Raw genomic sequence first — 144,179 nt, 5'->3', positions numbered from 1 at the left:
AGATCCTTCAATGCCTGCTACTGACAATACCATTGTATTGACATTTTTGTTATGTTAGGCCTTCGAAGCCTGTCTGCGGTCACTCCTTCCACTATGCCTCCACTGACCACACCACTGCTGCCCGTGTACCCCTGGAACCAATTTAAAATTGCCTACAGCCATGTGTTATTATTTTAGGCCTTCGATGCCTGTCTGCGGTCACTCCTTACAATATGCCTCCACTGACCACACCACTGCTGCCCGTGTACCCCTGGAACCAATTTAAAATTGCCTACAGCCAGCCCAATTTTTTTATTTTAGGCCTTCGATGCCTGTCTGCGGTCCGTTCTTTCTACTACTACTACACTGACCAGGCCACTGCTGCCCGTGTACCCCTGGAACCAATTTAAAATTGCCTACAGCCATGTGTTATTATTTTAGGCCTTCGATGCCTGTCTGCGGTCACTCCTTCCACTAGGCCTCCACTGACCACACCACTGCTGCCCGTGTACCCCTGGAACCAATTTAAAATTGCCTACAGCCATCCCAATTTTTTTATTTTAGGCCTTCGATGCCTGTCTGCGGTCCGTTCTTTCTACTACTACTACACTGACCAGGCCACTGCTGCCCGTGTTCCCCTGGAACCAATTTAAAATTGCCTACAGCCATGTGTTATTATTTTAGGCCTTCGATGCCTGTCTGCGGTCACTCCTTCCACTAGGCCTCCACTGACCACACCACTGCTGCCCGTGTACCCCTGGAACCAATTTAAAATTGCCTACAGCCAGCCCAATTTTTTTATTTTAGGCCTTCGATGCCTGTCTGCGGTCCGTTCTTTCTACTACTACTACACTGACCAGGCCACTGCTGCCCGTGTTCCCCTGGAACCAATTTAAAATTGCCTACAGCCATGTGTTATTATTTTAGGCCTTCGATGCCTGTCTGCGGTCACTCCTTCCACTAGGCCTCCACTGACCACACCACTGCTGCCCGTGTACCCATGGAACCAATTTAAAATTGCCTACAGCCAGCCCAATTTTTTTATTTTAGGCCTTCGATGCCTGTCTGCGGTCCGTTTTTTCTACTACTACTACACTGACCAGGCCACTGCTGCCCGTGTTCCCCTGGAACCAATTTAAAATTGCCTACAGCCATGTGTTATTATTTTAGGCCTTCGATGCCTGTCTGCGGTCACTCCTTCCACTGGGCCTCCACTGACCACACCACTGCTGCCCGTGTACCCCTGGAACCTATTTATAATTGCATAGAGCATCCTTTTTTTAATAGTAGGTGTACAAAGTCTGTCTGCGGTTCACTATTGAAATTGTCCTCCACTGCCCAGAGCACTGCAGCTTGTGTACCCCTGTAACTTTTTTCTGCTGCAGTGAGCCACATTTTTGGTTTGAGTCCTTCTACCTGTGTCTGTCTGCGCCACTCAATTCAGCTGTGTTCCTTTGAAAAAAGCTGAGCGTCAATAGTCTTGTTTTCAGCCTCTAGGAATTTTAAAACTGCATTGGGTGTACAACTTTGGTAGGGCCTACTAACGGTGTCTGCCTCCCCAAGGTGTTCCCCAGGTTTCCTCTCCATTGCTTCAATCTTCATGCTCTCGTTTAGTAGTTGTTGGAAACTACGCTGCATTAGGCCTACAAATTGGGTATGGGGTGTAGAGAGATGGTGTGTTACACTCCAAGGTGTTCCCCAGGTTTCCTCTCCATTGCTTCGATCTTCATGCTCTCGTTTAGTAGTTGTAGAAAACTACACTGCATTAGGCCTACAAATTGGGTATGGGGTGTAGAGAGATGGTGTGTTCCACTCCAAGGTGTTCCCCAGGTTTCCTCGCCATTGCTTCGATCTTCATGCTCTCGTTTAGTAGTTGTTGGAAACTACGCTGCATTAGGCCTACAAATTGGGTATGGGGTGTAGAGAGATGGTGTGTTCCACTCCAAGGTGTTCTCCAGGTTGCCTTTCCTGAGCTTCGATCTTCATGCTCTCGTTTAGTAGTTGTTGGAAACTACGCTGCATCAGGCCTACAAATTGGGTATGGGGTGTAGAGAGATGGTGTGTTCCACTCCAAGGTGTTCTCCAGGTTGCCTTTCCTGAGCTTCGATCTTCATGCTCTCGTTTAGTAGTTGTTGGAAACTACGCTGCATTAGGCCTACAAATTGGGTATGGGGTGTAGAGAGATGGTGTGTTCCACTCCAAGGTGTTCCCCAGGTTTCCTCGCCATTGCTTCGATCTTCATGCTCTCGTTTAGTAGTTGTTGGAAACTACGCTGCATTAGGCCTACAAATTGGGTATGGGGTGTAGAGAGATGGTGTGTTACACTCCAAGGTGTTCCCCAGGTTTCCTCGCCATTGCTTCGATCTTCATGCTCTCGTTTAGTAGTTGTTGGAAACTACGCTGCATTAGGCCTACAAATTGGGTATGGGGTGTAGAGAGATGGTGTGTTACACTCCAAGGTGTTCCCCAGGTTTCCTCTCCAATGCTTCAATCTTCATGCTCTCGTTTAGTAGTTGTTGGAAACTACGCTGCATTAGGCCTACAAATTGGGTATGGGGTGTAGAGAGATGGTGTGTTACACTCCAAGGTGTTCCCCAGGTTTCCTCTCCATTGCTTCAATCTTCATGCTCTCGTTTAGTAGTTGTTGGAAACTACGCTGCATTAGGCCTACAAATTGGGTATGGGGTGTAGAGAGATGGTGTGTTCCACTCCAAGGTGTTCTCCAGGTTGCCTTTCCTGAGCTTCAATCTTCATGCTCTCGTTTAGTAGTTGTTGGAAACTACGCTGCATTAGGCCTACAAATTGGGTATGGGGTGTAGAGAGATGGTGTGTTACACTCCAAGGTGTTCCCCAGGTTTCCTCTCCATTGCTTCAATCTTCATGCTCTCGTTTAGTAGTTGTTGGAAACTACGCTGCATTAGGCCTACAAATTGGGTATGGGGTGTAGAGAGATGGTGTGTTCCACTCCAAGGTGTTCCCCAGGTTTCATCGCCATTGCTTCGATCTTCATGCTCTCGTTTAGTAGTTGTTGGAAACTACGCTGCATTAGGCCTACAAATTGGGTATGGGGTGTAGAGAGATGGTGTGTTCCACTCCAAGGTGTTCCCCAGGTTTCCTCTCCATTGCTTCGATCTTCATGCTCTTGTTTAGTAGTTGTAGAAAACTACACTGCATTAGGCCTACAAATTGGGTATGGGGTGTAGAGAGATGGTGTGTTCCACTCCAAGGTGTTCCCCAGGTTTCGTCCACATTGCTTCGGTCTTCCGACTCTCGTTTAGTAGTTGTAGAAAACTACACTGCATTAGGCCTACAAATTGGGTATGGGGTGTAGAGAGATGGTGTGTTACACTCCAAGGTGTTCTCCAGGTTGCCTTTCCTGAACTTCTATCTTCAGGCTCTCATTAAATTGTAGTTAAATGGAACAACTGCATTTGGCGTACTAGTTGGTTTGGGGCCTACTATCGGTGTCTGCCACTCCTTGCTGTTCTCCTGGTTTCCTGTCCTGAAATTCCATTTTCAGGCTCTTGTTAAGTAGTTGTTAATGTTAGACTGCATTTGGCCTACTAGTTGGGTTGGGGCCTACTATCGGTGTCTGCCACTCCTTGCTGTTCTCCTCAACTGAACAAAGCTGGGCCGCCTGTTTACTACGGTTGCCAATTTTGAACTGCATGTCGACTACTTACTGATTTGGGCCTACTCTCTGTGTCAGCCTCTCATTCCAGTTGTCCTCCACTGCAATGCCCCCTGGTTAGTCCTGTGTTACCAATTTTGAACTGCATTTAGCCCACTTTATTCTTTGGGCCTATATCTGTGTTTCCTCCTCATCCTGCCCATTGCCCAGCCAGTGATAGATGAGTCTGCTGGTACATTGACCCATAACGCTAAATTCCCTGTGCACGCTACACAGCAAGATTGTGACCCTGCTGAAAGTCAGGTTCCTCTTCACGCATACCATACCACCTTACACGGGGACAAAGAGGAAGGTGCAGATGAAAGTGCAGGTTCCTTCATCAGGTGGGGGGAGGAATACTAGTTGGCGACGTCACTGGCACAGGGCCTCTCATAGTACGCAAAAGTGTTGCTGCCGGTGGGAGGCGCCCCCGCCGTGCAAACACACCGCTGTACTTTGAGGGGCCCTGTGCCAGTGCCAATGCCAACGAGTGGGCCCCCCTGCTTGCTCAGGATCACAGCACTTGCAAAGTTGAAATACTTACCTCTCCCTGCTCCACTGCCGTGACGTGGTCCAGATTTACTGGGCCCATTAATTACTTGAACCAGCCCTACCCCCCACAACTTTAGCCAAATGACCCCCAATTTCAAATGCCTTCCAATTATTATAAGGTAAATTACGATTGACAAGCTTCTTTAACAAGAATGGATGTTTTTGCCATTAAAATGGGCAGTGTAGGTGTTTTCCTGGCCTCCACTCACTGCCGACTATGCTCCCCCATTGACTTGCATTGGGTTTCGTGTTTCGGGCGATACCCGACTTTTCGCGATAATCGGCCGATTCCACTCGACTCGACTTCTAAGATAGTCGGGTTTCGCGAAACACGGCTCGACTCTAAAAAGGTCAAGGTCGCTCAACCCTAGTGAGGACGTAGACATAGCCTGACCACCTTGGGGCCAGCTTCACATGGTCCCAGGCTACCACTTTGAGCGGTTGTTTGGTGATTATTGGCTGTAATGGAGCTTGTTGGCTGTTGCAGTCTTTCCTGCACAAGTTGCATGGGCCACACTCTCGGTACCACTCCTCAATGTCACTTCTCATGCCAGCCCAGTAGAATCTTTCACGTAGTAGGACCTCCAACTTCTTCCACCCGAAATATCCTGCTCCATCGTGGTACCATTGGCGCATCCCGCTTTGGGATTACCACCTGCCAGACCAGTTCATGAGTTGATGTTCCTCCGACACAGCTTACCTTTATAGATGAATAGCTTGCCCTTCTCCTTCCAAAACTGCTGCCCTTCTTGTGGAGCATCTGGACCAGGGTGTGAGTCAGCTTGTGTCAACAACTCCTTACCAAGGCGGACTGCTGGATCGCTATCCTGCGTCTCTGCCCACTCATGGCGGGACAATGGGTTTAACATGGCAGCGCTTGTTCCTCACCCCCTGGGAGCGTTGGGCCGCAACTGGGCGGTGGAAGGCTGGTAACTCGATTTTTTTGAATGCTTCCGGATCTTCTCCCTCGTCTAGTAAATTGGGCTTTCTGAACAGTACATCAGCATTAGCGTTCTTATGTCCCGCTCGGTACTTGATGTTAAACTCGTAGTTGGACAGCTGGGCCATCCATTGCTGCTCCAGTGCACCCAGCTTTGCCATTTCAAGGTGGGTTAGCGGATTATTGTCCGTGTACACAGTAAACTTCGCTGATGCAAGGTAGTGCTTGAAGTACTCCATTACCACCCAGACTATGGAGACGAACTCCAGTTTAAAGGAACTGTAGTTGTCGGGGTTCCTTTCAGTGGGATGAAGCTTCCTGCTGAAGTTGACAATCACTGTTGTGAATTCCACTCTTGGGCTCCCTCCGGTGGTTGTAAGTGGCACTTTTGTGAGTTCTGCTCTTGGGCTCCCTCTTGTGGTTTCAAGTGGTATGGCTGCTCCTTGGATTTAGCTGTCAGCAGCTGCTTCTACTGATTGTCTTTTCTGCTCGGCTATTTATGCCTGGCTCTTTCCTTCAGCCAGTGCCACTTGTAAATGGTTCCTGGTTGGATTCACATCTCTTTGGATTTCCCTGTTTTCCTGACCAGTTCAGCAAAGCTAAGTTCTTGCTTGCTCTTTTCTGTCCACAGATTGTGGACTTATCCGTTCTGTGCTTTCTATGTTTGTCCAGCTTATCAGTATGAATTATCTCTGTGTTGCTGGAAGCTCTGGGAAGCAGATTTACCCTCCACACCTTTAGTCAGGTGTGGAGATTTTTGTAATCTCTGCGTGGATTTTTGTAGTGTTTTATACTGACCGCACAGTATTCCATCCTGTCCTATCTATCTAGCTAGACTGGCCTCCTTTGCTCATCCTGGTTTCATTCTGTGTATGTCTTTTCCCTCTCCACTCACAGTCATTATTTGTGGGGGGCTAATCTATCCTTTGGGGATTTTCTCTGAGGCAAGAATAGTTTTCCTGCTTCTATCTTTAGGGGTAGTTAGCTCTTAGGCTGTGACGAGATGCCTAGGGAGAGTTAGGAGCATCCCACGGCTACTTCTAGTGTTGTGTTGAGCTTAGGGACTGCGGTCAGTACAGATACCACTTCCTTCAGAGCTCGTTCCATGTTGCTCCTAAACCACCAGATCATAACAAATCACTCTCTCTCTGCCTTTCTGCATTTATGACAACACTGCTCCAAATCCCACGTTGCTGGTTTCTGTGTAAAGTACAAATGGTTGGTCATAGTCAGGGTAGGCCAAGACTTGATCTCCCGTGAGAGCCAGCTTCATCCGAGTGAAGGATTCTTCTAACCTGTTCCACTCAAACGGAGGATTTTTGTTCTTGACCTTCTTGGATTGGCCCAATAGGAGGTCTTGCAGGGGTGCAGCTATCTTGGAAAAGCCCATAATGAATCTCCGGTAGTAGCCTACCAACCCGAGGAACTGCCATACTTCATGAATGTTGTTGGGTTTTGGCCAGTCCCTGATAACGGTGACTTTGTCAGGGTCTGGTGCCACGCCTTCAGCACTTACCATGTGACCTAGGTCCTGCACCTTGAGCTTCAGCAGGTGGCATTTGGACGGTTTCACTTTCAGGCCAAAGTTGGACAGGGCTTCGAACACCTCGGCCAGGTGCTTCAAGTGGTCTTCATAGGTCTTGGAGAAGATGATGATGTCATCCAGGTACAACAGATTGACTTAAAAGTTCTTATGCCCGAGGCAGGGCCGTATTTGCCACTAGGCACTTGAGGGCACGTGCCTAGGGCGTCAGGATGTGGGGGGGCGCACTTAAGCAATATTTTTCTTTATAAAGTCTTGGGTCAAGCGCCCACCCGCCCTTCCTTCCTCTCTCCCTTCCGCCCCTCTCTGAAGACTTCATACTCACCCTCCTCCAGCGGTGCCTGCTGCAACTCCGTCTCAGCGCCGGCAGCTCATCCTGTCCTCAGCGGTCACGTTGTACAGCTCATTAAGGTGATGAATATGGACGCATATTCATCACCTTAATGAGCGGTACCACGTGACCGCTCATACAGGAAGGAAGACGCTGCGGAGACAGAGATGCCGGGAAGTTCAGCGCCGCACGGTGAGAGAAAGGTGAATATGACAAGGGAGGATAGAGGAGGACGGGGGGAGGATGGAGGAAGACAGAGGACAGGGGAGGATGATGGAGGAGTCATGTTTACAGGGTGGGAGGATGGGGAAGCCATGCATACAGGGTGGGAGGATTGGGGAGCCATGAATACAGGAGGGGGGAATATGAGCCATGCATACAGGGAGGGGAATATGAGTCATGCATACAGGAGGGGGGAATATTAGCCATGCATACAGGAGGGGGGATATGAGCCATGCATACAGGAGGGGAGAATATGAGCCATGCATACAGGAGGGGAATATGAGCCATGAATACAGGAGGGGGGAATATGAGCCATGCATACAGGAGGGGGGAATATGAGCCATGCATACAGGAGGGGGGGAATATGAGCCATGCATACAGGAGGGGGGGAATATGAGCCATGCATACAGGAGGGGGGTATATGAGCCATGCATACAGGATGGGGAGAGATGAGCCATGCATACAAGATGGGAGGGGGGCATTATACAGTATTGAGCATCATGTGTGGCTATTATACAGTATGGAGCATCATGTGTGGCCATTATACAGTATGGAGCACTGTGTGACCATTATACAGTATGGAGCATCATGTGTGGCCATTATACAGTATGGAGCATCATGTGTGGCCATTATACAGTATGGAGCATCATGTGTGGCCATTATACAGTATTGAGCATCATGTGGGATCATTATACAGTATGGAGAACTGTGTGTGGCCATTATACAGTATGGAGCATCATGTGTGGCAGTTATACAGTATTGAGCATCATGTATGGCCATTATACAGTATTGAGCATCATGTGTGGCCGTTACATAGTATTGAGCATCATGTGTGGCCATTATACAGTATTCAGCATCATGTGTGGCCATTATACATTATGGAGCACTGTGTGGCCATATTTGTTTTTGGTTATAATTATTGTATATGAAACAGTGTGATCAGCAGTGCTAAATGGGTGTGGTTGGGACATGGATATGGGTGTGACTAGTTGTGAAATGGGTGTGGTCAGAGGCATGGCCTAAAATTTGCTGTGGCGCACTACGCGCGTCACAAATTTTATACCTCTTTCCCTTCTTCAAAAGTTGGGAGGTATGGTACCACATTTGCCAGATCACGGCACAGTGTCTCAAATCCCATAGGGAATGAATGAGGCTGAGCGCAGTGCTGCCGTAAGTGATCCGTTACACGGCAGATGCAGAAAATCTGCCGGATCTGCTGCAAAAGGCTACTTTAACATCAGCGATTCTTGCCAAAGTCACTGCCGATAGCGTCATACTCACCAAAGGGGGAGGCAGCACTAAAAGTGCCTAGGGCAGCAGAAATGGCCCAAGGCAACACTCAATCATCCTTTGGAACATCCCCGGTGCGTTGCAAAGCCCAAATGGCATATAGTTCAACTTGCAGAGAACTTTGTCTTCTCTCTATCCGCCTCTGCCACGGGAACCTGCCAATACCCACTGGTGAGAGCTAAGGTGGAGAAATAGTTAGCGGATCTCAGTGCAGCTAGTGATTCCTCAATTCTAAGTAACGGATAGGCGTCCTTGTGTATAATGCTGTTAATTCGCCTGTAGTCAACACACATTCTCATGGTACCATCTTTCTTTTTAACGAGGATTAACGGAGCTTCCCAGGGGCTACAACTATGTCTGATTACAGCTTCATCTCCCGTAACATATCCTTGAAACGTTGATGGTGTACAGGCCGATACTTTTCTTTAATGGGCGGATGATCTCCAGTGGGGATATGGTGTTGGACCCCTTTTGTCTGCCCAAAGTCTAGAGGATGTTTGCTGAAGAGCCGTTCATATTCTTGGACCACCCTGTAAGCCCCATGCTTTTGGTGCAACGGGGTGGAGTCAGTGCCTACGTGTAAATTCTGACACCAATCCTCCAACTGCCCCACAGAGCTATTGTCTTCCACCTGGTCACACTGAAGCAAGGGTTCTACTGCCTGTATTGCATTGTTATTTACAGCGAACAGCTTAGCAAGGGTGGCATATCGGGGTAAATGGACCTCTTTCTTCCTACAATTCAGGATGCGTATCGGTACCCTCCCCTTGCGGACATCGATTACCCCCTGGCTGTCAGGACAGTGGGCCTGCTATCAGAGTACACTGGTTCTACCAGGGTCTGGTAATCTTGACCTCTGAGGTCTATTGCTGCCCGACACCAAATTAACATTTCACTCTTTGGGGGTACTGCAATGGGGAACGGATCACTCACTCTGACACTGCCGACTTCTCCACCAGACAACTCTACCTGTTGTCTCTGCATCAGTACTTTGATCTCTTTCTGCAGGACTCGCTGCTCACTGGAACCGGCAGTTTCAGCTACCTGTTGCAATAACACAATAACCTCGCCAAGACAATTTTCTATCACATTGGTGCTTAAGGTCATCATTGGGTTACATTCCTGGTGGTCAATATCTACAATTATCAGACCTTGGGCTTTCAACTCTACTTGCCCCACCTTAATGGTCACCTCCTTATACCCCAGTTGTGGCAAAGGCTGACCATTACTGGCGACTATTGTCAGATCATTATCTGGGCTGCGGTAATATCAGAGTCAGCCCAGTACCGTTCGTAAAGAATATGAAGCATAGTCATCAACTGGGAGCTGGTGTCCAGTAAAGCGTTCATCGGGATGCTATCAATCACAATGGGCAGGACCGGCCGTCCTCCCACATACTTGTCTCACCAGCTTTGTGGGCCTGGTCGTCCTACTCCTGGGGCTTGGCCCTCTGCCCCAGGGGTTACTCGTTTAAATTGCAGAATATTGCAATGTGCTCCATCTTGCTGCAGCGGCGGCAAATGGGTCGTCCGTCCTGGTCATAGCGATCGTTGTCTCTCCCTCTGGTCGGTGAGATCCTCTTCTGCCGTCGCCATGGGACATCATCTGGACTGGAGGCCAGCTGGATCTTCTCCTTTGGGGACACTTGCATGGACTGCACTGTTTTGGTTAGTGCAGCCACACTTTTGGTCAGCTCCTGGACCTGGAGATGCAGTCCTGCAGCAAGATCATTATCTAGGGTCTGAGTGTTGGCCTCAATGGGGGCCTGTGGAAAGGATGCCACTTCCCGGTGGTATGTAATTGTTGGGCGCCTGTTATGATCCGGTGACCTAGGAACTGCATGAGAACTTTCACTGGAGAAAGTGGCCACTGTACTGACCGCAATCCTTGTGCAGGCATGTACTACGGAGGACAGAGAATGAACTTCAATCCAATATTGCAGCCAGCATGCAGCCAGCGAATAAGGAAAGGGTGAATCAAACAGCCAAAAACCCCACCTCCATGACTGAAGATTGTTCCCTCCAAATTCAGGTGACAGAGTCCCTTTAACACCGCAACTAGAAGTAGCCGTGGAGTGTACCTAACACACCTAGACACCTCATCACAGCCGGAGAACTAAATACCCCTAAAGATGGAAATAGGAATACTATCTTGCCTCAGAGAAAATCCCCAAAGGATAGACAGCCCCCCACAAATATTGGCGGTGAGTCGGAGAGGAAAAAACATACACAGGCAGAAAAACAGGATTAGCACAGGAGGCCACTCTAGCTAGATAGGTCAGGATAGGACAGAGTTCTGTGCGGTCAGTAAAAAACCCTTCAAAACATACACAGCAGAATATACCAAAACTTCCTACATCTACTAAAAGATGCAGGAGCGTATATCTGCAACTCCAGTGAATCCTACAATCAGAGCAGGAATAAAACTGAAACAAGCACACTGGCAGTGTGCCACAGAAACAAAAGCCAAACACTTATCTTTGCTGAAATTGGCAGCGAGCAGGAGAAGCCAGAAAGTGATCCAACACTTCACAAGAAACATTGACAACTGGCAGGGACTAAAGAGTCCAGCAAAGCTAAGTACCCCAGTCAGCCTTGCAATTAGCAGATACACCTGTCCAATCCTGAAGTCCAGGCACAACTGCATTACCATCTACAACCACAGGAGGGAGCCCAAAAGCAGAATTCACAACAGTGCCCCCCCCTTGAAGAGGGGTCACCGAACCCTCACCAGAGCCCCCAGGCCGATCAGGATGAGCCCAATGAAAGGTACGAACCAAATCAGCGGCATGGACATCAGAGGCAGAAACCCAAGAATTATAGTCCTGGCCATAACCCTTCCATTTGACAAGGTACTGAAGCTTCCGCCTCGAAAAACGAGAATCCAAAATCTTCTCAACAACATATTCCAACTCCCCATCGACCAACACAGGGGCCGGAGGATCAACAGAGGGAACAACGGGCTCCACATATTTCCGCAACAAAGATCTATGGAAGACATTATGAATAGCAAAAGAGGCCGGAAGCGCCAGGCGAAAAGACACCGGACTAATAATCTCAGAAATCCTATAAGGACCAATAAATCGAGGCTTAAACTTAGGAGAAGAATCCTTCATAGGAACATGACGGGAAGATAACCAAACCAGATCCCCAACCCGAAGCCGGGAACCAACACACCGACGACGGTTAGCAAAACGTTGAGCCTCCTCCTGAGACAGCACCAAATTGTCCACCACATGAGCCCAAATCTGCTGCAACCTGTCGACCACAGAATCCACACCAGGAAGGTCAGAAGGCTCAACCTGCCCAGAAGAAAAACCAGGATGAAAACCAAAATTACAAAAAAAGGCGAAACCAAAGTAGCCGAGCTGGCCCGATTATTAAGGGCAAACTCGGCCAATGGCAAAAAAGCCGCCCAATCATCCTGATCAGCAGACACAAAGCATCTCAAATCGGTCTCCAAGGTCTGATTAGTTCGCTCAGTCTGGCCATTTGTCTGAGGATGAAATGCAGAAGAAAAAGACAAATCAATGCCCAGCTTGGCACAAAAGGCCCGCCAAAGCCTAGAAACAAACTGGGAACCTCTGTCGGACACAATATTCTCCGGAATACCATGCAAACGGACCACATGCTGAAAAAACAACAGAAGCAAATCAGAAGAAGAAGGCAATTTAGGCAAAGGCACCAAATGAACCATCTTAGAGAATCGGTCACAAACAACCCAGATAACCGACATCCTTTGGGAAACAGGAAGATCGGAAATAAAATCCATAGAAATTTGTGTCCAGGGCCTCTTGGGGACCGGCAATGGCAAGAGCAACCCACTAGCACGGGAGCAACAAGGCTTGGCCCGCGCACAAGTCCCACACGACTGCACAAAAGACCGCACATCACGCGACAAAGAAGGCCACCAAAAGGACCTACCAACCAAATCTCTGGTACCAAAAATACCAGGATGACCAGCCAACACAGAACAATGAACCTCAGAAATCACTCTACTAGTCCATCTGTCAGGAACAAACAATTTCCCCGCAGGACAACGGTCAGGTTTGTCAGCCTGAAATTTCTGAAGAACCCGTCGTAAATCAGGAGAAATGGCAGAAAGGACCACCCCTTCCTTCAAAATACCGACTGGTTCCAAAACCTCAGGAGAATCAGGCAAAAAACTCCTAGAGAGGGCATCAGCCTTAACATTCTTAGTACCAGGAAGGTACGAGACCACAAAATCAAAACGAGAAAAAAACAAGGACCATCGAGCCTGTCTAGGATTTAACCGTTTGGCAGACTCGAGGTAAATCAAATTCTTTTGGTCGGTCAAGACCACAATACGGTGCTTAGCTCCCTCAAGCCAATGTCGCCACTCCTCAAACGCCCACTTCATAGCCAACAACTCCCGATTGCCGACATCATAATTGCGTTCCGCAGGCGAAAATTTACGAGAAAAGAAGGCACACGGTTTCATCAAGGAACCAACAGGATCCCTCTGAGACAAAACGGCCCTTGCCCCAATCTCAGAAGCGTCAACCTCAACCTGAAACGGAAGAGAAACATCCGGCTGGCGCAACACCAGAGCAGAAGAAAAACGACGTTTAAGTTCTTGAAAGGCAGAGACAGCCACAGAGGGCCAATTTGCCACATCAGCGCCCTTCTTAGTCAAATCAGTCAAGGGTTTAACCACGCTGGAAAAATTAGCAATGAAACGGCGACAAAAATTAGCGAAACCCAAAAATTTCTGAAGGCTCTTCATGGATGTGGGCTGAATCCAATCATGAATGGCCTGAACCTTAACCGGATCCATCTCAATAGATGAGGGAGAAAAAATAAAGCCCAAAAAGGAAACCTTCTGCACCCCAAAAAGACACTTAGACCCTTTCACAAACAAGGCATTGTCACGAAGGATCTGAAATACCATCTTGACCTGCTGCACATGAGACTCCCAATCATCGGAAAAAATCAAAATATCGTCCAAATAAATGATCAAGAATTTATCAAGATAACTCCGGAAGATATCATGCATGAAGGACTGAAAAACAGATGGAGCATTAGAGAGTCCGAATGGCATCACAAGGTATTCAAAATGGCCTTCGGGCGTGTTAAACGCAGTTTTCCATTCATCACCCTGCTTTATACGAACAAGATTATAAGCCCCCCGAAGGTCAATCTTAGTAAACCAACTAGCTCCCTTAATCCTAGCAAGCAAATCAGAAAGAAAAGGCAAGGGGTATTGAAACTTGACCGTGATCTTATTTAAGAGGCAATAATCAATACAGGGTCTCAAAGAACCATCTTTTTTAGCAACAAAAGAGAACCCTGCTCCCAACGGTGAAGAAGATGGACGAATATGCCCCTTATCCAAAGACTCCTTAATATAACTCCGCATGGCGGTATGTTCAGGTACAGAAAGGTTGAAAAGTCGGCCCTTAGGAAACTTACAGCCTGGAATCAAATCAATAGCACAATCGCAGTCCCTGTGCGGTGGAAGGAAACTGGACTTAGGCTCATCGAATACATCCTGAAAATCAGACAAAAACTCCGGAATTTCAGAAGAGGGAGAAGGGGCGATTGACATCAGAGGAACATCATTATGAACCCCCTGACAACCCCAACTAGTTACAGACATGGACTTCCAATCCAAAACAGGATTATGGACCTGCAACCACGGGAAATCCAGCACGACAGCATCATGCAAATTATGCAACACCAGAAATCGACAATCTTCCTGATGGGCTGGCGCCATGCGCATGGTCACCTGTATCCAAAACTGGGGCTTATCTTTAGCCAAGGGTGTAGCATCAATGCCCCTTAAAGGAATAGGATTCTGCAAAGGCTGCAAGGGAAAACCACAACGCCTAGCAAAGTCAAAGTCCATCAAATTCAAGGCGGCGCCTGAATCCACAAACGCCATGACAGAAAATGACGACAATGAGCAGATCAAGGACACAGATAACAGAAATTTAGGTTGTACAGTACTGATGGTAAATGAACTGGCGATCCTCTTGATCCGCTTAGGGCAGACAGAAATGACATGGGAAGCGTCGCCACAATAATAACACAACCTATTCTGACGTCTGAAACCTTGTCGTTCTGTTCTAGACAGAATCCTATCACACTGCATTGGCTCAGGAATTTGCTCTGAGGATAACGCCATAGCGCGCACAGTTCTGCGTTCCCGCAAGCGCCGGTCAATCTGAATGGCCAAAGACATAGAATCACTCAGATTGGAGGGTGTGGGAAACCCCACCATAACATCCTTAACGGATTCAGAAAGACCCTTTCTGAAAATTGCCGCCAAAGCATCATCATTCCATTTAGTCAGCACAGACCATTTTCTGAATTTCTGACAATACAATTCAGCCGCCTCTTGCCCCTGAGATAGGGCCAACAAGGTCTTCTCAGCTTGATCCACAGAATTAGGCTCATCATACAATAACCCCAATGCTTGAAAGAAAGAATCAACATCAAGCAAAGCAGGATTGCCAGATTCCAGGGAAAATGCCCAATCCTGTGGGTCACCACGCAGCAGGGATATGATGATTTTAACCTGCTGAATGGGATCACCAGAGGACCGGGGTCTCAATGCAAAAAACAGTTTACGGTTATTTTTGAAACTCAAAAATTTGGATCTGTCATCAAAAAATAAATCAGGAGTGGGAATCTTAGGTTCTAAAGCAGGAGTCTGAGCAATATAATCCGAAATACCCTGTACCCTAGCAGCAAGCTGATCCACATGAGAAACTAACTCCTGAACATTCATGTTAGTACTAGGTTCCTCAGCCACCCAGAGATTAAGAGGGAGGAGAAGACAAAACAGGCTGAGAAAAAAAAATGGCTCAAAACCTTTCCTCCCTTCTTCTGAGATGCAATTAACTCATTGTTGGCCAGTTGTACTGTTATGATCCGGTGACCTAAGAACTGCATGAGAACTTTCACTGGAGAAAGTGGCCACTGTACTGACCGCAATCCTGAACTTAACATCGCAACTAGAAGTAGCCGTGGAGTGTACCTAACACACCTAGACACCTCGTCACAGCCGGAGAACTAAATACCCCTAAAGATGGAAATAGGAATACTATCTTGCCTCAGAGAAAATCCCCAAAGGATAGACAGCCCCCCACAAATATTGGCGGTGAGTAGGAGAAGAAAAAACGTACACAGGCAGAAAAACAGGATTAGCACAGGAGGCCACTCTAGCTAGATAGGACAGGATAGGACAGAGTTCTGTGCGGTCAGTAAAAAACCCTTCAAAACATACACAGCAGAATATACCAAAACTTCCTACATCTACTAAAAGATGCAGGAGCGTATATCTGCAACTCCAGTGAATCCTACAATCAGAGCAGGAATAAAACTGAAACAAGCACACCGGTAGTGTGCCACAGAAACAAAAACCAAACACTTATCTTTGCTGAAATTGGCAGCGAGCAGGAGAAGCCAGAAAGTGATCCAACACTTCACAAGAAACATTGACAACTGGCAGGGACTAAAGAATCCAGCAAAGCTAAGTACCCCAGTCAGCCTTGCAATTAGCAGATACACCTGTCCAATCCTGCAGTCCAGGCACAACTGCATTACCATCTACAACCACAGGAGGGAGCCCAAAAGCAGAATTCACAACAGGCGCCTAAGGGGCGCTGTGCGGCTGGAATTTGGTTCATGCAGCACCCGCATGGCCCTATCTTTAAAGTGTGCAAAGTCCAGGTCAGGGTTTTGTAGGGCCAAGATGCGCAACTGTGTCCTGTGGGTGTTAGACAGGAGTCCCTCAATAAACTGCTCCTTTAACAATCTGTCTCTAAAGCTGTCGGTGTCAACCTGCCTAATGGCCAATAGTGCCTCCTGGAGATTAAGGGCATAGTCTCGTATACTGTTCTGCACCCTTTGTTTGCACCCAAAGAATCTCATTTTTATCTCTGCTGCAGTGCAGGTGTCAAAGGTGTCCTTCAGCCTGGCCAAGATTTGTTTGACAGTCCTTTTATCAGTGCCCGGCCATGACTTTACTTCCCTCTGGGCCGCATCGGTTAACTGGCCAGTGAGGATGCTGACATTTTGACTCTCAGACAGGGGGTACACTTTAAACAAATTGCATAGTCTCTCCTTGAAATCACTCAGATTGTGTGACTCCCCTGAGTACTGTGGTAACCAGGCTGCTCCTGGTATGTACTGCATCGATAGATGCATTATGGAGGCTGTAACTGCGGCTGCCACTGGATCCGGCTGTATCATGAGAGCTGCGGCCACGGCTGGGTCTAGCGGCATCATGGGGGCTGCGGCCGCTACTTGATCTGGCTGGATCATGGGGGCTGCGGCCGCCACTTGATCTGGCTGCATGTGGCTGCAGCTGCCTTTGGATCTCCATCCAGATTGGACATTTAATGGTATATCTATAGATCACAGTGGCGCTAAACACGAGTGCCTGACGGACCAGTAGCAGACAAACCAGCTAGTATAGTGTGTGTAACTGCCAAAAAATAAATAGAGTCTATGCAAAGGTTGCCGCGCTGAAAGGCACTTACAGATGTGTGGTCCTGTGCAGGGAATGTCCACTTGCATAGCGATATTGCCCACTGTCCCGCAGTGTTCCGCGATGGGAGCATCCTCTCTTAGGTAGCAATCCCCCGTGAGAACTCGCCGCCGTAACCCAGCGGTAGCCACGGCCAATGGCGCCGCTGTCAGCATGGCGAGGTGAGCGGGGGGCGTGGTTAGATGGTGACGTCACCTGTCCGTGTGTAACGGACGTGTGTAGGGACCAATCCCGACGCGTTTCGAGGGAAACGTCCCTCTTCCTCAAGGTATGGCACCTGCACTGCCGCTGTTCTTTTATATCTATCCACGCCTCTGCAACCTTGTGAACTAAAAATGAATGGTGTACTTTGCTAGTTAGCTCGTGCCCGATCTAGCTTAGTATGACCAACCCGGCTGCTATTCTCAGCTAATGAACTGTGTGCATACCTAAAACCTGATAATTACAACTTTAATAAATATATAAATGTGTACCTATAGGAAACCATAATAAAAATGAAAAAAAGAAAAAAAAAATTAAAAAACTCCCTCCACCATATAAAAAACAATCTTTATTTATTTACTTTATGGATAAAAGCTATTAAAAATATATAAATATATAGAAAAATAAATATAAAATGTAGATATAAGTATGAAATATAAAAAAATTTTATGTGAAAAAAGCTTGTGTGAAAAAAATATATGCATACATATGTATGCATATATATAGAGATACACACCATAAAACCGTTTGTTGAACCTTGGCAGTGAATGTTGTAAAAATTGTATAAAAATTGTAACTATAGATAAAAATAGAACCATTCCACTGCTAAAAACTTTTTTAAAATAAAACGTGGTACATTAAAATATGTATCACAAAGAGGTGGGAATTTGACTCATGTGAACATCATAAAACCTTAGAGGGCATACAATTCAATTTCATGATTGAGTCCTTTGGGGGCTAAAGTATCTAATGTAAAAATCCATTTGGATTCAATGCAGGACATGCTTTTAACCCCTTCATGACCCAGCCTATTTTGACCTTAAAGACCTTGCCGTTTTTTGCAATTCTGACCAGTGTCCCTTCATGAGGTAATAACTCAGGAACGCTTCAATGGATCCTAGCGGTTCTGAGATTGTTTTTTCGTGACATATTGGGCTTCATGTTAGTGGTAAATTTAGGTCAATAAATTCTGTGTTTATTTGTGATAAAAACGGAAATTTGGCGAAAATTTTGAAAATTTCGCAATTTTCACATTTTGAATTTTTATTCTGTTAAACCAGAGAGTTATGTGACACAAAATAGTTAATAAATAACATTTCCCACACGTCTACTTTACATCAGCACAATTTTGGAAACAAAATTTTTTTTTGCTAGGAAGTTATAAGGGTTAAAATTTGACCAGCGATTTCTCATTTTTACAACGAAATTTACAAAACCATTTTTTTTAGGGACCACCTCACATTTGAAGTCAGTTTGAGGGGTCTATATGGCTGAAAATACCCAAAAGTGACACCATTCTAAAAACTGCACCCCTCAAGGTGCACAAAACCACATTCAAGAAGTTTATTAACCCTTCAGGTGCTTCACAGCAGCAGAAGCAACATGGAAGGAAAAAATGAACATTTAACTTTTTAGTCACAAAAATGATTTTTCAGCAACAATTCTTTTATTTTCCCAATGGTAAAAGGAGAAACTGAACCACGTACGTTGTTGTCCAATTTGTCCTGAGTACGCTGATACCTCATATGTGGGGGTAAACCACTGTTTGGGCGCACGGCAGGGCTTGGAAGGGAAGGAGCGCCATTTGACTTTTTGAATGAAAAATTGGCTGCACTCTTTAGCGGACACCATGTCACATTTGGAGAGCCCCCGTGTGCCTAAAAATTGGAGCTCCCCCACAAGTGACCCCATTTTGGAAACTAGACGCCCCAAGGAACTTATCTAGATGCATAGTGAGCCCTTTAAACCCCCAGGTGCTTCACAAATTGATCCGTAAAAATGAAAAAGTACTTTTTTTTCACAAAAAAATTCTTTTAGCCTCAATTTTTTCATTTTCACATGGACAACAGGATAAAATGGATCCTAAAATTTGTTTGGCAATTTCTCCTGAGTACACCGATACTTCACATGTGGGGGTAAACCACTGTTTGGGCACATGGTAAGGCTCGGAAGGGAAGGAGCGCCATTTGACTTTTTGAATGAAAAATTATCTCCATCGATAGCGGACACCATGTCGCGTTTGGAGAGACCCTGTGTGCTTAAACATTGGAGCTCCCCCACAAGTGACCCCATTTTGGAAACTGGACCCCCCAAGGAACTTATCTAGATGCCTAGTGAGCACTTTAAACCCTCAGGTGCTTCACAAATTGATCCGTAAAAATGAAAAAGTACTTTTTTTTCACAAGAAATTTATTTTCGCCTCAATTTTTTCATTTTCACATGGGCAATAGGATAAAATGGATCCTAAAATTTGTTGAGCAATTTCTCCCGAGTACGCCGATACCTCATATATGGGGGTAAACCACTGTTTGGACACACGGCAGGGCTCGGAAGGGAAGGCGCGCCTTTTAACTTTTTGAATGGAAAATTAGCTCCAATTGTTAGCGGACACCATGTCGCATTTGGAGAGCCCCTGTGTGCCTATGCAATGGAGCTCCCCCACAAGTGACCCCATTTTGGAAACTAGACCCCCCAAGGAACTTATCTAGATGCATACTGAGCACTTTAAACCCCCAGGTGCTTCACAGAAGTTTATAATGCAGAGCCATGAAAATAAAAAATAATTTTTCTTTTCTCAAAAATGATTTTTTAGCCTGGAATTTCCTATTTTGCCAATGGTAATAGGAGAAATTGGACCACAAATGTTGTTGTCCAGTTTGTCCTGAGTATGCAGATACCCCATATGTGGGGGTAAACCACTGTTTGGGCGCACGGCAGGGCTCAGAAGGGAAGGCACGCCATTTGGCTTTTTAAATGGAAAATTATCTCCAATCATTAGCGGACACCATGTCGCGTTTGGAGAGCCCCTGTGTGCCTAAACATTGGAGATCCCCCACAAATTACCCCATTTTGGAAACTAGACCCCCAAAGGAACTAATCTAGATGTGTAGTGAGCACTTTGAACCCTCAAGTGCTTCACAGAAGTTTATAACGCAGAGCCATGAAAATAAAATAAAAAAAATTATTTTCTCAAAAATGAATTTTAGCCCGCAATTTTTTATTTTCCCAAGGGTAACAGGAGAAATTTGACCCCAAAAGTTGTTGTCCAGTTTCTCCTGAGTACGCTGATACCCCATATGTGGGGGTAAACCACTGTTTAGGCACATGCTGGGGCTCGGAAGTGAAGTAGTGACGTTTTGAAATGCAGACTTTGATGGAATGCTCTGCAGGCGTCACGTTGCGTTTGCAGAGCCCCTGATGTGGCTTAACAGTAGAAACCCCCCACAAGTGACCCCATTTTGGAAACTAGACCCCGAAAGGAACTTATCTAGATGTGAGGTGAGCACTTTGAACCCCCAAGTGCTTCACAGAAGTTCATAACACAGAGCAGTGAAAATAATAAATACGTTTTCTTTCCTCAAAAATAATTATTTAGCCCAGAATTTTTTATTTTCCCAAGGGTTACAGGAGAAATTGGACCACAAAAGTTGTTGTCCAGTTTCTCCTGAGTACGCTGATGCCCCATGTGTGGGGGTAAACCACTGTTTGGGCACACGTGGGGGCTCAGAAGGGAAGTAGTGACTTTTGAAATGCAGACTTTGATGGAATGGTCTGCGGGCGTCACGTTGCGTTTGCAGAGCCCCTGGTGTGCCTAAACAGTAGAAACCCCCCACAAGTGACCCCATTTTGGAAACTAGACCCCCCAAGGAACTTATCTAGATATGTGGTGAGCACTTTGAACCCCCAAGTGCTTCACAGACGTTTACAACGCAGAGCCGTGAAAATAAAAAATCATTTTTCTTTCCTCAAAAATGATGTTTTAGCAAGCAATTTTTTATTTTCTCAAGGGTAACAGGAGAAATTGGACCCCAGTAATTGTTGCGCAGTTTGTCCTGAGTATGCTGGTACCCCATATGTGGGGGTAAACCACTGTTTGGGCACACGTCGGGGTTCGGAAGTGAGGGAGCACCATTTGAATTTTTGAATACAAGATTGGCTGGAATCAATGGTGGCGCCATGTTGCGTTTGGAGACCCCCTGAAGTGCCTAAACAGTGGAAACCCCTCAATTCTACCTCCAACACACCCCTAACCCTTATCCCAACTGTAGCCGTAACCCTAATCACAACCCTAACCCCAACACACCCCTAACCACAACCCTAACCCCAACACACCCCTAACCCTAACCACAACCCTAATTCCAACCCAACTCTAAGGCTATGTGCCAACGTTGCGGATTCGTATGAGATTTTTCAGCATCATTTTTGAAAAATCCGCGGGTAAAAGGCACTGCGTTTTACCTGTGGATTTACCGTGGATTTCCAGTGTTTTTTGTGCGGATTTCACCTGTGGATTCCTATTGAGGAACAGGTGTAAAACGCTGCGGAATCCGCACAAAGAATTGGCATGCTGCGGAAAATACAACGCAGCGTTCCCGCGCGGTATTTTCTGCACCATGGGCACAGCGGATTTGGTTTTCCATATGTTTACATGGTACTGTAAACCCGATGGAACACTGCTGCGGATCCGCAGCGGCCAATCCGCACCGTGTGCACATAGCCTAATTCTAAAGGTATGTGCACACGCTGCGGAAAACGCTGCGGATCCGCAGCAGTTTCCCATGAGTGTACAGTTCAATGTGAACCTATGGGAACCAAAAATCGCTGTACACATGCTGCGGAAAAACTGCACGGAAACGCAGCGGTTTACATTCCGCAGCATGTCACTTCTTTCTGCGGATTCCGCAGCGGTTTTAGAACTGCTCCAATAGAAAATCGCAGTTGTAAAACCGCAGTGAAATGAGCAGAAAAACCGCGGTAAATCCACGATAAATCGGCAGCGGTTTAGCACTGTGGATTTTTCAAATCCGCTGCGGAAAAATCCGCATAGGACCAGAATACGTGTGCACATACCGAAACCCTAACCCTAGCCCTAACCCTACCCCTAACCCTAACCCTAACCCTAGCCCTAACCCTACCCCTACCCCTACCCCTAGCCCTAACCCTACCCCTACCCCTAACCCTACCCCTAACCCTAACCCTAACCCTACCCCTAACCCTAACCCTAGTTCTTACCCCAACCTTAGTGAAAAAAAAAAAAATTCTTTATTTTTTTTATTGTCCCTATCTATGGGGGTGACAAAGGGGGGGTCATTTACTATTTTTTTTATTTTGATCACTGAGATAGGATATATCTCAGTGATCAAAATTCACTCTGGAACGAATCTGCCGGCCGGCAGATTCGGCGGGCGCACTGCACATGCGCCCGCCATTTTGGAAGATGGCGGCGCCCAGGAAGGAAGACGGACGGACCTCGGGCGGCCAGGTAAGTATAAGGGGGGGGAGATCAGGGCACGGGGGGGGCGTCGGAGCACGGGGGGGTGGATCAGATCATGGGGGGTGGTGGATCGGAACACGGGAGGGAGGATTGGAGCACGGGGAAGGATTGGAGCACGGGGTGAGGGATCGCTGTGCGGGGGGGGTGGATCGGAGCACGGGGGGGGGGGGTCGCTGTGTGCGGGGGGGGGATCGGAGTGCGGGGGGGTTTGATTGCAGCACAGGGGGTGTGATTGGTGCACGGGGAAGCGGACAGGAGGACGGGGGAGCGGAGCACAGGACGGAGGGGAGCGGACCACAGATCGGGGGGCTGGGGGGGCGATCGGAGGGGTGGGGTGGGTGCACATTAGTGTGTCCAGCCATGGCCGATGATATTACAGCATCTGCCATGGCTGGATTGTAATATTTCACCATTTTTTTAGGTGAAATATTACAAATCGCTCTGATTGGCAGTTTCACTTTCAACAGCCAATCAGAGCGATCGTAGCCACGAGGGGGTGAAGCCACCCCCCCTGGGCTAAACTACCACTCCCCCTGTCCGTGCAGATCGGGTGAAATGGGAGTTAACCCTTTCACCCGGCCTGCAGGGACGCGATCTTTCCATGACGCATATGCTGCGTCATGGGTCGGAATGGCACCGACTTTCATGACGCAGCGTATGCGTCAAAGGTCGGGAAGGGGTTAATATAGTCCCCTCCTCTTGGATTTTTTGGTACCGTTTGGATACCACAAAACGAAAAACCATTGATTGCGCGCCCATGTTTTTCTGCAAAGTGTCGCGATAAGGGGTGCCCTACAAACCCCTTCAAGATGTTGTCCATGTGCTCTTTGAATATCTTGTGTCACTCAATGGGTGTTATATATATAATAAGATGTCCTTGTGAAAAAATGTACGTGGGCCGCACAAAAAGACGTCTTAGGGACAGGATCAAAGAGCACATGGACAACATCTTGAAGGGTGTAGGACTGAGGGTCCAGGACAGAGGGAGCGGGAATAACTAGAGGACACAAGGGATGCAGTTTCTGTACCTTTAATCACCTTTAATCTCAGGTTGAAGGTGCAGTCCGAGGCACAAGTCACACCTGGCGATGGACATCCAGGCAGCCTGGAAGCAATTCAGAGTCCCTCTGGCCAGGTGGGGTTGGAGGCCTTCCTACTGCGCTGTTCTCTTGGTGCTTGGTGCTTTTAGTTCTCCTCAAGTCCCTCTCAGTATGTCTACTAAGTGAAACACTACCCGCATGGCAGGCAGCTTGAGCCTGTTCCAGGTGTCACTTCGTCGTGGTGACTCTGGGCTCTCGTATGCTGCTGTGCCTTCTGGTGGCACCTGGGGCCAGGAGACCTGCAATCTCCTGTCTTCTGGATTTGATTGCAGGGCCTGAAGTTCCAACACAAACATGGACTCTGGTGTCCAGCCTTCGGCGCTTAGTTCTGGGATGAGCTCAGTCGCAACTCCCATCCGCAGATTCTCCTCTCTTCTTGTCTCTTCCTCCTTCACTGTCTGCTCTCTGACTGAAACTGAAACTAAACTGACTAACCCCACCTCCAGGCCAGAATTTATAGAGAAGTTCCCCTGAAAACCGGGATAGAGCTCCCCCTTCTGGTCTGGAGTCAGGAAAGGTGTTGTATGCTGTAATTACCTGGAAAGAGGAGCCCTCTTGCTTCCAGGCATGGCATCACCCCCCCCCCCCCCCCTCCCTGAGGAAGGCAATGTCACTGTGGCAACCAGACTCCTGGGGTGCCACACAAGTACCTAGTGATTTCGGGAAAATATATTGAATCCCCTCTCAATACCAGTAGCATGTGTGAATAAAAGGATTTTTATCAGAAAATATCAATTTCTCCTACCAGGACATAAATAATATAGCTAGGGATGGAGAAAATGTTGAACCCATTGGGGCACCTAGTGCAAAACAAATTCTGACTGAAACATAAAAAGGTGATGGTTCAATAATCCAATGGGGATAAAATAAACTATTTTAATTAACTTTTTTCAATTAAAAACTATTTGATATTACCTGGACAGTTGTGCTGAAAAAACTACCTCTGTCCATATCCTGTTCTTAATCATAGTACAGCAATAGTGCAGCTTGCACTGTAATTAAGAACAGGATAGTTCAAAACACGTAATACTGTACTTATTTATAAAAATGTGTTAGTTTTTTGTTTTGTATTTTGAAACTTTGGATTTTAAATGAAACAATAAACAGTTGTTTTTAGTAACAGTACCTTCTTCATATCTGCTGCTGGAAAAACTTCCTTCATTTGTCTAACTAGTTTAACTACGCCACTGAATACAACATGTGAGGCATTGAGGGGAATCATATATGAGGAGAGTAGGGTTGAGCAAAACGGATCGTTCATTTTCAAAAGTCGCCGACTTTTGGCAAAGTCGGGTTTCATGAAACCCGACCCGATCCCTGTGTGGGGTCGGCCATGCGGTACGCGACTTTCGCGCCAAAGTCGCGTTTCGTATGATGCGCTTGGCGCCATTTTTTCAGCCAATGAAGGAGCGTGGGCAGAGTGATGACATAGGTCTTAGGGGCGTGGACGCCTATCGCCATCTTGTCGCTTGTGCGCTGTAGCGATTTGCAATGTGTAACACCAGCTTTTCTGTTCAGGGACGGAGGGGGGAGAGAGAGAGAGAGAGAGAGAGAGAAAAAAAATCCCATTGACTTTGCATTGGGTTTCGTGTTTCGGTCGATCCCCGACTTTTCGCCATAATCGGCCGATTTCACTCGACTCGACTTTTGAGATAGTGGAGTTTCGCGAAACCCGACTCGACCCTAAAAAAGTAAAAGTCGCTCAACCCTAGAGGAGAGCATTGCAATTGCAGCCATAGCTGTGGTTACAATGCAAAATAAAATTGGGCGTGGACTTGTTCAAGATATTTGACAAACTCAGATTTAGGAAAACCTGACATGGGCTTTTATTTTTGGCAAGATCTGTAGAAAAGTAGTGGGACAGATCTCTCCCTCCACTCCGGGTCTTGGAAGTGGCTCATGTCCACGATTCCCATTTAAACTTTCAGGTAAGGGTTGGGTGTGTCAGTGTGGGATTGCAAGCAGCAGAGAAGGAGGCTCTGTGTATGCCTGTCTGTGTGAAATTGAAGACAGACCAGAGCCAGAGACTAGAACAAAGCCATTACTACACCCTGAGTTATATGGTGGTGCAGTTGCCAAAGGTAATGGACGTGAAAGCTGCTGCCTTACAAACACTACATACAGTTGAAACCAGAAGTTTACATACACTATATAACAAGACACATATGCATGTTTTTCTCAATATCGGAATCAGAATAAACCTTTCCCATTTTAGGTCAATTAGGATCACCATAATTATTAATATCTGCCAAATGCCAGAATATTGATAGAGGATGTTTTAAGGCATCTATATTACTTACTGCAAAGTCAAAAGTTTACATTCATTTCATTAGTATTTGGTACCATTGCCCTTAAACTGAATGACTTGGGTCAAACGTTTGGGATATCCCTTCACAAGCTTCTCATATGTCACAGACATGGTTTGTGGAACCACTGTGCCACGGACCATGGAGAGCCTGGAGGGCCGTGACTAAGCAAACACCTGACTGTTCACTAGAGCCTCTTATGGTGAGGTTAGACTTGGCTCCCTATGAAAACCAGGTGCCACTCCAGGTCAGAACAATGGAGGCGCAGCAGCTGGACCCAAAGGACAGACTGGAGAGAGCAGCTGGCAAAGTTTGTATTAGAATGCAGCAGACAATTCGCATCCGCGTTCAGCAGAGTTTGCATCAGAGTGCGGCAGACAGAGTTCGTATCAGAGTGCCGCAGTTAGTGTCTGTATCAGAGTGCAGCAGGCAGTGTTTGTATCAGAGTGCAGCTGACAGGATCTGCAGTAGAGTGTAGCAGGCAGAGTCTGCATTAGATTGCAGCGGGGACTGGTATGCAACCATGCCCAACCTAGACTGTGAAACAGGAAGGTTGCTCAGGCACCTCCCCAGTGGGGATGAAGCAATACTGTAAATATAATGTCCTACCGCCTATTGGCTAGGGAGGAATTGGCAAGTGCACACGCTGGCCCTTTAAGAGGGCGGGAGCGCATGCTCATGTGCCCTAAGGACATGGCTAGAGGAACGTCTGGAAGCATGCAGAGCATGGGAAGGGAAGAACTGTCTGCAGAATGGGTGAGTGAAGAGACATGCCGAAGACCCTGCCTGTCAGAGCAGGGATCCGTCGTGGTGCTAACATCACAATAGTTGGTCGGAATTTGGACACATTCCTCCTGACAAAACTGGTGTAACTGATCCAGGTTTGTAGGTCGTCTAGCTCGCACCTGCCTTTTCGGCTTTGCCCATAAATTTTCAGTAGAATTGAGATCTGGACTTTGTGATGGCCACTCCAAAACATTAACTTTGGTATCCTGAAGCCACTTTGTTACCCTTTGACAGTATGCTTTGGGTTATTGTCCATTTGGAGGACACATTTCCACCCAAGCTTTAAGTTCCTGGCTGATGTCTTGAGATGTTGATTCAGTATTGCCACATAATCTTCTTTTATCATGTTACCATCTATTTTGTGAAGTGCACCAGTCCCTCCTGCAGCAAAATAACCAGCGTGTTTCACAGTTGGGATGGTGTTCTTAGGCTTCCAAGCTTCTCCCTTTTTCCTCCAAACGTAACGATAGTCATTATGCTCAAAAAGTTCAATTTTAGTTTCATCAAACCACAAAACATGTCTCCAAAAGTTAAGGCCTTTGTTTCCGTGTGCATTTGCAAACATAAATCTGGCTCTTTTATGATTTTTTTTTGAGTAATGGCTTCTTCCTGGCAGAGTGGCATTTCAGCCCATATTGATACAGTATTCATTTAACTGTGAATTTTGACATTTTAAGAAGAGAGACCTGACCAGGGGTATCTTTTTCACACCAGGGCCGGAACTGTTAGGACTGTCACCTTTGTTGTCTGGGGAAAAGTTTAGAGACTCTGACCAACCTTTGCACTCGACAGCAGGGGGCGGAGCTAGGTTAGAAAGGGCAGAACGCGTGAAGCGGCAGGCAGACTTGGCGGGAAGATGCAGCGCGCAGCAGGGGAATTTAGGTGCTCCGTCCTCTGAGCATCGCGACAGCGCTGGACCGCGGTACATTGTCCCGGCAGCTACCTACAAAGACTGTGATCGGAGAACCGTTTTCCGTCCGTTGGCCCCTACTGTTTAAGTTACTCAATGTCACGGGCCACTGAATAACGTGTGCGCGCCGCCTAAAAGAAACCGGGTGACTTGTCGAGAACTTTACCCTTACCCGCTTACTTCTGATGGGCTCTGTCAAGCCCCGGCAGTGCAAAGGACTACTCTACTCTCTCCTACTCAGGACCCTGGGGCAGACATCGAGGACTCATCGTCGCCTCCAGGAACTGGTACATCGACCCTTACAGGCCTGCATCCCATCCATCACGTGCTGACCGTGTCGGCACCACTGCGCGCATCTGAGATTCTCCACTCTGAAGCTGTCAGACTGATAAGTTTACTATTATTGAACATTGGGTATACCTTTCACCCCATTACCTCCTTCAGTACATTGAATGTGTTAATACCACCTCCCTCTACCTTCCCACCTCCTTGTGTGGAGTATATCCCTGTTACAGTAAAGTTAATTTTAACCCTTGCTCTGCCTCCTATACATTACTGCATCCCGCAACATGCTCACAACACAATCTTACCAGCTTCTGCTATCATCTTCACAAGGTCTCTTGCTTTTGTCCATGCGTTCCATATGCACATGTTAGACCGAAGCACGTTGATCTCTGGGACACAGAACCCATCTCCTTCCTGAGCGGTATGATGCCTGGACATTCCAATCTTGTCTGTACTTGCATATTATTGTCAGTACAGATGAACCTTCATATATCTTGAAATTGTACCCAAGGATTAGCCAGGCTTGTGCAAGTCCACAATTCTTTTCATGATATCCTGGCTGATTTTTTGAGACTTTCCCATGATGCTACACAAAGAAGCAGTGTGTTTCAGGTGCACATTAAAATACATCCACAGTTCTGTCTCTAATTAACTCAGCTGTTGCCAAAAAACCTGTCAGAAGCTTCCAAACACATGACATCATCATATGAGCAGTCCAGAATTTTTTAAAGGCATAGTAATCTTAGATATTGAGAAAAACATGCATATGTGTCTTGTTATATATTGCATGTAAACTTCTGGTTTCAACTGTACATATTTAGAAAGATTCAAGGAATAACATCTTTGTTGCAAGTGCTTCTTTAAAAAGGGGTTGTCCTTTAGTTTAAAAAAAAATAGTACAACACATAAAAGAACTTTAAACTACCCCTGAAGAATTGCTGCTACATAAATATTGCATCGTTACAATTTTTCAGTTCTATCAACAAGTGCACTCAGCTAATCTTTTCCCTATGATGTTAAAGCTAAAATCACGTACTTATGAATACTTACAACTAAGGCCGGTTTCACACTTGCGTTCCCCTGATGTGCGGCGGGCTGCGGACTTCCTCCATGAAGCCCCACCCTCGGCCGCACCTCCCCGCATGCGACCTGCGTACCTATATTTAACATTAGGTACGCAGGTCTTGCGGCTGTATGTGGATGGTGCCGCATGCGTCGTTTTGACGATGCGGCGACCAGCGGAGACACAGCCATGTAGCTTTTTTTTTTTTTGCCGCATCGTCAAAGCGACACATGCGGCACCACCCGCATACAGCCGCACGACCTGCGTACCTAATGTTAAATATAGGTACGGAGGTCGCATGCGGGCCGCATACAGATGTAGGCAGAGATAACAGCGGAGGTGCGGCCGAGGGTGGGACTTCACGGAGGAAGTCCGCAACCCGCCGCACATCAGGGGAACGCAAGTGTGAAACCGGCCTAAGGCTAGGGTCAGAAGACCATATTTTCTCTCATCCAAGAAAATTGGTCCGATTATGCTAATCACACCTTGATCACCGTTTGAGTGTGATCATAGTGTGATCCGATTTTCTCGAATAAGGGGAAGATGGAAAAAAAAAGTCACAATGGAAGTATCAGTGTCAGTATGGAATAACAGGAGACACTGAACGCCAATTCTTATGCTAGGTGGGGGTGCCCGTGATTAGACGTTTTATCGATAGGGGATAATTCTTGAGCCTTCATGAAAGGTTGGGTGTAATGAAGATGCAGTATGGACTCACAGCAGGATATGGGAGATTTATTTGATAGCTTCATAAATACTGAATATGGCCTTGTGCATAAAGCCTTAGGCTGCCGTCATACTAGCAGTATTTGGTCAGTATTTTACATCAGTATTTGTAAGCCAAAACCAGGAGTGGGTGATAAATACAGAAGTGGTGCATATGTTTCTGTTATACTTTTCCTCTAATTGTTCCATTCCTGCTTTTAGCTTACAAATACTGATGTAAAATACTGACCAAATACTGCTAGTGTGACGGCAGCCTTAGGGTACCGTCACACAGTGAAATTTTGATCGCTACGACGGCACGATTCGTGACGTTCGAGCGATATATCTGTGACGTTCGAGCGATATCGCAATGTCTGACACACTCCTGCGATCAGGGACCCCGCTGAGAATCGTACGTCGTAGCAGATCGTTTGAAACTTTCTTTCGTCGTCTAGTGTCCCGCTGTGGCGGCATGATTGCATGGTGTAACATATATCGTATACGATGTGCGCATAGTAACCAACGGCTTCTACATCGCACATACGTCATGAAATTATCGCTCCAGCGTCGTAGATTGCAAAGTGTGACAGCAGTCTACGACGCTGGAGCGATATTGTTACGACGCTGGAGCGTCACGGATCGTACCGTCGTAGCGATGAAAATTGCACTGTGTGACGGTACCCTTAGAGCTCATTAGAAAATGAAGGCGTTAATCCTATCCTAATAATCACATGGGCTCTTTTTTATTGACATTCCATTAGGGTGAATACATGTGCCCTGACGTAGCTGTATTTTATAATGTGACTATGAGGCTCATCAGCGTTTCTCCGCAGATTGTGTAACCGCGAGTATCGGTGCTGGAGGAGTGTAATGTGTTTCTTGCATTGCTGTCATGTGTTTGGCCAGTGTTGTCACCTGGGAGTTTTCCACAGTCACACCTCTCTAAGTAAGCCCTCAGATTACAGATAACATATTCAGGATCTGGGAGTATTACTATTCATGATGTAGTAGAATGTTGCCTCCGGTCAATTAAATCATCATGATGCAAGCATTCCTTATACTGTTACTGCAGAGGACATGATCATGGAATCTTATGAGAAATCCAGTGATATTCATTCTTTCCATCAGAGGTACTGTATACAGGAAAAAAATCCTTTTTATATATACTTCTGATGGATGGCAATAAAGAAGTTGTGATGACACAGAATTTAATCTTAATTATCCAGACATCTATTTTCAGTTGGTCAAGAACCATAGACTGTTGTCATATGACTGTTAAGGGTATGTGCACACGTTCAGGTTTTTTCGCGTTTTTTTCATGTTTTTTCACGATAGAAACGCGATTAAACCGCATTAGAAACTGCAGATATATGCTTCCCATCATTTAGAATTTTGTGCACATGATGCGTTTATTTCCGCGGAAAAAACGCATTGCGGTAAAAAAAGCAGCATGTTCATTAATTTTGTGGGTTTTTTGCGTTTTTCCCGCTATTTTATGCATTTGGAAAAAACGCAAGAAAAAAACACATCAAAAACGCATCAAAAATGAGCAAAAAAAATGCGGAAAAAAACGCATGCGTATTTCTGGCAGAAATGTCAGGTTTTTGTCAAGAAAATTTCTGCCAGAAATCCTGACGTGTGCACATAGCCTAAAAGATGATTCTTGATCATTTTGAATGACTGCTGTTTGCCTCTTATATCAGCTCCTTTGCAAAACAGGGATGCAGCATTGAACAATCGATGTTTAATAATATGTGAATTGACCATTATGTGGGCCCTGTGGCTTGTTGACTTGCAAAACAGAGGAGGAAAAACTATGCAAATTGGTTAAATAGTGATACTCAAACATTGAAAGTTAACCTCATCCCATTTTCCCCCTGACCTGTGGATGATGACCTGAAACACAGATGTGGGTATGAAAAAGGATTTCTATTGTTCTGCAAGGAGAGCCAGAGACTCTTTTCAAAACCACAGTCGGGAAAACTTTACAAGAAAGCAGCCAGGACATAGTGGTTCCATCACGAGGGACACAGATTTGACATTCTACTGGATTCCAGCTCAGTGGACCACGGCTCCAGCTGATAGAATGCAGATCTGCTCCATTGACTGTCACTGAATACATGGATATGCATGGAGAAGCCAGGATTGGAACAACTGGTCACCTGAGCCCCATGAATACGTTTGGGAAAGCCAGATTTGGGACCGACTGGACACCTGACTTCATGGAGATGTTGTGAGAAGCCAGGTTCTGACCCCTGTCAGCTTCATAAGCTTGTCATTACCTCCTCTCTGTGCGTGTCACAGATAGGTGTAGCCAGTCCTGGAAGCCCAAAGTTGCAGCTGCTCTAATCCTGGCAAGTCAGTGGAAGGGTAATACTCTGTAATTTGCACCATCTTTGGTATTTTGCTGAGTCTGTTCTATGTCTTATTGTCTGTTTTGTGGTTCAATAAAAAATTGCCATGCTGTCTTACCCTCACCCTGTGTTGTCTGAGTTTTATTATGCCCATGGGAAAGAAGAGCAGGCGTTCGGTGCGATGAGCCCTGGTCCATGTGGTCTCGGGCCAGCAGACGATAGCACCCAATGACCCCCCGTGACTCCACTGTTACACCCGGTCCGGTCCCTGTACCTCTGCGTGTCCCCGTCGGGACTCCCGCTCCGTGCCAGCTCCACACTATCCAGGTGTGGTCTATGTGTAATAGAGTGCGGTTGAGTATGTCACCACGGAACAGACAGACCAACTGTTGAGGGGAATTTATTAACAGGAGTAAGATTCTCCTCGCAGGGAGTAAACAGGAGGTAAATAGAGATAAAGCAAGCAGTATAACAGTACACAACAAGTTAACTGAAGCTATGAAACAGGTAAGCAGCATAGAAATGGAAAAAACGAGTGTTCTTGTAACTTATCAGTCCAGGGAGATCCTGACTGGAGGGTCCTTATTCCAATGTGGGTACAGTCACCAGCGGCACTTGAAGATTCTGAAGTCGTTCCTGTCTTCTGAGAACTGGAAACTCTGGGGTTAAACCTGTGCACTCTTTTCTCTTCAAAGTGAAACTGAAATCAGGAAGTAGCACAGTCTCAGCCACTGCTGCAGAAGTCTGGCAGTTTCTCTGTAGTAACCATGTCACACATACACTGGGCAGTTACGTGTCACACTCAGGGATCTTTGCTTGTCACTGCGGTCACCAGGGCTGCACCCAAGTCACTGTCTCTGCGCTGTCAGGGGAAAAGTCTTCTGATTCAGGAGGCTTCCAAGTCTACACCCTCACATCCAGCCTTCACTCTGGTGGGTATCTCAGCCTCAGTGCCCTCATGGGGAGCACTACTTTTAGGGGAGCACGGCGCTGCAGCCTGCCCTCTCTTTGGCGCGCTGCCCAGTCCCGGCTCTCCCGCACTTTTTCTGACCACACCCCTCTCTCTTACCAGCAGTCACCTCATCCCCTCTGTCCAGGGCAGAAAGTCTTCCCCCCAACAACCCAGCTGTCTGACTAAGTTGTTCCAGGCAAGGAGCAGGGAAAGCAACCTCCTTAAATATGCGTCCCCTTCCTCCTCTGCTTCCTGGCGCGCGGCCAGCAGGTTCTCAGGCAGAGTGCTTAGGTTGCGCATGCGCTTACTCCCGGTCTCTTAAAGAGACAGCGCGCATTTTTCAAAAAGGTACTTCTGACCAATGGCGTGTTTTGGATCTCTATTTCTAGCGCCTCCACCATAGGAAGGGCGCCGGAGCAACAAGCATCCATTGTTGCTCATTTTCGGCTCCTACTAGCATATGCTTCTGTCTCTAAAGTTCTCTGCCAGTGCTCCGCTTACATTGTCTGTCTCCACAGATCATCAGCTACCTGTTACCCGGCTATCCTGGACGACGTCCGTTCTGTCTACGCCAGTTCCGTCTCATCCCACCAATCTGCTATCCTCTACTTCGGACGACGCCAGTATCTGCTTCTACCCGAATACCTGGTACCATCTGGTTAGCTCTATGACACCTGTTAACCCCGCTAGTCCGCCTATCCCGCTGAGGCAGCTACCACGTGTTCAGGGTCAAACTGGAGGTAGCACCTGTGTCCCTCAGGCATTCCATTATGACCCTGTTTGAGGTGTTTTACCACATGTGTCTGGGGCTCTCTTCCGAGCCACTCGACATTGGTCCAGAGGTTCCACGTTAAACTTTAATAAAAACGAATGTGAACTTCACCACCTGTGCCTCCGTTTCCATTCGTTGCATCCACATTTGGTGGCAGCAGTGGGATACTACACAGCCCATCGAATCCAGGGTCCAGACACTGTCCAAGAGTTCCACAACCAGAGAGGTATATAGACAGACCCATCAGACCATAGGGGAAGCATACACAACAGGTTTCGGATGCCACCATGCCCAACACCACCAGCTCTGCCTTGGGAATATGACCAGAGTGGATGTGTAACCACAACCAGAAACGACAGCTACGGGAACCGTGCCAGCTTTGACGGATTGAATACCAGGCCACGACACTCGATTGGATTTAAACTAGGAACCACAGGATGCAGAGGACGCCATGTGCGGATGGTTCTCATCAATTATTTGTGGAGTTTATTTGAAAAAAAGACCTGGAAAAGTATCTGAGGAAACTGGATGATACCAAGTTTTGTTCTTACGAAGGTGAGACCTCTTACATTCATGTTTGTGCTTAAAGACATGCTGATAGACTGTCCCCAATAAGTGGAGAAGGATGATTGGAATCTTATCACGTCTGGTTAATTAAGATGGAGAGCAATGTTACGACATACCACTTAATCTTAATTATCAAAATGTCTATTTTCCCTTGGTTAAGAACCATAGATTGTTGTCATATCAATCTTAAAAGTTGATTCTTGATCATTTTGAATGGCTGCTGTTTGCCTAGCATATCAGCTCCTACAGATTATTGTCTTCTATCTTTGCAAAACAGGGATGCAGAATTGATGTTTGATAATAAGTGGATTGACCATTGGGTGGGACTCTGTGGCTTGTTGATTGCAAAACAGAGGAGGAAAAACTATGCAAATTGATTAAATACTCAAACAATGAGTGTTAAACTCATCCCACCTCCTCCCCTGACCTGTGGATGATGACCTGAAACACAGATGTGGGTGTAAAAATGGATTTCTATTGTTCTGCAAGGAGAACCAGAGACTCTTTATAAAACCACAGCCAAGAACACTCTACAGGACAGCAGCCAGGTCATCATGGCTCCATCACAAGGGACACAAATTTGACATTCTACAGGATACCATCTTAGGGGATCATGGTCCCAGCTGAAAGAATACAGATCTGCTCCATTGGCCAATAATGAACCCATGGAGATGTTCGGAGAAGCCAGGCTGTGACCCTCTGGTCACCTGACCACGTACCTCAATGGACTATCAGCTTCGTAAGCTTGTTGTTACCTCCTCTCAGTGGGTGTCACAGGTGGGGATAGTCAACCTCAAAAGCCCGATGTCACAGTTGCTCTAATCCCAGTGAGTCAGTGGAATAGTGAGACTCTGTAATTTGCACCATGTTGTCTATTTACTGGGACTGTACTATATGCTATTGTCTGTTTTGTGGTTCAATAAAGTATTGCCACACTGTTTTACCCTCACTCTGTGTTGTGTGAGTAGCATTCTTCCCAAGGAAAAAGGAGAGCAGGCGTTCAGTGGGATGAGCCCTGGTCCATGTGTTCTCGAGCCAGCGGACTCTGGATGGCCACCCCACTTCCTTGTGGTGGCGGGAGTGATCCTTCCACTACGCCACATCCATGAGTTGGAGGTCGGCGTCCATGGCGCTGCAGGTAACACATGCGTCAAATATGCTACTTCTTCATATCTCACCTGTGGGTGGGAGATGAGGGTTGAACATCGAATATTGTCACACTCAGGCACGATATGCGGGAAGGGGGAGTGTCTCTGTTGATTCGGCCCCAACAGGCGAACCCACAGTGACAGCATCAGTAGGTGTATTGACATATTCAATTATGCACATCCCCAGGATAGCATGTGATCACTTAGCATGGATTTATAGCAATAGAAGGATACTGTGTGAAGAATATACAGCTCTGGCAAAAATTAAGAGACCACTGCAAAATTTTCAGTTTGTCTGATTTTTTTCTGTATAGGTATATTTTTGAGTAAAATGTAAATTATTTAATTCTATAAACTACTGACAACATGTCTCCGAAGTTCCAAACAATAAATTTTGTATTTATTTTCTGAAATGAGAAATGGTCAAAATGACAAAAAAATGCATTGCTTGCAGACCTCAAATAATGCAAAAAAAAAAAAACAAGTTCATAATCATTTAGAAACAGCAATACTAGTGTTTTAACTCAGGAAGAGTTCAGAGATCAATATTTTGTGAATAACCATGATTTTTAATCACAGCTTTCATGCGTCTTGGCATGCTTTCCACCAGTCTTTCACACTGCTTTTGGGCTTTTGGGTGACCTTATGCCACTCCTGTTACAAAAATGTAAGCAATTCTTCTTTGTTTGATGGCTTGTGACTATCCATCTTCTTCTTGATTACATTCCATAGGTTTTCAATGGGATTCAAGTCTGGAGATTGGGCTGGCCAAGAAAGGGATTTGATGTGGTGGTCCTTCATCCACACCTTGATTGACCTAGCTGTATGGCACGGCGCATTGTCCTGCTGGAAAAAACATTCCTCAAAGTTGGGGAACATTGACTGAGCAGAAGGAATCAACTGTTTTTCCAGGATAACATTGTATGCGGCTTGATTCATACGTCCTTCGCTAAGATTAACCTGCCCAAATCAACCTGCCCTGCCAAGCATCCCCAGATCAACACCTGGTCATCTAATGGTCATCTAATGGTTACACGGAGACCTTGAGAGGTGTACAAGCCACAGTGTCTTGCACCCACTGTGAAATTTGGTGGAGGATCGGTGATGATCTGGGGATGCTTCAGCAAGGCTGGAATTGGGCAGGTTGTTCTTTGCGAAGGACGTATACAAGGTTATCCTGGAAAAACAGTTGATTCCTTCTGCTCAGGCAATGTTCCCCAACTTTGAGGACTGTTTTTTCCAGCAGGGCGATGCGCAATGCCACACAGCTAGGTCAATCAAGGTGTGGGTGAAGAACCACCACATCAAATCCCTCTCATGGCTAGCCCAATCTCCAGACCTGAATCCCATAGAAAACCTCTGCAATGTAATCAAAAGGAAGATGGATAGTCACAAACCATCAAACAAAGATGAACTGCTTAAATTTTTGTACCAGGTGTGGCATAAAGTCTCCCAAAAGCAGTGTGAAAGACTGGTGGAAAGCATGCCAAGACGCATGAGAGCTGTGAATAAAAATCATGGTTATTCCACAAAATATTGATTTCTGAACTCTTCCTGAGTTAAAACATTAGTATTGTTGTTTGTAAATGACTATGAACTTTTTTTTTTTGCATTATTTGAGGTCTTCAGGCAATGCATTTTTTTTTGTTATTTTGACCATTTCTCATTTTCAGAAAGAAATGTATTGTTTGGAACTTCGGAGACATGTTGTCAGTAATTTATAGAATAAAAGAACAATTTACATTTTACTCAAAAATATACCTGTAAAGAGAAAAATCAGACAAACTAAAAATTTTGAAGTCTCTTAATTTTTGCTAGAGCTGTATACACACTCCTACCTGACAATACAATCACACTTTTGGCCCCCTGGGATTAGCTACGTCAAGGCACAATAGAACAACTTTAGAAATAACTATATGCAGACAATCATGCGTGCATTTGGCAAACCCTAATGAGCTGGTCCTTGATAGACTCCCCCAACCTCTCTGATAGGTTGCAGGCTACATAAATAGTGATGATGCTCCCTTTACAGACACGCCCCCAAGGAAGAAGCATCAGTAAAATGCACGTCGGGGTGAGGGGAAACAGTGTGCGGTCACTACCCACAAGTCAGTGATTGTTTCCACAGGTAACATGAACATCTCTAAGTTTGTAAAGCACTGCCAGGAAAAGCACTGCCAGGATGCATAGTTTCACTTGTCCTATTGAATGTGTATTTCTGCAGTAGATGTCGCATTCTGATACTATCTGAACGGAAAATATTATGTGGGGGGAATTTTTTCCTGCAATAACTGTTTGTTTTTATGCACTCAATTTGTGCCCCGTGTTATACCGGTAATTAATTTGCCTGGGCAACTGATCATCTTGAAGTGCCAATGGTGCCAGAGGCTATTAAGGACACAAAGAGACCTACCTAAAGAAATTAATTTTGTTTACCCCAAATTTTGAGGGCTTTAGTATATTATCCTCATGGGGTTCCACTGGCAATTGGAGGTGACTATTTCCTCATGCGGATATTGTGATATCTGACTGGAGTCTAAAGGTACTGTCACACTAGACGATATCGCTAGCGATCCGTGACGTTGCAGCGTCCTCGCTAGCGATATCGTCCAGTGTGACAGGCAGCAGCGATCAGGCCCCTGCTGGGAGATCGCTGGTCGGGGAAGAAAGTCCAGAACTTTATTTCGTCGCTGGACTCCCCGTAGACATCGCTGAATCGGCGTGTGTGACACCGATTCAGCGATGTCTTCACTGGTAACCAGGGTAAACATCGGGTAACTAGGCGCAGGGCCGCGCTTAGTAACCCGATGTTTACCCTGGTTACCAGCGTAAAAAAACAAACAGTACATACTTACATTCAGCTGTCTGTCCCTTGCCGTCTGGTTCCTGCACTGACTGCTGGCCGTAAAGTGAAAGCAGAGCACAGCCACACCGTTGTCGGTATCGCTGCAGCGTCGCTAAGTGTAACGGTACCTTAACTAGTTATGCACATTTCTGACTTAAAGACTTATCTTGCGGTTACTTTACACTCTTGAATTTATGACTCACAATGTGGATGACTTAAAGGTATAAAGGGTATTTACTGCAGCTGTTTTCCTTCTGTTTGGCTTGAGGCACCTTCCTATCTTTGAATGTATGGTTTTAAACTGTTAAAAATAAAGAGTTGATGTTGACATGGTTTTATACAAACACGTCTTGATCCTTATGCGACCCACGTGTCGTTTGATCTGTATGGTTATCTATGATTTGGAGCGTTGCCCTCTCCTTAGTTGAGTGAATGGGCTTGGGTAGTATGCTTACTAAAAATTGTTACCGTATTACAGAAGGATACAGCATTCTTGAATTTGCTAAGATATCCTGGGTTGAGGTCACAGAACCATCTGCGGTTTTGTTGCATATAGTCAACAGGGACAGAAAAATACGCGTTGAGAGAAAAAAAGAAGACCATTAACTACCAAAAATTTGAAGAGATTCAAAAGTAAGCAACCAGTGGTCCATTATCCTTCAGAGCTGTCATATTTTAGAACTGCAGCATCCCTGGTGGCCCAGAAGTAGAAGGTGTTCAGTGCTGAGAGACATGGCCGAGGTAAGGGAGAGTGAAACCCAACCACCACTGAACAAGGCACAGAAGAGAAATGTCAACACTGGGCCAAGAAATATCTGAAGACAGATTGATCAAAGGTTTTATGGACTGATGACGAGACAAGAGTGAATCTTGTCACTGATGAGAGAGTATCTCTCAGATGGATGAATCAGTAATGGGCACAGACCACCAGCACACACCAGCAAGTTGGTGATGGGGTACTGCTGTGGGCTGGTATTATTAATAAGTTGCTAGCTGGACTTTTGAAGATGGACTCAAAATCAACTCTCAAAAATACTGCCAGTTTTTAGAAGACCCTTTCTTCAAGCAGTGGTAAAGGAAAAAGTTTGCACCTTCCAAGAAAACCCTAGTTGTTATGCAGTACAATGCTCAATCGCTGCATCGACGTCTCCACTGCTCAGCCGCCAGTAAGGGCCTTAAAGGTGAAAGAATAATGACATGGCCCCTTCCTCACCTGACCTAAACCCTATTGACAACTTGTGGACCAGTCTTAAGCGAGAGATTTACGTTGAAGGAAAACAGTCACCTCTCTGAGCAGTGTCTGGAGGCTGTGGTTGGTGCTGTCCAAAAAGTTGATTGTCAACAGATTATGAAACTGACAGACTCCATGGATGGAGTTTATGATGGTTATTGAAAAGAAGGGCGGTCATAATGGTCACTTAAATGTCAGAAATGTATTTTTGTACATTTTGAGCTGCTTGGTTATTATTCTTATCTGCAATAATTCAATATCTGCAAGGAGTTTGTATGTTCTCCACGTGTTGGTGTGGGTTTTCTCCGGTGCACCTCATTCCAAAGACATATTGATAAGGAATTTATATTGTTAGCCCTAATGAGGATAGCTATGATAATGTATGAAAAGTGCTAAGGAATATGATGACGCTTTATAAGAAAAGCATAATAATATTTGTCAAGCTGTGTAGATAGGCCAATAAATGAGTGATCCATGTATACCTCCCAACCTTTGAAGAACAGAAAGAGTTACAAAGTACGCCACACAATTGGACACACCATTTCTTTCTATCTGGCAGGAGATGTCAGAGGGGCTGTGGCAGTGAGAGAAAATCAGCAGACACCTGAAACTGCAGAGTGTACACCCAAATCAGGGGCTAGCCACTGTATCCAGGATGGTTTTGACTAAAGATAAGCCGATCAATTCACAGGTCTCTGGTGGATCGTTCGGGTTGGTGCTACCTGGCGTCTGGACTTTAAGTCTATGCGCACACGATGCGGATTTAGGGCAGATCCGCAGCAGATTTTTCCACGCAGAAATGCTGCAGACCCGCACTGTGATTTACAGTACAATGTAAATCAATGTGAAAAAAAAAGCTGTGCAGATGGTGCTGAAAAATCCACGCGGAAACGCTGCGGATTTAAAAGAAGTGCATGTCACTTTTTTTTGTGCGGAACTGCAGCGTTTCTGCACCCTTCCATTATAGAAATCCGCAGTGGTAAAAACCGCAGAAAATCCGCACAAAATCAATTCCGCATAAAAGCCACGGCAAATCTGCACCTGCGGATTCTGCCAGGAGATGCAGATTTTGTGCAGAAAATTCTGCACCCCATTCCGCAACGTGGGCACATAGCCTAAACCCATGAATATCTTACCCTGCTCTGCTGTTGATTAGCCTGGGCTGGCGTGACGTTATCTATGCTTTCTGCTCATCTCTAGTTGGGGCCTATGGATTTATTTTTTGTTCATTCATTCACAGTTGTAGCCACCGGAATGTGCTCATCTTTATGCAAGCTTCACTATATAACATCTGGCTTTTTGGTGTCTGTAAGGTCGTGTTCACACATAGCGTAAATACTGTGGGTTTTTTTCTGCTGGTGTCTGTAGAAATAGCTATGGAGGATATCCACTAAATTAAAACATAACTTTTAATGAATGTAAGTAAAAACTCGGATCCTAATAAGACACATACATAAACAAAACAAAAAGTGCTCAAGTGAACCAGTGCTCAAGATAAAAAATTGGATCAGTCTTACCAATTCAGACGGACATACGGAAAAAATCCCTCAAAATCCATGAGGGTGGTGGTTCCAAAAACTGCTAAGGGCCAAGGGTAGGGAAAGATACACCGCCACTGTCTTCCCTGTAGACCCTTTAGAAGAGCTCCTGTCCTAACAAGGACAGGCCCCAAGTGAGCCCTGCTATGGGAAACCACCAACCACAGTGTAGCCCTAAATGTCTCTCTTCTCCCTACGCGTTTCAACTCCGATGGGGGAGCATCATCAGGGGAGTATTATAGTCAGAAGAGGTACCAGTGGGCCCCCTCAAGGTCCTACATGGGACAATCCAAATGCTTCATATAAGTCTGTATGCATAAAAGTCCGTACAGCATGAGCCCTGCAGTGGCTGGGAAATCTCAGAAAACTGGAGGATTCTGGCTGTGTCTGCAGCTTAGGTAAGTAAGTGGAGTTTTCACTTTTATGCATACAGACTTATATGAAGCATTTGGATTGTCCCATGTAGGACCTTGAGGGGGCCCACTGGTACCTCTTCTGACTATAATACTCCCCTGATGATGCTCCCCCATCGGAGTTGAAACGCGTAGGAAGAAGAGAGACATTTAGGGCTACACTGTGGTTGGTGGTTTCCCATAGCAGGGCTCACTTGGGGCCTGTCCTTGTTAGGACAGGAGCTCTTCTAAAGGGTCTACAGGGAAGACAGTGGCGGTGTATCTTTCCCTACCCTTGGCCCTTAGCAGTTTTTGGAACCACCACCCTCATGGATTTTGAGGGATTTTTTCCATATGTCCGTCTGAATTGGTAAGACTGATCCAATTTTTTATCTTGAGCACTGGTTCACTTGAGCACTTTTTGTTTTGTTTATGTATGTGTCTTATTAGGATCCGAGTTTTTACTTACATTCATTAAAAGTTATGTTTTAATTTAGTGGATATCCTCCATAGCTATTTCTACATTTTTCCCTGAGGATACAGACGAGGCGAGTTTCTGTATAGGCCTTAGCTATTCCTGCTGGTGTCTGCACCAAACTACGCAATAAAAATCTTTGATTATTGCATCTTTGCTGCATTTTTATGCTTTTTCCCCCTTATTTGATGTATTTTTGATGCAGATGTGAAGCCATGTTTTGAATGTGTTTTTTATAGTACAGAAAAGTTTTGACACTGCACTTTTTACATGTTTTTTTCAGGTTCCACATAGAAATGCAGCCAGAAGAGCACTATGGCTGAAGTGCTGGCCGGGTGATTTGCAAACAAAAGCAAAATTGTGTTCCATACTGTGTGAGGGGGAATTTTTGTTTGGACCTACACTGGATGATATCCTCGAAAAAGCTGTAGATAAGAAAAAAGCTTTTCCAGGGTTTTCCAACCAATCCTATAGGCGGCCTTTTCGAGGGAGGAAATTTATGCGTAGACGTCCGCCAAAAAATCTAAAAGATGGCTGGGAAGATAAAAAATTCAAAGAGAGAGGCTTTATGTTCAACAAGCCAGATAATAAAAAACAGCCCCAATGAAGGTGCGCCCCAGGTAGGAGGAAGACTGACATACTTTCTCCAAGCCTGGGAAAAAATATCAGGGAGCAACTGGACTTTGAACATAATAGAGACAGGCCTGAAGCTGAAAGTTCATACAAGGCCACACCATCAATTTGTGATAACATCACAAAGGAAATCCGAGACCGAATAGTTGAGCATCCAGAAAGAAGTCCACAATCTCCTAACAAAGAATGTCCTTCAGGAAGTTCCACAACAGGAGGAAGCAACAGGTTTCTACTCTCCCCTTTTTCTTTGGACAAAGCCAGACGGGACTTTCAGAGTAATAATAAACCTGAAGAGGTTGAACAAATACCTAGTGACAGAAAGTTTCAAGATGGAAACAATAAAGTCATGTGTCAGAACCCTTCATCCGTCTTGTTTCATGACTCTCATAGACTTGAAAGACGCATACTACCATGTGCCGATCCATCCAGACTTTCAAAAATATCTCAGGGTGGCAGTAATGATGCATGGGGAGCTGAAACATTATCAATACAGAGAGCTTCCATTCGGCCTTGTCATAGCCCCGAGGGTATTTACAAAACTAATGGCAGAAGTAATGGCCCACATAAGGGAGCAAGATGTATTGATTGTCCCTTATCTGGATGACCTCCTAGTCATGGGCAGATCTTCTCTCCATTGCAGTCAGCAGCTAGACAAAGTGATGGCAGCCCTTTCAAATCTGGGGTGGTTATTGAATCTAGAAAAATCCAGAATTATCCCAACTCAAATACAACAATACTTGGGGATAATAATATGTTCAGTAAAACAGGAATGTCGTCTTCCAGAAGTAAAAGTGTCCAACATGATAGAACTGGTGGACAATTTAAGACATTCCCCAGTCGTTACTTTGAGGAAAGCAATGTCCATACTAGGGTCAATGACAGCCTGCATTCCGGCAGTCCAATGGGCCCAGAGTCATTCCACAGATCTCCAGTGGGAAATCTTAGAAGCAGAATGCCATTCAAAGGGAGATGTAGAGAAGCAATTAAAAATATCTTCACAAACAATAGCTTCTTTAGTTTGGCGGCCAATCTCACGAAAGGAGTACCATGGGTATGGCCAGTTTCAATAACCCTGACCACGGATGCAAGCCCATGGGGTTGGGGAGCTCACCTAAAAGGTCAAGTTGCTCAAGGTCCATGGTCAGGGGAAGAAAAACTCCTTACTTCAAATATGAAAGAGCTTCTAGCGGTAAAGTATGCCCTCAACCACTTTCTAACCTCCCTCCATTCCCATCACGTGAGAGTTCTGACAGACAACAGGGTAGTAGTGGCGTATTTGAATCATCAGGGGGGAACAAGGTCACAACCTCTGATGAAAGTGACGAAATCTATTCTGTCACAAGTAGAAGCCATTCTGCTCTCCCTGACAGCCCTTCATATCAAAGGGACAGAAAATCAGAAGGCAGTTTTTTAAAGCAGAACACAACTAAAGCAGGGAGAATGGGAGTTAAACCAGGAGATATTCAATCTTATAGTAGATCGTTGAGGAGCCCCGGATATAGATCTGTTCGCGAACAGTCAAAACCGGAAAACTCGGGCATTCTGCTCAATAGATCCACGGGGGAATCCAGTGACCCTGGACGTATTTCTAATTCCCTGGAATTTCCAACTGGCTTATGCCTTTCCTCCATTAGCTCTAGTTCCTCTAGTTTTGAAGAAGATCAGGGAGGACAGAGCAAGAGTGATAATGATAGCCCCATTTTGGCCAAAACGAACATGGTTCCCATGGCTTCGTCTAATGTCCATATCAGAGCCTTGGGTCCTCCCAGATATCCCAAATCTCCTGTGCCAGGGACCAATAAACCATCCACAAATAAAAAATTTGCACATGACAGCATGGAATTTGAGAGGGAACTTTTAACTGGGAGGGGGTTCTCGCCAAATCTAGTTTCAACGCTATTGGCCAGTAGAAAACCGGTAACTACGAGAGCATATGGCAAAGTCTGGAAAAAATTCCTCTCTAGTTCAGGTGTCAGTTTATCAGAGGAGATCCCAATTCAGGAGATTCTGGAATTCCTCCAAAAAGGGCTAGGAAAAGGCTTGGCAACAAGTACCCTAAAAGTTCAAATCGCAGCATTAGGGACCCTTTACAACCACGACCTGGCAGGGAATCACTGGGTAAAAAGGTTCATTAAGGCTTCATCCAGATCTAGACTTGTCATACATCACACTTCTCCTCCCTGGGATCTGAATCTGGTGCTTTCGGCACTAACTAAAGCGCCTTTTGAACCCTAAAAATAATTTCCCTGAATACTTGTCTACTGGTAGCACTGACCTCAGCCCGCAGGATCAGTGACTTACAGGCGTTATCAGCCTACCCACCTTTAACCCAGATATTAGAAGACAGAGTAGTCTTCCGAACCGATCCAGCCTACCTTCCTAAAGTGGCATCAAAGTTTCATAGAAACCAAGAAATATCCTTACCATCCTTTTGCCCAAATCCCAAAAATGAAAAATAAAGGACACTGCACACTCTAGATGTGAAAAGGTGTCTGACCCATTATATATCAGCCACGAGGGAGTGTAGGAAAGGGAGGGCTCTGTTTGTCTGTTTTCAGGGGCCAAACAAGGGGCAGAAAGCATCGAAAGCCACGTTGGCAAGATGGGTAAGGGATGCCATCACCCTGTTATACACCTCATCTGAGGGAGCGGTTCCAGACACAATTAAGGCTCACTCGACCAGATCGGTGGCAACTTCTTGGGCAGAGCGAGCTGGAGCATCTATTGACCAGATATGTAGAGCAGCCACTTGGTCTTCACCTTCTACATTTTTTAAGCACGACCAACTTGACCTATCTTCCTCTTCAGACTTAACCTTCGGTAGAAGGGTCCTGGAGGCAGTAATTCCACCCTAATATACATTCTATGAAATTCTCTCCGTGGTGCCGTCATGGGGGTAAGAGAATATCGTAGTTACTCACCGATAACGGTATTTCTCTGATCCCATGACGGCACCCGTATATTCCCTCCCTTCGCATTTGGGTGTGCACGCTACTAATGTTATAGTAACGCGGTGTCAAAAAGGAAAAAAAAAAAAAGATATATATATATAAAAATAATAAATAAATACATATATATGATTTCTGTGCATGTAAATAACCAATTAAGTTACAGCTGAAGTCCTGTTAAGGCTCTGTAAACCAACTGAGGTGGAGGAGAGGTCCCGCCTTTTTTAACCTGTGGGTTTCCTGTCCCTGAGGGCGGATCCCTCTCTCTCCGTGGTGCCGTCATGGGATCAGAGAAATATCGTTATCGGTGAGTAACTACGATATTATTTTTTAACCTGTGACATACGTGGCTGGGCAATATACTACGTGACTGGCCAATATACTATGTGGCTGGGCAATACACTATGTAGCTCTGTGCAGAATACTATGTTGCTGTGCAATATACTATGTGGCTCTGTGCTATATACTATGTGGCTGGTCAATATACTACGTCACTAGGCAATATACTACATGACTGGGCAATATACTACGTGGCTGTGCAATATACTATGTCACTGGGCAATATACTACGTGACTGGGCAATATACTACGTGGCTGGGCAATATACTACGTGGCTGGGCAATATACTACGTGGCTCTGTGTTGTATACTACGTAACTAGGCAATATACTACGTGACTGGGCAATATACTACGTAGCTGGGCAACATACTACGTGACTGGGCAATATACTACGTCACTGGGCAATATACTACGTGACTGGGCAATATACTACGTGGCTGGGCAATATACTACATGGCTGGGCAATATACTACGTCACTGGGCAATATACTACGTCACTGGGCAATATAGTACGTCACTGGGCAATATACTACATGACTGGGCAATATACTACGTGGCTGGGCAATATACTACGTCACTGGGCAATATACTACGTCACTGGGCAATATACTACGTGACTGGGCAATATACTACGTGGCTGGGCAATATACTACGTGGCTGGGCAATATACTACATGACTGGGCAATATACTACGTCACTGGGCAATATACTACGTCACTGGGCAATATACTACGTGACTGGGCAATATACTACGTGGCTGGGCAATATACTACGTGGCTGGGCAATATACTACGTGACTGGGCAATATACTACGTGGCTGGGCAATATACTACGTGGCTGGGCAATATACTACGTGGCTGGGCAATATACTACGTGCTTGGGCAATATACTACGTGGCTGGGCAATATACTACGTGGGCTGTGCAATATACTATATGGACATGCATATTCTAGAATACCTGATGCGTTAGAATCGGGCCACCATCTAGTATAGTATAATGCACCTCCATATATAATGCACAACTTATAGTCCTCCATTTTAGTATAATACACAGCCAATATCCTTCGTATAATATAAGGTACAGCCCATAGTCCTTCATATAGCATAATGCACCTCCATATATAATGCACAGCCAATAGTCATCCATGCAGTATAATGCACAGTCCATAGTCCTTCATATAGTATAATGCACATACCATAGTCATCCATGTAGTATAATGCAAAGCCCATAGTTATCTATGTAGCATGATGCACAGCACATATTCATCCATGTAGTATAAATCACCTTCATATATAATGGACAGTTCATAGTCTTTCATATAGTATAATACACAGCCCATAGTCATCCATAAAGTATAATGCACAACACAACCCATAGTCATATGCAGCGCCCCAGAGTCCTGGTCGTTGCAGTAATGTCGCTCTGCCACTAAGGGGAGTGATGTTATGTCTGATTGCACTAAAGGAGTTCACCTGACCAGGTATCACAGTCACACATTACACTTCACACTCCGGTCACCAGGGGGAGCAAAAGGCACTATGTATTAGGCCACTCCTCACACTGGTAAAACTGGGGGGTTGGATAGGAAGTTAGTGGAGAACGCAGCCTGGGAGAGCTCCAGGGAGGACCTGTCAGGGGTGGGTTCCTGGCAGGTACCTAGCAGAAAGGATAGAAAGTGACGGAGCCGCGCCTGCACTACCTTGCGGCGGCATCCTAAAAAAGGACACAAGCGAAGGATATTGTGGAGAAGTGAGAAACGAGATCACAGCACAAAGGAGAGCCAGTAGGAGTCGTGCCCCGAGATCGGCAACATCCTACTGAGGCGCGTAGCCGGTGGCCGGAACGCCGAGGAAGTAACTGACTCCAAGCATTACTTCAAACAGCGGCAGGACAGTTGATTATAGATTGGCTGTCTACCATATATCACCTAAGGACAGAAGTAGCGGTCGAGAAAAATAAATAATAATATTAAGACCACAAATGGGCTAGAGAAATTAATAATAATAGTGGAATTGTGCAAGTGCGCAAGTGCCAGATACAGCAAAGTAGAAGGAAGAGAGACCACTACTTAGTACATGAATGGCAGACCATTCGGTATTGTAATAGAACAAAGAACCTCAAGTATGGAAACCAATGTCTATAATAAAAAAAGTATATTGGTATATATCTAGTAACCAAATTACGAGAAGTAAGGACAAGGAAAGGTACAGTATAATAAAATGCCTTTATTAAAATTAATATATAAATACATATATATACTGGGCAACAATAGGCAATCACCAAAAAAGTGTGCCTGTAACTGGAGGAAAATATATAAAAAATATATCAGCCAAATAGCAATAATATATTATTCCATCATATATATAGACCCCCGGTTCCTCCTGTACGCCACCCCCTGACGAAGGACACAGTCCGAAACGCGCGTCGGGGTGCGCTGTACCTGGAGGATCGGACCTTTAGAAGGAAGAGGTAATTATCTTAGCCGTATTATAAACTCTGCACTCAGCAGTTTTGTGACCCTGGGCACATCCTACACCATCCTTATATGCTTGTGTGTATACCTATATGCACCTCTAATTTTATTGCTCAGGTTTTCTCCTCACATATTTATTACATAGGTCTGGGCTATTTTCTTTTGCACTTTCGTTGCAGTTTATTTGCTATTTGTGCACACATTTATACGTATAGTATTTTTCCCAACTCCATTTTTTATCTATTTCTCATTTTTATACACTTTTTTATATCGTTTATGTAGCCTTTACTATAATTGCTGAGTGCCCCTAATTCCGGCTATTGAATTACATCTATTTCATACAAAATTATATTTATATTACCATCACTATTTTTTTATTTATTTTTTCCTCTGCTTACATGTACCCAGTCCTCTTCGTGTCCGTTGTAGTATTGCTATTTGGCTGATATATTTTTTATATATTTTCCTCCAGTTACAGGCACACTTTTTTGGTGATTGCCTATTGTTGCCCAGTATATATATATATATTTATATATTAATTTTAATAAAGGCATTTTATTATACTGTACCTTTCCTTGCCGTTACTTCTCGTAATTTGGTTACTAGATATATACCAATATACTTTTTTTATTATAGACATTGGTTTCCATACTTTAGGTTCTTTGTTCTATCATATATCACCTAAGAAGACATAGGGGGCAAGCGTGGAGAGGGACGTCTCTAGAGTCCCAGAATAGCTCCGAGCCTTCCTGTCAAACGGGTGCGTCCTATCCAGATAAACTTGGGGGACGGAGAGAGAGAGAGAAAGAACGAATACAAAAGTTGTGAGGACTATCCCGAATGCTCAGCAGGGAAGAACTACAACACACAGGCGCTAGTTGGTAGGCACTGATTTCCACCTGCAAAGGGAACTCTGGATGTGCCTTCGGACCGGCCGGTCTCAGACAGCCCAGTTAGCAGTGCTCTGGATTGAGGATCCCAAAGTCTTCAGTAAAAGGTAAAGAGACTGCAACCCTGTGTCCTCGTTATTAACTGCGCCTCACATCATCACCACCTACACTACTGGGGATATACTTCACCCGTGGGAAGGTATACCATCTAGCTGCCATAACACCACCCCAGTGGACCCCAAGCAGCGTCGGTCACCCTGACCGAATACCACAGGTGGCGTCACGAAACCTTGGCCGACTTTCATCACCCCTTTCATTGGACGCCCCTTAGCAGGGTCACGGACCGGATCCAGCCACCGTGACAACCCTAGAACTGAGATAGAGAGGACCGGTAACGAGTAACCCGCGGCCCTGCGACTGGGGGCGCTCCACATACATGTAGTATAAAGCACAGCCCAAATTCATACATGTAGTATGGTGCTGAGCTCATAGTCATCCATGTACATAGCTTAATTCACAACAAATTGTCATACATGTAGTATAATGCACAGCCCATAGTCATCCATGTAGTATGATGCAGAGCCCATTGTCACATATGTAGTATAATGCACAGCCCATAATCATCCATACAGTATAATTAACATGCCATAGTCATCTATGCAGCAGTATAACCACTCTGAACTCACTAATTAAAATAAAAAATACTCACTTCCCATCTGTTCCCCCCCCCCGGTGTTTTTGTAGGGATTCGGACAGAAATCCGAGAGTGGACCCTCTGGGTCGTGACTCTAGAGCCCCCGGGGTCGAGCGGACCAGATGGAATCACCCCCTATACAGGGAGTGTTAGGAGCAGGACCTCGGGGGAATGGAGACACAACAGCTAGAGCCAAAGGGACGACCCGAGAGAAAGAAGGAGACCACAGAGCTATAGGAATGGCGGGGAACAATAGGAAAACAGGACTTAGCTGAATACGACAGGAACACAAGACGATGCAGGACACGGCAGGAACTTAGGACTGGGCAGGACACGGCAGGAACACAGGACTTGGCAGGAGACGGCAGGAACACGGAACTTGGCAGGACACAGCAGGAACACGGAACTTGGCAGGACACAGCAGGAACACGGAACTTGGCAGGACACAGCAGGAACACGGAACTTGGCAGGACACAGCAGGAACACAGGACTAGGCAGGACACAGCAGGAACACGGAACTAGGCAGGACACGGCAGGAACACGGAACTTGGCAAGACACGGCAGGAACACGGAACTTGGCTGGACACAGCAGGAACACAGGACTTGGCAGAACACAGCAGGAACACAGGACTTGGCAGGACACGGCACTGAGACAAAGAGAGAACTAAGCAGGGAAAAGATACAAATACTGGGGAGCCTAGGGCATAGGGACACTGACGGCAGACAGTGCACCTACAAAGCAAAGGCGTCTTACCTGGAAAGATGCCGGGAAGAAATACCCGATGGGCGCCGCCATGTTGGGGCGGAGCCATCGGGTCGCGACCTCCCAGAGGGCTCAGCGACGGAGGATCTGCATGCGCAGAGAGACCGGATGCCGTGAGCTGGCGAAGGAGGAGGCAGAGCGGCGAGGGACAGGATCGAGAGTGCGCCGAGGGATGGAAGAAGCCGGGTAAGTATGTGCAGCGGACGTGACAGTTTTCTTCTGAAGTCGGCAGCTGACTTCAACATCCAAGCGACGGGGGCGCATGATGTCACTGTTATGCAGTCCTGGTCATGTGCACGCCGACGTCAGCTGCTGGTCCCGCAGTGTGTATGGCCACGCATGGACCCGTTGGGTCTCTGTGCTGCAATACGCTTCAGATGAATGTGCTTCTGAGGACGCACATCCAGCTGAAGTCTTTGCTGGCGTCGGTGGGCCCCTCTAGCCTTGCCTTTTTTACCTAGAAATCTCCTGACGAACCACTTAATTTATCTAAAAAGGGGGGGGGAAACTCGTCGAGATGGGGTATTTTGCACAAGATAAGTAACTTATTGTTTTATTTTCACTTACTGTTATGGATGTTTCCATTGTGAATCTATTATGACTCTGCTGTTTATGTCTTACATCTGTGTCTGATATGTGTTATAGCCCAATTGGGTGTTTATTGAATACTGTGATTATCTAAAAATTCTTACCTAAAACTAATTCTATAATGAATTTTTTTATGTTTATCTGACCTTTTGTTACTTTTGAAGTACAGGTATGAGATGGTCTAGTGGGATATTTATTGGACAGTGTTTTCATCTGAAAACTTTTTGTCCAATCACCAATTCTATTCCGAATTATTTATTGGCTGCTGACCATATGTTATTTGAAACTACAGTTATCAGTTTTCATCTCTAAAACTCAACCCTTCAAGAGTTAGGATGTTCCCCTCATATTGTTATCTACATTGAACTCCATGCTGAGCTTCTAGAAATACATCGGCAATTTCTATCTAATTAGCAGAATCTATACGTTTCGGTAATTTAGGGAGTTTTTCTTTCCTCACTCTCATGCACCCACTGAGAGATAGAAACATAACACAATATATCCATTGCCCATAGTGGCCTCATCAGACACAGATATGTATGTATGCACTTAAGCACTTTACATGGGTGGTGGTGTTGGCTTTGGTGAGGGAGTTCCTGTTGAATTGTCAGGTAGGGATAGCCTACGTGGAGTGGGGTCTTCATAACGTATCCCCTAGGGTGCCAACCTCTGCTGTCACAAAGTGAAACAGAAGTATAATATCCTGTTTCTCCTAGATAATTTCGGTATTATTTAATCAATTAATCTTGATTCTCTCTGACATCAGATAATTCATGACCCTTATATACTCTACTCACCTTATTATAGTGTAACGATTTTTAATAAATACAAATAAAATTTATAGGTTTTTTTTCTCTTTGGTAGTCTACAAATATAGACCCTGAGCTATTCTGTTTTGTTTTTTGCGTCGGCGGGCCCCTCACTTCCCAGACCCGGGTGGTCACAGCAGCAACCGCTGCAACCATGGTGAGTGGTTGCCCCGAGTTAAGTTACACTTGCCAGGGTGCACTGGGTGGTGACGCCGACCCTGCCGCCAACATCCAACTGTCGCTTAGGGAAGAGTCGTATAGCTTGGACAAGGATCCCAACACAATGCTCGGACTGGCCATTCCAACCCAAACGTGACAGCGTGGATTTCTATGCAGCTGTCACGCTTGGGTCAGAAGAGTAGATGGCCAGTTCGAGCACTGCGTTGCGATCCTTGTTTTGAGTTATATAACCGTCTATCTCTTCCCTTAGGCTCGGTCCACCCTGCGTCTGTGACCACAGTTACGGCTTATGCTCACAGTTAGGAGGTATGTGCCTGCCAGTGGGCACAGTCAAGATGGATGCCGAGGCCTCTGTCTACCTTTAGGAAACAATGTAGAGAGACATATTCCGCATGATATACGCTTCTTTGCAGTGGCCTTCTGTATAGGAAGGTGCTATCTGCTGAGTCTCCTATACAGTTAAACAAATGGCATGGTTTCAAAATCAACACCCAAACCTACCGCCAGTTTTTAGAAGACATTTTATTCAAGCAGTGGTAAAGGATAAAGTCTGCACCTTGCAAGAAAACCATAATTGTTATGCAGGACAATGCTCAATCGCTGCATCAACATCTCCACTGCTTGGCCGCCAGTAAGGGCCTTAATGGTGAAAGAATAATGACACGGCCCCTTCCTCCCTTGACCTAAACCCAACTAACAACTTGTGGGATGTTCTTAAACAAGAGTTTTATGGTGAAGGAAAACTGTCACCTCTCTGAGCAGTGTCTGGAGGCTGTGGTTGGTGCTGTCCAAAAAGTTGATCGTCAACAGATTATGGAACTGACAGACTCCATGGATGAAGCTTATGACGATTATTGAAAAGAAGGGCGGTCATATTGGTCAGTTAAATGTCAGAAATGTATTTTTGTACATTTTGAGTTGTTTGGTTATTATTTTCATCTGCGAGGAGTGTGTATGTTCTCCCCGTGTTGCTGTGACAGCATGTATTTCTATGTAGCCATCAGTCACGCTTGGGTCAGGAGAGCAGACGGCCAGTCCGAGCACTGCGATGCGATCCTCGTTCCGAGGTATATAAATGTCTGACTCTTCCCTTAGGCTCGGTCATCTCTGTGTCTGGGCATATGCTGACAATCAGGAGGTATGTGTCTGCCAGTGGGCACAGTCAGGATGGATGCCGAGGCCTCTGTCCACTGTCAGGACACAATGTAGAGAAACACATACCGCATGATACAGTTATATGAAAAAGTTTGGGCACCCCTATTAATCTTAAGTTTAATGTTTTATAAAAATTGTTTTTTTTTGCAACAGCTATTTCAGTTTCATATATCTAATAACTGTTGGACACAGTAAAGTTTCTGCCTTGAAATGAGGTTTATTGTACTAACAGAAAATGTGCAATCTGCATTCAAACAAAATTTGACAGGTGCATAAGTATGGGCACCCCACCAGAAAAGTGACATTAATATTTAGTAGATCCTCCTTTTGCAAAAATAACAGCCTCTAGTCGCTTCCTGTAGCTTTTAATGAGTTCCTGGATCCTGGATGAAGGTATTTTTGACCATTCCTCTTTACAAAACAATTCCAGTTCAGTTAAGTTTGATGGTCGCCGAGCATGGACAGCCCTCTTCAAATGATCCCACAGATGTTCAATGATATTCAGGTCTGGGGACTGGGATGGCCATTCCAGAACAGAGTAATTGTTCCTCTGCAGGAATGCCTGAGTAGATTTGGAGTGGTGTTTTGGATCATTGTCTTGCTGAAAGATCCATTCCCTGCATAACTTCAGCTTTGTCACTGATTCATGAACATTATTGTCAAGAATCTGCTGATACTGAGAAGAATCCATGCGTCCCTCAACTTCTCAACTTTAACAAGATTCCCGGTGCCGGCATTGGCCACACAGCCCCAAAGCATGATGGAACTTCCACCAAATTTTACTGTGGGTAGCAGGTGTTTTTCTTGGAATGCTGTGTTTTTTGGCCGCCATGCATAACGCCTTTTTGTATGACCAAACAACTCAATCTTGGTTTCATCAGTCCACAGGACCTTCTTCCAAAAAGAAATTGGCTTCCCCAAATGTGCTTTTGCATACCTCAGCCAACTCTGTTTGTGGTGTGCTTTCAGAAACGGCTTCTTTCGCATCACTCTCCCATACAGCTTCTCCTTGTGCAAAGTGCATTGCATAGTTGACCGATGCACAGTGACACCATCTGCAGCAAGTTGATGCTGCAGCTCTCTGGAGGTGGTCTGAGGATTGTCCTTGACTGATCTCACCATTCTTCTTCTCTGCCTTTCTGATGTTTTTCTTGGCCTGCCACTTCTGGCCTTAACAAGAACTGTACCTGTGTTCTTCCATTTCCTTACTATGTTCCTCACAGTGGAAATTGACAGGTTAAATCTCTGAGACAGCGTTTTGTATCCTTCCCCTGAACAACTTTGTTGAATAATCTTTGTTTTCAGATCATTAGACAGTTGTATTGAGGAGCCCATGATGCCACTCTTCAGAGGAGATTCAAACAGGAGAACAACTTGCAAGTGGCCACTTTAAGTAGCTTTTCTCATGATTGCATACACCTGGCTATGAAGGTCAAAGCTCAATGAGGTTAGAAAACCAAAAAAAGTGCGTTAGTAAGTCAGTAAAAAGTAGGTAGGAGTATTTAAAACAAGAAAATGATAAGGGTGCCCATACTTATGCACCTGTCAAATTTTGTTTGAATGCAGATTGCACATTTTCTGTTAGTATAATAAACCTCATTTCAAGGCAGAAACATTACTGTGTCCAACAGTTATTAGATATATGAAACTGAAATAGCTGTTGCCAAAAAAAGCAATTTTTATAAAACATTACGCTTAAGATTAATAGGGGCGCCCAAACTTTTTCATATAACTGTATACTCTTCTTTGCAGTGGCCTTCTGTACAGGAAAGTGCAATCTGCTGCGTCTCCTATACAGTTAAACAAATGATATGCAGACCCATACCTGCTTGGCAGAGGCTGAAAAAAGAATATTTTTGGGCCTGTCTGGCGAAAAGATGCCTATGGCAATGTTACAGTATACGTCAGGAGAAGCTCCAGAAATACTGTAGGCTAAGTGCCCAGGTGCCATTTTGCCTTTGATTTACAGCCCTTTAGCTCTCCTGGTTTACTGGCCAGACAAGAACAGACAAAAGGGCCGGATGTGGCTCATGGGCCACAATTTGCCCATTTCTGATACCCCGAGGGTCTTTAGCGAATTCGAGATCTCATTAGACAACGCGAATCTGATTTCTGCTGTCACTTTTTTCTTCCGCGACTCTTCACACAATAACCTCCTGTGAGTGTCACTCATTAACCCTTCATGTCTTTGGGTTTGTACATTCCAGCAGTAAAGAATGAAGCACATGCAGCGCCTGTCAGCTTCTCCTACATCTCAGGCTCTTGATGTAGCAGCCACTCCCTGTAGGCAAGTGAAATGTGAGAAGGGAGGTGTCAGCCACTGACTCATTGCCCCATCCTGTGTGCAGACCTACAGGTCTGTTCTTTCTCTGGGTCCAGCCAGTGGGACAGGTGCTGCCAGTCCTGGGAGGTAAGGAAATGTCTCTGCCTTTATTGTGCTCTTATCTACTGCATCTATATTGTACCAGTCATGCTTAACCCTCCTAGTGCACGTAGTGGTGTGACTACCGCTGCCCGGAATATTCCGCTCTTCTATTGCAACTTTGTAACATAGAAAGGTATGTTCTATCTATTTGTACAACCTTTACATATATGTTGCAGATTGTTTTCTTTGGCTACAATTAATATAACAGACTTGTTTTAAAACTTCCCTAGACATTATCTGATTGTGATGTATTTGGCGGGTCATTATCACTTATTATTATTAGTTTGTGGGTGTCTTGTACAAATAAGAACATGTCCAAGATAGACTATCTCTTCTCTTATGACTTTAGTGAGACCAATGAAAGGGACAGACACCAATGAATGTCAGCCTGCGCCACGGATTATCCCAGCGCGTCTTGTCACAGTGTGAGGCTGTGCGCCCATAGTGACATAGTAGCAAGATGAACTCTGATTCGTCAGCTATGACTTTTAGTAAGATTTTTAATTCCATGGTGGCTCAGTGGTTAGCACAGTAGCTTTGCAGCGCTGGCGTCCTGGGTCCAAATCTCCACCAAGGACAACTTCTGCAAGGAGTTTGTATGTTCTCCCCGTGTTTGTCTCGGTTTCTCCAGTTTCCTCCCACATTCCTGACATACCGATAGGGAATTTAGATTGTGATCCCCAATGGGGACAGCGATGATGAGATATGTAAAGTGCTGTGGAATACAATGGTGCCATATAAGAAATGTATAATAAATAATTGGACTTCTGTGGCAAAAAAATCCATACATTCACTGTAGATCTTTATTTGCTGCATGGAATAAAAATGTTTCCCTATCAAACCAAGTCATGTGTTTGGTCGCATGGAGGTTTTGAAAATGGCTTTTTGCCCTGAAATCCACATTAAAAACTGCTGTAAATACTTTGAGTAGACTTTCTTTTGATTTCATTGGGAGATGAGAACAATTAATGTGGGAAAAAAGTTCACTGTAGGAGCTGCTTCCAATTACCGTAATAGGAAGAGTTTTGAAAATGAATTTTGGAGAAGAATCCGCTTCAAAATCTAAAGCAAAAACTGTATGAACGAACCCTAAAGGCAGAGATATATATATATATATATATATATATATATATATATATATATATATATATATATATATATATATTATGCCACCTGAAGATCATGATGTCACACTGCAACATCCCATCTAGTAATTTTTTTTCTTATTTTTTTTTCTTCTCTAAATAGGGATGGTTAAGGCCACGTTCACACATTCAGTATATCGTCAGTGATCAGTGTTTTTAAGCCAAAACCAGTAAGAAAAGTATAATAGAAACCTGTCACCTCTTCTGTATTTTTCACCCACGCCTGGTTTTGGCTTACAAATACTGATGTAAAATACTGAATGTGTGAACGTGGCTTTGATATGAGGTTAGTTGAAGTAATCTGCACCTCTCTGGGGGACGTCTGGTCCTCTGCTTGCCAGAAAGTCAGTTCTACACCAGCTCTGAGTAGCGTGGATTTGCTGTATAATTTTCACTTTTCTGCTGCACAATATAGTAAGCTTGCAGTCTGCTGGAGACCATGACAATCCCTGCCCACTTTCCTAAAAAAAAAAAAAAAAAATTAGATCGGATTGTGTTTGTCAAAATTTGAGACTTTCTTTCTGCCAGAAGACCCAAAGAATTTGTGTTAAAAAAAAAAAAAATAGATTTAAAAAAAAAAAAGGAAAAATTTATTGGTGTCTTTTTGGTTCCAAAAATGTTGAAAAAAACCATTCACGTGTTTGATGGAGCCCAATGAAAGTAAAAAATAAATATGCTTGTAACAACTCAAGTATTACTTGCAGAAGGTGTATCCTGGCTGTGCTCTCTGAATGGACAGGTATAGTGAGCGATTCATGGCTTCTCCTCCCTTCTCCTACTACTAAGAGTATTTCACGCCTCGTTCAGGATACACGGTGCAGAGAACATATCTAATGTGTCAGACTGGCGTCATTGTGGCATCTGGTTCACAGTCAGTATCATTTATAGACCAGAGCTGATCTGCGTTAGTAAAATATTGCTGGCTCGGCTCAGAGCCGGACGGGTTTTTCTTACCAACAAGTTTGAATTTGAAATGAAGTCTGGTCTGATTTGAATACAAATTTTCCTGGATCTTTTTATTTGCCTACTTGGATACAAAATACATTACTTGCCGGCCATCGTAAGACCAAGAACTTGTCCAATAGAAAACATATTTGTATGATTTCTTGTGGTTTTATTTATTTTTTTTATTTAATTTTGTGATACTTTTCTCCCATAGCGAGTTTTTTATTTTATTTAATTCTTAACTGTAAAGCGCTGCGGAATATGTTGTCACTATATAAAGATTTTTTTTATTTATTTTTTTTTTTAACCTGTGCAGGTTTTTTTTTTTTTTTTTAACCCCCACAATATAACTCATACTTGAATGAGAGTTTGGAATCACATAATCAATGAATGAAAAAAAATGCTACCGTTTTGTTTTTGTACGTTTTGTTCCGGCATGTACAGAATTTTTTTTTTATTATTAGGTCAAGTTTGAAATCTAAAGCTAGTTTAGGAACCCTCCAGCTTGATCAGGATCTAGATTCATAAATGTTTACTGATAAAGTCATATGTGGCTCAAGTGCACTTTTGCTGTGGAAATGCAATAAAAACACGTGGCTTTTTTTGATCTGTGGAATTTCTCATTCAGGCTTATGGAGATTGAAAAAAAAAAAAATATATATATATATATATAATATATATATATATTCTTGAGATTTATAAAATTCTCATTCAATTTAACTTTACAGCTGCCGCATTTAGGCAGCGTGGAAACCTGGACTTTAGTTTCTAGATCCACTCTTGGTTTAGGCTTAAGGGTAGTTTGGCGTTGTGCTAAAGGTCTGCAGTCACTGAATGTGACTGCAGACTTGTGAATCCTCGCCTCTCGTGCACTGCATGCTGTCCGGATTCTCCAATGCAGTAGGCGGGCGGTCATGTGACTATGTCTGCGGTTTGCATACTACCTACTAGACTTGTTCAGCCTTGCAGTTGCATTGAGCAAGGCTGTGCATGTCTAGTCAGCATGTGACCACACGTATGCAAATCGCAGTCATTCAACCGATGCAGGAGAATCCACACAGTGTGCAGTGTGCGCGATATGAGGATTCCCAAGTCTGCAGACATAGATAGTCTCTTTAAAGGGAACTTGCCACTAGAGATGAGCGAGAGTGCATGGATAACGTGTCTGAGCATGCTCGTGTGCTAATAGGGACTTTGGAGTGATCAAATACTAAGTTCAAGTCCCCGCGGCTGCAGGTCTCACCACGGTTCACAGCCATAACACATGAAGGGATTGCCTAACAAACAGATAATCCCTGCATGTGTTGAGGCTGTCAAACAGTGGCGGGGACTCGGACATACAGTATTATTTGAGCAAAGTCACTGGGTTAGCACCCGAGCATGCTCAGATAACGCCTTAACGCAGTGGAAAATAACACAACGTGATGAGGTATTGCTGAAGACTTGCTTGTTAAGCTTGCTTTACCGGCTGTCTCAAGAAAATATCGTGCTAGAAAAATTGCAAGATGGCATCTACACAAGGTGGAAGTTGTACAGCAGGGGCAGCCCTCTGAGCATACGTATGCCCCCTAAAGTCTATGGACACGTCAGTATATATTTTGAGATGCTTGTGTGTGAATTTAGCCTAATCTTTGCCAATAGTGGAAAATATATGTTTGGTCTAGAGGAATAAACTACACATAGGCTTCACTTGTTGGTGCAGTAGACACTAATGGAAATCACAGGAGCTGATGAACCAGCATATAAGGAGTTGTATGTTGGAAATTGCATCCTCCTGAGATGACTTTTCCATTACTGTAATGTCATTTGTTCTGTATCCTCCCGGGTGAAGCCAGGATTATGGCTTTTTACATTACCTGGGATAATGTGTATTGTAACTTGGATTTGTCCTTCGTAAACGCTATAACATGAGCACCGCCCCCTGATATCGGCAATATTGTGTAATGTATAGTTTTATTTTCCACTAGATGGTGGCCCGATTCTAACGCATCAGGTATTCTAGAATATGCATGTCCACGTAGTATATTGCCCAGACCACGTAGTATATTGCCCAGACCACGTAGTATATTGCCCAGACCACGTAGTATATTGCCCAGACCACGTAGTATATTGCCCAGACCACGTAGTATATTGCCCAGACCACGTAGTATATTGCCCAGACCACGTAGTATATTGCCCAGACCACGTAGTATATTGCCCAGACCACGTAGTATATTGCCCAGACCACGTAGTATATTGCCCAGACCACGTAGTATATTGCCCAGACCACGTAGTATAAAGCACAGAGCCACGTAGTATATTGCCCACTGACGTAGTATACAGCACAGAGCCACGTAGTATATTGCACAGTGACGTAGTATATTGCCCAGCCAGGTTTGTCACACTTTAAAAAATAAAAAATAAACATATACTCACCTTTCCGAGGGCCCCTTGTAGTCCACGGCAGCTTCCGGTCCCAGGGTTGTATGAGCACAGGACCTGTGATGACGTCGCGGTCACATGACTGTGACGTCATGGCAGGTCCTTCTCCCATACCATCTTTGCCACCGGAACCTGCAACGAAAGATGGCCGGTGCGAGTGACTTTTTAAAAAATATTTTCAGCATTACATCTTTTACTATTGATGCCGCATAGGCAGCGTCAATAGTAAAAAGTTGGGGACACACAGGGTTAATAGCGGCGGTAACGGAGTGCGTTACCCGCGGCATAACGCGGTCCGTTACCGCCGGCATTAACCCTGTGTTAGCGGTGACCGGAGGGGAGTATGCGGGCGACAGGCACTGACTGCGGGGAGTAAGGAGCGGCCATTTTCTTGTGCCCGTCGCTGATTGGTCGAGGCAGCCATGACAGGCAGCTGGCGAGACCAATCAGCGAATGAATAACCGTGACAGACAGAAGGACAGAAGAACAGACGGAAGTGACCCTTAGACAATTATATAGTAGATTGTATCTCTCATTCGGAGGGAAGTGGAATATAATTTCGGGCAATCTTATTTTTGCATTATTATTCTGCATTTACCGAATGTTTGTGCCACTGAATGGACTGACGCCTTGGGCCAAGTTCACACATGGATATTTCGTTCAGATTACGTCTGCATGTGTTACATGTGGATTTAGCAGTAGATTTAACCCTTTTCTTTGCAAAGGGTGAAATCTTTGCTGAATTCGGACAAAGAATTAACATTCTGTAGAAAATATCTGCAATATGTACATGAGATTTGTTGAAGTCTGGTGTGGAATTACACTGTGGATTATCTGCCAGCACATTTGTGAATTTAACCCTAAGGCCGGGGTCACACTAGACTGTAATACGGCCGAGTGCAATGCGATAAAAAATCGCATTGCACTCAGACCAACTCTACCATATGGGGCAGCTCCCACCAGCCAACTTTTTGTCGGCCGTTTTCCTTGGTCGGCATGCTGCGATTGTCTCGGACCGAGGAAAACTCTCGGCTCACTCGCACCCAAATAAGCCTATGGGTGCGAGTGAGACAGCGCACACCACTCGGATATAATCCGCGTGATGTGCGTTATAGGCGGACCCCAGCAATGGAGGAGATGGAGAAATTCATTTCTCCGCCTCCTCCACTGCGCCGCTCCGATCCTACCTGTGCGAGAGAATCGGAGCACAGACGCATGACACTCGGCTCCTGCTCTGCTGCGAGCAGGAGCCGAGTGTAAATAGCATATTGCATCCGATGATCTCGCATGGGATGCAATATGCCAGTGTGACGCCGGCCTTAGGTGACTGTACACAATACCTGAATATTGCCAAAGCTGGCTAATCATTACATGTGTATGGGTGGTGTCCCATATTTTCTCAATAGCTGGATGGAGGGGTCAGCCATGTTGAATTGTAACATGCAGATTAGTGAGGTCCCAGGAAACGGATCAAATAGGACAGAATATATCAGGTGAACATGATTTATTTAATCCTATACTGTTAGGAGGTTCTAAATTGGTTTTTGTACGTTTTGTTCTGGCATGTACAGAATTGGGTTAAGTTCACACAGGGCGTTTTTGCTGCGTTGTTTTTTTTAATGCTAATTTTCAGCTGCCTTTTACAGTACTAGCCAAGCCTATGAGATTTCAGAAATCTCATACACACACATTGGTTTTTTGTGTGATCAGTATTTTGTGCTTTCCTGCGTTTTTTTTTTTTTTCTTTCTTTTTTACATAGAGCATGTTACTTCTTAAAGCGTATTTCCAATATTTTTCCACCCATTGACTTGAATGGATGGTGAAAAAATGCTGCAAATATGCAGGTTGACTTTTCTTGCAGCTGCAGAAAAGTCAAGGAGAGCCGGATGTGACATCACACTCGGCTCTGCTACATCTATATGACAGGCTGCATGATGCATCCATACAGCCTGTCATCCGGCAAAACGGACCTGAACCCCATTCACTTGAATGGGGGGTTCGACAATACAGTGTTTGACACGCTGTCATATGCATGACAGCGCTGCAAACACTGCTTATGATCGGCGGGGAAATCCTCTCCGCCGGTCAGAGAGCCGCAGCTCCCCGCTGTCAGAAGACTGCATGAGCGCTCAGCTGTGATCGGAGGTATAAACTTCACCTCCGGTCACTGGTGTCAGCTGATGGGACTACTGCTCCCATCATCTGACACCTACAGCAGCTAATTACAGTGACAGCAGGAGCGGCGTATGGGAGTTTTCATCTGCCACTCCTGTGCTATATAGAAGAAAAAAAAAAAAAGCCAGACAAAATTCACAGCTGGGGGCTGCAACCCCCCGCTGTCTGCTTTAGCAAGGCTAGTTATCAAGAATAGAGGTGTCCTCATGCTTTTTAAAAAAAATTATTTAAATAATTTAAACAACACGGCGTGGGGTCCCCCCATTTTTTGACAACCAGCCTTGCTAAAGCTCACAGCTGGGGCTGGTATTCTCAGGCTGGTAAGGGACCATTGATATTGGCCCCCCAGCCTAATAATAGCAGCTTGCAGCCACCCAGAAAAGGCACATCTATTAGATGAGCCAATTCTGTGGCTTTGCCCAGCTCTTTCCACTTGCCCTGTAGTGGTGGCAAGTGGGGTAATGAAGGGTTAATGTCACCTTGCTATTGTAAGGTGATATTAAGCCAGCTTAGTAATGGAGAGGCCTCAATAAGACACCTATCCATTACTAATCCTATAGTAATTAAAGGGATAAATAAACACACACATGCAGAAAAGTCTTTTAATGAAATAACACCACACAGTTTTACTATTTTATTGTTCTGCCATTCCAAAGCGAAGCAATTGATCTTCTAAAATAAAAATAAAATAAACCTAAAGTATACTTCCTGATCCGTCTTAGTCCGATATGAGTGTCGTCCCACACAATATCTGGGGGAGATAAATCTTACAACTGGGAGCGCTGCTAATGTGACCTCTCCCGGCTGTAAGCTACTGGGGAATGAAGGAGATGCAGCTGGCGCAGGCTTAGTAACTAGCGGTGACGTCACCAAACCTGCGCTCCCTCGCAGCCTGACCTGAGGTAACCTCCGTGAGAAAATGCCGAGGAAGAGGATACCGCAGGTAATGTGTCTATTCTATCAATCTATCTATATACAGGAAGTTGATTTTTTTTTCTCTGTGTGCACTCAACTTTATTGGCATGAACAAAGAGGGAAAAAAAATATGAAAAAAAGCACCAAAAAAACGCACATAAACCTGCATTTCCAGGTCATCCACCTGAAAACACCATGGAGGTTGTCCTTCTTATCCACAGTGGGACACAAAACCACGAGAGTATAAAAGGGCCCTCCCCCTACCAACCGTCAGTGTTTTTCCTGCCCTACTGTGGATAGGAACTTCGAGAGACCGACAGTCTCCGTCGGAGGGTGTGGATCAGGGGGGGGGGTTTAGGCCCTTATTATCCTTCCCACTTCAAGACCTCCATGCGCTGAAACCCGAGACAGGGTCCCTCAACCTACCCAGTGCAGCGCTGCTCCTGGGATGGCCGGTCGCTTCCTCCTGGGGGGCTCTCGACCGTGCACGCCACCCGAGTTCCTCTCTGGTCCGGAACCTCCTCTGTAAGCGGGCAGCTCATTACGCAGTCCCGGAGTGCACCAGCGGCCATTACCGTAATGCACGCTGCAGCCTGGTGTAGTCACTTCCGGGTTGCGGTCAGCGGGGCGGCGTCTCCTTCGCAGAGAATCATTTCCGGGGCATGTCGGCGAGCACAGAGCGCTCCAACGCACGGATACAGCAGCAACGATATGAGGTAAAGGGGGTAGGGACGTCTCCACTGACCAGGGCATAGTCCGGCATGGAGGATACCGCCAGGTTGGAGACAGAGAGCCAGGCACACGTGAGTTCCCTAAAAGGGGTAGCCACTAAATCCCTTCCATCCATCCACAATGTGCATCCTTTTAAAACGGGGCTGCTTCTGTTTTATAGGGAGCCCCTACCTCCGTGGATAAGAAGGAGGTTAAGAAATCGGGGAAATATAAGAAGTGTCCCATATGCTCCATAAAACTAAAAGACTCATGGCAGAAACCCCTTTGCGAATCATGCACTAACCGCATTGTGGGTGAAGAACAAGCCTCTCTCATGTCTAACATGAGGGCTATTATCAGAGAGGAGGTACAGGCGTCAGTCTCTGGCTTAATGACTCCTCAACCCACACAGCCTGATAACAGGAAAAGGATGAGGGATTCGGACTCTACGTCTGAGGGAGCATTGTCCGAGTCGGATCTGGAGGAAGACGAATATAGAGATCCTCCAGAAAGAGGGAAGTATTTATTTTCTTCTACGGACACGGACGGGCTACTAGGTACAGTGAGATGCACCATGCAATTCGAAGAACCCCCAACATCTTGTTCAATACAGGATGAGATGTTTGGCGGGTTACGGGCTCAGACCTCAAAGGTTTTTCCTGTAAACTCTCATATACGTTCTATGATTCTAGAAGAGTGGGAGGAGGCTGAGAAACGTCTGACCATTCCAAAAGACTTTAAACTTCGTCTCCCGTTTGCTTCAGAGGAGGTCAAGGATTGGGAGGACATTTCCAAAATAGACATCCCTTTAGCTAGAGTCTCCAAGAGAACCGCCATACCCTTCGAAGACTCCTCTAACCTAAAGGAGCCTATGGATAGCAAGGCAGACAGTCTCCTGAAAAGAACCTGGGAGAGTTCGGCAGCTGTAATACGTGCAAACATAGCGGCAACGTCAGTAGCACGATCTATGCACTTATGGGTAGATGATCTGGTAGATCAACTTTATTCTAAAACCCCTAGAGAGGCTATATTAAAATCCCTACCCCTTTTAAAAATGGGGACAGATTTTCTAGCAGACGCATCGGCAGAATCAGTAAGATTCACGGCTATCCTGCCAAGATGATCAGGTTTTGCTGCAGAAACAAAATGCAGCAAAAATGCCCTGTGTGAACTTAATCTTAGTGAGTTTACAAAATGGCACAAGTTTACCACTAGGAGGAGCAAACTGAGAAGTAATTTTTACACTTGCATAAACCTGTATACAGTTTGCTCCCCCTAGTGGCAGCCTTGTCCAGAAGAAATGTAACAGATCGGTGTTAAAGAATAACTACTGTAGAGACAGCTCCACAATTTTGTCTTTTAGTCAATAGTAATAATGTATTTCTCCACTAAGCCTGTATAATGAATGGTGCTTGTTGCGACTGCCATGATATTATCCCCCTGTCTTTTCTGAATGTTCTTATGATTTGGATATTGCAGATGATAAATCTTTCTGCTCCTCGGTGTGATCAGCTGTTTATTCTGTGGATATAATAGTTATTTTATACGTGGTTCTTTTATAAGATGAGGTCTCGGCAGAATAGCCTGAGTGATCCCTATCTCCCCTGGTGTGTGTACTCGGGCTGCTTACTCTTGGGTGTTGGCCTTGTTACTCCGCACAACATGAAGTGGCTACTGTGATGTTACTAAGGTGTGAGAGGTCAGACCGCAGCACATAACAATGCCGGAGTACGTTCTGTACTAAGATCCAATAATCTGACTTTAATTAATATTTACAGACGTGACAACAGTGTGAGGAGGCTCGTATGCCTGGCGTTGTGGTGATATTATCTACAGGGCAGATTCCCTTCTGTAAATGTGCATGTTGCTAATATTGCTAGTGGCATATTAACGATAATCACGTGTGGCCGGTAATACAGTAAGTAATACAGACCTTGCGGGACCAGAGATGTTTAATTTTTCATCTTTTTACCATATTTTACTTAAAGGGGTTGTCCGACATTTTGCCAATGTGTAACTGCAGAGAGTCATCACATTGTATACATTACGCGCGGTGAGGATTCTCCGGTGCCGGCAGCGTGCACAGGACGAAGTATGCGATTTGCATATGTGTGGTCACTTGCCGACTAGTGTTGAGCATTCCGATACCGCAAGTATCGGGTATCGGCCGATATTTGCGGTATCGGAATTCCGATACCGAATTCCGATACTTCCCGCGTATCGGATACCGGAATCGGAAGTTCCCAGAATTCAAACAGAACGCAGCAGCCAATGAGGAATGATTGGAAGTGTGGGCACATCCTGTTTAGCATGGTGGGCATGTAAGTACTGGCAAGGCTGTGATTGGCTGCTGAAATGATGTCACTCTGCACTATAAAAAAGCGCTGCCGCCATTTTGCGCTCACTCTGCTGTGATTTCAGTTAGGGACAGGACGCTGTGTTCTAACTGAGGGCCAGTTGAGCTAGCTAATTGCTTTATTTTCCTTTCCAAAGGCTAATTTAGCAAAACGCTGTGTGTTCTTCACTGTTCACCTTGCTCTTGCCTTGCAGCGCTGTTTTAACAGCGTTCTGCAAGGTCTCTGTGTGTGTGTGTGTGTGTGTGTGTGTGTGTGCAGCTCACTCTGTAGTCTGTGTGCAGCCATGTACCCGGTTGTATTCAGCTCAGGGGGGGTTCACACTGCCTCACACAGTTGTCCTTTTTTGCTCATAGTGCAGCCTGCTGCACATTTTTTCTCAAATTTCCTATTAGTGTTTTTCCACCCGTCTCCAGCTAAATTGTGGAAAAACACTACATAGGATAACCTAGAGGGGGGTTTTTGGGCCTTGCAGCGCCGTTTACGGCTGTCTGCACGGTCTCCGTGTGAGCCCAGCTCGCCCTGTAGTGTGTGCAGCCATAGCCGGTTGGATTCAGCTCAGGGTTCGTTACTGGCTCATACCTTGAGAAAAATTTTCCTTTCTTTCAAATAGTGCAGCCTGTTTTAAAATTTTAAAAAAAATTCCCTATTAGTGTTTTTCCACCCGTCTCCAGCTAAATTGTGGAAAAACACTACATAGGATAACCTAGAGGGGGGTTTTTGGGCCTTGCAGCGCCGTTTACGGCTGTCTGCACGGTCTCCGTGTGAGCCCAGCTCGCCCTGTAGTCTGTGTGCAGCCATAGCCGGTTGGATTCAGCTCAGGGTTCGTTACTGGCTCATACCTTGAGAAAAATTTTCCTTTTTTTCAAATAGTGCAGCCTGTTTAAAAATTTTAAAAAAAATTCCCTATTAGTGTTTTTCCACCCGTCTCCAGCTAAATAGTGGAAAAACACTACATAGGATAACCTAGAGGGGGTTTATTGGGCCTTGCAGCGCCGTTTACGGCTGTCTGCACGGTCTCTGTGTGAGCGCAGCTCGCACTGTAGTCTGTGTGCAGCTATAGCCGGTTGGATTCAGCTCAGGGTGCGTTACTGCCTCATACCTTGAGAAAAATTTTCCTTTTTTTCAAATAGTGCAGCCTGTTTAAAAATTTTAAAAAAAATTCCCTATTAGTGTTTTTCCACCCGTCTCCAGCTAAATAGTGGAAAAACACTACATAGGATAACCTAGAGGAGGGTTTTTTGGTCTTGCAGCGCCGTTTACGGCTGTCTGCATGGTCTCCGTGTGATTTAAACTAGCTCTGTAGCCCGATCTGCACCAAAAAAAAAGTAAAGTTCACCAAACACAACTTAACACTTGTGTAGGCCACATTTGAAAAATAATAAAGTTTAGTCCACACTTTACAACATTAGTGTTTCTTACACCTGTTAGGAGGAGCATTTCAGGAATAAGCACGCTAAGGCCTTAGTACTTTTCTGCTTATCTTTATCTGTCAACCAAGATGAAGAGGGCAGGGAGTAAGGCACGTGGGCGTGGGCGCGGAGCAGGGAGAGGAGCAGGGAGAGGACGTGGTGATTCTGTGCCTGCTGCGGGCGCCGGTGACTCATCGTCACTCAGTTTCAGCAGGGAACAGTCCTTAATGCGCAGCTTTGTCGGAGAGCGCCGTGCACCGCTGCTGCATGAAGACCAAATTGAAGCCGTTGTCGGGTGGATGGCAGCTAACGCCTCGGCATCGACTTCAGTTAGTGCCACATCCTCTCAGGCACAGAGCACTGGAGAGCAGCCATCTGTCTCTTCACCACCTGCCAAATTGGCCAGGCAGTCAGAGAGCCCAGGACAGGAGCCGTCTCTACTTCTGTTCTCTGAATCTCTTGGCTTGGAAACAGGGGGCCAGCCAAGCAGCATTGGAGAAATGGAAGAAGAGGCAGTGTGCAGTGATGCCCAACAGCTTTTTCTCTCTGACTCTGAAGAGGCAGGTGGGCCAGTGCCTCCGGTGACCACAGCGCAGTACGCATCTGATGATGAAACTCAGGTGCCGCTTTCTGATGCGTACTGTGCTGCCGAGACTACCCAGGAGGAGCAGTTGGTGGCAGAGGGTAGTGGAGATGATGAGGTCCTTGACCCATCGTGGCGTGAGGAACAGGAAGGTGGTGGGAGCAGCTCTGAGGAAGAGCTTCCCCTTACGGGCCAAAGAGGGAGAGGGAGGGGGAAGACTGCGGAGCCTGTAGCCTCCACTTTGGCACCCGTTAGGAGCCTGTCTCTTTCCAAAGCCAAAAAGGGCGCTCCCAAGACTTGCAGTGCCTGGTCCTTTTTTGACACAGTTGCAGATGACATTTGTTTTGTCAAATGCAAGCTGTGTCATCAGAAAGTAAAAAGAGGTAAAAGTGTCAGCAACCTCAATACCACAAATATGTGGAAACATGTGCGGACCAGGCACGCGGTGGAGTTACAGAAACACAGTGAAGACGTAGGCCAACCAACAGCGGCAGCTACCACCTCTTCATCTCGTGTTGCCTCTTCCTCCACTGTTGTCCAGAGACCTTGTGTAATTCCACCCACAGCACCACCTTCCTAGTCATCCTCACACTCCCAGTCTACTCTACAGCCATCGGTAGTACAGGCATGGGAGAAAAGGCGGGCATTCTCGGCCAACCACCCCCGAGCACAGGCTCTGAATGCAGGCATTGCCAAACTGTTGTCCCTGGAAATGCTCTCGTTCAGGCTGGTGGAGCCTGACAGCTTCCGTGACTTGATGGCATTGGCAGTCCCACAGTACAAGGTGCCCAGCCGCTTTTACTTCAGCAGGCAGGCTGTCCCTGCCCTGCACAGGCATGTTGAGGCAAACATAAAACATGCGCTACTGAACGCCGTCAGTAGCAAGGTCCACCTCACCACCGATGCGTGGACCAGTCAGCATGGACAGTGGCGATATGTTTCCCTCACTGCCCATTGGGTTAATGTTGTTGAGCCAGGTACAGATCGTGCGAGTGGCGCAGGACGTGTCCTGCCCACTCCAAGGATTGCAGGAATCCAGTCTGTACGCATCGACTCCTCCTCTTACACCAGTTCCTCTGATTCCTCTCTGCAGGATCCGTCACAGTCCACCTCCACATGGACCCGTGAACGTTTACCTATGACCGACATGAGCACAGCCGTGGCCAAACGTCAGCAGGCCGTCTTGAAACTAGTTTCATTGGGGCATCGAAGCCACACAGCGCAGGAGCTCTGGAATGCCATCAAGCAGGAGAGCGATGTGTGGTTACTGCCAGCGAATCTCCAGCCAGGCATGGTAGTGTGTGACAATGGACGAAATCTGGTGGCAGCTTTGGCCCTTGGCAACCTCACTCACATCCCATGTCTGGCACATGTGCTCAATTTGGTTGTGCAGAGTTTTCTGAGGGACTATCCGGATCTTGATGCCCTGCTGCACAAGGTCCGCCTAGAGTGTGCTCACTTGCGGCGTTCCAGCTTGGCCAGATCCCGCATTGCTGCTCTGCAGCGCCGATTCCGCCTTCCGGAACACCGCATCATATGTGACCTACCTACCCGGTGGAATTCCACGTTACATATGTTGGAGCGGTTGTGTGAGCAGCAGCAAGCAGTTATGGAGTACCAGCTGCATCAGGCGCAAAGAAGTCGCAGTCAGCGCCGATCAGACTTCACAACCACAGAGTGGGCCACTATGAAGGACGTCTGCCAGGTTTTGCGTCCTTTTGATTATTCCACGCGGATGGCAAGTGCAGATGATGCACTAGTCAGCATGACTGTCCCCCTTATCTGCCTGCTTCAGCAAACTTTGCAAGGGTTAAGGGATGATGTTGTGGAAGAGGTGGAGGATGAGGAGTCACCTTTTCCATCAGCTTCTGGAGAGTCAGCGCCACGTGGTTCCTCACAAAGGGGTACGCAGGGGCCAATTTGTGAGGAGGATGAGGAGGAGTCAATGGAGGAGGAAGAGCTCCGTCCAGAGGAGGGAGCGACACAATTGTCCAGTGGTCAGTGTGTACAGCGAGGGTGGGGTGATGACGAGCGGGCAGAGATCATGTCTCAAGCAGGGGACAGCGTTTCTGGGCCAGTTGGCACTCTGCAGCACATGGTGGATTTCATGCTGCAGTGCCTGAGAAACGACCGCCGCATCGACCACATTCTCAACATGCCTGATTATTGGGTGTTCACCCTCCTCGATCCTCGCTACCGGGACAACGTCCAAAACCTCATCCCTGCGTTGACCCGGGAGCGTAAATTGCGGGAGTACCACGACACACTGGTGAATTCCATCATCTTCTCCTGTCCAACTGAGAGGAGTGCTGCTAGTGCTTTACAAAGCAGCTCAGTGCATCGAGGCAGTGGGGGAGGCTCTGCCCAAAGAGGGAGCAGAAGCAGTGCCTCTGCCCAAGGCAAGCCCAGTATGGCACAACTCTGGCACACTTTTGTGTGCCCGCCCCAAATGTCTACACCATCACCGGCGGCTCCAGTCAGCAGGAGGCAACGGTTCCGTCAGATGGTGACAGACTACATGGCTTGCCCTCTTACTGTACTCCCAGACGGCTCTTCCCCGTTCAAGTTTTGGGTCTCTAAGCTGGATACATGGCCAGAGCTAAGCCAGTATGCATTGGAGGTGCTGGCTTGCCCTGCGGCTAGTGTCTTATCGGAACGTGTCTTTAGTGCCGCAGGTGGTGTACTAACAGACCGTCGCATGCGACTATCCTCCGATAACGTTGACCGGCTTATTTTCCTGAAAATGAACCAGGCCTGGATCTCGCAGGAATTTGCCACTCCTCTGCCTGATTAAGTAATTGGGTGTCATCCAGGTCTCCTGCTGTGTTAATCTTTCTACCACCTGAACTGCTATTCCTGGGCTCCAACACCGCCAGTTGCGGCTCAGAAGTGCAGGCTGCACAGTAAAAACATACGACCCAGTGTTATTGGGTTTCAGTAACGTCAGCTGATCCCCAGCTGTGTAGCCGGCAATGTGTCCTGCGACCGCCACGCTGGCACAACAACCTAAATGTAAGGGAACCTGCCCCCCCCCCCCCCCGTCGTTTGTTACTGAAAGAGCCATCTTGTGCAGCAGTAATGCTGCACAAGGAAAAGGTAGCTCTTTTTTTTTAGCTCTTTGCACACGCAGAACTTAACACTTATAAAATGTGTTCACTGATACCGTTATACTGTCCCGGAGCTGGGACTTTCCTTTGCAATGTGACGCAGCACAGCCGTCATTCCTACCCCCTTGGTGCCATGCGCTGCCTCCTCAGCGTTGTTTTAAGCTGTCACGGAGCCTGCGCTGTTCTGTTATCCCTTGGGCATGCCCTATTTGCGCTGCCTGTCTTCTGACATAATTTGGTGTCAGGCTGGCCGAGATCCCGCCTCGCAGTGTCTTCTGATTGAGTCACACTGCGGGCCTGGGATCCATGGGCATGCGCAGTGCATATCTTCCCCTCGGGCTCTCGCTCATTTCCCTCCGCCTTCTTTAGACTGTGCGCCGTCAGCTGATCCCTAATAGCATGCCACGGCCGTGACACCGCACAGTCTGAAGAAGAGGGAAGGAGGGGAGTGAGAGTCGAGGATATGCACTGTGCATGTCCATGGTTCCAAGGCCCGCAGTGGGATTACGTTAGACGAGACTGCAAGGTGGGATCTGGAGCAGCGTGGACGCACAGGCAGTGACAGCCTGACACCAAATAATGTCAGAAGACAGGCAGCGCTAATTGGGCATGGCCAAGGGCTAACAGAACAGCGCAGGCTCCGTGACAGCTTAAAACAACGCTGAGGAGGCAGCGCACGGCACCAAGGGGATAGGAATGACAGCTGTGCTGTGTCCCATTACGAAGGAAATTCGCACCTCCGGGACGGTTTAACGGTATAAGGGGACACATTTTTAGTGTTTACTTCGGTGTTTGCAAGGAGCATAATTAAAAGAACCACCTTTTCGTTTTGCATCGTTAGTGCTGCACAAGATGGCTCTTTCAGCTACAAACGTCTTGGGGGGGGGGGGGTTAAAGGTTCCCTTTCAACTTGCTCCAATCAGGCTTCGGCCTAGACTCTGTTCCTCTGCTCCTCCTGCTGTCCCTGGGCTCTAACACCGCCAGTTGGTGCCTGGAAGTGCTGTCTGCACAGTCAACAGTCGCTCCTCTGTTATTGGGGTTCAGTAACGTCAGCTGATCCCCAGCTGTGTGTCCGGCAACGTGTCATGCGACCGCCACGCTGGCACAACTAAAATGTAAGGGGACCTGTCCCCCCCCCCCCCCCCCCCTCTAGGCGTTTGTTACTGAAAGAGCCACCATGTGCAGCACTAATACTGCACAAGGGAAAGGTCGCTCTTGAAATTATGCTCCTTGCAAACGCTGAACTACACACTCATGTAATGTGTCCCCTCACACCGTCCAACCGTCCCGGAGGTGGGACTTTCCTTTGTAATGTGACGCAGCACAGCCGTCATTGCTACCCCCTTGGCACCGTGCGCTGCCTCCTTAGCGTTGTTTGATTCCGTCATGGACCCTGCGCTGTTATGTTATCCCTTGGCCATGCACAGTTTGCGCTGCCCGTCCTCTGTTGTCATCCTGGCTGCGCCTGTGCGTCCACGCTGCCCGAAATCACACCTCGCAGTGTCGTCTAATGTGATCCCACAGTGGGCCTGGTATCCATGGCCATGCGCAGTGCATATACTAGCCTCTCACTCCCCTTCTTCACGCTTCTTCAGACTAGGCGGCGTCAGCTGATCCCTAATAGCATGCCACGGCTGTGACGCCGCACAGTCTGAAGAAGCAGGAAGGAGGTGAGTGAGAGGCGATGATATGCACTGCGCATGCCCATGGATCCCTGGCCCGCAGTGGGACTACATTAGATGACACTGCAAGGTTGGATCTCGGGCAGCTTGGACGCACAGGCACTGCCAGCCTGACACCTACATGATGTCAGAAGACGGGCACCGCTAACTGTGCATGGCCAAGGGATAACATTACAGCGCGGGCTCCGTGACAGAACCAAACACACACAACAGAACAAAAGCTGCCACCAGGGCAGGCTTCGGCCTACACTCTGCTCCTCTCCTCCTCCTGCTGACCCTGGGCTCTAACACCGCCAGTTTTTTCCCGGACATGCGATCTGCACAGAGAAAAACACCAGTCAATGTGTCAGTGGGGTTCAGCAACGCCAGCTGTTCCCCTGCTGTGTAGCTTGCATCGTGTCCAGCACAAGCCACGCTGGCACAACCGACCAAAAGCTGCCACCAGTGCAAGCTTCGGCCTACACATTGCTCCTCTCCTCCTCCTGCTGACCCTGGGCTCTAACACCGCCAGTTTTTTCCCGGACATGCGATCTGCACAGAGAAAAACACCAGTCAATGTGTCAGTGGGGTTCAGCAACGCCAGCTGTTCCCCTGCTGTGTAGCTTGCAACGTGACCTGCAAACGCCACGCAGGCACATGAACTGAAATTGAAGGGAGCCTGCCCCCCACCCCCAGGTGTTTCTATGTATAACAGCCACCTTGTACAGCAGTACTGCTGCATTTGTACAAGGTGGCTGACTTTTTCTCCTTGCCCACGTGGAACTCAACACGTACAAAATGTGTCTCATTGAGACCATTCCACTGTCCCTGAGGTGTGACTTTCCTTTCTAATGACACGCAGCACCCCCCTTGGTAGCGCTGCCCGTCTTCTGACATCATTGGTTGGCTGGCTGTGCCTGTGCGTCCGCCCTGCCCGACACAACGCCCCTCGTTGTCTCATATACAGTGGGGCAAAAAAGTATTTAGTCAGTCAGCAATAGTGCAAGTTCCACCACTTAAAAAGATGAGAGGCGTCTGTAATTTACATCATAGGTAGACCTCAACTATGGGAGACAAACTGAGAAAAAAAAATCCAGAAAATCACATTGTCTGTTTTTTTAACATTTTATTTGCATATTATGGTGGAAAATAAGTATTTGGTCAGAAACAAACAATCAAGATTTCTGGCTCTCACAGACCTGTAACTTCTTCTTTAAGAGTCTCCTCTTTCCTCCACTCATTACCTGTAGTAAGGGCACCTGTTTAAACTTGTTATCAGTATAAAAAGACACCTGTGCACACCCTAAAACAGTCTGACTCCAAACTCCACTATGGTGAAGACCAAAGAGCTGTCAAAGGACACCAGAAACAAAATTGTAGCCCTGCACCAGGCTGGGAAGACTGAATCTGCAATAGCCAACCAGCTTGGAGTGAAGAAATCAACAGTGGGAGCAATAATTAGAAAATGAAAGACATACAAGACCACTGATAATCTCCCTCGATCTGGGGCTCCACGCAAAATCCCACCCCGTGGGGTCAGAATGATCACAAGAACGCTGAGCAAAAATCCCAGAACCACGCGGGGGAACCTAGTGAATGAACTGCAGAGAGCTGGGACCAATGTAACAAGGCCTACCATAAGTAACACACTACGCCACCATGGACTCAGATCCTGCAGTGCCTGACGTGTCCCACTGCTTAAGCCAGTACATGTCCGGGCCCGTCTGAAGTTTGCCAGAGAGCATTTGGATGATCCAGAGGAGTTTTGGGAGAATGTCCTATGGTCTGATGAAACCAAACTGGAACTGTTTGGTAGAAACACAACTTGTCGTGTTTGGAGGAAAAAGAATACTGAGTTGCATCCATCAAACACCATACCTACTGTAAAGCATGGTGGTGGAAACATCATGCTTTGGGGCTGTTTCTCTGCAAAGGGGCCAGGACGACTGATCCGGGTACATGAAAGAATGAATGGGGCCATGTATCGTGAGATTTTGAGTGCAAACCTCCTTCCATCAGCAAGGGCATTGAAGATGAAACATGGCTGGGTCTTTCAACATGACAATGATCCAAAGCACACCGCCAGGGCAACGAAGGAGTGGCTTCGTAAGAAGCATTTCAAGGTCCTGGAGTGGCCTAGCCAGTCTCCAGATCTCAACCCTATAGAAAACCTTTGGAGGGAGTTGAAAGTCCGTGTTGCCAAGCGAAAAGCCAAAAAAATCACTGCTCTAGAGGAGATCTGCATGGAGGAATGGGCCAACATACCAACAACAGTGTGTGGCAACCTTGTGAAGACTTACAGAAAACGTTTGACCTCTGTCATTGCCAACAAAAGATATATTACAAAGTATTGAGATGAAATTTTGTTTCTGACCAAATACTTATTTTCCACCATAATATGCAAATAAAATGTTAAAAAAACAGACAATGTGATTTTCTGGATTTTTTGTTCTCAGTTTGTCTCCCATAGTTGAGGTCTACCTATGATATAAATTACAGACGCCTCTCATCTTTTTAAGTGGTGGAACTTGCACTATTGCTGACTGACTAAATACTTTTTTGCCCCACTGTATTTTGACTGCGAGGGTGTGATTGATGGGCACGAGCAGTGCATATGTTCCCCTGTCTTCACTCCCCTCCTTTCCGCCTTCTTCTGACTGTGCGGCCTCATGGCCGCGGCATGCGATAAGGGATCAGCAGAGGCCGCCCAGTCTGAAGCAGGTGTAAGGACATGTGTGAGCGGCGAACATATTTACTGCACAAGGCCACGAATCCCAGCACCGCAGTGTGACTTTAGGAAAAGGCACTGTGGGTCTGGGATTTATGGCCATCGTTAACCGCACCGGCCAACATGAAATGAGGTCATAAGACGGGCAGCTCTAACAGGGCATTGCCAAGGGATAACACAAGAGCGCAGACTCCTGTACAGCAAATAACAACGCTCAGGAAGCTGCGCCAAGCACCAAGGCATTATTTGGGACACCTGTGCTGCGTCTCCTTAAAAAGCCAAGTCACGCATCCACTACAGTTTGACTGTAGAATGGGCTAAATTGTGTACGTCTTTCATTCAGCGTGTGCAAGTAGACAAATTAATAGAGCAACCTTTCACTTGTGCAGCATTAATACTGCACAAGGTGTGTCTCTTGTACTTTGTAACACCTGAGGGGGGGTTAAAGGTTTCCTTTGAAATTGGTTCAACTAGGCTTCGGCCTACACTCTGCTCCTCTCCTCCTCCTCCTGCTTCACCACGGGCTCTAACATCGCAAGTTTTTGCCCGCAAGTGCTAGCTGCAGAGAAAAACACCCGCCATTGTGTTAGTGGGGTTCAGCAACGCCAGCTGTTCCCACACTGTGTAGCCGGCAAAGTGTCCTGCAAACGCAACGCTGACACAAAGCTGCCTCCAGTGCAGGCTTCGGCCTACACTCTGCTCCCCCTGCTTACCCTTTGCTCCAGCACCGCTAGTTGGGGCTCTAGGAAGACAATTCCAGCACCGCCAGCTGGTTCTCGGCAGTGTTTTTGTCACTGGTACTCCCTCGTGCCAAACCTGGTTCCAGCACCGTCAGCTGTTTCTGGGTAGTGTCAAGCTCACTGAGACGCCTATGCTTGCCCCGTCGTGGTGCGATCGGGTTAGCCAACTCCAGGGTGCCTCCAGTTTAGGAGCTTCCTATGTGGGCTGCGTGAACTGGTAGTCAATGCTGGTTCTGTAGTGCCAGTAGGCCCAGCTCCCCCTGTAGGACTGTTGGGGTTCGGTAACTGCGGCTGCCTCGCGGCCTAGCTGTTCTCTCCTCTCCTGTGGGCCTTGGGGTCCACCACCTGGTTCCAGCACCGTCAGCTGGTTCCAGGCCGAGCCTTTGGCTTAGGTGCCTCCTCCTGGGTATCCGAGTTCCGCCAACGTCAGGTGGTCCTTGGTAGTGCTTTTAAGCGCGGGCACCTACAGCTTAGTAACCGGGTTCCAGCACCGTCAGCTGGTCCTCGGTCGTGCCATTGGCTCTTGCACACTGGGGCAACGCATCTGGGTTCCAGCACCGCCAGCTGGTTCTCGGCAGTGTTTTTGTCACAGGTACTCCCTCGTGCCAAACCTGGTTTCAGCACCGTCAGCTGTTTCCGGGTTGTGTCAAACTCGCTGAGACGCCTATGCTTGCCCCGTCGTGTTGCGGTCGGGTTAGCCAACTCCAGGGTGCCTCCAGTTTAGGAGCTTCCTATGTGGGCTGCGTGAACTGGTAGTCAAGGCTGGTTCTGTAGTGCCAGTAGGCCCAGCTCCCCCTGTAAGACTGTTGGGGTTCGGTAACTGCGGCTGCCTCGCGGCCTAGCTTTTCTCTCCTCTCCTGTGGACCTTCAGGTCCACCACCTGGTTCCAGCACAGTCAGCTGGTTCTCGGCAGTGTCTTTTGCTCTTGTACCTTCTGCTCCCCATCCTGGTTCCAGTACCGTCAGCTGGTTCCGGGCAGAGCCTTTGGCTTAGGTGCCTCCTTCTGGGTATCCGAGTTCCGCCAACGTCAGGCGGTCCTTGGTAGTGCTTTTTAGCACGGGTACCTCCTGCTTAGTAACCGGGTTCCAGTAACGTCAGCTGGTCCTCGGTAGTTCCATAGGCTCTTGAACCTTCGGGTAGCCATCCGAGTTCCAGTTCCATCAGCTGGTTCTTGGCATTTTCTCAGCCTTCTTGTACCTTCTGCTACATTTCCAAGTTGAAGACCCTAAAGTCGACGACCCGGAAGACCACCCCGATGACGACGACGACCCGGAAGACCACCCCGATGACGACGGCGGAGACGACGACGGCAGAGATGACGACACTGGAGACGACGACCCTGGAGACGACGACATGGAAGACCGAGAAGCAGAAGAACAAGAGGCTGCAGAACAAAGAGCAGAAGAACATTAAGCATAAGACTTAATATCAGAGCAAAAGATATTATCTAAATTATATGCAGAAGAAAACTAAGCAGTGTATGGGGGTGAGTCCGTTCCTCCTCGTGGTGCCCCTGGATAAAGCCTGATGCTGCAGGCCAAACTGAACGCGGACAAATGTAACTTTTGTGACTGGCAGAACGGAAGGTGTAATCTTCCAACTTTTATAGATAACAACTACGGGAATGCCTGTCACAAATGAGAATATGATGAAGAAGTAGAATAGGAAGAATAATAACAGTGGAATAAAAAGAATATGTAGAATAGGAAGAATAATAATAGTTGAATAAAATGGATATGAAGAATGTAATAAAAAAAAAAAGGTAAAGGATGAAGAAGAAGATGAATAAGGTGAAGAAGAAGTTGATGTCAAAGATGCTGATGATGATGAAGATGAAAGTGTGGAAAAGAAAAAAAAAAAAAGAAAAAAAAGAAGGGGAAGGGCGTGGAATAGTGAAACATCAATATCTGACAAAATAAAAAAAAAAATTTACATAGTCAATATCTTTGTCACTCCGAACGTCTTAAAAAAAAAACAAAAAACATGCTATTCTATTTGATTGGGATAAACCTCTATGACTTTAATGTCTCCGCCACCTCCCCAAATACATCCGGCATTATTCTTAGTTGTTTTCCTTCATGTAGAATGAACCTACAAGGCAAGAAAGGGTTTATTTTAATTCCGATATTTTGGTCCCATTGACTTGCATTGGGATCGGGGATCGGTATCGGCGATATCCGATATTTTTTGAATATCGGCCGATCCTATCCGATACCGATACTTTCCGATATCGGAAGGTATCGCTCAACACTATTGCCGACTAGACGCAAGTGTATTGAGCAAGCCCAGGCACATCTAGTCGAAATGTGGCCTGAAAGTATGGAAATAACATAATTGCGGTCACATAACCGCTTGCTCTTGCTGCTGGAGAATCCACACAGCACACTGAGGATTCACAAGTCTGCAGTCTCATAGAGTGGACTTGTACCCTAAAGTCAGACAATCCCTTTAATCCAACAATAGTTTCTTAAAGGGAATCTTTCACTAGGTAGTTGCCATGTAATCTGAGGGCAGCATAATGTAGGCGCAGACACTCCTTTCAGCGCTGTCACTTACTCGGCTTCTAGCTCTTGTTTTGATATTCTACTGCTAATAAAACTGATTTCATCCCTAGAGGACGGCTATGCAGTCCGTCATATGTTTGAGTGGGTGACCGGAAAAGTATTGAATTATAGGTTAAATGCTCTGCAGGACAGGGGGATAGTATGCATGTATACATGAGATGCTCTGCATGGCAGGAGAATAGTATAGAGTTATAGGTGAGATGCTCTGCAGGACAGCACGTTTGTGCTTAACAGCCAACATAGTATTCGTATGGCGTAATGGACAAGCGCCAGCCCAGCAGCACATGTGTGTAATTTCAATGCACTTATCTCAGAGAGACAAATGTCTCATCCCAATTGGCTGTTAAGCACAAACGTTAACTTTACTTGACTACCTGTTTATCACTGTGTGGAGCACATACCGGTCCTGGTTGAGGGGCAATTTGCCCTGATCAATCATATCCCTGGCAAGGGTGCTTCTACATGCAGGAAACATTGTTTTTGTCTGGCGAAGATGCCATTGGGTTTTTGATTAGGTGACTATTTGGGCATTTCCTTTTCTTTTTCTCTGGCGTTGATGCCATATAAGTATTTATCTGCAAATTATTTTTTATCTGGCGGGGATGCCCTTATATGTGAACCTATTAGCCCTCGTGACCAGGTGATCGATACTCCGTGCATATATTTCTGGGGTTGATGCCATCAAGTGTTTTTTTATTTTATTTTATCTCTGGCGAGGATGCCCCTCATTACATCTGAATTAATTTTCTTATCTGGCGGTGATGCCATTAGGTTATAAAACGAGTAACTAACTCATTTATTTCTGCATTCATCAGAGTCTGCAGTATGGCAAATCTAGTCCACATATGAGTTATCATCATATGAGGTGCGTTCTAATGAGCTTCCTTTTGGTGGTTATGCCTTTGATATTATGGCAGTAATGCCAATACTTTCAAATGTGATTTATTTTCTATAGCATTGTTTCTATTTTGTCATCCATAGAAGTCATACTGTTCTGAAAGGGCAATACCATATAGAGGGGTTTGAGACCTTTTTTTATGTCCTTTAATATCAAAGTGAATATATTTGGGACATATTGAGTACTATATTGGTCTCTCCTCTCCTCTCTGTAGTGCTTGCACACTAGACAATATGAGCATTTTTTTTTTTCTTGATATCTGAATATAACATCACTATTAATCTCTCTAAGCACGATTATTCATCTTCAGCTCACGTTATACGCCAGAGAGAACTGAATATTCGCTTACTTGTGCTACCTCTGCACCAATAGCCAGCATTTAGCATCACTGTTATTTTACACTATCACACTTTTTTCTTTTTTTGTGGTATTGTTTTTGGTGGTGGCTTTTTGGTAGGGATACCTGCTAGGGCTTTTAGGGTCAGTCCACGCTGAGCGGGGGCGCCATATCGTATCCCAGGGAGCCAACCTCCGCTGTCAGGAAGGGAAATCTTTTAGGGATAGGCACGTCTATCTTCCCTGGCCCTTTCCAATATTTATATGTATTTATATTTTTTCCGGCACTATATATATATATATATATATATATATATATATATATATATATATATATATATATATATATATATATATATATATATATATATATATATATATACTGGATACCTTAAATCCTGCAGGTTCTCTACTATTGGTCTATATGGTATTATCGTTGTTTGGTTTTAATCATTATATTAAAACATCTTTTTTAGGTCTCTTGTCAGTTTTTTGGTTTTGCCCCTTGGAATACTAGACCTTAGCTATTTGTATTTTGGTTTTTTCTTTCCCCAGATTCACTGCCACTGAAGTCAATGGGAGAGCGGCGCTGCTATGTCACTTCCGCTCCTCTGACAGATTCTGACAGAATCTCACTTTTTCTCCTGTGCCTTCTGGGCTTCCAGGACCATCTGTCTCTGCCATGACCGCGTATGGCCAATAAAGGATCCTTTCCGTAAAGCATCCCCCACCCCCAACTACCTTGCCCCTCTTAACCCCTCCATCTATTACCCAGGAAAACACACCACCACGTTAATTTCTTTTTGGATAATTTGGCCACAGCGGCCATTTTATTAACAAACAAATACATAAATAACAACATGTAAACAGTAAATATATAAAACCTCGAGGGGGGGGCTCTTGGAGCTAAAAAATCTGGCTCATAATAGGCAGAGAGCCTACCCTTTAAAATTTTTACAAAAAACACGTATTTACCCTCAGCCGTAACCACCAGCTCGAGGGCACCATGTAACCCATTTCGGGCAAACCAACCACAAAGCTCCCGAGGTAAACACCCCGTCCAGAGCCCGTACCAAAAGCCAGATCAACCCTATCAGCATCATCACCAACTCCAAGAACCCCACCCCCCGCCACACACGAACAGCCCTGACCACCTCAGGCTCGTGAGTGCCCCACCACCGCCAAAGCTCTTTCAACTCCTTCCTGTAGACCGAGCGCCCATAAATCCATCCCGATCTCGTTAAGATGCACTCCATCATCCCTCCAAAAATTACCGACCCCGGCCTCCAGCTCGAAATGCCTCACGGCAATACCCCCATTCCGGGACACAAAACTCGCCACCATCCTGTTCAATTTTACCCTGGCTCTGTTAATCCCTTTATGGGAACGGGCCTCCCGCCACGTCTTCCGCGGCACAATGTCTGACCACACAGTCAGCATACCGGGAAAAGATACCCACAGCCTCAACAAGTCATAACGGATATCCCGAATGAGTTCCCTCACGGGTTTTGCCCCCAAATCATTACCCCCCAAGTGAACCACTAAAATATCCGGAGGGCGATCCAGACGGGCGGCGCGGGAGAATTCCGGCAAAAAACTACGCCACGACATACCACGAGTCCCCATCCAACGGATGATCACTGCCTCTCGGCCGAAACCCAGTTGCCTACCATTCGCGCGCGCATCGGCCCGGAGGGCGCCCCAATAAACGAAAGAGTGTCCGACAATCCACGCCAAAAGAGGGGTACGACCTGAAAAACACAACCATAATTAACAATCCGCAAAGACGTCCCTCTTCACCCCGCATTGTTGATTTAATGCCGCACATAAGACAGGTAACGATTAGAACTCCATCTGCCTATTTTCTTGATCACCTCCGGCCCAAGGCCCAAACCATCGGCCTCAGATGCGGCCCCAATCCTAAAAGAATGCGAGCCGAAATTTTCCGGGTTAACACCCAGCAAACCCAAGCCCTTCTTCAAAATGGCTACAAACTGGAAACGTGACAAGAAATCCCCCTCTTGGTGTTGCAACAGAGGGCCTGACCTGACTGATGACAAATTCCAATATGTCTCTAAGCAGCGTTGCGGACACATCCCGCTACCCGCCACCCTTCCTAGCACTACTTTCTTTCCCCTACCTAGCTGATCCGTCTTTGAACGCCTTATCCAAAAGGCAACTCCCCCTTCCCAAAAAACCACATCTTCCGCCAAAAGACCACCTGACCTGTCCTTGCTCGGGGAAACCAATTCACCCAGACGCAAAGCACCAAAAAACGCTAGAGAAAAGGCCAATTGAAACAGTACCACCTCAAACTGAGATGAACAAATTACGCCCAAGGCCTCCCCTAACCGCTGCAACAACCCAAAAGAAATGGGCCTGCGCTTATCAAAAGTCGAATTACCCTTACGAAAACCTTTCAACGCCTGCCGTATAACAAAGTCCTTTGTGACGTCCCTCAATCCTTGCAACTGAAAACCAAAAGCCAAACCTGCTATAAACTTGTTTAACCTAGCCACGGACCAACCCCACTCCACGACCTTACCTACCAGTGCCAATAACGCCATTGCCCTGTCGCTATCTGACTCAGCCGAGCCGCATTGAAACAACCAACTTTCCCACATGGCCCATGACGCCGCATAATCTGACCATGTCCTGTTTGACACCGAGGCTTGGATCAATCGGCCTCCCCTTCCGTAACCACCTGCCACAGATGCAAAGGACATGCTGCTCCTGCCGCCTCCGAATCTGGAGCCAAATCCCGGAATCGGTCCCACTGCAAACGAGACAAAGCATCAGCTATATTGTTCTGAACTCCTGGCACGTGCACCGCCGTAATCCATGCATTCAACTCCAAGCATCTCAGTACCAACTCCCTGACCAACCTAATTACTGGAGGGGAAGAAGAAGATAAGCTGTTAATCACGGCCACCACGCTCGAGTTATCGCAATGGAAACGTACTCGCCGATCACGAAAGCTGTCACCCCAAACAAACACTGACACCACAATCGGGAACAACTCCAACAATGCCAAATTCTTGGTGAGCCCCTTCTTTCGCCAATCCTCTGGCCACACCCCGACGCTCCATTTTCCTCCACAGTAGGCCCCATAACCAACTCCACCTGCTGCGTCTGTGTAGATCTCGCAATCAAAAGCATTCAGATCCTCCTGCTGAATAAGCGACCTGCCATTATAGCCTTCCAAAAAACGTTGCCAAACAAGAAGGTCCTCCTTATGCTCTCTACCCAAACGAATAAAATGATGAGCCGACCGAACTCCAGCCGTCGCCCTGGACAATCTGCAGCAAAATATCCTGCCCATTGGCATAATACGACAAGCAAAATTCAGGCGGCCCAGCAGCGACTGCAACTCCTTCAATGAAGTCTTCCGCAATTTTCCAATCCGACTCACCTCTCGCTTAAGCAACTCCAACTTATCATCAGGCAACCTACACTCCATTTTCTCAGAATCAATGAGAATCCCTAAGAAACTCAAGACCGTGCAGGGGCCCTCCGTTTTTCCCTGTGCCAAAGGAACACCAAACTGTCCGGCCACCCATTCCATGGTCCCAAGTAAATGACAGCACACTGCTGAATCCGGTGGACCAACAAACAAAAAATCATCCAAATAGTGAATGACAGAAGGAACGGCCGATACATCTCTCACTACCCACTCTAAAAAGGTACTGAAAGTCTCAAACAATGCACAGGAAATAGAACATCCCATAGGCAAACACCTATCCAAGTAAAAACCACCCTCCCACCAACAACCTAACAAAGGAATGCTCTGCGGGTGCACCGGCAAGAGCCTAAATGCCGACTCGATGTCCGTTTTTGCCAGCAATGCTCCAGGCCCGTACATTCGCACCCACCGAACAGCCGCATCAAACGATGTGTAAACAACGGAGCACAACTCCTCTGCAATCCCGTCATTAACCGAGGATCCTTTGGGATATGAAAGATGCTGAATTTGCCGGAACTTGTTCGGCTCCTTCTTGGGCACCACCCCAAGCGGGGAAACAATTACACCCGCCATGGGCAACGAACTAAAAGGCCCCGCCATTCTTCCCAGCTCAACCTCTTTTGCCAATTTAGCCGAAACCACCTCCGCATGCAAGCCAGCTGATCTCAAATTTTTTGTAGAAAAAGGAACAACATGCATCGGGTGAGGGATCTTAAACCCCTCAAGAAAACCGTCCCTAATAACCTCCGCCTTTTTAACATCCGGGTATCTACTTAGATAGGGGGCCATCTTTTGAACCCTCACCGGAGTCACCCCCTTGACCGCCACCCACTGATGGCTTACCACGTGATTTCTTGAAACACTTAGCGGCTCCGTGAGAGGCCCCGTTGCAATGGGAGCACACGTGTTTAAATTTACAAGTGGTGCCATACTTGCACTGGCCCTCATTAAACTGCCAGCATGTCCCAGATTTTTCCTTTGAACCCTGAGACCCGTGTCCTCCACTTTGTCCTGACTGCTGACTGCTACCCCCCCTCCCCCCTGAAAGGACTGCCCATAACGCACCGGAGCCATCACCTTCAGCCACAACCCGATGTCTTTTTGGTCCCACCTTATCTCCGGCCTCACTGCTTTTCGCTGCCTGAACTGTTCATCGTATCTCAGCCAAGCCTGGCCCCCGTAGGTACGATGCGCTTCACCAATAGCATCCAAATAACAAAACAGGCCCGAGCAATTCTCGGGGAATTTCTCCCCTATAACACTCGCTAGAATGGCAAAGGCCTGCTGCCAGTTAACGAACGTCTGAGGAATAAGGCGCCAACGCCTCTTTTCTTCCTCTTCCTTTTTGCTGTCGTCTTTCTTTCCTTTATCCAAGTTAAATTTTTCTAAAGGAAGGAGAGAGAAAATCTCTACGTATTCATCTTTCCAAATCTTTTCCTTGACTTCTTTCTTCAAATGGGCCCCCAGCGGACCCTCAAAACACACATATACCTCGCCTTTTGCCCTGTCGTCTAACTTAACGGTATCACCTTTTCCCGTTTCCGTTTGTACCGACACCGACACCCCCGCCACAGAAACAGGTGTCCCGCTACCCGAGCTCGCAATCTCGTTCGAACCCCCTGCTACGCCCCCGGCAACTGACACCCAGGCACCAGCGGGCGACGATCCCACACTGTTAGCAACTGAGCTACCCCCGCCCCCATCCAATCTACGCAAAATCTGCGACATACCCGCTAGAAGTTCTCTGACCCCCGGGACCTCATTACAGCCCCCACCCCGCTCCACCACACCCGAAACACCCGGCACTGGGGAAAGACTGGACATGTACTCACGTGGCTGCGCAGGTGCTGTGTCCCCACCAGCCGTGCTTCCTGAATCCTGCTGGTCCATTTCGTCGCGATGTTCGTTCCCGGAATCATCGCTGCCGCTCATCTGCCCCAGGCCCGCGCCCCTGGCCTCCACGTCACCAGGGGGGACCGAGACTGGCGAAGGCGACCGGTCCCTCGACCTCCTGCTGGATCTGGATCTGTCCGGCTCCGTGATTCCTCTGCCTCCAGCCGCTGGACTGTCTCCTCTGGACGCCGCTCCTGCGGCCCGACCGCGACCCGCTCCTTGCCGTGATGCCGCCGCTGTCCTGCCCGATAGTCTGCTCTGCCGTCCTGTCGCAGAGCCAGGTGCACTGGGGGGATGGGATCCGGGTGCCCCCGCCGCAATTGCGCCCGCCGCGATACTCCCCGGCTCCTGCCTGGTGGATGCTGCCGCCGCCGCTGGGCTCCTTCCCCGTCCCCCTGCTCGTGTTGCCGCCACCGCGGGAGGTGCTCCCCGGCGGGTAGAAGCTGCTGCTATCGGTGCTGCGGCGCCGCCGCGCCCTCTGCTAGGCCGCACCGGAAGTGCGGCCCTGACATCCTGTGCAGCGCCGGCGTCCTGCCGCGTCTGCACCGCTCGCCCAGCACCGCGCCGCCTCGCGCCGGCAGGGCCGCCAGGTGGATTCCTGCCGGGGGAGGGGGCGGGCAAGGTGGATCGGCCGCGTCCCCCAGCCCCCGCAGGGTCCCTGGAGGGGCTCCGCGGCCTGCGCCTGCCGCGCGGTGTAGTGTCGGGGGACAGCCTGTCTGGCGGCCTAGACCGCCTGGTTCTGCTGCCCCGGCTCCCGCTGTCCTGGCTCCCACTGCCTCCGAGCAGCCCTGTGAGCTGCTCCTCCAGCCATCCGGCCCTCCTGGAACTGGCCTCCCGACGAAGCTGAGCTACCAGGCTGTCCACAGAAGACATGGTGAGAGGGATGTGGCAGCAGGTCCACTCACTTCGCCCGTCTAAGGTAACTGATCTCCCCTTTTCCCGCACTTTCCCAAGCCCCCACCTCCCTTTTTGCATAAATCCCCACCCCAAATCCTACTCTTCCAATCCCCGGGCTCCTTTACTCAATAACACCTTTATTTTTTAAAAGAAAACCTACTGCACTGCTCCCATGGCAACGCAGTCATGTGGGGGCCTCCTTTTAGCTGCGCCCCATACAGCCCCCCCTCTGCAGCATCCTGCTTTTGATGGGCTCCCACTGAGATGATAATGTATTAGATCTGACCTGCAGTCCCATGTAACCCCACAGATAATACTGTGATACTTTTGTGAGCACTGATAGCAGTGATGGCTCCTCTGGATCACACTGCTGCTGGTTCTGCCTGTGCTGCTGTTCTGGGCTGGTGGAAGGAATAAGGCAGAATCAGTGAGAGATGAGAGCAGACTAGATCTATCTATTACTGATAATGACAGACTGCAACAAACCACAGATCTTCAGCATGTTTGCAGTTTTGCACTAGGTCAATCACAAGTTGATCACATATCATGTGAACATCCTCAGCTTGCACCTCAAATATCATTGGTCTGAAACTTTGCGATGCTGCAATGGGCAATTTTCCGTGTGGGCAATTTTCCGTGTGGGGATTTTTCAGGGAACCGTTACCTGTCCGCCCTACACCCAGGAGGCACGGTGGCAACCCATGGAGGCCGGGGCATGCTAGAGTCCCTATAAACAGCCTCAAGCCACCAGTCATACGGGTTTGTCTTATCCTATATGGGGGACAGAGAGAGAGACATTACATCTGTGAGACCCTTATGTGAAGCCTTAGGCAGTAAGGAACTACAACACTGCATCGCAAGGGGAAGGCTACTGATTTCCACCTGGACAAGGGGATTCTGGACTTGCCTCCGAACCGGCCGGACTCAGCCTGCCCTGTGATCTGGTGCCCTGGACTGTGGATGCTGAAGTCTTCAGTAAAGGTAAAGAGACTGCAACCTTGTGTCCTCGTTCTTCTCTGCACCTCTCACCATCCACCATCTACACAGCAGGAAGCCCTGGGGATATACTTCACCTGTGGGAAGGTATACCATCTAGCTGCCATAACATCACCCCAGCGGACCCCTTAAAGCAGCGTCGGTCACCCTGACAGAAAACCACAGGTGGCATCACGAACATAAACTATTCTTTGAAAGACCTTTCCCTTTTATACGGACGTCCCAGGGCCATGGACCAGGTCAGCCACCGTGACCTCCCCCTGTGAACTGCAGGACCCGGTACCGAGTACCCACAGCCCTTGGGGGGTGATCCATATGACCTTGAAAAAAATTGGTAGCTTTCTGCCTATGCATAGTGTACACAAATTGTTGCCAATCGGTGGAGTGGGCAGGGTTATACAGAGAACTGGTAGCTCTGCAGCAGAGAAAACTGATTTTATGAAAACTGCAGCAAGCAGCCCAATAAGAGATGCATCCCTGGAATTACGGTCTCTGGCCCCACATCATGCTGCTCTTAGATAGGGTAGCAACATTTTGATTACTTTTAAAGGGTATGTCTACAGAAAAGGACTTTTTTTTATTATTGAGATGCTATATATGTGCATAAGTGGCGTAACTGTAAATAAGTAATTTATTCAGTCGCCATGACAGCACAACGAGAGAGGGGATCCGCCCTTCAGGGACAGGAAACCTACAGACATAAAAAGGGCGGCACCTCTCTCCCACGTCAGTTGGTTTCCTGTCCCTGACAACGGAACCTCTTCAGACAGGCCCTGAGAAGAGGGTCGAAGCTATGAAGATATCCCCACTCCTGGCAGGCTGATGCAGGTAGCGGGGGTCCCCTACCTCGGCCTGATCAGGAGGCAGGAAGCACCACACGGCAGGGGGACTGTTAGTGTAGGTGGCGGCAGGAGGAAGCAGCCTCGACCATATAGGCTGGCTTCTATGGTGTCCTGGATAAGGTACCTGGGGAGTGTGTGCTGGGCTGCTGGGTTCCCGGGAGCCAGTCGGTTCCTTGCGGGGGTACGGCGTCGGTCCAGTGAGTGCCCGCTGCCGTCCTGGTCCGCGTGTCTGCTGTGCGCCGCTGCCGCGTCCGGAAGGGGCGTGTCCGGATGATGCGGCAGGCGGCGCGGCCGGGCATGCGCAGTGGCGCCGTTCGCTGGCTAATGGCGGCGCCCAGCTGCGGGGACGATCAGGGCTTCGGGGGAGGGCAGCGCAGTACGAACAATGATCCCAATTAATCGAATGACACCTGGGATTCCCTGCTAACCCCCATCCAGGGCGGTACCTTGGGGGCATTATTTAAGGCTGCAGGCTGGGATGGCTCATGTTCCTTGCCCATTTCATTATGGAGTCACCAGAAGGGACTATCGACAGCCAGCAGCAGCAGCAGCAGTCAGAAAAGCCTCGAAGAAGCTCCCAGCATCGGTCTAGTGGCAGTAGCCGCACTGGTGGAGCTAAGGAGGCTCGAGTTTCTATACCGAAGTCCTCAAGCCGTAAAGATTTGCCGGCTACGAAGGACCCCCCATCTACGGTACCACTCATTACTGGCGGGGTAAGTGATCTTCGTGAAAGTTCACTTAGTGATGATTGTGTTCCCCTTGTTCTTTTCCTCTCTCCTTACTAGGGGAGAAAAAGTTCGTCTAAAGCTAAACATAGGCAGTGTGCTGAATGCGCAGAGCCGCTTCCGGATGGGCATTTGAAAAAGTTATGCAAATCATGTATTCAACGCCTGCTGGAGGAGGAGGCTCCTGATCTAACCTCTACAATAAGAGAGATGGTTAGACAGGAAATCAAAAATTCTGTGAGATCCAGGTCTCGGGAAACGAAGGTTAAAAAATCTTCCCCTTTATCTGATGTGGATTCAGACTCGGGTGAGCTGAGCTCAGGGTCCCTCCCGTTTACTTCTTCCTCTGAAGATCAACAGTCCAGTCAAGCCTGCTTGTCCCTGGATAGGGTTAACCATCTAGTTAAAGCGGTTAACAGCACAATGGGGATAGAGGATACCCAGTCGGAACATTCCATTCAGGATGTTATGTTCAAAGGTATTGAGCGGAAGTCCCGAAGATCCTTTCCAGTGGTTGATAAAATCAAATTACTAATCTCAAAGGAATGGAAGAAACCAGAGAGGAAGGGTTTGCTTCCGCCAGCTTTTAAAAGAAGATATCCTTTTGAGGAGGAGGCTTCATCCTCATGGGATAAAGTTCCGAAACTGGATGCGGCAGTCGCCAAGGCATGCAAAAAAACATCTCTCCCCTTTGACGACTTGGGGAACTTGAAGGATCCATTAGATAGGAAAGCTGATACCTTCCTTAAAGGGGCTTGGGAGACTTCAGCGGGGTCCTTGAGACCAGCTATAGCAGCCACCTGTACAGCCCGGTCCCTGATGGTATGGTTAGGTCACCTCGAAGACCAGCTCAAGGATAAAGTCCCTAGAGCAGAAATATTATCCTCTATGCCTATAATCCAGGATGCAGCAGCTTTCCTTTCGGATGCATCGGCAGACTCGGTCAGGTTGGCCGCCAGGTCCTCGGCGTTATCTAACGCAGCCCGAAGAGCGCTGTGGATAAAATGTTGGCCAGGGGACTTACAGGCCAGAACAAAGTTATGTGGCATTCCCTGTGAAGGAGCTCACTTATTCGGACCGGTCCTAGATGAGCTGTTGGAAAAAGCAGGAGATAATAAAAAACGCTTTCCCTTCCTAGGAAGACCCTTCTACAGACGAGACTATAATAGAGGATGGTCTAACCGCAGAAGGCCATATAGAGAATCTAACAGAGAATCTACCAGATACGACAGCAGCAGAAGGAGGGGTAAAGGATTTATGTTTAATCCCTCACGAGATGTTAAAAAACCGCAATGACTGGCGGACCAGGTGGGGGGTAGGCTTTCGGCCTTCTACCCAGCCTGGGTACGGATTACAAACAATCCATGGATTCTAAGCATTGTGGGGAAAGGCCTAACCTTTGACTTCCACCATACTCCTCGGGACAAATTTATGTTGACACCTGTTCATTCCTCCTCTACAGAACAGTTGGCGCTGGAGTCTGAGGTCCGGGAACTCCAACGGAAGAAAGTTCTAGTCAAAGTCCGTACGGGCGAGGAAGGTAGGGGGTTTTATTCCCCTCTGTTCCTGATCAAAAAACCTGATGGTTCATATCGCACCATTATCAATTTGAAAGGCCTGAACAATTTTTTGTTGATACCCTCCTTCAAAATGGAGTCGGTCAAGACAGCAATAAAATTACTCTTTAACCATTGTTTTATGGTTGTCTTAGATCTCAAAGACGCCTATTACCATGTTCCAATACATGTAGATCATCAGAGGTTTCTTAGGGTGGCGGTTTCACTAGCCGGCACGGTTGAACATTTTCAATATCAGGCACTTCCTTTCGGAGTCGCAATTGCACCTCGGGTGTTCACAAAAATCATGGTGGAGGTTAGGGCGCACTTGCATGAACAGGATATATTAGTAGTCCCATACATGGATGACTTACTAATTGTGGGTCATTCAGAGTCGCATTGCAAAGACCAACTACAGAAGGTCATGAGTGCGTTACACGAGTTGGGCCGGATAATCAATGTCAAAAAGTCGCGTCTTCAGCCCCTAAAAGTACCAGAGTTCCTGGGATATGTTATAGACTCTAGTCAGCAGGAATGTCGCCTGCCGGACGCAAAGGTGGCTAAGGTTAAGCAGTTGGTCACCAGAGCAATAAATAATCCCTTAGTGTCGGTCAGAAGTGCGATGTCGATCTTGGGTTCTCTTATGCCCTGTATCCCGGCGGTTCTCTGGGCACAGTTCCACACAAGGACTCTACAATGGGACGTATTACACAATTCTCGTCGTCTAAGAGCTCACCTCGACAGTAAATTTACACTTTCTGCGGAGACTATACATTCTCTTGGTTGGTGGACACACACTTCGAATCTACGCAGGGGGGTCCCTTGGATAAATCATGTGTCTAGGGTATTGACTACGGACGCTAGCCCCAAGGGGTGGGGGGCTCACTTAGGAGAGGATTGGGTTCAGGGGCTATGGCCTCAGTCTGAACAGGACTCTTCCTCCAACTTGAAAGAGCTGTTGGCGGTAAAACATGCATTAAATAAATTCCTTGTACCCCTACAGGGTCGACACGTCAGGCTATTATCAGACAATCGGGTAACTGTGGCCTACATTAATCGTCAAGGGGGCACACGATCCAGTTCATTGATGGAGGTCGCAAATCATATCTTTCAGGTGGCCGAAGAACATCTTCTCTCCCTGACGGCGCTTCATATAAAAGGAAGTATCAATACCAAAGCCGACTATCTAAGTCGCAACGTGCTCAGACAGGGAGAGTGGTCGCTAAATCCAGCTGTCTTCAATCAAATCATTCAGTTATGGGGTTGTCCAGAGATAAACCTTTTTGCCAGCAAGGGGAAACAAAAAATTACACCAATTCTGCTCCCTAAATCCAAAAGACAACCCATATGCTGTGGACGCTCTGCTGATATCTTGGCACTTCAGGCTCGCATATGCTTTTCCCCCTCTAAATCTAATTCCTTTAGTTCTAAGGAAGATTCGGGAGGACAGGGCCCAGGTAATCTTGATAGCTCCATTTTGGCCCAAGAGGGCTTGGTTTCCTTGGCTGAGGAAGATGTCTGTCTGCCAACCATGGATCCTGCCAGAGCTACCAGATCTGCTCTCCCAAGGGCCGATCCTCCATCCTCAAGTAGCCAACTTTACACCTAGCGGCATGGAACTTGAGAGGTCCTTACTGAGGGGAAAAGGGTTCTCTCAGAATCTGGTAAATACACTCCTTAAAAGTAGGAAACCCTCTACAACGAGCATTTGTTAGAGTGTGGAGAAAATTTCTATCATATTCAGGGGCTCAAATACCAAAAACCATGTATAAACCAGATTCTCGAATTTTTACAAAAAGGCCTAGAGATGGGCTTGGCCACAAGTACTCTTAGAGTTCAGGTGTCAGTGCTGGGGGCATTATATAACCTTAACTTGGCCAGTAATCACTGGATTTCTAGGTTTTTTAAAGCAGTCACTAGATCTAGACCGATTATTAAACAAAGGTTAGTCCCATGGGACCTAAATCTGGTACTCTCTGCCCTAACGCAAGCCCCATTCGAACCCATTGATTCCATCCCTGTAAAAATCCTTTCAGTTAAAACAGCCCTGTTGGTTGCACTCACATCGGCTAGAAGGGTTAGTGATCTGCAGGCACTCTCCAGACATCCACCATACATGCAGGTCAGGGAGGATAGGGTAATATTGAAGCCCGATCCCCTATATCTTCCTAAAGTTGCGTCAAAATTCCACAGAGTACAGGAGGTAGTCCTACCCTCATTTTGCTCTAATCCTGCTAACGATAAGGAACGTAGTTTTCATTCCTTAGATGTAAGAAGATGCCTCCTTAAATATATTGCAGTGACAGATGCCTGGAAAAAAGACAACTCCCTGTTTGTAGCCTATCAAGGGGTGAGAAAGGGTCTTAGAGTATCTAAAAACACTCTAGCCAGGTGGATTAGGGAGGCGATCTCTCTCGCTTATACCGCAGGTGGCAACGAAGTTCCAGATGGTATAAAGGCACACTCCACGCGAGCCATAGCATCTTCCTGGGCGGAGAGGTCAGAAGTATCGATCGAAGACATATGTAAGGCGGCCACATGGACTTCCCCTTCTACCTTTCTTAAACACTACAGGTTAGATCTGGGTAGTTTCTCAGACCTTACGTTTGGGAGAAGAGTGCTGGAAGCTATTATCCCCCCCTAAATCTTTCGTCTCTGAAAGTCTCTCGTTGTGCTGTCATGGCGACTGAATAAATACGTACGCTACTCACCTGGTAGCAGTGTTTTTTCAGGAGCCATGACAGCACCCTTAGATTCCCTACCCTATGTTTTGGATGATTCAACACCCTGTTGGTTTTGGGTTAAATTTTATGTTCACTTGCATAATAAAATATATTTATATATATATATATATATACTGCATCTGTGTTACTAACCATGGTGGTCCTCTCATGCTCTGGAAACAACTGACGTGGGAGAGAGGTGCCGCCCTTTTTATGTCTGTAGGTTTCCTGTCCCTGAAGGGCAGATCCCCTCTCTCGTTGTGCTGTCATGGCTCCTGAAAAAACACTGCTACCAGGTGAGTAGCGTACGTATTTATCTCCTATTGATAAGCTACAGTTACTATCCTAGTTCAGCGCTCCATTCCTAATTCTGCTGGTTATCGCTGGAAGTGGTTAGCAAGCTTGTCTGCAGACGTTTTTTTTGCTCACTCATCTTAAGGGTAATTATGTCACCAAGTCATGTGAATTAGACAATCTGTTAGGAGTGAACCTCCGTTAACTTTACCAGCTGCTCACACGCACATTCGGCAGCGATCTCTGCTGATTCCCCTGTGCACAGGAGCGCTCGGCTGAGTTTTGAGTTTTCATTTATGCTCAACTGATAGTGATACAGTGAACTGGCAGGTTCGGACGACCCTCACTGTGTGTCATGAGACCCTGAGGCTATGTTCCCACAATGAGTATTTTTGATGTTGCCGATTTTCTGCAGCATTTTTTCACCCATTACATAAATTAGGTTACTTGCGCTTTTATTTCATTGCATTTAGTTTTTATGCTTCGTGGGGTTTTTTCTTCTCTTATTTGTAGGTCATTTATTACATAAAGCTACCTTGTTGTTAATACTCTGTTGTTTGACAGTTGACAACTTTATTGATAGTCATGTGCCGATTTATATGTGTTTAGTGCATTTCCGCAGCATGTGCGTTTTCTTTTTTTTTTTTCCCTTCAAATTTTCTTCATCTAATGCAATTCTAAGGGGAGAGTCTGAACATAATTTCTCTTCTGGGTGTCCTGAGTTTTAACATGTTGCGGATTTGAAGAATGCATAGGAGTTAAGGTTAGCTGCTGGCAGAGTCGATGTTGGATGCAGGCAAACTAGACAGTTGCCTAGGACCTCCACTCCCTCAGTGGTGTGCCACTAATATTACACAGCCACTATGGGGCCCATGAGTCAGGGGTACTCGGCTCCATCATACACACCCTCCAACCTCCGAATTGTGCATTCAACTGTATGGGCATCACAGATGCCATTACAGTTGAAAGCAATGATGGAGGATAGAGCATCAGGTGACGCTCCCTCTCCCATAATTCCCTCTCCGCAGCTGGTGAGGTGAGGTCACTTCATCGCACACCGCAGTGTGGAGCTGCTGAGGGATGTGCCACAGAGACCAGAGCAGGGGGGGATGAGGAGAGGTATGTATTTTATTTTTTTTAAATCGTTGACACGTGGTGGCGAGAATACTGGACTATGGGACAGCATTATTCTATATGGGGTGTACATAATACAATATGGGGGCTGCATTATAGTATATATACTATATGGGGGCTGCATTATACTGTATAGAGGACTATGGGGAATGCATTATACTCTATGAAGGACTATGGGCTGTGCATTATTCTATATGGAAGGCAATGGGGTGGGCATTATACTGTATGAAGGACTAAGGGGTGTGCATTATACAGTATGGAGGACTTTGTCTAAAACTGGCCCTGGCTAAGGGAAAAAAAACAGTGGGCATGAGATCTCTATAAATTCCATCCACTTTGCTGGAACTGTAAAACGTTGCGTTTTTGACAACAAAAATATGCACCGTCACAATCTCTCCAAAAACTCTTCTTAGAGGTCAGTTGTAATCTGTGGAGGAGCCAAGCAGCCAATATTCTGTTCCCCTGCAGCGCCTCCACAGGCTACATGAGTCATTACACCACCCTTCCTAATGGGCAGTCTATTGGATGTACAAATGTTTGAGGTTGTCCAGAGAGGTGATCTTTGCAGTTTATTTCTGCTCAGCCTAATATGAGGGTCCTGAGCTGGTGACCCCCCCCCCCCCCCTCTTTTATAGTGACCTTTATATTGAGGCATTTAAGAACAACTTTAATAAATGAGAACTATTCAGTGGGGGATTACAAGTATCATGATGGTAGAGCTAATATAATGGTTACATTATGTAGCCTTTATACAAGCACCACAGATTTTACCATGTGTTCCTCTGCTCTCTTATTCCATGATGTGTACAGTCAGCAATAGGTTAGGCCGGTTTCACATCAGTGGCTCCGGTACGTGAGGTGAGTTTCCTCACGTCCCGGAGACACTGACTCACGTAGACACAATAAAATCAATCTGTCTCTGCATATGTCAGCGTGTTTTCACGGACCATGTGTCCGTTTGGAAAACATGTAGACATGTCAGTGTTTGTGGGAACGCACGGATCACACGGACCCATTAAAGTCAATGGATCCGTGTAAAACACGTACCGCACACGGATGCTGTCCGTGTGCAGTCTGTGTGATGTGCAGGAGACAGTGCTACTGTAAGGGCTGTCCCCCCAGCTTGTGGTGCTGAATCCCCATTCATTTCTTCTCTCCAGCAGCGTTTGCTGGAAAGAAGGAATGAAAAATAATTTTTTTTTTTTTGGTTGTTAAAATAAAGTTCCCGGTAATCTGCCCCCTCCCACCCCCTGTGCGCCCGCCCGCTGGCATTAAAATACCCAGCTCCCTCGGCGCTTCCATCCTCTTAGCGTCGCTGCTTGTCCTGTATTAGCGGTCACACGGTGCCACACATTACAGTGATGAATATGCGGCTCCACCTCCCATAGGGGTGGAGCCGCATATTCATCACTGTAATGTGCGGCACCATGTGACCGCTCATACAGGAAGAGCTGCGACGCTGAGAGGATGGAAGTGCCGAGGGAGCTGGGTAAGTATTTTAATGCCAGCGGGCGGGCGCACATGGGGTGGGGGGGGGGGGACAGATTACCGGGAACTTAATTTTTTTTTTTTTTTTTTTTGGTTGTTAAAATAATTTTTCATTCCTTCTTTCCAGCGAATGCTGCTGGGAAGAAGGAATGAATTCTGGATTCAGCACCCAAAGCAGGGGACAGCGCTTACCTCTAGCGCTGTCTCCTGCACGGTGCGTGTGGTACCCAGTCGGCACACGGCTGCCGCACGTGTGCCACACTGATGTGCCAGGTAAGCACACGGACACGGATAACTCCGGTACCGATATATATTTTTTTTTTCCGGTACTGGAATTATCTGGACGTGTGGGACAGGCCTTAGGCCGGTTTCACATGTCCAGATAATTCCAGTACCGGAAAAAATAGGTACCGGAATTATCCGTGTCCTTGTGCCCCTACGTTTCTGTGGCACATGTGCGGCACACGTGTGCCGCCCGTGTGCCCACTGGGTACCACACGCACCGTGCTGGGTACCACATGTACCAGCATCTGGTGCTGAAGCCGCCATTGATATCTTCCCTGCAGCAGCGTTTGCTGCAGAGAAGATATGAATAATAGTGTTTAAAATAAAGATCTATGTGCCCCCCGCCCTCCCACCCCCTGTGCGCCCCCCCGCTGTTCTGAAAATACTCACCCAGCTCCCTCGTTGGCTGTCGCTGCTTCCTGTTCTGGCAGCATCTTCTCCTGTATGTGGTCACATGGGTCCGCCAATTACCGTAATGAATATGCAGCTCCACCCCTATGGGAGGTGGAGCCACATATTCATTACTGTAAATGAGCGGCCCCACGTGACCGCATACAGGAGAAGATGCGGCCAGAACAGGAAGCGGCGCTGGTGAGGGAACGAGCCGGGTGAGTATTTTCAGAACAGCGGGGGGGGGGGCGCACAGGGGGTGGGAGGGTGGTTGACACATAGATCTTTATTTTAAACACTATTATTCATATCTTCTCTGCAGCAAACGCTGCTGCAGGGTGAGATATGAATTGCGGCTTCAGCACCAGTGGGGGGCACAGCGCTTAATGTAGCGCTGTCTCCTGCACGGCACATGAACTGCACACGGACATGGGTCCGTGTAATACGTGCGCTCCCACGAACACTGACATGTCTCCGTGTTTGGCACACAGAGACACGGTCCGCAAAAAATCAATGACATCTGCACAGATGCATTGATTTTTATGTGTCTACGTGTGTCAGTGTCTCCGGTACGTGAGGAAACTGTCACCTCACGTACCGGAGACGCTGATGTGTGAAACAGGGCTTAGAAGGAGTTTGTGGATAGTCTCTGTCTTGATGTCTGATGGTCACTGGCTGACCCATTGATCTGCTGCAGCTGATCTTGCACTTTAAATAACCAGCCCCTTGAGAGAGCCCACACGAAACGCGCGTCGGGGCTGCTTAGTCTGACTACTTCTAAGGACTAATTTGGCTGAGATCGTCTTTTCAGTGCTAGATTCATATTTTATATAGTTATAGTTCTTTATGGTGTCACAGCCGTGATGGCAATAAATTTATTTTATCCTAATTAAATCCATAGTATTATATTCATCTTATTTTTCTAATATTGTGATAGTGCTGCTATATGGATACATCTATAGTATAATATTGCATCATGGAGTGTGTTATGGTCTCTGTATTCCCGGTCCATATACATTTGTATTAGGGCTCCTTTCCACTTGCGAGGAAAACGGACGAGTGCAATCCGATAAAAAATCGGATTGCACTCGGACCAATGTTATTAAATAGGTGTCTTTTCATTTGTGAAATCGTACTGAGAAAAAAATCGCAGCATGCTTCGTATTGCTGCGATTCTCGGACGAGACTCGCCAATGCAAGTCAATGGGTGCGAGAAAAAAAACGCATGAAATACGGACCATCCGTATTCCATCCGTTTTTTACAGATACCTTACCATTCTGTGGCACAGAACACTGTAAATAGTCCTGTAAATGACTGTATAAAAATAGTTGCAGAGAAAAAAAACAGATTGCATACGGATGTCATACGGATGTAAAAACGGATGGTGCGATTAAAAATCGCATTGCACTCGCATGACAATCGCATATGTTACATCCGTTTTTTCGGTCCAGATTACGGACCGTTTTTTTTTTTTCTCACAAATGGAAAGGGGCCCTTAGTGTCAGACGTTTGTCTTTGCTTTTCACTGCAATTACTGTTGTCCAATTTTTTTTCAATTTTTATAGCATTTCTTGAATTTGATTATTTATAAATAATAAAATATTAATATGTTTTAGATGGGTATTTCTGTACTCCTTGTGTTTTTTTTGTATATAGCTGATCTTGCACTATATGCTGTTTTTTTTCCGGATTAAATAGGTGAGTTTAATCTGAGCGTAAAGTTCGCTATATTTCTCGGATAAGACCCTATTTTGCGCTGATCTCTCTTACAGTTTTCCTTGGATGTGGTCTGTACAGTAACATAGTTACTACCAGTGTTAGAAACTTTCAATGGAAAGTGTCCGTAAACCACAAACTGCATTTCTATCATTGTTTATATAATGACAAGAGATCGACGCCAGAAAATGTCCACACAGCCCAATCCTGCTCAACCCGACCAACCGGTTCTCTACACATTTTACTGCCTCCATTGTTTTTCCTGAAAAGTTTCTTTAATTTGCAAACTTAAGTTTAAAAAAAAAAAAATTGTTGAAGCCAAAAATCAATTAAAATCTGTATCTGATTAATTATTGAGTTAAGTAAGCACTGGGATTTTAGAAATCTAACAGTTTAGTTTATATCACGTGTTCCCTCTCTACCTCCTGTAGTTGATGCAGATTACTCAGCAGTCGCACTCGGCCCTCGCGCACGAAGGATCTCAAGGCTTCCTCTGTCACATACGAACACATTAGTAATAGAAATGGCCTGGTGCAGATTTTGCATTGAAGCCAAGTAGTTGCAAAGTATTGATTATGCCAGAAAACTGGCATAAAATACTTGAAAAAATGTATCGCTATCATTTTCTCAACCATTTTTGAGCAGCTCTGGGAAAACGGATAAATCTGGTGACGAGCCAAGGTAGGGCGGGACCCCCTCAAATTACCGGTACTCAATAGTGGCGGTATTTTTTTACACCAGAAATGTTACTCTAGTATCTGACTGGAGCAGGCCTTCCAGCTAAGCAAACGCCACTAATAAGATGCATCAAATCCATAGAGTGGAGAGTCTGCGTCTTATTAACCCCTTCAAGACCTTGCCCCTTTCCGTTTTTGCGTTCTCGTTTTTCGCTCCTCTCCTTCCCAGAGCCATAACATTTTTATTTTTTCGTCGATATGGCCATGTGAGGGCTTGTTTTTTGCTGGACAAGTTGCACTTTTGAACGACATCATTGGTTTTAGCATGTCATGTACTACAAAATGGGGAAACAATTCCAAGTGTGGTGAAATTGCAAAAAAGTGCAATCCCACACTTGTTTTTTGTCTGGCTTTTTTTGCTATTTTAAATAAATGCTAAAACTAACCAGCCATTATGATTCTCCAGGTCATTACGAGTTCATAGACACCAAACATGTCTTAGTTACGCTTTATCTAAGTGGTAAAAATAAATTCCAAACTTTGTTAAAAAAAATAAAAAATAAAAAATTGTGCCATTTTCCGATACCCGTAGCGTCTCCATTTTTTGTGATCTGGGGTCAGGTGAGGGCTTATATTTTGCGTGCCGGGCTGATGTTTTTAATGATACCATTTTGGTGCAGATACGTTCTTTTGATCACCCGTAATTGCATTTTCATGCAATGTCACGGCGACTAAAAAAACGTAATTCTGTCATTTCGATTTTTTTTTTTTTTCTCACTACGCTGTTTAGCAATCAGGTTAATCCTTTTTTTATTGATAGATCGGGCGATTCTGAACGCTGCGATACCAAATATGTCTAGGTTTGATTATTTTTTTTAAATTTATTTTGAATGGGGCGAAAGGGGGGTGATTTAACCCCTTAATGACAGCCAATACATCTTTTAACTGACCTGAGATATAAGAGAATATCCTCCCCATACAGGTGACAATCCGGCTGCTGTCAGCTGTACACTATAGCTGACAACTTGCTGCATCAGCCACGATCAGTGTTTGCACTGTCCAAATTTGTTTAACCCCTTCGATGCTGCTGTCAATAGTGACTACATCATTATAAATGGTTGAGTGTGAGGGCTTCTTCTTTATCCAAATTGATGCCCTCAGATCATGATTTTGTGGTGCTGATGTTTGCCATGGCAATTCATGACCAAATAGCGGCCTTAGAGTCTGACGGCTGTAGTAATCTGTTCAGAAGTTAGAGACATTTAGGTGGTAAAAATACACATTTTCATTCCTATCATGACACTTTGCATTAATTCCTGTAAAGCACCAGAAGGGTTAACAAACTAGCTGACAGCAGTTTTCAATATGTCAGGGGTTAGGCTGGTTTCACATTTGCGTTTTTTTTTTTTGCGTTTTTTTCCCTATATTTAACATTAAAAACGCATGCGTTTTTTTGCATGCGTTTTGACGCGTTTTTGCAACGCATGCGTTTTTTCTCTGCACGCGTTTTGTTGCAGAAATGCAACATGTAGTAATTTTTGCTGCGTTTTTTTTGCAAAAAAAGTATTGATGTCTATGTAAACGCATGCGTTTTTAAGCACATGCGTTTGCATGCGTTTTTATAGAAAAACGCAAGAAAACACCCTAACCCAAACTCTAACCCTAACCCTAGGGTTAGAGTTTGTGTGTTAGGGTTAGAGTTTGTGTTTTACGGTTAGGGTTAGTTTGGGTTAAGGTTAGAGTTTGTGTTTTAGGGTTAGGGTTAGAGTTTGTGTTTTAGGGTTAGGGTTAGAGTTTGTGTTTTAGGGTTTGAGTTTGGGTTAGGGTTACGGTTAGTTTGTGTTTTAGGGTTAGAGTTTGTGTTTTAGGGTTAGGGTTAGGGTTAGAGTTTGGGTTAGGGTTAGAGTTTGTGTTTTAGGGTTTGAGTTTGGGTTAGGGTTAGGGTTAGAGTTTGGGTTAGGGTTAGGGTTAGAGTTTGTGTTTTAGGGTTAGGGTTAGGGTTAGAGTTTGGGTTAGGGTTAGAGTTTGTGTTTTAGGGTTTGAGTTTGGGTTAGGGTTAGGGTTAGAGTTTGGGTTAGGGTTAGGGTTAGAGTTTGTGTATTAGGGTTAGGGTTAGAGTTTGGGTTAGAGTTTGTGTTTTAGGGTTTGAGTTTGGGTTAGGGTTAGGGTTAGAGTTTGTGTTTTAGGGTTAGAGTTTGTGTTAAGGTTAGGGTTAGAGTTTGGGTTAGGGTTAGAGTTTGTGTTTTAGGGTTAGGGTTAGGGTTAGAGTTTGGGTTAGGGTTAGTTTGTGTTTTAGGGTTAGGGTTAGAGTTTGTGTTTTGGGGTTAGGGTTAGGGTTAGAGTTTGGGTTAGGGTTATAGTTTGTGTTTTAGGGTTAGGGTTAGAGTTTGGGTTAGGGTTAGAGTTTGGGTTAGGGTTAGAGTTTGTGTTTTGGGGTTAGGGTTAGGGTTAGAGTTTGGGTTAGGGTTATAGTTTGTGTTTTAGGGTTAGGGTTAGAGTTTGGGTTAGGGTTATAGTTTGTGTTTTAGGGTTAGGGTTAGAGTTTGGGTTAGGGTTAGAGTTTGTGTGCTAGGGTTAGGGTTAGAGTTTGGGTTAGGGTTAGAGTTTGTGTTTTAGGGTTAGGGTTAGGGTTAGAGTTTGGGTTAGGGTTAGGGTTATAGTTTGTGTTTTAGGGTTAGGGTTAGAGTTTGTGTTTTGGGGTTAGAGTTTGTGTGCTAGGGTTAGGTTAGAGTTTGGGTTAGGGTTAGAGTTTGTGTTTTAGGTTAGGGTTAGAGTTTGGGTTAGGGTTAGAGTTTGGGTTAGGGTTAGTTTTGTGTTTTAGGGTTAGGGTTAGAGTTTGGGTTAGGGTTAGAGTTTGTGTTTTAGGGTTAGGGTTAGAGTTTGGGTTAGGGTTAGAGTTTGTGTTTTAGGGTTAGGGTTAGGGTTAGAGTTTGGGTTAGGGTTAGAGTTTGTTTTAGGGTTAGGGTTAGAGTTTGGGTTAGGGTTATAGTTTGTGTTTTAGGGTTAGGGTTAGAGTTTGTGTTTTAGGGTTAGAGTTTGGGTTAGGGTTAGGGTTAGAGTTTGGGTTAGGGTTAGGGTTAGAGTTTGTGTTTTAGGGTTAGGGTTAGAGTTTGTGTTTTAGGGTTAGGGTTAGGGTTAGAGTTTGGGTTAGGGTTAGTTTGTGTGTTAGGGTTAGAGTTTGTGTTTTAGGGTTAGAGTTTGGGTTAGGGTTAGGGTTAGAGTTTGGGTTAGGGTTAGGGTTAGAGTTTGGGTTTGGGTTAGGGTTAGAGTTTGTGTTTTAGGGTTAGGGTTAGGGTTAGAGTTTGGGTTAGGGTTAGAGTTTGTTTTAGGGTTAGGGTTAGAGTTTGGGTTAGGGTTATAGTTTGTGTTTTAGGGTTAGGGTTAGAGTTTGTGTTTTAGGGTTAGAGTTTGGGTTAGGGTTAGGGTTAGAGTTTGGGTTAGGGTTAGGGTTAGAGTTTGTGTTTTAGGGTTAGGGTTAGAGTTTGTGTTTTAGGGTTAGGGTTAGGGTTAGAGTTTGGGTTAGGGTTAGTTTGTGTGTTAGGGTTAGAGTTTGTGTTTTAGGGTTAGAGTTTGGGTTAGGGTTAGGGTTAGAGTTTGGGTTAGGGTTAGGGTTAGAGTTTGGGTTTGGGTTAGGGTTAGAGTTTGTGTTTTAGGGTTAGGGTTAGGGTTAGAGTTTGGGTTAGGGTTAGTTTGTGTGTTAGGGTTAGAGTTTGTGTTTTGGGGTTAGGGTTAGAGTTTGGGTTAGGGTTAGAGTTTGTGTGCTAGGGTTAGGGTTAGAGTTTGGGTTAGGGTTAGAGTTTGTGTGTTAGGGTTAGGGTTAGGGTTATAGTTTGTGTTTTAGTGTTAGGGTTAGAGTTTGTGTTTTGGGGTTAGAGTTTGTGTGCTAGGGTTAGGGTTAGAGTTTGGGTTAGGGTTAGAGTTTGTGTTTTAGGGTTAGGGTTAGGGTTTGGGTTAGGGTTAGGGTTATAGTTTGTGTTTTAGGGTTAGGGTTAGAGTTTGGGTTAGGGTTAGAGTTTGTGGGTTAGGGTTAGAGTTTGGGTTAGGGTTAGAGTTTGTGGGTTAGGGTTAGGGTTTGGGTTAGAGTTTGTGTTTTAGGGTTAGAGTTTGGGGGTTAGGGTTAGGATCCCTAGGGTTACTAGGGATCCTAAGCCTAACCCTAGGTATTTCTGTTTATAGTGGGTTTTCTAGTTGATTTTGATGATTGGCAGCTGTCACACACTTATCATCATGCGTTTCAAAAACGCAAACGCAGGAAAATGCTTGTAAACGCGTCAAAACGCCGCGCTTGCGTTAAAACATGCAAAAACGCATGCGCCTAAAAAACGCAGCGTTTAAACGCGTTTTTGCACCAAATGCGTTTAAATGCGTTTGCGTTAACGCTGCAGATCAAAACGCAAGTGTGGAACCAGCCTTACTGTTTTTAAAATGGTATCACGTTTGGGGGTTTTCCAATATATAGGACCCCTAAAGTCACTTCAGACATGGATAAGTCCTTAAAAAAAAGAAATTTTGTAAATTTCCTTTAAAATATGAAAAATTGATGCTACATTTTTAAACCTCATAAAATGCTAACAAAATATAATAACATTTTACAAATGGTGCTGATATAAAGCCGACATGTGGGAAATGTTATTTATTAATGGTTTGCTGTGGTATGACCATCTGGATTAAAGAGATAATCATTCAAATTTAGAAAAGTGCAAATTTTTTAACATTTTTCTAAAATTTTTGATACTTTTTATAAATTAACACAAAACATATTGACCTAAATTTACCATTATCATAAAGTATAATGTGTCATGAAAAAACAATCTCAAAATCACTGGCATTTGTTGAAGCGTTGCAGTTATTACCACATAAAGTGACACTGGTCAGATCTAAAAAATTTGGCTCCATCACTAAGGGGTTAAACTTTTATATATTTTTTTCATATTTTTTTTAAATTTTTTTTTTTTTTTTTACTTTTGCCATGCTTCAATAGCCTCCATGGGCGGCTAGAAGCTGGCACAACTGGATCGGCTCAGCTACGTAGCAGCGATCATTAGATCGCTGCTATGTAGCGGAATTTCAGGCTTGCTATGAGCGCCGACTACAGGGTGGCGCTCACAGCAGGCCGGCATCAGTAACCATAGAGGTCTCAAGGACCTCTATGGTTACTATTCTGATGCATCGCTGACCCCCGATCATGTGACGGGGGTCGGCAATGCGCGAATTTCCGGCGGTGCGGCCAGAATTGCCGGTAAAATGCCGCTGTCAGCATTTGACTCATATTATTTTATTTTATTTTTTTAAATCGCATTGCACTCATCTGTTTTAGTCGCCAGTGTGACCCCGGCCTAAAGCTCTGCAAAGCTTCAACGTATCCCACTGATTCTGAGATTTTATTTTTTTTCATGACATATTGTACTTCATGCTAGTGGTAAAATTTATTTGATATAACTTGTGTTTATTTATGAAAAAAATGGAAATTTGGCAAATATTTTGAAAATTTTGCAATTTTCAAAATTTGAATTTTTGTACCCTTAAATCAGAGAGTGGCGACACACAAGATAGTAAATAAATAACATTTCCCACATGTCTACTTTACATCAGCACAATTTTGGAAGCATAATTTTTTTTGGTAGGATGTTATAAGGGTTAAAAGATGATCAGCGATTACTCATTTTTCCAATAAAATTTACAAAACATTTTTTTTTTTTTTTAGACCACCTCACATTTGAAGTGAGTTTGGGGAGTCAATATATCAGAAAATACACAAAAACTGCACCCCTCAAGGTGCCCAAAACCACCTTCAAGAAGTCTAATAATCCTTCAGGTGCTTCACGAGAACTAAAGCAATGTGGAAGGAAAAAAATGAACATTTTACTTTTTTCACAAAAAATTTATGTTGGAACCAATTTTTTTTATTTTATTTTCACAACGGTATCAGGAGAAAATGGATCACAAAATTTGTTGTGCAATTTTTCCTGAGTACGCCAATACCCCAATTTTTTGGGTGGCCGAATTAACAACAATAACCAGCCATTCAGGAACTGGTTTTTGTTTTTTCTTTTGTTTGACATGTTGTAAAAATGATGATAAAATAACTGTATTATTCAGGTAAGTACGATAACAGCGATACCACATTTATATTTTATTTGTTTTTCCGCTTTTACACAATAAAAACTATTTTCTAGAATAAAGAATTGATTTTGCATCGCTTTATTCTGAGAGCTACAACTTTCTTTCTCCATTGATGACGCTGTATGGTGGCTTGTTTCTTGTGGAACAAGATGACCTTTTCAGTGATACCAGTTTTTACTCCATTTCGCTTTCTGATCGTGTTTTATTACACTTTTTGTCCGTGTGTACAATGAAAAAGTTTTTGGACACTTTCTTTCTATTATATGGTGTCCACTGAAGGGGTTAACTATCGGCACTGCGATACCAAACTTTTCTTGGTTATTTTTGATCTGCATAAATATACCTATTTACTTTATTGTTTTTTTTTTTTTGTGATTTTTTTTTTTTTTTTTTTTTTTTTAAATATTAACTTTTTTTTTTTTCAACTAAGTAGTCTATGGAATTTTAACTTTTTAATAGTCTGATCTCTTTTTTATAATGCGTTCCAATGCATTATACCTTTCAGTGTTACACTGACAGAAGTCTCTTAGACCATTCTCCTGGCATCCCTGTAATCGGTCCAAGCACTGTCCGTTAATGTACGGTGTGGCCGTGTGTTTCCTGACCGGAGCCTAACTGCTTCATGTATGCTATGTAGTTGTTCGACGCCGGTCCGGAGTAACATGGCCCATCCATGCATTAGCGATCTGAGATCCCAAGACATCTACATTGAGCCCTTAGAGGGGTTTCATATTCTGGAGGTAAAGGAAAATAAATGATTACACCTATGAAAGTGGTGATGACAAGCCTACTCAAGATGCCCATAAACGTTTTCTATAGCTGTATAAGTTATAACTTTTCTCCAACTCGCGCACGCGCACACACACTGGCACATAGGCGTAAGCACAGGATCCCAAGAATAGAGCATTCGTGTATTTTCCTAGAAAGCTCCTGTTACTACCGGTCTTTGTGTTTTATCTTGACGTGTTTTTCGATACTTTAGTGTTAAACTATGTAACGTTACTCTGTTAGTTTCAGCTCACTTCTCACATTGTGAGTCAGCTTGTGTGACTACAGTATACTGGGGGAAGGAATGGAAGAATGTAAACTATTTACTTGTGGGAAGATTCCATTATAAAGAATGTCAGAAATATTCTAGATTTGGTGTGGTCACATTTTAGATAGAGAGGACAATTTTCTTATCCTCAATGGTAGACTTGCCATATAGTCAACTGCACAGGGCCCCGGTGGGAAAAGGAACTCTCTGCTTTGTTCAACCAAGTATTGTGTGGCTCAGTACTGTTTATATGATTGCATGTGAGAGATTGTGCCAGTGGCACCATGGCTCTCAGTTACTAATGGCACGCTAATGAGAAACTTTCTGGGGAGCCAACAAGGAGGTTCCCTGTGACCTGCACCCCTCTAGCATCTCATTTACACCTGGACAGCATAGGATACATCTCCTTACCTGAACATTCCCAATCGCCTTCTCCGTCCTTCATCCTTCCCTGTTTATACTCTTTCACTATAATTAAAAATGTTTATTGCTAAACCAAAAGGGCTGATTCCAAATATTATGATACACCGGGGTATAAATTATTGGATCACTCTGTAATGTTTTACATTAATTTGCTGGAGAAGAAAAAGGAAAAGGGAGACGCTAATTGAGGTGCACACACCTGATATATATGTGATAAAAACAGCTTTATTGAAGCAACAACAGGTGCACATACAAATATAAAACACATGTAAAAACATATAAAACATATAAGCCATTAACACGTACAGCATTATTCATCGACCTTTGTTTATACCTAGCCATTATGACCCCATTGAGCCATGATTTGTATGTGTTTTATGTTTTTACATGTGTTTTATATTTGTATGTGCACCTGTTGTTGCTTCAATAAAGCTGTTTTTTTTCACATATCAGGTGTGTGCACCTGTATTAGCGTCTCCTTCTTCCTTTTTCTTCTCCAGCATGCATTTGTAAAATGCTATGGTAGCACCCCTATATATTACCTTTAGTGGTGCCCGCTCACTTTTTCTTGTTAGATCATCTCGTTTTACAGTAATTTATTATCATACAATGTCTGAAAGAAGCCTGGCACATCTATATGACCTATTTGTACTAATTTGCTGTGCAACGATGACAGCCTGGGTTTAATTGTAACTTTAATCTATGGTAACAAGTTCATAGATCGACCCTATTTGTCTGTGGGCTCTTGGTAATGCAGGTTGGAGAAGTTTTTGTGGCCTTCTCATCAACTATCTAATTTAGAAGGTAAACACATTGAGTGACAAGTCCTCTGAAGACGAGGTTGGGGAATGTGGGAATTATGATTATAGTACCCACAAGGTAAATCCCTTAGGGGCATTGTGCAGTTTTATTTTATTTGTTTTCCTGACAAGCTAGTTTTCTTTTCTGATGGACTTTCCTTTTCCATCATTACAGGAAGTCCTACCAAAAAAACATGGCTGTTCCACACTAAGAATTTCAATTAGCTCTTTCAAATCTTAAAGGGAACCTGTCAACTGAATTTGGCGGGACATGTTTGCGGTCATATGGGCGGGGTTTTTGGGTGTTTGATTCACCCTTTCCTTACCCGCTGGCTGCATGCTGGCCGCAATATTGGGTTGAAGTTCATGCGGTGTCCTCCAAAGTACACGCCTGCGCAAGGCAAGATTGAATAGGTTATCAGTATTGGAATGGTGAGAGGGCCAATTCCCAGCACCCCTATGATCAGCTATTTGCTACCCCCACGTTCTGTTTTTGGGTTATGCATCTCAGTTCTTAGACACTTGAATCCTCCACCACCGGAGTTGCAATCCACTTTTTTAGTGAGGTTACTGGGTGTTAAATCCACCACCAGACTGATGTTGATGATCTACTTGGTGCATAGGCCATCAATATCTTACACCTGGGAAATCCCTTTTTAGTCTGGAAATTGCTGTAATGGAATCTAATTTACTTTCAGGACTCTGTCCAGTGGTCATGCCAATAGTCTGCGGTTGGTGGAGAGAAGCCTCATGAACAATCGCCTTCCTTCTGTAATCTCCGGTGCCTCTTCTGATTTGAAAGCCCAACGCGATGTCCTTGTTGTGGTGTGAGGCACACATGACACCTCACAGAGCCTACTAATCAGAAGAGGTGCTGCCGCTGCCAGTTGGTAGGCGGTGGTTCACAGGGCTTACGTTTGGCGTCCATGGAGCACTGTAGAAACCACTAGAACAGGGTCTTGCGAGTCAATTCATCCCTCTTTAAATCTAGTGCATAATGAGGACTTGATATATTCTGTAAGAAAAATTTTAAGCCTTTTCATATTTTCACAAATAATGTGCAACATTTGACATTTTTTTGAAAGTCCCAGCTCCTCTATGGTAATTATTTGAAAAGTGTGTGCAGCTTATTAAGCAGGAGGGAGTCCAAATGTGGCTAACAGTCATCATAATTTATTAAACCTAATTAATACCACTTAAAGAAATTTCCTACATGGGCAAATGGCAGTAGAAAAATGCAAAAATGCAAGAAGAGGTGCCTCTTAATAACTTTGGTGCATCTTACTTCATCATGTTCTTCATCAAGACTGGCATGCAAAATGTCAGTCTTGATGAATCGTTGCTGAAGATGTGTCAGTTGTATTGACTTGGCGTTGGGAACTATTTGACTTTAAGGCTATGTTTGCCTCATATTTGAGCAAATGGTCAATGGCTCCATTAAGGGTCATATCTGAAGACCTGGAAAATGGTACTTGGGCATATTCAATGATGGGGCCATTGACTGTAATGATGAAGACAGTCACTGTGTGCTCTGTCGGACATAATTTTGAGCCCTATGGGCCTATTTGAGTCATGCATCAATAAATGGTCAACTGCACTTTGGAGCCCGCCTTAAATATAAGGCCATAAATTATGTCCAACAGAGTACACAGTAAGCATCATTACTCAATGGTCCCATCCACACACATACTCAAAACCCATTTTCCAGGGCTTCAAACTTAAAAATCCAATGGTGCTGCTGACTGTAAGTTAAAATAATATTAATAATTTATTTCTGTAGCGCCAACATATTCCACAGAACTTTACAATTAAAGGGGACACGAACAGACAATTAAAGCCGTACAAAGTAACCCATAGTTCACCTGTTACAGGTGGAGTGAGGCCCTGCTCGCAAGCTTAAAATCTATAAAATGTGATGACCATAGCCGGACATCCATCAGAAAAGTTCTGTAGATCTTCCAGATGGAAGTGCTGTGGTCGGTTGTCCTTAAACAATGACCTGCTACTGTAAGCCACGTGATTTTTATGCCCAGTACAGAATTATTTTCTGTCTATAGATCCAAGGGATAAGCCTATATGATTTGGTTGTTTTACAGAACACAAGAAGATGGCCTTCAAGGACTTAACATCAAGAGCAGTGCTGCTTTATGACGAGTGGATTAAAGATGCTGGTAGGTGACAAACCATAAATTCCATATATTACTTTATGACAGGTTTATCTGAACTTGGTTAATTTCTGAAGATTTAGAACATGATAGTAAAAGATTGTGACTTCTCAGGTCCATAAGTCTTTTTTTGAAGCAAGCCGACTAATGAGATCATCTGCTCTACAGTGAAGCTTCACTATTGGCTCTGGAGTTTACTAAATTGTACAATAAACTTCGATAATACCCTTGTTTATCGCGGAAAATTGCTGTTATCAGTGTGGTGTCCCTTAGTGCAGAAAATGACTCACTTAGGAAAGTTTAGATAGGCTGTTTGGTAGCCAACACTTTCTCGAAGTATCTTGTGTTGGCAGGAGCAGCCCACTATGGCATGGGCAAGTATCTTAAAAGTAAGCAATCGTCACAAAAGTAAATGTTGCAGGTGTTTTGTTTTGTTTTTTGTTTTTATTTTTTAACAGCTTTTTGCAATTTTTATTTTTCATATCATGATTATTATAAACACAAATTAAAATAGTAATATTGCTATCTTCACAATGGGTGTAGTAGTAATAGGTAGTAAATGGTGATCTAAAAAACCTATTACTTGCCAAATTAGAAATTTTCATTTTACGGATTTTTCAGAAAAGGGCGTCCCAATATTCAATTAAAAATGACAATGACATGATTTCCTATTTTGAAAACATTAATTTTACAAACGCAATGCAAAAAATTGGACCTAATTATAAAAATTATAAAATCTTAGTTGCTAGAAGCAAAAGATTAGGCGTCCCAAAAAAAGGACATTGGTAGATAATGAGTTAAAAGAACATTTAACACAAAAACCTTTTATATAAACAATCCAGTATTTTTTCAAGGCAAATTCCGTAATGTAGACCACATGACCTCCTATAATGGAAGCAGAGATGGCTCCAGGTGATGTGGAGGCAATCCGCATTCCATAGGAATGTAGGAATCCAAACGGCTAAGTACAAGAAGATGAAAGTCATGCCGGGCCGGCTAACGCGCTCGCAAGAAGCCAACTGCTATTTATGAATAACAGAGCGGATTAGTGATTGTAGCTTGGATCTATACCTTGCTGGCTGAGGTTCAGGAGCAAATGTCAAAGCCAATGTCATTGGAAGACTACACACACAAGACCTCATGCTGGACTTTGTTTCTACAGCCATTTTTAGGATATTTTCTGATTATTTTAAATATATAATGCCCTTTCATAGGGTACTTCTGGGCAGAATCTTACAAGGACGTGTCCCCTCTTCAACTATTCCTGGCAGAACTCCTTGTTGTGTGAATGATGCATCTTACTTGGCTGTGATGTATAAGTGATTAGCGTGTAATATTGCACTAAGGCACTGCCAACCTCCTCTTCCCGCTTCACTATCGATAGCAAGTATTGCTGCCCTGCTAAGTACGTCCCTCCAGTCGGGGAGCACAGGGCACTTTTGTGCTTGTCAAAGAATGTGTTCATGTGTAACAAGCGGCTAAACAACGACAATGTGTAGAATTCTCCACGCGGGGCCGATGGCGGAGGTCTAGTTTTGAGGACCGTAATGTTTGCTGCATTGTGACACGGAGCACAAAACTGTTACCGTAATTCTGTTATTTAGCACAAGTGATTATAATATGGTTTTACATGGGACTGCATAAAATCTATTATTGCCCGACTCTAAAGTGTTCCTCGAACTATAAACGTTATTCCAATTTTAGGGCGAAAAACCATAGCCAATACACCATAGCAGGGTGTATATACATATATAGTGCATCCCAAATGAATGAAGACTGTAAAATGACAAAGCCAGATTGTACTCGCTCTCTGCTGCTGTTACTGTCTGTGTTTTGGCTGCTGTGGTGATATCACGTTGACAGCACACATCACCGCTGCAGCCGATCGCTGAGCTCAGCGGCTCTCCTGATGTAGACTGCTTGAACGGATGAGCTCAATGATTAACTGCAGTGGTTGAAGTGCGTTGTCAACATGCCAAAACAGACAGGAGCAGCGGCAGAGAGACTGCGCTGTAGCAGGACAGGATTAGTACCTCCAGTCTTTACTTGACCAGCTTCTAAGCATTTAGGGTCCACCTAATTAGAAGTGAAAAACCCCTTTTTAAAGATTTGTGCCAAGTTTGGAAGTAAAACTTCCCGATCGCTCGGAGTCTGACTCTTCGCACCACCACCAATTTAAAACATGGGGCCCTGGAGAGCTTCATCTTCATTCTCTGAGGCTGCAGGAGAACGCCGAATGGCTATGCAACAAATCCTTTGTCTTTTTTAAGCACTTAAGCTTCTATAGTGATGTCTGCCGGTAGCCGGATTTTACCTGTTTAAGCCGTATCTTTCCTTTCACCCAAAACCTGTAGAAAAACTTGATCTTACTGCCCTCACAAGTTAAACTACTTTTGATGCACAAAGCAGTCTTTTATATTCAGGAACTAGCCATCTACGCTTGTTGAGTGGGTAGTTCTTCATCAGTATTTCTGCCAGCAGTATAGATGCTGGAACTTCCTTTGCCCTTACTTCCCGTCAAGTATTGCACTTGCCATTTTCCAATGCATTGGCTGCCTCTCTGTTATGTTTGTTTGTAGTTTGTCTCTGCTCCTGCTCTCCTGTCTGCCAAAGATTCGCTCCTGGTTGATTTTGAACTTTGTTGCAAAATAAAATGGCTCTTCAGTGATTTATGTATTAGTATGGGATTATTCAGGGCAGAATTTTCAACCTGAAAACTCTGATGTTGATATTTACCGTACTGTAAATCAGACAGCTCTTGCAATGTGCAAAAGTAAATCTCCTAAACCAGGTCTGTTAAATCTATTTTAAGTGTAAAAACATAAAGGTTGCTTTTTTTTTTTTTCTAATGCTAAAATAAATTAACATTTCTTTCTTGGTCCTTTTGTCTTGATAGATCCACGAGTGGAGGATTGGCCCCTTATGTCCTCTCCGATTACCCAAACGCTCATCGTTGGGGCATACATATATTTTGTCACATCATGTGGGCCCAGGCTGATGGAGAATAGAAAACCGTTTGACCTAAAGGGCATAATGGCAGCATATAACACATTTATGGTCTTGTTCTCTGTATACATGTGCTATGAAGTAAGTGCTCAGTAAATGTATTTAATCATTGTGTGTTGGTAAATAATCTGATTTAGTAGCTCCATACTAGAAATTCTGTGCATGTGTCATGATCTCCGTTCATAACCTGTTGTGTTATTACGGGCTCCGATAGAGTTCAGCCATGGGTACTTTTGTTTAGGGCTGTATTCTTGCCCCTAAATCTGCAGCTAAAGCCAACGATGATTGTAAACCGAACTGCCAACACATAGTACATCGTCCAACTGTACATCTGGCTTCTTACATCTCCTTTATTTTTTATTTTATTGTGTGGTTTAATTATTAATAATGGAAGGAGCACACACATTCTTATGCTTAGGATCTTTGTGTTCAGCATTCTCACCTAAAGCAAAATACCTGCAAATATATTTGACATTTCATGTAAAACTAAACAGTGACAGATGATAGAATGCTTTTGCAGAATACTTTTATGACGCTGTAGATATTATTTTAGGTCTATAGTCCATTTCCCATTACTTATACTGTTCTTTATTTCCTATAAAATGGACACCCTTACATCTGCTCATAACCTTTATAATTTAATATTCCTAGTTCAGCATATGCCCTTTAGACATAATTATTAGTGATGAGCTAATATACTCGTTACTCCAGATTTCCCGAGCACGCTCAAGTGTCCTCCGAGTATTTTTTTAGTGCTCGGAGATTTAGTTTTCATCGCCGCAGCTGAATGATTTACATCTGTAAGGCTACTTTCACACTAGCGTCGGTACGGGGCCGTCGCCATGCGTCGGCCCGACGCACGTAGTGAAAGAAATGAACAACGGGGGAAGCGGATGCAGTTTTTCAATGCATCCGCTGCCCCATTGTAATGTCCGGGGAGGAGAGGGCGGAGTTTTGGCCGAGCATGCACGGTCGAAAATGGCGGACTCGACGCACAAACGTTACATGTAACTTTTTTGTGCCGAGGGTCCGCCAAAACACGACGCATCCGTCGCACGACTGATGCGACATGTGGCCATACGTCGCAATGCATCGATAATGCAAGTCTATGGAGAAAAAACGCATCCTGCGGGCACATTTGCAGGATGCGTTTTTTCTCCAAAACTACGCATTGCGACGTACGCCAAACAACGCTAGTGTGAAAGTAGCCTTAGCCAGCATAAGTACATGTGGGGATTCCCTAGCAACCAGGCAACCCCCACATGTACTTATGCTGGTAACAGATGTAAATCATTCAGCTGCGGCAAGAAAAATGAAATCTCCGAGCACTAGAAAATACTCGGAGAACACTGAAGTAAGCTCGAGAAATCTCAAGTAACGAGTATATTCGCTCATCACTAATAATTATGTTGGAAGCCCAATGTCTGCTTGTTTTGGGATTAAAGTGTTATTTTTACCATCTATTAGTTGCATCTCACTGCCGAGGTCCATGGTCTGCAGAGGTCCATGGTCTGCAGAGGTCCATGGTCTGCAGAGGTCCATGGTCTGCAGAGGTCCATGGTCTGCAGAGGTCCATGGTCTGCAGAGGTCCATGGTCTGCAGAGGTCCATGGTCTGCAGAGGTCCATGGTCTGCGCATCCTATGGTTTCAACCAGATCTCCCTGTCTGACACTGCATCACCCCCGCAGATTGAAAACTTTGTTGGAAATGTGGTTTCTAGATCATAACCGTGTTTCTAACTGAAGTATTACCAGCATTTATCCTGGATATGTCATAAATGTCTGATGACTTGTGTATCATACCTTATTAGAAGCCCTCCATGAAAGGATCGGCCACATTTTTCTGGTCATTGCTCTGGCTAGCCTAACCTTGTATGGCCTGTGATTATACATCATAGGCCATACAGGGTATGTTAGCTAGAGCAATAATCAGAAATATATACATCATACAGGGATGTGACGCCCACTGTCATTTCTATATACTGAAATAGAAGCGATGAAAAGGGATTTATGTCATAACACAACCTTTTAAAGGAGTATTCCCAGAATCAAAACTATGGCCTATCTATAAGATCAGTGATAATGATCTGATTGCTGTAGGCCCCAATAGAGACCCTCACTCATCACAAGAACAAGGGAGTGGCAGCTTACATATCACTCAACTGTCTATTCAAACTGATAACTTGAAACCCCTTCCTAGTGTTTTTGTGATTGGTGCGGATCTCTGAGGTGGATCTCTAATGATCAGACACCTATCACTTGTCTGTGCATAGGAGGTAAGTTTTGATTCAGAGGATAGCCCTTCATACATAGAATGTCATGTGCCCTTGGTACAACTCTTGGTATAACTCTGCCGTTTGTTCTTTTGTTTAGTTCCTCATGTCAGGCTGGGCTACAGGTTACTCCTTTCAATGTGACATTGTGGATTACTCTAGGTCACCGCGGGCATTAAGGGTGAGTAATTTGCATTTATGATAACGGTGCTGTACAGTAAGTCAGGCGTTTTACTGTGAGGCAGATAGGACGGCAGTCAATCATTGTTAGGAAAAGCCCCGATTAGAGTTAAACAAATATAATATCCCTGATAATATACATGATCTGCAGTTTATCACATCTCTTTTTATTGTAGCAATGCCTAACACAGAAAAGATTATGCCCACTGTAACCTTTTTTGAACAAAAGTTTTTCTATTTACACCCATGTCTGAGTGTAAAGTTCGGTCATGTAGGCAGAATAAGCAACAATTTTTTTTTTTTTAATTCCTTTTAGTCTTTCTCTGAATTTGCCAAACTTATTTTCCATAGAAAGACCAGCAGATAAAATGGACCCAGAGCTCAGCTAAGCACTTCTACCCCTTTTTGTTTTAGTGATCGCTCAAAACTGTTGTATTTTACTATGACATGTCAAAAGTTTGACTTGGTACCTTTTAAAGCATACCTGTTGTTTCAAAATTAGGTTTCATGTGGGTATGTATGAGGAATAAAACAATTTCAGATGTGTATTCTACATTTTTCACTAGTTTCACATCTGCAGTCTCTGTCTCCAATTTTCAATTCTCTCTAAACTACTGAGTAGATTCTGATGCCTTCCATAGATGATACACACACAGACATAGATTCTTCCAGTTTTTCTCTGTGTACCATACAGACAGAAGCAGCAGCAAACATTGAAGACATCATACAGAACTAGTGAGCAGTGTTGCTGTGGCTCCAGCACTAAAGTGAAATTTGCTGGAAGATGCACAATGATGTGCCAGGTCTCTCTGTGCGGAGTGCTCCTCACTCACTAATCCTTTCCCCTCCCTAGAGAATAATAGATGGTGTAACCTGACGCCTCACCACGCTGGCAATCCAGTTTGCTTTGTCAAAGATGGAGTTGAGCTGTTTTTTGAGAGTGGATGATGAGTTTGGTAGGCAGAGGGAGGACAAGAAGTGGCTCATAATGAAGAAAGAAGCTGTTTTCTCTGAGATTTATTACAAAGTTTCTTATATTTACTTGTACTAATGATTTATGCAAAGTTTGTACAGTTGAGCTGTGTAAATAGAGCCTGCATGACAACACCTGACACCCACAATGCCTCCGTCTATGAGATGGAGTGCTGCTTCTAGATGATACTTGCTTTTGAAATATTTTCCACAATGGCTGATTTTAAAGGGAAACTGTCAGCAGGATTGTGCACAGTAACCTACAGACAGTGTCAGATCGGTTAAAATGATACCTTGGTTGATGAAATTCGTCTTGTGATTGTTGTTTAATCTTTATTTTCAGTTTTGAGTTAATGATATGCCCGTGCTCCAGGGCAGCCTGCGGGGGGTCCTCATGTGTTGCTCTGATTAGGTATTCATCATCAGTATGGCTTCTGACAAGTCATTGATCCCTCAGTGACCTGCCACCTAGTTTACATAATAAGTATTTATATTTATCTTGGGAGAAAAAATAATCTTTTGCAGGCAGATATAAGGTGGGTAGGGAAAGTATTCAGACCTCTGTTACATTTTTCAGTCTTTGCTTCATTGCAGCCATTTGGTAAATTCAAAAAAAGTTCATTTTTTTCACATTAATGTACACTCTGTACCCCATCTTGGCTAAAAAAAAACAAATGTAGGAATTTTTGCAAATTTAATAAAAAAAAAAAGAAAAACTGAAATATCACATGGTCATAAGTATTCAGAGCCTTTGTTCAGACACTCATATTTAAGTCACATGCTGTCCATTTCCTTGTGATCCTCCTGGAGATGGTTCTACTCCTTCATTGGAGTCCAGCTGTATTTAATTAAACTGACAGGACTTGATTTGGAAAGGCACACACCTGTCTATATAAGACCTCACAGCTCACAGTGCATGTTAGACCAAATGAGAATCATGAGGTCAAAGGAACTGGCCAAGGAGCTCAGAGACAGAATTGTGGCAAGCACAGATCTGGCCAAGGTTACAACAGAATTTCTGCAGTACTCAAGGTTCCTAAAAGCACAGTGGCCTCCATAATCCTTGTTTGGGAAAACCAGAAGTCTTCCTAGACCTGGCCGTCCAGCTAAACTGAGCAATCGTGGGAGAAGAGTCTGGGTGAGAGAGGTAAAGAAGAACCCCAAGATCACTGTGGCTGAGCTCCAGAGATGCAGTAGGGAGATGGGAGAAAGTTCCACAAAGTCAACTATCACTGCAGCCCTCCACCAGTCGGGCCTTTATGGCAGAGTGGCCCAACGGAAGTCTCTCCTCAGTGCAAGACATATGAAAGCCTGCATAGACTTTGCTAAAAAAACACATGAAAGGACTCCCAGACTATGAGAAATAAGATTCTCTGGTTCTGATGAGACGAAAATAGACTTTTTATGGTGACAATTCTAAGTGGTATGTGTGGAGAAAACCAGGCACTGCTAATTACCTGCCAGATACAATCCCAACAGTGAAACATGGTGGCGACATTAATGCTTTGGGGGTGTTTTTCAGTTTCAGGTACAGAAAAACTGGTTGTCATTGAAGGAAACATGAATATGGCCAAGTACAGAGATATCCTGGATGAAAACCTCTTCCAGAGTGCTCTGGATCTCAGACTTGGCCAAAAGTTCACCTTCCAACAAGACAATGGCCCTAAGCACACAGCTAAAATAACAAAGGAGTGGCTTCAGAACAACCCTGTGACCATTCTTGACTGGCCCAGCCAGAGCCCTGACATAAACCCAATTCAGCATCTCTGGAGAGACCTGAAAATGGCTGTCCACCAACGTTCACCATCCAACCTGACGGAACTGGAGAGGATCTGCAAGGAAGAATGGCAGAGGATCCCCAAATCCAGGTGTGAAAAACTTGTTGCATCATTCCCAAGAAGACTCATGGCTGTACTAGCTCAAAAGGTGCTTCTACTCAATACTGAGCAAAGGGTCTGAATACTTATGACCATGTGATGTTTCAGTTTTTTTCTTTTTTAGTAAATTTGCAAAAATTATAGACTCTTCATGTCTTTGTCAATGGGCAAACTTACAAAATCAGCAAGGGATGAAATAATTATTTCCTTCACTGTATGCTTAAAATCAAGGGAACTTTTTATCCATTTTTTTTTTAAAAAGAAAATAAAAACCACAGCAGAGGCTAGTCTATGCATAAGAAGCGGTGCCAGTATTCATGGGGCACTGAGCTGCACACAGACCCGGTTATGCCTGCAATTTGTGGCCATCGCCGGTCTGAACTGTTCTGCCTTATAATATATTCAGATGTGGCAAATTTTTTAATGAAATATTTGCAACTGAAAATTGTTCCTTCTACTTGAGCGGGGTTATTTCTGCTGTGGCATGGATTTCTGCTAGTCTTATTCAGCAGCAGAAATTTTGGATCTGACCATGTCAGTAGGCTGGATAAGGCATTGTATGATTAGTATATGTAGCTGCTTCTGAATACCCATTGCTGTCCATTGTCTTTTCTCCGCCCATGTCATTAAATAAGCTCTTTGTATCACCGGCTTCTTACAGCTTCTTCACTGTGGAAAGAACAATGCTGCCTGCGGCATTAGATATAACCAAGGGCGAATGGCTCATTTTTTATTATTATTATTATTATTATTATTATTATTTATTTATATAGCACCATTGATTCCATGGTGCTGTACATGAGAAGGGGTTACATACAAGTTACAAATATCACATACAGTAAACAAACTAACAATGACGGACTGATACAGAGGGGCGAGGACCCTGCCCTTGCGGGCTTACATTCTACAGGATTATGGGGAAGGAGACAGTAGGTTGAGGGTTGCAGGAGCTCCGGTGTTGGTGAGGCGGTAGCTCCGGTGTTGGTGAGGTGGTAGCTTCGATAGTGATGAGGCAGCAGCGGTGTCAGTGCAGGCTGTAGGCTTTCCTGAAGAGATGAGTTTTCAGGTTCCGTCTGAAGGATCCGACTGTGGTTGATAGTCGGACGTGTTGGGGCAGAGAGTTCCAGAGGATGGGGGATATTCGGGAGAATTCTTGGAGGCGATTGGATGAGGAGCGAATAAGTGTGGAGGAAAGGAGGAGGTCTTGGGAGGACCGGAGGTCACGTGAGGGAAGATATCGAGAGATTAGTTCAGAGATATATGGAGGAGACAGGTTGTGGATGGCTTTGTAGGTCAGTATTAGCAATTTGAACTGGATACGCTGAGGGAATGGGAGCCAGTGAAGAGATTTGCAGAGGGGGGGAAGCGGAGGAGTAGCGAGGGGAGAGATGGATTAGTCGGGCAGCAGAGTTAAGGATGGACTGGAGAGGTGCAAGGGTGTTAGCAGGGATGCCACAGAAAAGGATGTTGCAGTAGTCAAGGTGGGAAATGATGAGGGCGTGCACAAGCATTTTAGTAGATTGGGGGTTGAGGAAAGGACGGATCCTGGAGATATTTTTGAGCTGGAGGCGACAGGAGGTGGAAAGAGCTTGGATGTGTGGGTTGAAGGACAGGGCAGAGTCGAAGGTTACTCCGAGGCAGCGGACTTCGGGTACAGGGGAAAGCATGATGTCATTGACTGCGATAGATAGGTCGCAGGAGAAGTTTAAAGGAGAAGTTCTAAATTCTAACCAGTCTTCCACTTTCTTCTCTTGCAGATGGCCTGGACGTGCTGGCTGTTCTACTTCTCAAAGTTTATAGAGTTGCTCGACACTGTGAGTATATTCAGATAAGACTACTCATCGACTTGTATTTTTAGCTATTTTTCTCAGATACCCAAATTTAGTTATTTTAGTAAACTAGATAACAAAGTTTGACAAACATTGGCAATTTTCTGCTTTGGTGCTGCTGGTCCGTTTATTTAGAAAATGTCAAGAGAAAGTGAAACCCTAAGGGTAGGTTCACACTAGACGTTTTCATTTTCAGCATTTTTTTTTTTCTGCAGCAAAATCCGATGTCTTGGTAGGAAAGAATCTGCGGGGAAAAAAGTATGTATTCCCCATATATGCATACAAGCAGTGGTGAGTAGTAGGAGATGTGGGAGTGCTAAGCTGCTGGCAGTATGGAATAAAAGATGTCCAGGGTATAATGAAATGGTAGCCGTTTTATTCTCAGCGCGTTTCGAGGTATCTGTAACTACTTCATCAGGAGAAAGTGCACTAAACCAGTGTGTGTTCTCCTGATGAAGTTATAGATACTTCGAAACACGATGATAATAAAACCGCTACTATTTAATTATACCCCGGGTTCTCTGGATATTTTTTATACAGACCAGCAGCACAGCACACCCACATCTTCTACTCTCTGCGTCTTATGATCTAGATACCTCCGTATCCATCACAAGACAGGACAATGTATCCACTGGATGGTAATAATTTGCAATCAGAGATCTTGAAATCTCTGAGAAATTGATGTAATAAGTAATTTAATTAAATACTGAAACAATAAAAATATAACCTTCACATATGGAATCGGAATACCACAATATTAATCTATAATGGATTTATTAATGCAAAGAATTTAAATATTTATCTTTCAGATCTTTTTTGTTTTACGTAAGAAGAACAGTCAAATCACTTTCCTCCATGTGTTTCACCACTCCATCATGCCGTGGACTTGGTGGTTTGGGGTGAAGTTCGCGGCTGGTGAGTTGATCCATTTTACCATACACCGTCCATGGGCAGGTTTGGTTCAGTTTATGGAGATTCTCAGATCCCTTTTTTTTTTTTTTTATCTAATGTCCTTTACAAAATGACATTAGATACAAAATGCTTGTGGATAATTAAAATATATACAATGACGTAACGATAAGATCGCAGCTAAAGTCCATCAGTCCTGCATTTCTTGTACCATACTCGTATGTATGGAAACGGAGACCGCTGTGAACCGTGAAAAATTTCATTTTTGCCGTTTCCCCAATATTCCTGGCACCGCAATTTTCAGGCAAAGATGAAGGATTGCATGATTATCAAATCTTCCTACATGGTCTCTAATCTCCATATTTGTTACCAATTTTGTCTAATCATCCAACGTTCTGGAAAATTGTCAAACGATGTCCTACAGGTCATCACCTAGGAGTAGTATAGAAGCGTTTTAAAGTTTTTATATAAACTATAAAGATTTTCCTATACCTAACAGTGTTATGTTTTTTTGCTGGTACACAGTCTGCAAAATAAAATAACACAGATATGTGAACAGGTCCATAGGCTATAAAGGGTTTGTGGTCTATGTGTGAAAAACATCGACTGTCATGTACTGCTCCATCCATCGTCAGTATTCCTATGCCAAACCCAGTAGTGTCTTCAAAACCCAGAACATGTCAGTCTTTCAATTCCTAGTTTTTCTCTGTAAGGTTCCACTCCTGGTTTTGGCATACAAACATTGATGAAAATATAAATATAGTATAGTTATTCGGATTAGCTATGTTACCCCCATTTGCAGAGAATTGCAGTAGCTTAGATATCCATACAACCATAATCCATACAACCACTAACAACTGTCACTATAAGTGTGGTCGTAATCATGGATACCTAAGCTACTGCAATCTTAGTATTACACCTGCAATATATTGCTTAATCAGAAGAACTACACTACATTTATAATTGAAGATGTTGGCGCAATTGTCCGTAGCAGAAACTTTTTAAAATTGTCTTTGGAGCAAAAATCAACAGAAGCCATAACCTTAATGTGATTGAAGTTGTTTGAACATTTGTTCACGTGGAATTTTTTTAAATGTTTTAAAAAAATCGTAAAACTGATGTAAGAAATGAAAGCAAAATGGCAAAAAAAACAAGTTTGAACTTTACTTCTCCTTTCTTTGAACCTATAAACCTTGTCTCCAGACTTTGCCAATTACTTAGCTGATGATAATCTGCTATTTCGCACACTAGGTAGGATGATTTTATATAGCCTTGTAGACGCCGCATGTAATTTCGTTCCCTGTCTGTTCCTGTTTAGGTGGTTTGGGCACATTCCATGCGCTGGTGAACTGTGTAGTGCATGTGATCATGTACAGCTACTATGGCCTCTCTGCATTGGGACCTGCCTATCAGAAGTACCTGTGGTGGAAGAAGTACATGACCTCCATACAACTGGTACGTTCCACCCTTCACACAGTTTGATGACATATTGTGATAGATGAAAGGCATTTGGCGAGCATGCTTACGCATTTCAATGCTGGCGGTTGTTCATCGCTGCTATAGCTGCAACTACTTTAGTCGGCTGACAATTGTCCTTGTGGGGTAATGTAAATACGTTCTTTGAGTGATGATTGGAATAATGAAAACCACTTAATTTTACTAGAGTTTGTAGGATTTTGAGGGCAAACCTTCTTATAGAAGAGACCCAAGTATGGAGACTACGTTTCAAGACTTTTCTACATTGGGAAAAAATATGCAAAATATATCATACCAGCCAGATCCATGAGTAGACAACTGTTTCAGGGTTTGTGCCCCTCATCAGGACAAAGACATGGCCGACTTGAATGATATGCGTTGGCTACAGCTTAGGGGAGGAGTACCTGCTCACTTTAAAGAGACCGAACTGTGATTTTATTAACTTTTCTTATCAATAGGCAGTGGTAATAAACATAACTCGCATTTCACATCCCATATCATCCCTATGCCACCGCTTTGGTCACCCCTGCCCATTGTGCAGCATAATACATAATTCATGTGACCACAATACATGTAAATGGCAACACTTGGGCCAGTGATTGTCTGCAGCAGTCATGTGAATGATGTACAGCATGTGACCAGCTAGACTATGAGCCTCTATGAACATTTGTGCCTTTGATTTCTTCTTACTGGTACTCTTTTCACATTAATTTTCAGGGCAAATCTTTAATTATGACTTATTTATTTTTGGCAGAATATATTTTGAACTAGCTATTGAACCCGTTCTACGCTCGGGTGGCTAGCATCTATATTGGTATATGGTCTCCATCCTGGTATGTGCTGCTCCATCCTGCGTCCCCATCCTGTCATGAGCTGCTCCATCCTGCGTCCCCATCCTGACATGTGCTGCACCCATCCTGCACCCCCATTCTGACACATGCTGCTCCCATCCTGCACCCCCATTCTGACATGTGCTGCTCCATCCTGCGTCCCCATCCTGTCATGTGCTGCACCCATCTTGCGCCCCCATCCTGCCATGTGTTGCACCCATCTTGCGCCCCATTCTGACATGTGCTGCTCCCATCCTGCACCCCCATTCTGACATGTGCTGCTCCATCCTGCGTCCCCATCCTGTCATGTGCTGCACCCATCTTGCGCCCCCATCCTGCCATGTGTTGCACCCATCTTGCGCCCCCATTCTGTCATGTGCTGCTCCCATCCTGCGCCCCCATTCTGACGTGTTCTGCACCCATCCTGCGCCTCCATTCTGACATGTTCTGCACCCATCTTGCACCCCCGTTCTGTCATGTGCTGCTGCCATCCTGCGCCCCTGTTCTGTCATGTGCTGCTCCCATCCTGCGCCCCTGTTCTGTCATGTGCTGCTGCCATCCTGTGCCACCCGTTCTGTCATGTGCTGCTCCCATCCTGCGCCCCTGTTCTGTCATGTGCTGCTCCCATCTTGTGCCCCCATTCTGTCATGTGCTGCTGCCATCCTGCGCCCCGTTCTGTCATGTGCTGCTACCATCCTGCGCCCATTCTGTCATGTGCTGCTGCCATCCTGCACCTGTTCTGTCATGTGCTGCTCCCATCCTGCGCCCCCGTTCTGTCATGTGCTGCTACCATCCTGCGCCCGTTTTGTCATGTGCTGCTGCCATCCTGCGCCCGTTCTGTCATGTGCTGCTGCCATCCTGCGCCCGTTCTGTCATGTGCTGCTGCCATCCTGCGCCCCCGTTCTGTCATGTGCTGCTCCCATCCTGCGCCACCGTTGTATTATATGCCCCCCATTAGATGCTCCATTATATATGCCCCGTATGCTGCTGCCATATATAAAAAAAAAAAAAATACCATACTCGCCTATCGTCGCTGGGCGCCGAGTGCTGGGGGCCTGAGCAGGCGGGGACACCGACGCGCTGTGGGGGTCAGGTGCCGGAGTCACAGCTAGCTCAGGCCCCCAGCACTTGCTATACTCACCTGTCTGTCCCGTTCGAGCGCTTCGTCGCGCCCTCTGAACTGGGAACGTCACAGCAGAGGACCCGGGAGACGGAGCCGCACGCAGCGCTGGAACAGGGGACAGGTGAATATACTCACCCTCCTGGCGCGTCCCTGCCTCTCCGGTGGAGATCGCGGTGTGCGTTCAGTGTTTACGCATACCGCGATCTCCTGGGAGCGTCACTCTGTGAGACCCAGACTGCGCCGGCGCTTGCGCAGTCTATAAAGGCTTTGGATAGAGTGACGCTCCCAGCGTTATATTATAGATGTGGATTCCATGTGACTGGGCCTCTAAGTTCTTTGTTGCCTCTGGCAACCAATCAGAGCTCTGCTTTCATTTTTTAAACCACTCCGGTAAATTTAGAGGTAGATTATGATTGGTTTCTATGGGCAACAGACTATTTGTAATGTCCACAGTATGTCTAAAACAGACCAGCATTCATACACTGGTATTAATCAGGTGGACACTTATGGAAGATGAACCATATCCCATTATGGGGCAAACATCTGTGGTGTATCTTGAGCTTTTTGTGCTCCACAAACCAAAGTTGACAACTTCTATGGCCCTGCCCCTTCTTATACTAAGCCCTACTGCTTTTTAGACGTGTTGAGGTCGGCGGAAAAGGTGCAAAATATTGCAACTCATTGCTTATACAAAATGTGCCTCATTTCAAGCGGTAAAAGTCACATTTATGAAGGGCCTTGTTACTTAAAGGGAACCTGTCACATGAAAAAATGCTACCAACCTGCAGATACGGGGTTAATCTGCAGATTAATCACGTCTTGAACCTGTCTGGCGCCCCCACTGAGAGCCCCGCTGCCAGGAGGAAATGAACTATGCAGTATTCGGGTTTCAGTGGCGCCAATGAGGCTTCAGTCACTGCTCTGTATACAGAATGGCTGTAACCACACTTCAGGTACTGACTGACAGCAGCTCAGCATTAAGGCCGGCTGTCAGTCCGTGCCAGGTGGTTACAGCTGCTGCTGTATATACACAGACTAGTGACTGAAGCCGCACCGATACTTCCGACAACTGAATCGGGAACACTGCCGAGGGGAATAAAGTTAATTTCCTCCCAGCAGCAGGACTCTAAGTGCGGGCAGCGGGTAGGTTCAGAACGCTATTAGCCTGCAGATTAACCCCATATCTGCAGGTTAATGGCGTTTTTTCAAGTGGCCGGTTCCCTTTTAAATCTGAAACAATGATGCTGATACCTGGTATTAATTTTTCCTCATTTTTTTTTTGTCTCCCCTAAGATACAGTTTCTCATGGTCACCTTCCATATTGGGCAGTTCTTCTTCATGAAAGATTGTCCGTATCAGTTCCCGGTCTTCTTATACATCATCTGGCTGTATGGATTCATTTTCTTGGTCCTGTTCCTCAATTTCTGGTTTCATGCCTATATTAAGGGTCAAAGGCTTCCGAAAGCCCCTCAGAATGGGAAAGCTCATCAGAATGGGAAAGCCCCTCAGAATGGGAAAGCCCATCAGAATGGGAAAGCCCCTCAGAATGGGAAAGCCCCTCAGAATGGGAAAGCCCATCAGAATGGGAAAGCCCACCAGAATGGATATGTAAAAGACAAGCACCATTGACCACACAAGAAGCTCCCCAGCTGTACCAGGCCGTGGTACTGTGAATTACTTGACAATCAAGCATACACTGGCTACCAATAAAAACAATATTTTTGCACTTATTTTTTTTTTTTTTTTCAACAAGACGTCAGACCTGTATTTTTACTGTAATTTATTTAGGATTGTATGCTGATGACAAATGTACATATATTTATCTGTTAGTCGCCCATGAAACTGAATACTTGACCTTTTGTACACACGGATAGATATGAGAAGTATTTTTTTACTTTGAGAAATCCCAATGAACTTCAAACCAAAGCGATGCGAATGTCTGAGCCATCCGCCTTGAATGAATGACCATGAATGATTGTCCCATTTCTGAGACATGACAAAGGTTGTAATAAATGCATCAAATGTTGCACGTCAGCACCAAATATTCACTTTTGTATAAATTGTGCCAAAATAAAAAAAAAAAGTATAAATCTGCCTGGAATCTTGTGTAATGTCAGATATATTTGTGGGTGTAAAACAATAGAATATGGAAATATCCAAATGTCACAATCTATCACACCTTATCAATGCATACAATGGTTCAGAATAAAACATGGTGAGATCAACACATACAAAAAAGAATACATGGAGGGACATCAAAATATTATAAGACTGTGTTTACACGTGGCGTTTTTTTAATCTGCAGGCAAAACCTTCTCTTTGCCAGTTGAAGCTGTTTAATAGAGCAGGTTTTGCTGGGTTTGCTGTTGAAGTGGCTCTAATTGGACTACATTGTCCAAGCCCTTCCTAACTGACGTGTATATACATTTTTAAATCATTTTAATCGTAATATCTGATTTTGCCTTTTTCATTTTGCTTAATAAAAAACTAATACTCTATCTGTGTGCATATATTTTCTGCCCTGCTACCTTTTCTTGTTTACATGACTAATTTTGCAGGGTTGATGTAGCGCCCTTTTAGCGCTATTTGCTGTGCCCGCTATTTCTATTTATTGAGATTTCTAAAATCTCATAGCTTTCACTGGTTACTGTAACTTAGATTAAAAAAACTGCAGCATAAACACAACGTGTGAACATAGCCTTATACCACAAATTGTATTCAATTCTATTAAAAGAAGAAAAAAAAGTTCTTGATTTTAATAGGCAAAAAGAACATACACAAAACATGTGGGTGAGCCAAAACCTGACCCAATGGTTCGAAGCCACAAATAATCTAAGTGTTCAGATACAGAACTTTAAACCCTCCTCTCCCCTTTCCTAGCTGCTCTCATGCTGTAGCCAAAACCAGGGTCGGATCGGGGTATATGCAGACCCTTGGGCGACACAGTACCAGTGGGTATCTTTGATTTTTATTTTTTGCCTCCTTGCCTTCCAAAAGCTATAATTTGTAAAAATCTCTTTGCGGTCCATACAACTTTCTCATCTGCTATTTATTCTTTCTAGGACGAAGAGTGAATAATATAAATAGATTTTTGCTGTTTCTATATTTTCACTTTTTTTATTGTAGCAATTTTTTGTCTTATGGGCCTGCAATTTTTTTTTTTTTTTTTTGGAGGAGTAAAACACTAATGTTTGTACAAAGTTAAGATCTGCAATTTGTATAAAGAATATGGTTGATGCATTAAAATCCTACGTAAGATTTGTACTGAAAAAATGTTCAAAAGTGCAGACTTCTATTTCACCTTTTAAATCTTCAGCAATGTCCAAGTTCAGCTCTTATCCGTCATCTAAGAGAGCCATAAGTCCAATTATGTCTGAATCGGATTTAGTGCTTTTTTTGGGGGGTAAATATTGTAGGCGCAGACCCCAACAGAGGAAAACAGAAAATTCTACTTCTTGGTTGACTCATAGTTACAAAGGAATCATGGATTAATATACTGCCACCTGGAGGCAGTCACTACAAATACATCATTACAAAAAAATCGGAGTCCTCCCCAACAAGCTTCATCTGGGCAGCTGTTAAGTTTACCTTTGTGTCTTTCGGAGGTAGCCATGAGTGTCAGACCTGTTTTGGCCTTGGTTAGGAACTAGCCTTTATTTATTTTCCAGGAGCCCTGATTTCCTGGTTAGTTTATTCCTCCATTAATGAAAAATCAGTATTTGAATTAATATGCAAATGAGGCTGAAGATCTGAAGCTTCTGTCCCCTGACATCACCCCTACCCTAATTCAAAATACCAAGGATTGTCTGTCTGCTGTCTCTAACATCATGTCCTCCCTCTATCTGAAACTAAATCTCTCCAAAACTGAACGACTTGTGTTTCTCCCTTCTACTAACCTCACTCGACCCAACATCAAAATTACCCTGGAGGGTTAAACCATAACTCCCCAGCAGCATACCCGCTGTCTTGGTGTCATATTCAACACTGAACTTTCCTTTACTCCCTGTATCCGATCTCTCACTCGCTCCAGTCACCTGCATCTTAAAAACATCTCCAGAATCCAACCTTTTCTCACCGTTGAAACTGCTAAGACTCTTAATGTCGCTCTCATTCATTCCCGTCTGGACTACTGCAACTCTCTTCTGATCGGTCTCCCTCTTTCCAAACTTTCTCCTCTCCAGTCCATCTTGAATGCGGCAGCCAGGGTCATGTTTCTGTCCAGCCGCTTCACCGATGCCTCCATCTTGTGCCAGTAATTACACTGGCTACCCATTCGCTACAGGGTCCAGTATAAACTCATCTCTCTCACCCACAAAGCTCTCCACAGTTCTGCACCGCCTTATATCTCCTCTCTCATCTCCGTCTACCGCCCTACACGTGCCCTCCGTTCTACAAATGACCCAAGACTAACATCCCCCATAATCCGAACCTCGCACCTCCGTCTCCAAGACTTCTCTCATGCTGTGCCAGCTCTCTGGAATGCACTTCCCCAGACGATCAGACTGATACCTAGCCTCGACCTATTCAAGCGTGCTTTAAAAACCGATCTCTTCAAACAAGCCTACCACATCAACTACTCAGTAAACTAACTTTGCCCTGTTCCCTCCTTCCAAATATTATTCTGAATCTGCACCCTACTATTCATCTGTCTCCACACCCTCCATGCACACGATAACTGCACTTGATACTTGACTATTGCACTTAAACACACGGGCTGATGACCGGATCATGCAGCTTTATATGAAAATCCCTATTTATTATAATTGCCAGACCTGAAATAACAATCACTTTTCACCTATTGTGTCCCATTTCCTTGTAGATTGTAAGCTTGTGAGCAGGGACCTCACCCCTAATGTCTCTGTTTAAATTGTCTTAACTTGTACTGAATTTGTCTGTACATGTCCCCGCTTAATTGTAAAGTGCTGCGGAATATGTTGGCGCTATATAAATAAAAATGATTATTATTATTATTCTGTCATTCCAGCTCTATTCTCCCAGCTCAACATCCTCCTGCTTGATTGACATTCTCTATGCTGTGTGACTTCAGGCAAAGGAGCAGTCAGTCAAGCAGGAGGAGGCAACATTGGGTAGGGAATAGAGCTGGAGTGACAGAGGCTTCAGATCTACATCATAGTCCTTAAACCTCATTTGCATATCAATTTCAAACACCGATTTTTCAGAAAGGAAGTTATAGACTACACATGTAAAGGTATTGCTGGACTTTTGAACGATCTCCATGTGCATATAAATAGTTTGGGGTGTGAAATCTTGCTGACAGATTCCTTTAAAGGCTCACTCTGCAAGAGCAGTAGAAGTCTCTTGACCTGAGAGGTCTTCAGATTTTCACAGGAGGGACGTGGTCACATCCTCACAGAAGCTGACTGCTGGTTTATGCAGCCCAAACTAAACGCACCAGGAGTTTGAGTGTGACGCAGTTATATTAGGTAGGTATGTTTTACTTTTAAAGTCCGCAGCATTCCACAGAAAACATGCATTTTATAAGCTTGCCGGGAACCATAAAGCTCTGGTGACTATTCCAAAAGGCAGGTCCTTGGTGGCTTTTCCCTACCCTGTTCCACTTAAGTGCCAGGTTACTCCTTATATACAGTATGTGTAGAAGACCTGTCAGAGAAATGTGGGTTGGGAGAAGTCGCTGGGGAGCAGCGTGGCAAGTGTCCTTCATCCTCCTATGATGACTTTGATAGTTGATGCACTTTAAACAGACTAAATTGGAAATTAGCCCTGTGTGATCACCATTCATACTAGTCAGGATCTGGTGTAAATGGTGACGATTAGTGATGAGCGAACGTGATCGGTGATACTTGGAAATTACTGGAGTACCTGGGAGCTTGGATGTGCCTGGCGCTCAACGAGCATTAGCTGGTGTTCGTATCTGAAGCTCGAATCCCCGCCCAGATTGTTTGGCGCCTGTTACACAGCTAATAAGCATGCAGAAACTGCCTGCCAGTCACTGTAATGCTGTAGCCATCTTGGTAGTGGTATTACTGGGATTGGATGGCGGCATTTATCTCATCAGAGGTTATAAAAGAAAAGGCACCGCCATGCTCGGCTCACTGACGCCATTGCACAGCTCGGGATAGTTTTAATTGAAGGGACAGATCAGTTATTCAGACGTGTGCACAGTTTAATCAGCGTCCTCTATTGTTGCTACTGGAGCTGATGCTGAACCCGTCTAAGGGCTAATCATGTTCTTTGCTGTTTTTATCAGATACATTCTGCATTTAGCCTACGGTCAGTTGCAGGAGCAGGGAGAGTGGTGGAATACAGCCTCTAGGCAGGGATTAGGGCTTTTGCAGTTTGTTGCTAAATATATAGCTGCTGCACGTTACCACATTAGTTATTTTTCCATAGAGTTTAACGTGGTTAGTGTTACATTACGGTGGTATATAAAACTCAAAAAAGAAAGTTCAAAAATATTTTCTGAATTCAGTTAGTCATCCATACAGTTTAAGGCTACGTTCACATTAGCGTCGCGTCGCTGTTGCGTCGGCGACGCACGGAAAAACGCGCAAACGCGCGCAAAAACGCGCGCGTTTTGCGACGCGTGCGTCGTTTTTTGACGAAATCGGACGCAAGAAAAATGCAACTTGTAGCGTTTTCTTGCGTCCGACGCTAGCGTCTAAAACGACGCACGTGTCGGAAAACGCGTGCAAAAAGACGCATGCGTCCCCTATGTTAAACATAGGGGTGCGTCGCCGACGCAACAGCGACGCGACGCTAATGTGAACGTAGCCTTACATGTACTGTGCAAAATTACGGTGGTTTAAAATTTTTAAAACTGCTTGGCCTGCTACAGTTCACCAAATTGTTTGGTTCATTAAAAAAAATTGTTCCGATTAATAAATAATACTTGGTTTACAGAGGAGACCTAGCAATTCGAAAATGTGTAAGATTTGCAGTAAGGGATGGGGAAGTGGAAGTGCTTATGATGCTGCACACAGACGCAAAGGATGTGGGGCAAGTGCGACTACACCTGTTGCTTGAGAACAAGAAACACGCCCATCCACACCACATAGTTTCCTGTCCCACTTTGCAGAGAGGCACGGGGCACCATTTCTCAAACCACTCCAGTGCGAACAGGTGGTCTGTTGCATAGCAGGTAATGCTTCCAGCATGTTTTCCAGTACCACCCAGTCTTCCACACGGACCAGTCTCACCAGCGAAGTCTGGTTCACTTAATCTTCACCCTGATCCTCCTTCCTCCCACCATGGTGAGTCCCAGGAGATCAGTGATCCCACACCAGGACAGTGCGAGGAGCTCTTTTCAACATAATTTCTGGATTATGTCCTCTCGCCCTGTATGTTCCAAGAGGGACAGGCAGAGATTCTGTGTAGTGATGCACAAAACTTACAGCAGCCACTTTCAGAAGAAGATGACGTTTGGGAAAGGCAAATTTTGTCCCAGGAGATAGATGATGATGATGATGATGAGACACAGTTGCCGATAAGTCAGGTTGTTGTTAAGTCACCAAGTAAGGAGGACCAGGGTGCGGTGGTGGAAAACAAGATTTTGGATGACTAAGTCACCAACCCAGCCTGAGAAGCTAGCATGTAGGGTGAGGCCACCAGCTCTGAGGGGGGTGGATCAGTTGTACCAAAGCATGCAGGAAGAGGCAGTGGGTTGACCACAAGAGAAGGCGGACAAATGTTCCACAGAGCACTGACACTCATAAATTTCTCCGTCAAAGAGTTTGGTGTTCTCCGGTCTGGGATTTTTTTTTAACCCCTTCATGACCTTGGGATTTTTCGTTTTTCCGTGTTCGTTTTTCACTCCCCTCCTTCCCAGAGCCATAACTTTTTTATTTTTCCATCAATTTGGCCATGTGAGGGCTTATTTTTTGCGGGACGAGCTGTACTTTTGAAAGACATCATTGGTTTTAGCATGTCGTGTACTAGAAAACAGGAAAAAAATTCCAAGTGCGGTGAAATTGCAACAAAAAAGGAAAATCCCACACTTGTTTTTTGTTTGGCTTTTTTGCTAGGTTCACTAAATGTTAAAACTGACCTGCCATTATGATTCTCCAGGTCAGTACGAGTTCAGACACCTAACATGACTAGGTTATTTTTTACCTAAGTGGTGAAAAAAAATTCCAAACTTTGCTAAAAAAAAAAAAAAATTGTGCCATTTTCTGATACCCGTAGCGTCTCCATTTTTCATGATCTGGGGTCGGTTGAGGGCTTAATTTTTGCGTGCCGAGATGACGTTTTTAATGATAGCATTTTGGTGCTGATACGTTCTTTTGATCGCCCGTTATTGCATTTTAATTCAATGTCGCGGCGACCAAAAAAACGTAATTCTGGCGTTTCGCATTTTTTTCTCGTTACGCCGTTTAGTGATCAGGTTAATGCTTTTTTTATTTGATAGATCGGGCGATTCTGAGCGCGGCGATACAAAATATGTGTAGATTTGATTTTTTTTTAATTCATTTATTTTGATTGGGGCGAAAGGGGGGTGATTTAGGCCGGCTTCACACTTGCAAGTTTTACGGACGTAAGAGCGCAGAAACTACGTCCGTAAAACTCGCAAAACATACGGCACAATTATTCTCTATGCCCCTGCTCCTATCTGCCGTATTAAACTGATTAGTATTATACGGCTTTCTACGGCCGTAGAAAATCGCAGCATGCTGCGTTTGTCACCGTATTGCGCAAATTAAACGTCAATGAAAGTCTATGGAAGCCCCAAAAATACGGATCACACACGGACCAGCAGTGTGACTTGCGAGAAATACGCAGCGGTGTTAGAGAGAAAAGCCGGCAATTCCTTGCGGTGTACAGTAAAATCACACTGACAGCTTCCAGTAGAATAAATGTGTACACATAGAATAGGTATGTATGTATATATATATATATATATATATATATATATATATATATATATATATCTGTCAGTGAGACACATATATGTATATATATTAATATTTCTTCCAGCGCTAGACAGCTTTAAAGCCGGTAATTCAATTACCGGCTTTTGCCTTCTCCTTCCTAAAACCCGACATGATATGAGACCTGGTTTACATACAGTAAACCATCTCATATCACCATTTTTTTTGCATATTCCACACTACTAATGTTAGTAGTGTGTCTATGCAAAATTTGGCCGTTCTAGCTAATAAATTAAGGGGTTAAATGGCGGAAAAAATTGGCGTGGGCTCCCGCACAATTTTCTCTGCCAGAGTAGTAAAGCCAGTGACTGAGGGCAGATATTAATAGCCTGGAGAGGGTCCATGGTTATTGGCCCCCCCCCTGGCTAAAAACACCTGCCCCAGCCACCCCAGAAAAGGCACATCTGTAAGATGCGCCTATTCTGGCACTTGGCCACTCTCTTCCCATTCCCGTGTAGCAGTGGGATATGGGGTAATGAAGGGTTAATGCCACCTTGCTATTGTAAGGTGACATTAAGCCAGATTAATAATGGAGAGGCGTCAATTATGACACCTATCCATTATTAATCCAATACTAGTAAAGGGTTAAAAAAATACACAAACACATTATTAAAAATTATTTTAATGAAATAAAAACAAAGGTTGTTTTAATATTTTATTGAACGCCCAATCCAATCACTGAAGACCCTCGTTCTGTAACAAAAAAAAACATAATAAACCAACAATATCCTTACCTTCCGCAGATCTGTAAAGTCCAACGATGTAAATCCATCTGAAGGGGTTAAAATATTTTGCAGCCACGAGCTTTGCTAATGCAACATTGCTCATGTCTGCAAAACCCCGGAGAATGTAGGTAAAGTAGGTCATTGACCTATACTTACCTGCATTTGCGGTGAGGCACCCTCTGCTGGCTGTTCCTAGGTCGTGGGAACTCTCCTAGAAAGCTCCCTGGCTCGAGTTCATATGAGGACAACCAGCAGAGGGCGCCTCTTATGATCTCGAGCCAGGGAGCTTTCTAGGAAAGTTCCCACGATCTAGGACCAGCCAGCAGAGGGCGCTATATCGCGCTGGATGAAATATTAATATATATACATATATGTGTCTACTGACATATATATATATTTTTTTTAACACATGGATACCTTGTATATCCGTATGTCGGTTTTGCAAGCCTGCGATAAAAACACGCAGTACGGATGACATACGGATTACATACGGAGGATGCCATGCGCAAAAAAACGCTGACACACCCTGCCTACGGAGGAGCTACGGACCACTATTTTCGGGACTTTTCAGCGTATTACGGCCGTAATATACGGACCGTATTTTCATACGCTGAGTGTGAAGCCGGCCTAAAACTTTTATATATTTTTTTTTTTTCACATTTTTTTAAACTTTTTTTTTTTACTTTTGTCATGCTTCAATATCCTCCATGGGAGGTTAGAAGCAGGCATAGCACGATCGGCTCTGCTATGTAGCAGAATTGCAGGTGTGCTGTGAGCGCCGACCACTAGGTGGCGCTCACAGCTGCCGAGGATCAGTAACCATAGAGGTCTCAAGGACCTCTATGGTTACTATTCTGAAGCATCGCCGACCCCCGATCATGTGACGGGGGTCGGCGATGACGTCATTTCCGGCCGCCCGGCCGGAAATGGTAGTTGAATGCCGCTGTCTGCGATTGACAGCGGCATTTAACTAGTTAATAGGTGCGGGCAGATCGCGATTCTGCCCGCGCCTATTACGGATACATGTCAGCTGTTCAAAACAGCTGACATGTCCCGGCTTTGATGCGGGCTCACCGCAGAGCCCTGCATCAAAGCAGGGGATCTGACCTCGGACGTACTATCCCGTCCGAGGTCAGAAAGGGGTTAAAGAGAGTTCTGAGTAAAAAAATGGTCATTTGTAACTTGTGCCATGCCAGCATCAGCATGGTCCTGACCATTAAGAGCCAAACCACCACTAGCATGATCAAGAACATCATCTAAGCACTCAACTCAGTAGGCTGAACATCTGGGTCTACAATTTGTGCCAGTGGGTGACACCACTTCCTGTTCTCCTGTGCTAGGTGCTTCACAATCCAATGTGGAGCGCCTCCAGACACAGGGCCACGCGTTTCGGTACCGGGCCTCTCTGGTTTGGTTCTGAGGCTGTCACGGTGGCTAGACCCGGTCCGCGACCCTGCTAAGGGGCATCCAATGAAAGTAGTAAAGCAGTCTGTCAGTGGTTCGTGACGCCACCTGTGGTGTTCGGTCAGGATGACCGACGCTGCTGTGGGGTCCACTGGGGTGATGGAATGGCAGCTGGATGGTATACCTTCCCACAGGTGAAGTATGTCCCCAGGGCTTCCCAGTAAGGTGGATGGTGATGGTGTGAGGTGCAGTCAATAATGAGGACACAAGGTTGCAGTCCCTTTACCTCTTTACTGAAGGCTTCAGGATCCTCAATCCAGAGTACGTTTAACAGGGCTCTCAGAGACCGGCCGGTCCGATGGGCACATCCATCTGTTCTCGTTCGTTCGTTCTCTACAGCTCTCTCTCGTTCTTTAGTTCCAGATGTTACTAGTTTCTAACGTCCCCCAGGTATGTTATGGCTAGGACACCACCCGTATGACGGGAAGGCTTGGATGTCTTCCGGGATCCTAGAGACGCCCCTCTCCCAATGTTGCCCCCTATGTCTTCGTAGGTGTAGTAAGGTAGACAGCCAACCTATGATTAACTGTCCAGCAGAGTTTGAAGTAAGGCCTGAAGTCAGTTACTCCTACGGTGTTCCGGCCACCAACTACGCGCCTTAGTAAGATGTTGCCTCTCTCTCTCTCGGCACGACTCTTACTGGCTCTCCTATGTGCTTGATCTCGTTTACACGGTTCCACAATATCCTTCCCTTCGTGTCTCTTTCTTAGGATACCGCCGCAGGGTGTGCAGGCGCGGTTCCGTTACGTTCTGTTCTGTTCGCTAGGCACCTGCCAGGTTGCCACGCCTGACAGGGGCCCCCCTGTGCCTTCTCCCTGCAACACCCCCTGCCACGGGATGTTGCCTGAATCCAACCCAGTCAGCTTCTGACTAACTTCCTCCCCAGCCCCTAGTTTTACCAGTGTGAGGAGTGGCCCAATAAATAAAGCCTTTTTCTCCCCCTAGTGGCCGGAGTGTGAAGTGTAATGTGTTCTGGTGATACCTGGTCAGGAGAACTCCTTAGTGCCATCAGACGTACCGCTACTCCCCTTTGCGGCAGAGTGCCATACTGCAACGACCAGGTCTCTGGGGCGCTGCACTCCCCCCCGGTTAAATCCAGTACTCCTGGACTGGGAAGAAGAACAACAATATAATATAGCAAAAGTCATACAAATTTTTGAAATGCTTAGAACAAGTAAATAGAAAAGGTGCTTCCCTTTATGGGAGGTAAGGACACTTGAACGTTACAAACAAAAACAAGGTTAAATATTTTTAAATAACATTTTTTACTATAAATAACTCTCAGTACCCAGCCGGGTATTCTACTAAGTGCAAACTCTGAACAATAAGTTAACTTTTCCCTTAAGGGCGTACACGCTGAACTCACTAAAGGCCTACCATAAAATGCTATATAACAACTTCTCTTTCCGTTCCAACTTCACCAATGCAGGACCGCCTAGCTCCTTGGCTGGGCCTACTGCCATTGTGCCGACCATCTTTCTACATCTCTCAGGAGGACTCTCTCTCTAACCCTGGAAGCATCATCTTCGCAAAGTCTTCTCTCGCCTGTAAAACCAGTAGGGAGCACCTTTAAGAAGGTGCAAACTATATACAAAAACAGTTTTGAATCATTCACCGTCCATGATCCGGCAGTCTTTTAAACAATGATGAACTTGTGCAAACGTAGAAAAGAAATAGAAAACATTAGGGATCCCGGGTAAACAAAGGGATCCCTAGGAGTTAACCCTGGACGGGTTTAAAGTAGCAGCAACAGCAGGAAACAGTTAACTATATACATTTTGGGTCTCCGAGGTTTATTTCTATAATAGGTTGCAAGGCATCCATCGGTAATGAACACTTCCCGGCCGTGATAGCCCTGGTTCCATGTGCTCGCCTGATGCGGTGCCAGTGTCGTGGGTTTGTCTCTCAGGTGCGACCAGATCACCCGATGTCTGGATCCGAATGTCAGCTTTGGTTGCAAGTTCAGTAGCGGCAATAATGCACACTGTGGTGATAGGGGTGGAGTTCGTCAAATCAGGGTTAGTCGTAGTCGGGGCAGCAGGTGGCGTCATCACCGGCTCGCATTGGCAAACATTTCGGGCGCACCACCCTTGCGCACTCCGATGGCGGGTGTACGTCACCTGGTCCCCTCTGTGTAACAGCTGTCCGTCACCTCGATCGTGGCGCGGTTCCTTCACATTGTAGCTAGTAAAGAAGATTTCCGTCGGTAGCCCCGGTTCCTGTATATAGCCCCAAACTCGCTTCGGGTGAAAGGCTAGCACAGTTCCCCACTTTACCGGACTTCCTTTATTGCGTCCTGTCTTTGGTCCTTGTACTTTCGGTGGGTCGCTTTGTTCTGTCTCTTTTCGGTCTTTCCAGTGCAAAATTAGACATTGTTTATATTGTTCCCAGGTGAGCGCAGTGATGCTGAGGCCCTCCAGTCTAGTCCCGTCTGGCTCTATCCTCGGGTTATCCCATTGGAAGATCACCCCCTCAGAGCTTACGCACAGTGGTGTTCCCATAGTTGTCGGTAGCGGAGGCACAAGCTTCTCCATGGTGCCGGGGGCTATAACCACCAGTTCGGGGGCAGGGAATCGGTCATCGTCAGGATGGAGAGCGGTCGCGGGAGCCAGATCAGTCAGGAGGGCAGGGGCGTTTTCCATACCTCCGTCTGATGTGGTTCCACCGATGCCGATCGGTTCCGTTGATAAGGACACTGGAGTCGGCTGCGGCTCGAACTGCGGTTCTCCCGACTAGGGTTGAGCGACCTTCACTTTTATAGGATCGGGTCGGGTTTCACGAAACCCGACTTTTGGAAAAGTCGGGTCGAGTGAAATCGGCCGATCCTATAAAAAAGTCGGGGTCGAGGTCGGCCGAAACTCGAAACCCAATGCAGTGCATTGGGTTTCCATGGTTCCCAGGGTCTGAAGGAGCGGAAACTCTCCTTCAAGCCCTGGGATCCATATTTAAGTGTAAAATATAGAATTAAAATAAAAAATATCCTTATACTTACCCTCTGACGCGCCCTGGTACTAACCGGGAACCTTCCTTCCTTAGAATCAGCCTTCCAGGACCTTCGGTGACGTCGCGGGTGACGTCGCGGCTTGTGATTGGCCGCGCGGCCGCCCATGTGACCGCTCGCGCGGCCAATCACAAGCCGCGACGTCACCCGCGACGTCACCGAAGGTCCTGGAAGGGCTGATTCTTAGGAAGGAAGGCTGTCGGAAGGAAGCAGGGCGCTTCCGAGGGTGAGTATATTCCTATTAGGTATATACTCACCCTCGGAAGCGCCCTGCTTCCTTCCGACAGCTTTCCTTCCTAAGAATCAGCCCTTCCAGGACCTTCGGTGACGTCGCGGGTGACGTCGCGGCTTGTGATTGGCAAGGTCCTAGAAGCGCGGATTCGAAGGAGGAAGGCTGCCGGTTAGTACCAGGGCGCGTCAGAGGGTAAGTATTGCAATATTTTTTATTTTAATTCTATATTTTACACTTTAATCTGAATTCCGATACCAATTCCCGATATCTTAAACATATCGGGAATCGGGATCGGAATTCCGATTCCAGATTCAAAAGATCGCCGACTTCATGGCCGACCCCCCACTGGGGTCGGGTCGGGTTTCATGAAACCCGACCTTGCCAAAAGTCGGCGACTTTTGAACAATTTCGACCCGTTTCGCTCAACCCTACCCCCGACGCAGCTCTCGGTGGCGGCTCCGATCTCCATAGCTTCGCATCGGCTGGCTCCACGCTCAGGATAGGCTGACTTGGCTCCTCCGCCTGCGACCCCAAGAAGTCCGATTCTTCCAGCCGCGGCAGATTCGAGTCCGGGTCCACCTCCGGCTGACAGGGACAAGCCAGGATCACTCCTTCGTCGTTTGGGTACCCGTTGGTCGTCATCCCCTCTCCCGGATCTGCAATGGCACTCACACTCTGCTCCTCCATTTCCTGGGGGTGGAGCTCCTTCTTGTCTTGGTTCCCGCCGTTGCAAATCAGGGGGCGGTTCTCCTCTGCTTCGGGGCAGATCGTCCTCCCGCAACAGCAATCGGAGGGGGTGGTCGGCACTTCTGGCGCCACTTTGATAGTTTCCTCCCATGGCACGCCCTCCTTCTTCTCCTGCGCTCCTCGTGGCGCGCCAATGGCGGCGGTTTTGGCGGGAATCTTGCGGTAGATAGCAATACGCAGTCCTTGCAATAAATCACAGTCCAACACGTTTCAATCACAGTTCCAAGGCACACATGACCCAATTCTTCAGGCTTAAGTACGATCCTGTTCGTGATGCCAAGTTGGAACGGTCCCAGACACAGGGCCACGCGTTTCGGTACCGGGCCTCTCTGGTTCGGTTCTGAGGCTGTCACGGTGACTAGACCCGGTCCGCGACCCTGCTAAGGGGCGTCCAATGAAAGTAGTAAAGCAGTCTGTCAGTGGTTCGTGACGCCACCTGTGGTGTTCGGTCAGGATGACCGACGCTGCTGTGGGGTCCACTGGGGTGATGGAATGGCAGCTGGATGGTATACCTTCCCACAGGTGAAGTATGTCCCCAGGGCTTCCCAGTAAGGTGGATGGTGATGGTGTGAGGTGCAGTCAATAATGAGGACACAAGGTTGCAGTCTCTTTACCTCTTTACTGAAGGCTTCAGGATCCTCAATCCAGAGTACGTTTAACAGGGCTCTCAGAGACCGGCCGGTCCGATGGGCACATCCAGAGTTTCCTTCGCAGATGGAAATCGTTGCCTACCAATAGCGCTTGTGTGTTGTAGTCCTATCCTGCTGAGCATTCGGAATAGTCCTCACAACTGCTGTTCTCGTTCGTTCGTTCTCTACAGCTCTCTCTCGTTCTTTGGTTCCAGAAGTTACTAGTTTCTCGTCCCCCAGTATGTTTTGGCTAGGATGCACCCGTATGACGGGAAGGCTTGGAGGTCTTCCGGGACCCTAGAGACGCCCCTCTCCCAATGTTGCCCCCTATGTCTTCGTAGGTGTAGTAAGGTAGACAGCCAACCTATGATTAACTGTCCAGCGGAGTTTGAAGTAAGGCCTGAAGTCAGTTACTCCTACGGTGTTCCGGCCACCGACTACGCGCCTCAGTAAGATGTTACCTCTCTCTCGGCACGACTCTTACTGGCTCTCCTTTGTGCTTGATCTCGTTTACACGGTTCCACAATATCCTTCCCTTCGTGTCTCTTTCTTAGGATACCGCCGCAGGGTGTGCAGGCGCGGTTCCGTTCCGTTCTGTTCGCTAGGCACCTGCCAGGTTCCCACGCCTGACAGGGGCCCCCCTGTGCCTTCTCCCTGCAACACCCCCTGCCACGGGATGTTGCCTGAATCCAACCCAGTCAGCATCTGACTAACTTCCTCCCCAGCCCCTAGTTTTACCAGTGTGAGGAGTGGCCCAATAAATAAAGCCTTTTTCTCCCCCTAGTGGCCGGAGTGTGAAGTGTAATGTGTTCTGGTGATACCTGGTCAGGAGAACTCCTTAGTGCCATCAGACGTACCGCTACTCCCCTTAGCGGCAGAGTGCCATACTGCAACGACCAGGTCTCTGGGGCGCTGCAAATGTGTATGACATTGGCTCAGATGCCTTCCGCCTTGCACCCGTCCTTGCACATCCTGGGCATCATTATCAGGCACTTCGAAAAAACTTGTCCCAGCACAGCGTTCATCTGTCCCTACCCCATGACTTTGAAAGAGAAAAAGTCAGCTACATCCTGCAGTAGCACATGCTGGTGTGTGACATCATCCCACTCTGGAACTCTACGCTGCAAATGCTGGCAAGGCTTTGTTAGTGGAGCGCCCCCAGACACAGGGTCACGGGGTACTCGGTACTGAGCCTCTTCTTCTTCTGTTCTGAGGATGTCACGGTGGCTAGACCTGGACCGTGACCCTGCTAAGGGGCGTCCAATTAAAGGTGGTGGTTTGGGTGCGTGGTGCAAGGTGCAATGAATAACGAGGACACAGGGTTGCTGTCTCTTTACCTCTTTACTGGAGACTTAGGGATCCGCAATCCAGGGCACTGCTGACAGGGCTGGCTGAGACCGGCCGGTCCGAAGGCACATCCAGAGTTCCCTTTGCAGGTGGAAATCAGTGCCTACCAACTAGCGCCTGTGTGTTGTAGTCCTTCCTTGCTGAGCACCATGGGATAGTCCTCACAACTGTTGTGTCTGTCTCTGATGTTCTTTCTCGTTCTCCGTCCCCCAGATGATATGGCTAGGATGCACCCTTATGACGGGATAGGCCTGGAGTTCTTCCGGGACCCTAGCATCGCCCCTCTCCCACAATTGCCTCCTTTGTCTGCTTAGGTGAGTTAGGTGAGACAGCCAACCTAGAGTTAACTGTCCTGCCGTGGTTCAAAGCAATGCGTAGAGTCTCTTACTTTCTCGGTGCTCCGGCCACCGGCTGTGCGCCTCAGAAGGATATTGCCACGATCTCAGGGGCACGACCCCTTCTGGTTCTATCTCCTCTGTGCTGTGATCACACTTCTCACTTCCCCACACTATACTTCGCTTCATTTCCTTTCTTAAGATGCCGCCGCAAGGTAGTGCAGGCGCGGCTCCGTAACGATCTGTCCTCTTTTCTAGGCCGCTGTCAGGATCCCACCCATGACAGGTCCTCTCCCGAACTCTCCCGGGCTCTTTCTGCCTAACTTCCCGTCCAACCCCCAGTTTTACCAGAGTGTGAGGAGTGGCCTAATAGATAGAACCACTCCCCCCTGGTGGCCAGAGTGTGAAGTGTAATGTGTGTTTGTGATACCTGGTCAGATGAACTCCTTTAGTGCAATCAGACATAACATCGCTCCCCTTAGTGGCAGAGCGACATTACTGCAACGACCAGAACTCTGGGGCGCTGAATTAGCAGCACCAACTCCCGTTAGTATTCCGGGCAGGTTCCACACAAAACAACTGAAGAGTGGAAAATGATGTCTGACATTTGTACGGTTCTCCAAGACTTTGAGGACTGAACAAAGATGATGAGCAGCGATGACTATCCTGCTTCTGTGCCTACTTAAAAAGTTGCTGATCACAATTAAAGCTGAAGCTTTGCATACGTATCAGGTAGAGATGAAGGAAGACATGGGACAGCGAAATACTACTCAGTCCAGCCTCATCTCATCTGCTTAGCGTGGATTGAGTAACAATGAGGAGGTGGAGGCTGAGGAGGAGGAGGAGGAACAGGAGCTGGTTGCTGGCGCAACAGTGGCTAGTACCCACACAAACTTTGTCCCGTCTCTCATATATGGATGGGCTCAGGAGAGGAGTGAGTAGAAAGAGGAGGAGGGGGATGAGGAGAAAAAGATGGAGAGTAGTCATCATGGTAGAGACAGGAAAGTGTTGGCTGTAGGGAGCTTGGCCAACTTTATGTACCTCTACCTTTCCTGTGACCCTCGCATTACATTCATCTTAGCCAAAAAAGATTACTGGTTGTTCACCCTGCTAGACCCAAGCTACAAGGAGTACCTTGCATCTCACGGTAATAAAAATTAACAGCCTGCATTAGCCCCGAAATTTCCACACCACCATATGACTGCAGCACATAAAGTGTTTTTTATCATCAACTCCACTTTTAAAATATTTGAAGGGGCCCGCCAGTTGTTGCCTTCAAGGTTGTATGGATGACTACATGGCCCTCCTTATAATTTTTCCCTAGCTTTGCACTGTGTGTAAAGCCTTTATGAGTGCAGAAGTTCCACAACTACACTTTCTTAATTTTTTTTATGAGGCACTCCAGTTGGTGCCTTCCAGGGTGTATAGATGACCCTCCTTATAATTTTTTTTCTGGCTTTGCACTGTGTTCAGATATTTCATGTGTGTAGGAATACTACAACTAAACTTTGTTCACAATATTTGACTGAGACACTACAGTTGGTCCTTTCAACTGTGTATGGACCCTGCTTGTAATTTTTGATACGCCTTGCACTTTATGAATCTAGGAATACCACTACATGACAATCTGAACAGAATGCGTATGAGACCCTTCGTTATGCCTAACTCAGGGTGTGTCTGAGTCCCTCTTCCATCAAATTTTTTGCAGTTCTTGCTTACTTCATAAATTATACTAAATTTCCACTTTTTTAATAACGATTTCAATTATGGTTTACTTATTTATTTAAATCATTTATAAATTTTGCCTTATATACAAGTCATTACACAGGAAAGAATATTTCTTACAATTTTTTTCCTTGTAAACTTCAATTTCTGTTCTAAGTAGAGTAAAAGTGTGAAACCATTGTTCTCAGCTGCGATCTGGGAGTCAGAGATGTTCACAGGGGTCTTCCCCATGCTGTTCTCCTTCCAGTGAGCACTTTTTCCATCCATTTCAACATTTTCACTGCCCCCCAGACATCCTTGTGCGGTCTGCTTGAAAAATGCTTGGTTTTCCCATTGACTACCATTATACTCGTTACTTGAAATGATAATCTGAGCATTCGGAATGGCACCCAATCATTTTAGTGCTCATTCATCCATAGTGACG

The 144,179-nt window shown here is 45.6% G+C and overlaps 1 protein-coding gene across 4 annotated transcripts; it reads left to right on the top strand.

Annotated features, from left to right (window-relative positions):
* The first annotated feature begins 55,703 nt into the window (after window positions 1-55,703).
* On the top strand, window positions 55,704-126,389 carry ELOVL7 (ELOVL fatty acid elongase 7). Of its 4 annotated transcripts, none has more exons than XM_069749061.1 (8): window positions 55,704-55,832; window positions 110,102-110,176; window positions 113,067-113,257; window positions 115,549-115,629; window positions 120,235-120,291; window positions 121,116-121,221; window positions 122,534-122,670; window positions 125,938-126,389. In XM_069749061.1, the coding sequence occupies exons 2-8, from the start codon at window positions 110,113-110,115 to the stop codon at window positions 126,271-126,273; spliced, it is 972 nt and encodes a 323-aa protein (XP_069605162.1). In that variant the 5' UTR covers window positions 55,704-55,832; window positions 110,102-110,112; the 3' UTR covers window positions 126,274-126,389. The 4 variants fall into 4 exon arrangements, with proteins under 4 accessions (XP_069605162.1, XP_069605171.1, XP_069605179.1 ...); XM_069749070.1 differs by lacking the exon at window positions 55,704-55,832 and adding an exon at window positions 55,927-55,980; XM_069749078.1 differs by lacking the exon at window positions 55,704-55,832 and adding an exon at window positions 87,637-87,777.
* The last annotated feature ends 17,790 nt before the right edge of the window (window positions 126,390-144,179 follow it).

The sequence above is a fragment of the Ranitomeya imitator genome, chromosome 1 (assembly GCF_032444005.1).
Source record: "Ranitomeya imitator isolate aRanImi1 chromosome 1, aRanImi1.pri, whole genome shotgun sequence".
In the NCBI taxonomy this organism is placed as follows: Eukaryota; Metazoa; Chordata; class Amphibia; order Anura; family Dendrobatidae; genus Ranitomeya; species Ranitomeya imitator.
This window is presented reverse-complemented; position numbering and strand designations above follow the sequence as displayed.

Excerpts from the sequence above, each read along its gene's own strand:
- ELOVL7 (XM_069749061.1), top strand. The coding sequence starts at position 110,113 with ATGGCCTTCAAGGACTTAACATCAAGAGCAGTGCTGCTTTATGACGAG. Across the intron at positions 113,258-115,548 it reads CTGTATACATGTGCTATGAA|TTCCTCATGTCAGGCTGGGC; the intron begins GTAAGTGCTCAG and ends TCTTTTGTTTAG. Across the intron at positions 115,630-120,234 it reads GGTCACCGCGGGCATTAAGG|ATGGCCTGGACGTGCTGGCT; the intron begins GTGAGTAATTTG and ends CTTCTCTTGCAG.